Consider the following 144179-nt stretch of genomic DNA (forward strand, 5'->3'; position numbering starts at 1 on the left):
CAATAATAAGGCAAGACGAAGGATAGACAGGACTGGCAGGCAGATAGAATAAATAGAAGAAGAAATCTTGGAAGAGAAGTTCAATGAATGAGAAAAGGAGGAGGGGAGTACTCCAGCAGCCAGCCACCCAGCCACACAGGCAGACACCGAATAAGAAGGAAAGAAATGTTATACAGAAATAGAGAAAGGTAAAAGCCCAGAAGCAAAAGATAGATGGAATAATTTGAGTTAAGCAAAGATGGCTAGAAACAAGCCAAGCTAAGACAGGGCATTCAAAAGTAATAATAAGTTTTGTGTGTGTTTATTTGGGAGCTGGGTGGCAGCCCCACAAAAGAGCTAAAGAGTAAAAAGCAAACAACACTGATTATTTATAAAGAAGACAGAAATTCACATTGGAAAAAAGAAAGCATCTTCAGCAAATGTTGATGGTCAAACTGAATGTCAGCATGTAGAAGTATGAAAATGTTTATCACCCTGCACAAAACACAAGTACAAGTAGACCACTGATATCAACAGAAATCCAAACACACTGAACCTGATAGAAGAGAATATGGGGAACAGCCTTAAATTTATTGGCACAGGAAATAGCACTGTCCATCTCTGAACAGAATGCTGATAGTGTAGGCACTAGGATAAATAATTAATAAATAGGACCTCATGAAATTGAAAAGCTTCTTTAAGGCAAAAGATGCCATCAACAGACAAAGCACCAGCCTACAGAATAGGGGAATATTTTTATCAACTCCACATCTAATAGAGGTCTAATATCCAAAATATATAAAGAACTCAAGAAATTAGATATAAAAACCCAATTAATCCAATTAAAAATGAGGTACATATCTAAAAAGAGAATTCTCAATAGAAGAATATCAAATTGCTGAGAAACACTTAAAGAAAAATTCAATATCTTTAACCATCAGGAAAATTCAAATCAAAATGACTTTGAGTTTCCATCTTACACCTGTTAAAATGGCTAAGACCAATAACACAAGAGGTAGGTCATGCTGGAGAGTATGTGGAGCAAGATGAGCACTCCTCTATTGCTTTTGAGAGTACAAACTTGTTTAGCCATTGTGGAAGTCAATATGGCAGTTCTTCAGAAACCTATAATTGATGTCAAGACTCAGCTATAACCACTTTTAGGCATTCACTCAAATGATGCTCCATCCTACTACAAGGACATTTTCCTAGTTATGTTCATAGTGGATTTATTCATAAGAGTTAGAAACTGAAAACAACCTAAATGTCCCTCAATTGAAAAATGGATAAAGAAAATGTGGTACATTTACACAATGGAGTATTACTCATCTGGTGAAAAGAATGACATCATGAAATTTGCAAGAAAATGGGTGGAAGTAGAAAAAAACATCCTGAGTGAGGCAACCAAGAAAGATAAATATGGTATGTACTTACTTATACATGGATATTAGCTATTAAGTAAATGATAATCAAGGTAAAATCCTTAGACACAGAGAGGTTAAAGAAGTGGGCTCTACTGGGGAAGCATGGATCTCCCTGGGAAGAGGAAATAGAGTAGATTTATAGGTGTACTGGGTGTGTGTGGGGTCAGGATTGTGAAGGATGAGGTGAACAGAGGATTCGAGTGAGAGAGTGTGGGTAAATACAGCAAGAATTCAGGGATGGTGGAAACTTCCTAGTGTAGTGGAAACTTCCTGAAATATATGAGGATGACCCTAGTGAGGACTCCTGGTAATACAGGATACAGAGGCTGGCTATCTCTTGTAGCCAGGGAAGATTTCCAGCGTGGGGACTGTGTGGCTTTGGGTTAGTTTGTTGGTTGAGTGTTTCCCATGGAGATCCCTAAATGACCCAGATGGATGCTAGGACATAAAGTCACTCTCTGAATGCTTGCAGTGTCGCCCCATTGTGTAGGACAACATCCACACAGTTTATTGAATATGGAGAGGTGGGGCTTGTGTCTGTGTGGAGCCCACCCCATGTTCCAATCTTTTTAGCCAAGAAGGTACTCTGCAGTCCATAGAAATAAAACATGGAAACCAACCTAGCCACAAAACCTCTACCTCTTTGTCCTACCTGCAATATGTGCTGGGACAAATATGGTGAAGAACTTACAGTAATAGTCAAGCAATGCTTGGTTTAACTTGAGGCCTAAGCTGTAAGAGGAAGCCCACACCCTACACTGCCTGAATGGCCAGGGACTAGAGACTGGATAGTTCAGATACCTAGGGTAGAGACAAATACAACTGATCTGAAAAATCAATGAGATAATTCCTAATTATATTCTGCTACACTCATAGATTGGTGCCTTTTCCAGTTGTCATCAGAGAGGCTTCCTCTGATTGCAGATGAGAGTGGGTTCAGAGACCCACAGCCAGATATTAAGCAGAGAAAGAGAGTCTAAATTGGATGTCTCCATTGGGTCCCTCAATCAGAGATCAGGGAACTCCTTGACAGAAGGGGAGGAAAGATTGTAGGAGTCAGAGGGGATGTAGGACACCAAGAGAACATGGCCCACTGGATTAACTAAGCAGGGCATATATGGCCTCATGGATACTGAAGCATCAACCATAGGGCCTGCATGGGTCTTCACCAGGTCCTCTGTGTATATGCTATGGCTGTTAGTTTTGTGTTGTTTGTGGGACTTCTAACAGTGGGAGTGGGTGTATCTCTGATTCTTTTGCCTGCTCTTGAGACTCTTCCTCCCATCGGATTGCTTTGTGCAGCCTCGATATGAGAGCTTTTGCCTTGTCTTATAGTATCTTGCTTTGGTCCTGTTTGCTGTCCTTTCTTGGAGGCCTGTTCTTTTGTGAAGAGGAAATGGAGCAGTAGTAGAGAGGGGAGATGGGGAAGAACTTGGGGAAGTAGAGGGAAAGGAAACTGTGATCAGGTTATGTTATATGAGAGAAGACTATATTTTCAATAAAAATAAATGAAAAAGATACAAGAATATTTAAAGGTATATGCTAAACCAGTATAATGTCTACCTGCATTCTAACTAGTTATCCTTATGTCTACAGGTACATGTATGTCTCACTACTCATCCAAGAAGCATCTTTTTACAGAAAATAGAGATCATTACAACAATCTATAACTGGTCAAATGTAGAGAATAACTGACTGGAGGGTTCATAGATTAATATATCTACAAGAAAACCCCTTCACCTAAGGCCCACAAAGTATTATGGAAGTGGTGGAAAAAAGATTGTAAGAGCCAGGGGACTGTTATGTGTGCTGTGAGGCAGTGTCTTTAAGTGCAGGGAAGATATAACATGGAAGTGGTACCCATTAAATCTCCAATGATACAGTTGCCTCAAGAAGACCAACACAATGACAATATCAGTTTACATGCTAGGAAAATCTCACAAGGTTCTACCCTAGATGAAAAATTATAGGCAATGAATGGATCTGGAGAGAGGGAGAATCAGACCACCAAGGACAGGCTTATTAATAGGTTATTCAATCATAAGTAATCAGCCTTAAACACATACGTGTATAAGCAACACTAAAATGACTCAGCAGGTCTGGTTTTACATACACACATGCACACACACATACACACACATACATACATCTGTGTGTTTGTGTGTGTGTGTGTATAATAATAATTAAAGAAGTCATGATGGATGTTGGGGATGATATAAATAAAGTACTCACATATGAAATTCTTAAGAAAATTTTAAAAATAAAAATTTAAATTCAAAAGTCTTTGTGTAAAGAGATGAAGAACACAGATGGAACTATTGTAAAAGTTTCAATATGCAGCAATGGAGCTTAAAGATCAGTACATATTCAGTATATCTTACTTCTGACTGTCCACCATTCAAGAGAATACCTTTTCTAATAGCTCCTCTCAGATCCAGGGTCATGCCTGTGAAAGGAAAGCAAAACTAACTTGTGGTGTCAGATTCATGAAATACATAGAGCGGCTTTGCTGATAGTAAACTCTGATGACACCAACTTCACTTCCATTTACCAACTGCCAAAGTTAAGAAGCAATCCCAAAGTCCCATGGCTTTTTCCAAATATTGTATGTCTTTTAAAAAATTATGAGGAGAAGAGAGTAAAGACGTAAATATTCAAAGACAGATTTGGAAACATCTCATATTGCCAGATTTTAACTGATCACAAGGCTGGTGTACATAGTTTATTCAAAGTAAGTAAGTAAAAAAGTAGTAGAGGAAGGACTGTAAAAGTAAGGCATTGTATGTGGATGTCTGGGTTGAGCATTACCTTTACACTTACATAGACATAATAACCAAGTTCATTTTAAAGGAATTGTCTGGGTGAGTTTTTATTATTATTATTATATTTGTGTTTTAATTTTACACATCAGCCATGGGTTCCCCTGTCCTCTCCCCCTCCCACCCCCACTCCCACCTTCCCCCCATCCCCTCCCCTCCATTTCCATTCATAAGTGCTCTCCATGGAGAGTAAGAGTGATGCATTTCAGAACACCAATGCTTGAAAATTCTTACAGGATGAACCTTTCCTCATTTAGGGAGTAGATCTGAGGATTATGCACCATTCCTGTTTAATAGCTACTTAAACAGAACAAAGAAGCTGTAATTCATTTGAACTGTGGAGCTTCAAGCTCTTGTTGCCATCAGTAGAGACACTGACTCATCAGCAGACTGTGTTCTCATTTGGAAACATTACTTTTGTAAATCCAAGGGATCCCAAAGCAGAGTGTCAATGGTTGTTGACTCCAATCCACTGACACAGCAACTGACAGTCATTTGCTAAGATGGGATGGTTAAGATGCTGGGACAAGGTCAGTTCCTCTTCATCAGAAACACATGCAGCCTTTGCTGTAAACTCACTTCTACTTACCATTAGAAGTTGGTCAGTAGCCTTCTCATAAACATCCTCAATTAATTTTAGAGTTAAATTATTTCTCAATTGTGTCATTTTAAGTATAATTACTAATGTAGAATCTCAAATAAACACCATGTGCTTTTTGCAAAAGTAGAATATCGTCCTATGTTATTTATATTTAACTGCATTCATTGCTCAAGTTTAATTAGCTATTACTTGGGTTGGTAAAATAGGTCAGTGGGTAAAGTGCTTGCCACATAAACACAAGGATATCAGTTCAAATCCTAAGTACCCACATAAAAGCTGAGCATACTTATAATCCTGACACTGGTGGAGAGGAATGGAAACAAAGATTCTTTATGGCCTGTTAGCCAGTCTAGTCAAAATGATGAACTCCAGATTTAATGAGAGATTGTGTCTCAAAGATTTAGGTGGGAAGCGACAAACAAAGACAGCAAACATTGAATTCCACATGTCCTAGAATGGGCAAGCACATATGCACATACAAGTAAATGTAAAAACACACATAAACACACAGACAGACATATATACATGCAGCATACACACATATAGACATATACACAAAGACATATATACACAGAGTCATACATACATAGACATATATGCACAGACACACACAAACACATGTGCATATACACATACTCAGAGATACAAACACACACACACACACACACATACACACAGACATAAACATACATACACCATAGACACATGCATACCACACATGCATGCACATCACAAAGACACACACAGACACACATATACACATACACACACACCTTATTTTTGAAGTACAGAAATGTTAAGAAAATGAGAAAATTGACAGGATATTGTATTAAAATGGAGAAAAATTTAGAATAGATGACAAGATAATAGTTTATCTTTACAATTAACAAGGTTAATTCTAAAATTATTTTAATGAATTCCATGAGAACATAAAGCTTTTCATGCAATCTACATTAACTCTAGTCACGTAGAATACATTAGGGATATTTATTTCTACAGCACTCTCTAAATTCTAGATAAATTAGTTCAAAAAAGAAAAGAAAAATGAAAGAAAAGAGAGAGACTACTTAATATAATTTGGAACATAATTTGTTAAAAGAAGATCTTTGTTCAGTTCAGGATTTATCTTTCTTCTGTCCAGAATGACTGTGTTTGATGAGGCAGGTCATTAGTGTCCCAAAGATAAACATCAGACTGAGATAGTAGGGTCCTCATAAGAAATGAGATATTTGTATTTAACCATATTATCATCTTTAGATTACTCATGATGCTTAATATACTGTCAATGGTTTTAACAAGAAGTTACATTACAATGTTGTGTAATTTTTCCCACTTTCACTGACACTTATTTCTTAAAAACCAGGCACTGTATCTGTATGACAGATATTAACAGTGCTAATTCTTACAACACACCCTTATTTAGACTGCTTTCACCCATATTTAGAGGAGAGGGATTTGAAATAATCCTATGGTTCTGATGAAGCTGCCTTTCTTTAAACTTGGGATCTTCCTGCTTTATCTTGGGCCTCCACTGTGTCGACATTTTAAATGTATTATTATGCCTTCATCAAACATTTAAGTATTTTCAATAATGGCTTGCTTTAAAAAATATTTTCGAATTTTATTTATTGTATTTCTGTTTTAATTTTACATATCAACCCTCCCTCCCCCGCCTCCACCATCCCCCCAGCCCCTGCCCTCCATTCCTATCTCCTCCAGGGCCAAGACTTCCCTGGGGATTCAATTCAACCTGGTGGATTGGATTCAGTACAGGCAGGTCCAGTTCCCACCTTCCAGGCTTAGCAAAGTGTCCCTGTGTAAGCCCAAGGTTCCAGACAGCCAGCTCATGCACTAAGAACAGGTCCGGGTCCCACTGCCTGGATGCCTCCCAAACACTTCAAGCTATTCAATTGTCTCACTTATCCAGAGGGCCTGATCCAGTTGGGGGTTCCACAGCTTTTGGTTCATAATTCATGTGTTTCCATTAGTTTGGCTATTTGTCCCTGTCCTTTTCCAATCTTGGTCTCAACAATTCACACTCTTACAGTCCCTCCTCTTTCTCAACAATTGGACTCCTGGAGCTCCACCTAGGGCCTGGCTGAGGATCTCTGCATCCACTTCCATCAGTTATTGGATGAGAGTTCCAGCATGACAGTTAGGGTGTTTGGCCATCTGATCACCAGACTAGGTCAGATCAGGCTTTCTCTTGAGCATTTCCAATAGTCTACAGTGGATATATTATTGTGGATTTCTGGGGACCTCTCTAGCACTTTGCTTCTTCCTGTTCTCATGTGTTTTTCATTTATTATAGTCTGTTACTCCTTGTTATCCCTTTCTATTCTTGATTCAGCTGGGATCTCCTGCTCCCCTAAGCTCTCTTTCCCTAGAACCTTGCCCTTCATCACTCCCACTGTTGTCCAGGTTGTTCATGTAGATCTCATCCATTTCTCTGTCATTGGGCAATCCCTGGGTATTTCCTAGGGTCCTGTTTTCTAGGTAGCCTCCCTGGAGTTGTGTAGCAGTCTAATCATCTTTGTTTTACATCTAGTATCCTCCTATGAGTGAGTACATACCATGTTTGTCATTCTGAGTCTGGGTTACCTCACTCAGGATGCTTTTTTCTAGATCCATCCATTTGCCTGCAAACCTCATGATGTCATTGTTTTTCTTTTCTGAGTAATACTCCATTGTGTAAATGTACCATATTTTCTTAATCCATCCTTCAGTTGAAGGGCATCTAGGCTGTTTCCAGCCCCCAGCTCCCATCTGCCCCAGAACTCCCATCTGGACAAGGGCTTCTATCCTGCCCCAGAACTCCCATCTGGACTAGAGGAGCTCCCATCTGGACAAGATAACACAGACCCCAGGGACTTCCTGAGACTCAGAGACCAGCCTCCAGCTCCCATCCAGCCAGTGTTCCCATCTGGACCAGAGCTCCCATGCAGCCCAGAGCTTCCATCTGGACCACAGAGAGGCTACCTAAATCTGTCAGCTCTGTCTGGACCAAGTGCACTGATAAGACCAAGAATGAATCCACAAGGAGATGGGCAGATGTCAAGGCAGAAGTACTAAAATGTACTTACTAGATTAGTCATTAATTTGTACTCTAAAACACTCAAATTTTTGCCCTGAACTAAATTGAATTTAATGGTCATGCTGTAACTCTCATCCAATAACTAATGGAAGTGGATGCAGAGATCCTCAGCCAGGCCCCAGGTGGAGCTCCAGGAGTCTGATTGTCAAGAAAGAGGAGGGACTGTAAGAGCATGAATTGTTGTGACCAAGATTAGAGAGGCACAGGGACAAATAGTCAAACAAATGGAAGCACATGAATTATGAAGCAAAGGCTATGGAGCCCCCAGCTGGATCAGGCCTTCTGGATAAGTGAGACAATTGAATAGCTTGAAGTGTTTGGGAGGCATCCAGGCAGTGGGACCAGGACCTGTCCTTAGTGCATGAGCTGGCTGTCGGAACCTTGGGCTTACACAGGGACACTTTGCTCAGCCTGGAAAGAGGGGACTGGACCTGTTTGTACTGAATCCATCAGGTTTAAATGAATCCCCAGGGGAGTCTTGCCTTGGAGGAGATGAGAATGGAGGGGAGGGGGAAGGTGGGGTCGGGGGCGGGAAGGGGAGGATAGGGGGACCCATGGCTGATGTGTAAAATTAAAATACAAATATAATTTTTAAAAAATGTCATTTTCATGAAGAAATCAAAGTATAATAAATGGTATTATTATTATTATTTATTATTATTATTATTTTGGTTTTTTTGAGACAGGGTTTCTCTGTGTACCTTCACCACAATTGTACATCCAGACTCCTAGTCCTGGTTTCATGTTTGATAAAGCAAAGGGTACTCTCAAGAAGGCATCCTACAATGGATTAAGAGGTGTTCCAATACCCCACAGAATCACAGATTTTTGAAAAGCATATCTTAAAGGAACTAAAGCAGGAGCCCCCAAAGCAGAAAATAAGTAGTAGAATGTATTTGGGTTAACAATAGTGAAGTATTCTGAGAGGAAAATATCAAGAATTTTACATGAAGTATACATTGAGCATCTTGCTTAACAATAATACAATTAACACTTTCCAAGCAATGACCTGAATCTGAAAAAGGGGAAGCAACTTGACCAGACCACACATCCAGGTGATGATGTTTATAGTGAGGTAGATTTGCTCCAGATCCCACACCTCTAAAACTAGAGGTCAGTGGGTATGGACTTCATAAATCCCCAAAATACTCCCCAGGAAGTCCCAGGAATACCTTCTATGCTGGTGGAGTGGCAAAGAGAAGGAAACATTAGAGAAACTGATTGCTGCTTGAGTAGATAAGACTACAAAGTGGAAGGGTACATAGTAGCATAGGTTTTCATGTGAATACATTATTTCTACAAGTAGATGAAGTTCTCTTTGGTAGAATATTAGGACAATACCTATTTCTGAGGGACAAAGTACATCAACTTTCAGATTTCTGCTCTACCAGAGACCACACCATTTCTAGGAACCCCAAGTAAGACACCACATACTGCTGACAATCTATAGAGATTGCCCAGTTATGTTTAACAGTACCCTCTTCTCTTGGTTCCACAACTCCAACAGAAGATTCCTGCTCTACCAGAGGCCAAGCCAGTACTGGGAACACCAGAGTTTACATAGGCTGTCAAAACCCCAGAAGAGACATCCTAATGGAGCACAAGGCTCAGTAGTCACCAGAATAATAGGCCATTCAGGCCAGAAGACCAGAGAGGAAAAAGAAACCACAGCCAAAAACATCCATCCAACAAAGAAAAACTCAGAAATTGACACCTAAACCCATAATAACTCCAGACCCAGATAACTAGAGGCACATGTAAAAACATAATCAACAACATACAGGGCAATATGACATTACCAGAGCTCAGCTATCCTACTACAGCATGTCCCGGATACCAACACAGCTGAAGCACATGAAAATGACATTAATTCCAGTCTTGTGAAGATAATAGAGACCTTTAAAGAGGAAGTGAATAAATCCCTTAAACAAATCCAGGAAACCACAAACATGTGTTTGAGACCTGCAAATGAAAATAGAGGCAATAAAGAAAACATAAACCAAGGGACTCCTAGAGATGAAAAATTTAGGTAAGTGAACATGAACTAAGGGCTCAAGCATCACCAACAGAATACAAGAGAGGGAGGAAAGAATTTCAGGCATTGAAGATACAATGGAAAAAATTGATACATTGGCCAAAGAAAATGTTGAACCTAAAGAGTTTATGACACAAAACATCTAGAAAATCTGGGGCAGTATGAAAAGACCAAGCCTAAGAATAATATGACTAGAAGGAGGAGTTGATTCCCAGCTCAAAGCCACAGAAAATATTTCCAGCAAAATCATGTAAGAAAAATTTCCTAACCTAAAGAGGAACATGCCTACAAAGGTGCAAGAAGCTTACAGAACACCAAATAGATTAGACCAGAAAAAAAAGTACCCCCACCACATAATAAGGAAAACACTAAACATATAGAACAAAGAAAGAATATTAAAATCTGCAAGAGAAAAAAATCTAAGTAACATATAAATGCAGACCTATTAGAATTATACTTGACTTCTCAATGGAGATTCTACAAGGCAGAAAGACCTGGACAGATACCTTGCAAACTCTAAGACACCACAGATGCCAGCTTAGACTACTATACCAGAAATTCTTTCAATCACCATAGATGGAGAAAACAAGTTATCCCATGATAAAGTAAAATTTAAATAATATATGTTCATAAATCTATCCCTACAGAAGATACTAGGAGGAAAATTCCAACCCAAAGCAGTTATCTATACGCAAGAAAACACAGGAATTAAATAATTTCACACCAGCAAAATCAAAAGAAGGGAAATGCATACACACTACAATCACTACCACCACCAAAACAATAGGAATTATCAATCATTGGTTAATAATAACTGTCAATATCAGTGGACTCAATTTGCAAATAAAAAAAACACAGGATAAAGGAATGAATGTAAAAATAGAACCTATCCAGCTGGGTGGTGGTGGTGGTGCATGCCTTTAATCCCAGCACTTGGGAGGCAGAGCCAGGTGGATCTCTGTGAGTTCAAGGCCAGCCTGGGCTACCAAGTGAGTTCCAGGAAAGCACAAAACTACACAGAGAAACCCTGTCTTGAAAAAACAAAGAATAAAATAGAACCTATCCTTCTGCATCATACAAGAAACAAAATTCAACATCAAAGACATGCATTACCTCAGAGTAAGAGGTTAGAAAAAAAATTCCAAGCAAATGGGCTAAAGAAGCAAGCTGGTGTAGCATTTCTAATAGCTAGCAATATAGACTTCCAACCAAAATTAATCCAAAGATATGGGGAACGACACTTCATACTCATCAGAACAAATCCACCAGGTTGATGTCTCAATCCTCAACATCAATCCCCAATTGCAACAGTATGCACATTTGTAAAAGAAACATTCTAAGGCTTTAATCACATGTTGAACCACACACATTAATAGTGGGAGACTAAATACCTCATTTTCACCAATTGACAAGTCATCCCAACATAAACTAAAGAGAGGAATAATAGAACTAACAAATGTTATAACTCAAATGGTTGTTACACATATCTACATAACATTTTACTTAAACACAAAAGAATACACCTTCTCAGCACCTCAAGGAACCTACTCCAAAATTGGACACACACACACATGTTCATAAAGAATGTCTAAACAGATAGAAGAAAACTGAAATAACCACCTGTTTTCTAATAGACCACAATGGATTAAAGTTGGATTTCAACAGCAACAGAAACAACAGAAGGCTACAAACTCATGGAATTGAACGGCTACTTACTGAATGATCACTGGGTCAAGGCAGAGATAAGAAAGAAGTTAAAGACTTCCTAGAATTCAATGAAAATGAATTTACAACATATCCAAACTTATGGAACATTATGGAAGTGGTGCTAAGAGTAAAGTTCATAGAGCTAAGTACCTGCATAGAGAAATTAGAGAGATCTCATACTGGAAATGCAACAGCACTTTTGAATGCTCTAGACAAAAAAAAAAAAAAAAAAAAAAAAAAAAAAAAAAAAAAAAAACCAAACACACAAAAGAGGAATGGATGGGAGGAAATAATCAAACTGAGGACTGAAATCAATAAAATAGAAACAAGGAGAACAATATAAAGAATCAATGAAACAAAGACTTGGTTTTTGAGAAAATCAATAATACAGATAAACCCTTATACAGGCTAAGTAGAGAGCAGAGAGAGAATATTCAAATTAATAAAATCAGAAGTGAAAAGGGGAGACATAACAATGAGCACTGAGGAAATCCAAGGTATCATAAAGTAGTACTTCAAAAACCTGTACTCCACATAACTGGAAAATCTAAAATTCTTCATAGATACCACTTACCAATGTTAAATCAAGATGAGATAAACAATTTAAATAGACTTATAACACCTAAGGAAATAGAAGCAGTCATTATAACTCCCCCCCATAGTTAGAGTTTCCTGCCTGGCCCACAGTCAGGACAAATCTCTCTCACCCGCCAGGCCCATAGTTGTGCAGAACCAACCAAGTAAACAGAGAGATTTGTCCTGACTATGGGCCAGGCAGGAAAACTGTAACTATATCCCCCCCAATTCCCAGGGCCAGATGATTTCAGCCCCAAAATTCCACCAGACTTTCAAAGAAGAAATAATACCAACCCTCCTCAAATTATTTCACAAAATAGAAACAAAAGGAACATTGCCAAATCATTTTCTGAGGCCATAGTCATTCTGACACCCAACCTATACAAAGACTGAATAGCGAAAGAGAATCACTGACCAATTGTCCTCATGAACATTGATGCAAAAATACTCAATAAAATATTGGCAAACTGCATCCAAGAACACAATAAAAAGCATGATGCACCATGATCAAGTAGACTTCATCCCAGACATGCAGGGATGGTTCAACATAAGAAAATCTGGCTATGTAATCTACCATATAAACAAACTGAAAAAAAAAAAAAAACCCACACAATCATCCCATTAGATGCTGAAAAAGCCTTTGAAAAAATCCAACTCCTCTTCTTGATAAAATTTTGGAGAGATCATGAACACAAGGGACATACCTAAACATAATAAGCAAATAACTAATATCAAATTAAATGAAGACAAATTCAAAGCAATTCTACTCAAAATAGGAACAAGACAAGGCTGTTCACTTTCTCCATATCCATTCAATATAGTACTTGAAGTTGTAGCTAGAGAAATAGGACTACAGTTGGAGATAAAGGGGATACAAATTAGAAATGAAAAATCCAAAATATCATTATTTGCAGATGATATGATAATATACATAAGTAGTTCTATCATCAAAGTGGATGGATACAAGATTAACTCAAAGAAAAAAAACAAGTATCTCCCCTATATACAAATGACCAGTAGCCCTCTTCTATACAAATTATAAATGGGCTGGTAAAGAAATCAGGGAAATATTACCTTTCCCAATAGCCTCAAGAATATAAAATATCTTGATGTAATTCTAACCAAGCAAGTGAAAGACCTATACAATTTGAACTTCTAGTCTTTGAAGAAAGAAATTGAAGAAGGTATCAGAAGATGAAATGATCTTCCATGCTGAGGGATCTATAACATAGTAAAAATGTTCATCTTACCAAAACCATCTACAGATTCATCACAATCCCCATTAAGAGATTGAATTCAATTCTTTACAGACTTTGAAAGAACAATACTCAATTTCATATGAAAAAACAAACAAAAAAAAATCCAGGTTAGCTAAACCAATTCTGTACAATCAATAACTTCCTGAAATATCACCATTCCTGATTTCAAGCTCTATTACCTAGATATAGTAATAAAACTGAGTGGTATACACATAAAAACAGACAGCCAGGTCAATGAAATTGATTTGCAGACCCAGACATAAATCTACCCACCTACAGGTACCTGATTTGTGCTAAATTATCAAAAATTATATGATGGAGAAAAGATAGTGTCTTCAACAACTGGTGTTGGCCTAACTAGATGTTGACATACAGAAAAAGCAAATAGATTCACATCTACCACTCAACACAAATCACAAGTGAATCAAAGACCTCAACATGAAACCAGATACATTGAGTCACATAGAAAAATTGTGGAACAGCCTTTAATGCATTGGCACAGGAAACAACTTCTTAACCTGAACACCAATAGCACAAGACACTAAAATGGACAATTAACAAATGGGACCTCATGAAACTGAAAAGCTTCTGTAAGTCAAAGGACACTGTCCATAGAACAAAATGACATCTGACAAAAATGGGAAAAGACCTTTCCCAATTTCCCATCTGACAGAGGGATAATTTATAGAATATATTAAAAACTAAATAAACTAGACATCAACAAATCATGCAATGAAATTAAAAATGTAGTGCAAATATAAACAGGGAATTGTCAATAGGAAAAACTAAAATGGCCAAGATGCTCTTAAAGAAATGTTCAGCATCCTTAGCCATCAGGAAATGCAAATGCAAATGACTCTGAGAGTCCATCTTTCACCTATTAGAAGGGCTAGATTTAAAATCACAAATTACAAATCATGCTTGGAAGGATGTGGAGCAAGGGGAACACTCCTCAATTACTGATGGGAGTACAAACTTGTATAGACACTATGGAAATTAATATGATGGTTTCTCAGAAATTTTGGCATCCATCTACCTCAATACCACTCCTGATCATAGTTACAAAGGACACTTCATCCTACCATAAGGACACTTGCTCAGTTATGTTCTTATTGGCTTTGTTTATATTATCCAGAAGCTGGAAACAACCTAGCTGTCCCTCAACTGAAGAATGGACAAAAAACTGTAGCACATTTTCACAACACAGTATTATTCAGCTGTTAAAAAATATAAATCTTGAAATTTTCATGCAAATGGATAGAACTAGAAAGATTTTCTGAGTGAGATAACCTAGACCTAGAAAGACAAACATGGTATTCACTCACATATAAATTAACATTGACTAAAATAAAGGATTGTCATGCTATACTCTGCAGACTCAGAGAAGCTAAATAACAAGGAAGGCTCAAGGTAGAATACATGGATCTCCCTGGGAAGGGAAATTGAGGGAGATAAGTGAGTTGGGGTGGAGGGAGTAGGGAAGGAAAAAGGAAGGATCAGGTAGGGGGGTGATGGAGGGAGAGATTACTAAGAAATATGACTGGCATCTCAGAAATGAGCTATAAATCTAGTGCAATGGAAACTCTTAGGAATCTAAGATGGTGATCCTAGCTAAGACTCTTACTAATGGGTGATACAGAGCCTAAACTGGCCATCTTCTTGTAACCAGGCAAGACTTCCAGTGAGGGATTGGGGTACGATCCCAGCCACAAAACCTTCAACCTACAATTTGTCCTGCCTACAAGATATGCTAGGTAAAGGTTAGATAGAAATGTGTAAGTGGTCAACCAATAACTAGTCCAGGTTGGGACCCATGCCATGAGATGGAGTCCACTTCTATCAGGACACTGCCAAGAAACCTAGGATAGAACCACATATGACTTGCAAAAAAAAAAATCAATGGAATGATTCTAATGATTGTCTACTATGGTATGACTAACCCAACTGGCATCGGAGAGGTTTTACTCAACAACTAATTGAAATGGGTGGAGAGATCCACAGGCAAACATTAGGTGGCACTTGAGAAATCCTGTTGAAGAGGAGGATGAAAGATAATAGGAACTACAGGGTTCTAAATAACAGGAACAAGACATAAAAAAAAAAAAAAGAAACCACCACTCAGAACCAACTAACATGGGCTTATAGAGCCCACAGAGACTGAATCAGGGAGCCTGTATAGGATTGACCCAGGCCCTCTGCATATATGTTACTGTTGTGTAGCTTGGTCTTTTTGTGGGACTCCTAACAGTGACTCTTTTGCCTGATTTTGGGACCCTTTTTATGGAGCCTTAATATGAGGGGAGATGCTTAGTCTTACTGCAACTTGATATGCCATGGTTGTTGGTTGAAATCCATGGGAGGCCTCCTCTGAGAGAAACACAGGAGGAGTAGATGAGGGACAGGGGAGGTGGTGGGAAGGACTGGGAGGAGAGGAGAGAGGGAAAACTGCTTTTGAGATGTAAAAACCATCAATCAAGCAAACAAACAAAATAAAGAGAAGAAAAATAGCTAAAGAAAAAGCTCAAGCCAAGCAGTGGTGGTGCATGCCTGTAATCCCAGCACTTGGGAGGCAGAGGCAGGTGGATCTCTGTGAGTTTGAGGCCAGCCTGGTCTACAGAGCTAGTTCAGGACAGTCTCCAAAGCTACAGAGAAACCCTGTCTCAAGAAAAACAAAACAAAACAAAACAAAACAAACAAACCAAACCAAACCAAACCAAAACAAAAACAAAACACACACACACACACAAAAAAAACAAAAGCTCAAGTAACACATAAAGATACAGAGACACACACCTTCACACACAGAGAACTCCCATAAAAACACAAAACTGTAAAACATAAAATATACATAAAGAAAAGAAAAAAAGTCTTGACAGCATTATGAGATGAACAACCTCCAATAATGCCACTGTGTGTGTGTGTGTGTGTGTGTGTGTGTGTGTGTGTGTGTGTGTGTATGAGTACATGCATGAGAGTGCTCATGCCTGCAGAGGTGTCAAATCTCCTGAACTCTTGAGCTATGGTTGATTTTGAGCTGCTTGATATGGAGGCAGGGACCCAAACTCAAGTCCTCTTCAAGAGTAGTATGCACTTCGAACTGCTGAGCCTTCTGTCTAGTCACTGCATCATTTTAAAACAGGGCATGGAATGTTCAAATGATAAAAGGTTGTGTTCCTGTATGTTAATGTGTTAATTTGATTTGGAAAATATTTTATGCAATTGATAATCACCCCTTTCTTCTGACTAACTTATCTGATGTACACAACAATACTCCTTCAACAAATGTGTTTATCAATATATTTAGACCTGTAAACCTGGTCTATGGAATTACTCTGTAAGCAATGGAGACAGCTGGAAGAAGACATAACTTTAGTACTTTTGGTATTTTGACATGCTTTTGGGATAAATTTAACATAATTTCATTTTAAAACATAATTTCTAAGAGTGTTATATGATATACCAAGGAGAGAAAGGCATATTTATTGGCTACAGGATAAAAGAGCTGAACTCTGAAGTCCAAACTGAAATCTGTTGTTTGACTACCCTAGAGCTGATCAAGTAGTTTAAATAACAGGGTAAGGCATCAACTGAGCATCAGATCACAGTCTTGTGAGGTTCTGGTACTGTTACTCAGTAGCCTGTTGTTTGGCAGTGTTTAAAAAGGTATGCAGCAGAGGGTTTCCATAGTTCAGTAGAAGAAGATGATGTGGCCAATGGATAGTTTGTCCATTGGGAGATTTAGACCAATGGCTATTTACTCTACAAAAAGAGCTTTCAATATTTATAATACATGATTAGTCTATGCTAATATAGGTGGTTCATATCTGAGTGTCTCTCAGTTATGCTCAGGAACCCTCAGTGTGTATTTTCAGTCTGCATTTGAGTAACCATAATTCTTAACACCTCCTATCTCCCTCTAACAGGCAAAAAAGCTCACCTGATGGTTATACATTACTGGCTTTGTGCCCCAAAGAGTTTTCGTCAAACTATCTTAGATGTTAAGGACAGAAAAACCAACAATGGCTTAAATATAAACTTTTTCCCAGTTTCAGAAAATGGACAGTAAAGGCCACAAAGATAAAATCAAATGTCACTTCTATCAGATCCTCTCCTGGGAACCAGAAGACCCACACACATCTTCAGTGGAGACAGAGCTGACTTGATCAGAAATGGACATTTGACCTCAAATTAGGCAGTTTAACTACATTCTTATTATCTGAAGCCTAGTTTTAACTAATTCATTACTTGAACTAAAAACTATTTATAGTCAAGACTGTGAAGCCAAGTGATCTGGAGAGAAAGGAAAAGAAACACACACGCACGCACGCACACACACACGCATGCGCGTGCGCACACACACACACACACACACACACACACACACACAGAGTGAAAACTGTTTTAAAAGCAGATTCAGTGGCTGACTTCTTTTGACCACTAGTTCCACAAAGCTTTGAGGTTCCCTTGGTGCTAATTTTGGTAGGTGTCCCTTTGTCCCTTTTCACTAATAAGTGTACAATGGGGTGTTCTTTATGTCCCAGAGAAAATACTCCATATTACATTTACACCTTTTCCCTCTTATAACATGACAAAGGCATGCCAGGTAAAAACAAACAAACAAACAAAAACAAAAGCAACAATAACAACAAAAACTTTATAAGCAAGAGAAAACTCACCTCAGGTGTAGCATGGCTGTACCATGCTACTAATATTGATGAAACTACAGGCTTTAAAATGACAGTACTTACATTTGTCTAAATAATGAAAAATAAAAATAGTAAGAAACTAATTCCATTCATAATCTAATAAAAAAAGAAAATACTCTGGCATATCCCTGGAAAGGGGTAGTGTGTCAAGCTCATGTAAGTTTATCTCTGGAAAATCAAACATACTGCAGTTCAGAATTAAGAATTTAGAAATTGGTTAACAAGCCCATCACAAATTGGGAAGCATTTATTAACCAATACATATGGAAATGTTTTTTAAATAATATTTAGTCCCTGTTAATGGTACCATCTCTTCCAGCTCTCTAAGACAAAAGAGTTTCCTTATATATGGCTTTGACAGGTCCCAGTTCCACACTCCTTGTTGTGGAATACCTATCATGCTCATGCCCTAGCATCTACTTAATATGTTACTTTCAGTTCCCACTCAATTTGAGAACCAGGTGTGGATAATGGTAAAGGATGTAGATTCTTGAACAATTCTACAATGCAGAGAAAGGGCACCAGGAGGCAAGATGGCCCAATAGCCTGCTCATATCTCCCTTGGATTTCTCATGAGGAACACTGCTCCAAGTGGATTTGATAGTCAGGAAATTTAAGTACATCTGTCCTCTTGGATAATGAGCTCCATGGGAATTTCTCTTAGGAGTAGAAGCAGCTATGACATCTATGGTCCCCTCACATGCCCTGCGTTTACACAATAACACAAATCATGCTCCTTAAAGGTATCCTAATGGGGAAGCAAAAAGAAATAACTTTCTTGCTTTGCCTATATCCACAGTTGCTGCTTCATAGCATAGTAGTTCTCCAGGTGAGGGTTAGAAAAAGTCTGAAAAGCTGGGAACACTTCCTGACAAGGAAGGGGATCAAAAATGGAGTAACCATATAGAAATTAGCTAATAGCTGTATAAGATTTCAAAAGTCACATAGGAATTCCATAGATCACAGAAAGTTTTAGAGATTCAGCTGAAAATAAGGCCATCATCCATTGTGGAGTGGGCAATCATAAACATGAAAAAGATAGTACCTTCTGAGTACCAACATCAGAAGCTGCAGACTATAGGGAAATATGTCCAGCACCAGAGAGTGGGGTATTGTTTTGACAGCTGGAACATGCTGCTTGTTGGCAGATGTGGACTTTGGGATTTTAGATTAGGCAAGAACTTAAACACTTTAAGTGGAGCATAATAGGCCATACTAGTAGGACCGTAGAAGACAATGGTGTTAAGAAAATGTAGATTAGGACAGCTCAGCTAAAGAGGTTTCAGAGAAGAAGAATATCAATAAGTGGCCTAGAGACCACTGTGATATTTTGGTGAAGAAAGTATCTGTTTTCTGCCTTTGTCCAAAAATAAATAAATAAATAAATAAATCGACTTGAGGCTAAATTGAAGTTTTGGATTAATGGCATTGGCAGAGGAGATTTCCAGACAGTCTTGTGTTGACTCTATCATGTGGTTATTAGTGGCTACTCTTATACAGATATATAATGAAAAGGAGAAAACTGAACAAGGGAAAAATACAAAATGTTCAGTTTGAGGAGAAAAGGAGCACCAGGAAGTATAATGGAAAAGCTTAAAGAAAAACCTAATGTTAAATGGAATAAAGAGGGTGGTGACCTCAGAGCAAGACTCTATCCAGTTAAGCTTTCAACTTATGGAGAGGAATTCAGGAAAAATTTAATCAAAGGAAACCATGGCCAACAGAAACCTGGTGCAAATGTAATTGCACAAGGTGTGTGTGTGTGGGGGAGCAAGTTACAGTCCCAGAAAGCAGCAAAACTTGGCATATTCAGTCACATGGTTCTACCTTTAGGATCAAAGATAAAAGAAAGGGGTTGTGGAATCTCCTTTCACACCTAAGGAAAGCTGCTGAGGCCAGTCATGAGTTAGGGGTGTCCCTACATGGAGGCCCGGGGAGGTCATTTTATTTTGTGAAGCTGTGAAACTGAAGCCTAGATTGCCTTGGAAATCTCAAGATGTTGGAAATGCCAAAGTCATAGGATTATGCCAAGGAATTCTGCAGACCAATTATAGAACTAGCCCATTAAGAGAGAAGCATGTTATTCTCAACAAAGCTGAAAGAAATTAGAGATCTGAAGAATGCTTTGACATCAGGCACAGAAATTCAGAGTCTGGAATTTGCCTTGCTGGTTTTCATTCTTGCTTTGGTCTAGTATGTCCTCACTATGTTCCCTTTCCTCTCTTTTGGAATGGTAATGTATATCATGTACCATTGTATGTTGGAAGAATGTGATATGCATTTCGACTTTGATTTTAAAGGTGGTTACAGTTAAGAGATTGCCTGAGTCTCAGAAGAGACTTTGAACTTTAGACTTGTGAATAGTGTTGAGACTTCTATAGGCTATGGGAACCTTTTAAGTTGGGCTGGATGCTTCTTTTTTTTTTTTTGGTATTATGATATAGTTACAAGCCTATAGGGACTAGGGAGTAAAATGTGTGGTTTGCATGAGAATGGATCTCAAAGGCTTGTAGATTTGAATACTTGGTCACTAGGGAATGGCACTATTTGAAAGGATTAGTACATGTGGGCTTGCTGGATGTCACATGTCACTGGGGGTGGGACCAAGTCAGGTCCAGGGGTTCTCTCTCTTCCTGATGCCTGCTGGTCTGGATGTAGAATTCTCAGCAACCTTTCCAGTACCATGTCTATCTGCATGCTCTCCTCCATGGTGATGAGGGACGAAACCTCTGAAACTGTAAGCAATCCCTAATTAAATGTTTTCCTTTGTAAGCATTTATATGGTCACAGTGCTTTTCATAGCAGTAGAACACTAAAACCATAAGGAAATAAAAGCTGATAGTGATATATATAAAGGAAAAAATAAACAAAATCATAAAGAGAGAGAAGCAGATGAAGACAGCACCCAAAGTTAAAGCTATATATTTTTCTTTTCCTGCACCATTTCAAATCATACACTTATTTACAATGATAATTACAATGCAGACTTTGATTTGCAATGTGTATAAAGATTATATGTAAAACAAAAAAGGCATACAGAAAAGAAGAAAAAGATGTCCTATCTTATCAGATTTGAGATTCTGATAAAGTTGAACAACCAGATAATATTTAAATATTATCAAAAATAATATAATGTTTATGAATACATTTAATAACAGAAATTCAAAAATAAATTCTGCAAAGAATAAAACACCATCACAAAGAGAAAAGTTAAAAAGCCCAAATAAACAAAATTTCCACTGCTTGTGAATTAGAACACATTAAGAAAATTCTTCAATTTGATCTACAAATTGAATTTATTCTTTGTTAAGTTTTCAGCAGTACTGTTTTGCTTTACCAATTGGAAAGCTGACATAATAGTATGAGTTTGTGAGAGATCCAGAACAGACAAAATGACCTTGAAAATGAACAAAGTTGGAGAACTCACATTATTTTGAACTGATTTTCTGTAAGCATGCCAAGACAATTCAAATAGACACACAAAATTTTTGTGGTAATGACAGTGTTTGGAAACTTGGGGTTTAAGTACTAAAAATAACCCCAATTGTATGCTACAATAGGTGAATATAAGGGTCTGCAAACTGTAGCTCAATGAAGGAGATGTAAAAATCAGCTAATTGACTTTAAATAGATTATTTTAGATCAAAAAGGCATTTCACACATTTAATAGATACAAACCTATGCTCCAATTTACAGATTGAGAAACGGAAGAGGATTCTTGGATAGCTGCTTATGTATTCAGTATATGGTTGAGAATTTGATCAGTGCAGGTTTTCCTGAGAGAGGAGCCACAGAACAGCCTCCAGGTCACCAGAAGAAGCCAAAGGCAAAGACTAAAGCAGTCACATTGGGTTTGCTTCAGATCAGCACACATTTAGATACTTTTAATACTGAGCAGTTATTAAATTAAAGCAGCTCACTGAGCCAGGAAGAATCTGGAGCTATCTGTGGCCTCCAGCTCTCTGGTCTGAAAAATTGGAGTCAGTGTCAGTTCATACTACTTGAGGCTTAAGAATTTATTTGAATTTATAAAATTAGAAACAGATATTTGAACCACTTGACACAACTATTCATCCATAACCTGTGTCTAAGCATCTCCACTAAATTTAACCTTGACTCTGAGTAATTTGAGATTGAAGTTAGACAGAAAATGTTATGGTGAGATTAAACTTTTTTATGAAAAAAATCCCGCATTTTATAAGTTTGATTCAGCCATGTTAGCTCTTAGTCCCACTAACTCTGAACTTGATGTTATGATAGCAACATGATGTTAAACCATCCTTTCCTGGGATATACTGATGGCAGAAAGTGCAAAGAAAGGACTCCTCTGGAATCCTTCCAGGATGGCCTGCTATCAGGGCAACCTGAGGATAATATGCACAGTGCAGAAAAGAATGCATAATTGGCCATGTCCTATTTTTAAGCCATTGTCATGACTTAAAGCTATTACAAGTTGTTCAGGCACACATTCAAAGTCATTGACTCAGTGCATGGACTTAGTGACGTGCCATCATTTTGAAGGGTGAGAGTGGCTCATAGCTTCAACTCTTCCCTACAGTGCTTTCTATTCACTGTTTATTAGTTTGTTCATTGGGGTGATAATAGAAGAAAGAACATAGAGGAAAATCAAGTCACTTAGATAATTGCTGAAGTCGATGAAAGCAAGGAAGTGCCAAAGGATACCTAGACTCACCTGATAAAAAGGAAATGTCTTTCACCTCCACTCTCAACCTTCAACAATAATAGGCATCACTGACTACTAAATAGGGAAGTTAGCATTGATTTTCTTCAGATTTTCCCTCTTCTGGCTATTAAAAGGGAGCCCAACTGGAAAATCAGTATGCAGTTTATTATCCAAAAGATAGTCAAAGGTATAAAATTATAAATATGCTAAATTCAAAAACTAGAGGAAAGGACAAATAAAGCAGAAGAAAACAATAAGTCCCTGAAAGAAAATCATGAAAAAGCAATGAAACAGATGAGGGAAATAGTACAAGACCAGAAAAGAGAAATAGAAAAAGTGAAGAAGACATAAGCATAGGGAATGCTGGAAATAGAAAATCTGAGTAAACGAACAGGAACTTCAGATGAAAGTATAACCAACAGAATGCAAGAGATGGAAGAGAGGATCTCTGGTGTTGAAGATATGGTAGAAGAAATAGATTAATCAGTCAAAGAAAACACTAAAGCCAACAAAATCATGACCCAAAATGTCCAAGAAATTTGGGACACCATGAAAAGACCAAACCTATGATTAATAGGGATAGAGGAAGGAGAAGAATAACAACTCAAAGGCACAGAAAATATATTGAACAAGATCACAGAAGAAAACTTTCCCACCTTAAAGAAGGAAATGCCTACGAAGATACAAGAAGCCTATAGAACATCAAACAGACTAGACCCCCCAAAAGTTCCCTTGTCAAGGTAATAAACCATATAAACAAACTCAAAGAAAAAAACCACATGATAATCTCACTAGACACAGAAAAGGCATTTGACAAAATCCAACATACAGGGAACATACCTAAACATAATAAAGGAAATTTACTGCAAGCCAACAGCCAACATTAAATTAAATGAAGAGAAACTCAAAGCACTACCACTAAAATCAGTAACAAGGCAAGGCTGTCCCCTCTCCCCATACTTATTCAATATAGTACTTGAAGTTCTAGCCAGAGCTATAAGACAACATAAGGAGATTAAGGGGATACAAATTGGAAAGGAAGAAGTCAAGCTTTCCCTATTTGCAGATGACATGATAGTATACATGAGTGACCCCAAAAATTCAACCAAGGAACTGATACAGCTAATAAAAACCTTCAGCAACATAGCAGGATACAAGATCAATTCAAAAAAATCAGTAGCCCTCCCATATACAATAGAAAAACAGGCTGAGAAGGAAATCAGAGATACATCACCCTTTACAATGGCCACAAACGATATAAAATACCTTGGGGTTACACTAATTAAGCATGTGAAGGACCTATATGACAAGAACTTTAAGTCCCTGAAAAAAGAAATTGAAGAAGATGTCAGAAAATGGAAAGATCTCCCATGCTCATGGATAGGCAGGATTAACATAGTAAAATGGCGATCTTACCAAAAGCCATCTACAGATTCAATGCAATCCTCATCAAAATAACAACACAATTCTTCACAGACCTGGAAAGAATAATACTCAACTTCATATGGAAAAAAAAAACACCCAGGATAGCCAAAAGAACCCTGTACAATAAAACAACCTCTGGAGGCATCACAGTCCCCGACCTCAAGCTCTACTATAGAGCTACTGTAATAAAAACAGCTTGGTACTGGCATAAAAACCAAGAAGTGTACCAATGGAATCAAACTGAAGACCCTGACATTAATCCACACTCCTATGAATATATAATTTTTGACAAAGAAGCCAAAACTGTACAATGGAAAAAAGAAAGCATCTTCAACAAATGGTGCTGGCATAACTGGATGTCAATGTGTAGAAGGCTACAAATAGATCCATATCTGTCACTGTGCACAAAACTTAAGTCCAAGTGGATCAAAGACCTCAAAATAAATCCAGTTATTCTGAACCTAATGGAAGAGAAAGTAGGAAGTAGTCTTGAACACATTGGCACTGGAGATCACTTTCTAAATATAACACCAGTACCACAGACACTGAGAGAAATAATCAATCAATGGGACCTGTTGAAACTGAAAAGCTTTTGTAGAGCAAAGGACATGGTCAACAAGACAAAGCCACAGCCTACAAAATGGGACAAGATCTTCACCAACCCCACATCTGACAGAGGGCTAAGATCCAGAATATATAAAGAACTCAAGAAATCAAAATGCCCAACAGTCCAATTAAGAAACAGGCTATAAAACTAAAAGAGAATTCTCATCAGAGGAAGCTCAAAGGGCTGAAAGACATTTAAGGAATTGCTCAACATCCCTAATTATCCCAGGAATGCAAATCAAAATAACTCTGAGATACCACTTTACACCCGTCAGAATGGTTAAGATCAAAAACACAGAAGACAGATTATGCTGAAGAGGATGTGAAGCAAGGGGAACTCTCCTCCACTGTTGATGGTAATGCAAGCTTGTACAGCCATTTTGGAAATCAATATGGTGCTTTCTTAGAAAATTGGGAATCCATCTCCCCCAAGACCCAGCTATACCACTCTTGGGCATATACCCAAGGAATGCTCAATCATACCACAAGGGCATTAGCTTAGTTATGTTCATATCAGCAATGTTTGTAATAGCCAGAACCTGGAAACAACCTAGATGCCCTTCAACTGCAGAATGGATAAAGAAAATGTGGTACATATACACAGTGGAGTACTAGTCAGCAGCAGAAAAACAATGACATCATGAGGTTTGAAGGTAAATGGATGGATCTAGAAAAAATCCTCCTGAGTGAGGTAACCCAGACTCAGAAGGACAAACATGGTATGCACTCACTCATAGTAGGATATTAGATGTAAAACAAATATGACTAGACTGCTACTCACAACTCCAGGGAGGCTTCCTAAAACACAGGACCCTAAGAAAGACACAGGAATCACCCAATGGTAGAGAAATGGATGAGATCTACATGAGCAAACTGGACATGAGTGGCTGGGGTAATGAAGGGCAAGGATTGAGGGAAAGAGATCTTGGGGAGTGGGAGATACCAGCTGGATCAAGAACAGAGAGGGAGAACAAGGAATAACAGACCATGATAAATGAAGACCCCATGGGAATAGGAAGAAGCAAAGTGCTAGAGAAGTCCACAAAGATACCTCCACTGTAGACTACTGGCAATGGTCAAGAGAAAGCCCAGACTGACCTACTCTGGTGATCTGGATGGCCAAACACCCTAATTGTCATGCTAGAACTCTCATCCAATGACTGATGTAAACAGATACAGAGATCTACAGCCAGGCCCCAGATGGAGCTCCAGGAGTTCAATTGGTGAGAAAGAGCAGGTATTGTATGGTCGAGAATTGTTGAGACCATGATTGGAAAAAGCACAGGGACAAATAGCCAAAGTAGTGGAAACACATGAACTATGAACCAATAGCTGAGGAGTCCCCAACTGGATCAGGCCCTCTGGATATGGGAGACAGTTGATTAGCTTGAACTGTTTGGGAGGCTCCCAGGCTGTGGGACCAGGACCTGTCCTTAGTGCATGAGCTGGCTGTTTGGAACCTGGGGCTTATGCAGGCACACTTTTCTCAGCCTGGAAGGAGGGGACTGGACCTGCCTGTACTGAATCTACCAGGTTGAGCTGAATCCCCAAGGGAGTCTTGGCCCAGGAGGAGATGGGAATGGAGGGTAGGGGCTGGAGGGAAGGCAGGGGCGGGGGCAGGAGGGAGTAGGACATGGAAACCCATGCCTGATATGTAAAATTACAACACAAAAATAATTAAAAAAATAAAAATTAAAGTAAATTAAAAAAAGAAAAAATTTTAAAAATGAGCTAAATTCTTAATGTGTTACTTTCCAAACTTTCCTGGTGTTGTCATCTTTCTAGATTTCTTCAATGTTAACTACTCCTCAGACTTCTTCCTTGAAACTGGAAAGATTTTAGACATTAGCAAATTGGATAAGCCTCTGTAAGAAAGTTTGCACTTCACTTTCCCTGAAACATCTTATAGCTCAGGATAGTCACAGAGGAATAAGACACAGAAATGCCCTATTGATAAAGAGAGAGTCAAAAGTGTTGTAGGTAGGTTTGCTGATCTCTGAAGTGACCTGGAACCTACACTATAGCTCCTTCCTTAATAGGCCTTCAAATTGGAGATAAAGTAGAAGGTCTAGGTGCCTGGTACACCGAGATTTAACCAGGCTCTTCAAGGGTCTTTAAATTCTATTTTAAAACAGCATGGGTGACATTAAGCCACTGAAAGTTATGGCATCTTGTGTAACTTTGCAACATTGTGGTGCTCAGCTAAAATAAACATCCTCTAAGATTGATATTCTAGACATGGTAACTTCAAAACTTGTACCCTCCCAGGGGAATACTGTTACTGAGTCAAACTCCAGATTCTTGGCATAAAGTTCATCGTGTACTCTATGGATCTGCCTTTGACTTGGAACTATTATGCCACTACCACATGGGAGGCTGGGCATCTTAGTGCTGGCATGGCTGCCATTAGGCATGCTTAGATGATCTAGCATGATAAACTCAGTCTCCAGTAACAGAAGCTGAAACACTTTGACCTTGAATAATAGGAAGTAAAGTTATGCATTCACAATTTAAAGAGATGAATTCTTACAATGTTTACAGATAAATGGAAAAGTGTTAGCTCTGAAGTTATACATTTGATTAAACCTTTGATTTTGACTCAATAATAAAATATAATCTTGGGTCATCATCACCTTTTAAAAGCACCTTAGTTTGCTCTGATTAAAGTTATGGTAATAACAACATTTCATAATCATTTTGATAATTTAAACACACTATGAATGTAAATTGTTTATCCCCAAGCCTAGAACTTCAATTCTCAACAATTTCTGTACTGTTATTTTGAGTGTAACTATTCCTACTGGTTTATTGTAGTAGCTGGGTGATGACTTCAAGTAAGAAATTCAATAGTTGAATGAATAGATCAGCCGCTCCTCAGAGGAATGCATGTACATCCTCTTACTCAGACAAAGCTTGTCTGTGCTGTTGGGAGATAAATCTTGGGTGTTGTTATGAAGCCTGGCAAGAAGCATCTGTGTCTGAGGACAGATTCTAGCCCACTACTGACAGTTACCTTCAGACTGTCAGAGGGAACTTCTGGAAGTATATGTGGTTCACCTAGGATATTGCAATGGGAAAGAAAGGTGACTGAAAGTGCTTCCAGCATTATTATTATAACCATGTTAAACTGGCTTTGTAGCAATGACGGACAGACTGGATTTGGTACTAGACTCTTGTAATCACAGTGTTTGGGAGACAGAGGCAGGACAACCAGTAATTTAAGGTAATGCTTATCCTCAGCTATGCAGTAAGTCTAAGGATAGCCTGTGCTTTGTAATAGCCTGTCAAAAAAGAAATACCAAAATCAACCAAACCAAAAGTTTACTGACTGTCCTTGAAATGTTAAAATATGTAACTCCATATTGATCATCACTTATGAAGAAAGTAATTACAAAGAATATAATTTATTGAAGCTAAAGTTTTAAAGTATAATTTTTCCATAACTTAGAAAGTTTGGTTTTTAGAGAAGTCTTTTGCAGCCCAAGCTGTCTTCAAACTGTATACTAAGGATTTTGATCCTTCTGCCTTCATCTTTCAAGGCTGGTATCCCACATGTACATCACCACACTAGACTTTGTAACTTAGAAATTTTATCTAGTTTATTTTAATATTGTGTTGTATTTTTTCCTTGGCTGGTTCTAGACTATCTACAGAGACAGTTCTAATTCTGATATTACAATGCCCTTTCTAAAAATATGTTTGCACCTGTGTCTACTATTGCTTTTTTTTTATAATAGCTAGGATATAGACTGAGTTTAGATATTCACCAGCTGATGAATGGATGATGAAAATGTGACACATACACACAGTGGAATTTTAGTCAGCTATAAAGAAAAATAAAATCATGAAAGTAGATGGAACTGGAATATACAATAAGTGAAATAACGCAGGGCCCAAAAGCCAAATGCCACATATATGGATGATAGCTTTGAATACATTTGTTTGTTTCAATTATGTCTGTGGAAATAAGAAGGGCCATGCCAGTGAGATGAAGAGATATTAAAGGGGTGAGGGAAGGTAGTGCACATGTGGCATGAAAAACAAGAATGGGAATACTAGGAGTCTCAAAGTTCCAAATAGGGATGGGATGGGAGATGGCATGGGGAACAGAAGAGGATGCAAGGAAAAGATTAAGCAATACTAAGGACATATCAAGAGGTCACAGTGAAACCTACCACTTTACAAGCTAATTAGAAACCATACTTTAAAAATGGATCAAAACAGTGGTGTCATGTATGGGTAGATGTTTCCATTCCCAGAAGCCATGGGTTATTAAATGATAATCTTGGGCCAGAGAGATGGCTCAGAGGTTAAGAGTATCTGATGTTCTTCCAGAGGACCTGGGTTCAATTCCCAGCACACATGGCAGCTCACAGCTGTCTGATCCAGTTCCAGCTCACACAGATACATGAAGGCAGAGCACCAATGCACATAAAATAAAAATTAAATCTATTTTTAAAAAACAGATAATCTTAGTGTCATGTAAGCAGCAGATTCCTAGGAACTGTTGGACGGGAAGACTCCAGAGGCACTCCAAAGTATACAGGCAATGACAATTGCCATTGGTTACCCACCAGAACTCCGTGTTAAGACCGTTTTGCCAAAGATACCACACACATTTTTTTTTTCAAACACACACAAAACCATACTGGAACCAAACAGGAAGCTTCCTCCATCCTAGGTAGCTTTTACATTGCTAAAAAGTTGCTAAGAGAGCAACTGGTGTTGATCGCCTGTCCAGTGTTGCCCCTCCCCACCTCAGCTCATCCCTGTGCCTGGTTGCCATACAGACTCAGATGCTATTTCCAAGAGAACTCATTTTTTTTCTGTGCCTTACATATGCCATTACCTCGGACTATAACTGTTGTTCATATTGGAGTATTTAGTTAAATTTAACGTGTTATTCATTGATTAATTTTCTCTAGATAGAAGATTGGAAAAAAGAAGGGGGAATGATCTGAGATTATGCATAATAGTTTTTACTTCATAAAATAAAATCTTGACAAAAGTCCATTTTAATGTTCATTCATTGTGACATTTATTGGCCTCATCTTCTGTACTTTTGAAACACAGTATACAAACTGTATCAATATGTAGTTAGATTTTTCCTGCCTGGCCCACAGTCAGGACAAATCTCTCTTACCTGCCAGTCCCACAGTGGCTCAGACCCAACCAAGTAAGCACACAGAGACTTATATTGTTTACAAACTGTATGGCTGTGTCAGGCTTCTTGTTATCTGTTTCTTCTATCTTAAAATAACCCATTTCTATTAATTTATAAGTTGCCACATGGCTTGTGGTTTACCAATACCTTACATCTTTCTTGTCATGGCAGTGGCTGACAGTGTCTCTCTCTCCGCCTTCCACTTCACAGAATTCTCTTCTCTGCTTCTCCCGCCTATACTTCCTGTCTGGCTACTGGCCAATCAGCATTTTATTTATACAGAGTGATATCCACAGCACTTCCCCTTTTCTTTTTTGTTAAAAAAAAGGAAGGTTAACTTTCACATAGTAAAATTACAGATAACAAAACAATTATCAAGCAAGAATTACAGTTACAATATTAAAGAAGGTATCCTATCTATCTTATATTTGAGGGTTTAAGGTTTTATATCTAACGTATCTTTTATCATAACTGAGAAAATTATAGCTGTCTAGTCTTCAACCACATCAAAGACCTCAGAAGGATATAATATTACCTGACAACTGGGAGAAGGATGCAAGCAACTTTCGGGAGTCTTGCAGGGTAAACAGAGACAGCTGGCAGCTGGGACAGTCACCTAATGTTCCTTTGTAAAGTTGGGGAATTTGTCTTCAGCCCATAGGGCTAGAGTCTCTTGGTCACTTTTTTTAGTGTCCTGTAGAATGTCTGGCAGTTTCCTCTGCAAAGCAGGAACCTGAAGGACCATTTTGTCAAGCAAAGTTCAGTGGTCACCTTTCTATGGGTCCTGCATGTCCAGTTGATCAAGCAGTCCAGGCGAGAACAGTTTCTTGCTGAAATGGTTATTTTTGCCAAGATGAAGATAAATTCGATAGGAAGTGTCTTCAATGCCCCTCTTCCTCTCTGAAGTAAATAGGTGCTGCCAGGAGCAGACATGTCTCACTGTCCAGAAAGTCTAAATTTTAAAAGTGTTTTAAATGCGATATTCTGTAGGTCTTTGAAAATTACTTATCTATCTGAAATATCTCTATGTATATCTAGAATACTTAACTAACATGGCTATGAGTATGATTAGCATAGATGATTAATTATTAACCTATTTTTAAATATTCATTACAGTTTTAAATGAGCTATATAAACAATACATTAAACAAGAATAGAAATATATATACAGAATAACAAAATTAACTTTAAGTTTATATCAATAGACTAAAATCTATACCAATGTAAGACATTTTAAACAAGTTGTTGTTCTTTAAAAGTAAGTTCATTAATCTACCCTTTCATCCTATTATATCTATATCATATGTCTTTTTTTCTTTAGAAAGACATCACATTTATAATCAACCTGATTTAAATAAAAATATTGTTCTTTCTCTGTCCCACATCAGAGGGCTCTTCTGATTTGGGACACAAGAATCTCTTAACCCCCCCCCCCTTTTTTTAGCAATATGTCTGGGTTTAGAGAAGGAGTGAGCCAATTCCATCTCCAAAGTGATCTTGATAATTTTTGGAAATTGGGCATAGTTTCTCTTACTACTTCCTGCTGGAGTGGGGCGCTGTATCTTATGGGGACACAAAGAAAATTTTAGGATTATGGAGTAGTCCTTGAGGGTAAACCTCTGAGACAGTTGCCTTGAAACCATTGTGGGTGTTGGATCATCTGGGCCATTGTGTCATCGGAGACCTTTCAGGTGGTCTTGGCTGATCAAACCTGATGTATCTTAATCTGACACAAAGCAGAGACTCTTTTCCAAAGCAACATATCCAATTTTGAAGTCAAGGTACCTTTAAAATTTACATATTTGTTTAACTCAACAACTTTTATGATAAAATCTTTTTCTGTGGTTAAAAATCCCAAAGACAAGACAAACCAGATTCTCTGTGTAATATCCATCTTTGTAAGACTGAAACACCAATGTGGCTGCTGGCCCCGCCACCTCAGCTTCCCAAAGTGGTGGTGGTACAGTTTATCGCCAGCTTTGGGTCTGGAGCCATGTGTATCATCAGCTAATAGAAGCAGTTCTATCAAAGCAGCACATAGCCCAGAAACTTTTTTTTTTTTTTTTTTTTTTTTACTAGCAAAGGCTAAATCCACCATGCAGCAGAGTAAAGTGCCGCTTGTAGATTCCTCATTACCACTACACTGCAGGTCAGATGCACGCATACACCAGGAACCTGCCATAGTAGCTCAAACTGGCAGGCTGCCACAAACTTGAGAGAGACAACTAGGAAGCTGTTTTTAGCTCTGTCTTAGAATCTTTTCTCTCAGGTTTTAGGTGGAAACTCTTGCCAACACATTGGGCAACATTTGTAGTTAGATTTTTCCTGCCTGGCCCATAGTCAGGACAAATCTCTTTTACCTGCCAGTCCCACATCAATAGATGAACAAAGTATCATTTTGACAGCTTCTCTATTTAAACACTGAGAGGTTAAGGGTCTGTGTATCTCCAACACTTACCAAATCTACATTGGTTCTCAGTGACTGAAAATATAACCTTGAACTTCCAAATGGATGAATTAAGTGAACACATATTTAGAAGTGACTCTCCAAAAGCCTTCCCCAGAGCCATCATTTTTCATCCCTGGTATACTTCTGCACCACACTGCAGAGCCTAGCATTAGACAAAGACTTTGGGACCATTATAGGTGTCAGAATGTCTGCAGGCTCAACCCAAAGGCCTCAGTTCATCTACAGAAATAAAGCACAAAGTGAGTTTTCACAAAGGCCTCACCTACCAGGTGAAGGAAGAATGATGAACTCACCTATGAATGAACCACATAACATGATTTTAAATTCTGTGCTTTCCCCTTTGCAATATGACCTTCTCAGTGGGGCACACTTGTCACTCTGTGAGAGGAATAATCATCCTGAGCCTTGCAAGATTATTGTGCTCCAATAGCCAGTGAAACTCAAATGCCGACAGAGGGCTAATTTCTGCCCCTGAGGAACCATCAGCAAAAAATTAGAAGTTAATCAGAATGGTGGCTACAATGCTGGCCATATCTATGTGATAGACTTTGATATATGCCCCCTTTTCTTGTCCTTGCATGAATCCTTTAAAGAAAACCAAAAATGCACAACAAAACTACAGGGTCAAGTGTTTATAGTCAGTTCATCTCCAATGGAAATGGCTAATTTATATGGTTAGTTTTATGTCAGCTGGGCAGGTCCAAGGCTATACAGATCGTTGTTCAAACATTATTTATGGGAGATGTAGAGATGGTTTAATGGTTCGTCGGTCTTGCAGAGGACCTAGGTTTGATTCCCAGAACCCACATGGTATTATACAACCTTCTATACCTCCAGTTCCAGGGAATGCAATGTCCTGTTCTGACCTCTGTGAGAACAAAGCACACATGTGGTACACACACACACACACACACACACACACACACACACACACACACAGAGAGAGAGAGAGAGAGAGAGAGAGAGAGAGAGAGAGGCAAATTACTCATACATGTAAAATAAATATATCTTAAAAACATTGTCTTTGAGGATAATTTTAGAAAGTTTATCATTTAAATTAGTGGAGTAACTAGAAAGCCACTTTCACCAACATAACTGGACTCACTGATTAATTAAGAATCTGAATCAGACAAAAAGATGGGAAGTACACACCGTCTTTCTTTCTGAACTATAATACCTATGTCCTTCAGCCCTGGTACACCAGACCCTCTTGTTCTTAGGCTGCAGGAAGTATCATTCTATGGTATAAATACTTGTGTTCCTCCCTAGTTCATGTTGAGGTCTGAACCCTCAAAGTAATACTAGTAGGGAGTTTAAACTTCAAAGTTTAACTTTGAAAAGGGATTAGGTCACAAGAACAAAGCCCCGTGAGTAGTGTATTCTCATACAAGCTGCTCCAGAGAATTGGTTTTAACTTCCCCTACAGGAGGATACTACTAGAAGGCACTTCACATAAAAGATTGGCACCTTGTTAAATTCTTAATCTGCCAGTACCTTGATCATGGAATTCCTCACTTCTATAGCATTAAGAAACAAATTTCTGCAATTTTAAAAGCTACCCATTTCATGGCATGTTGTTATAATCATCTGAGTGAGCTAACAATACAACATGGAAGAAGATAGATGCTATGAGCTCTGTCCTGTGCCTGGTGGTCAGGGTAAAGCTCCAGGCATCTTCCCTGGACCACAAGCATGGTTAATGCTTCTCCTACCCTCATATCACACGTGGCTGAAAGTAAGCACTTTATCCTAGCGTTTTGCCTCAAAGCAATAATTTGCTGGAGAGAGAGTGGGAAACTCCCTTCAGGAGAAGAACTGGCTAGTACCTCACTGCCATGTCCAGATTCCCACTCCACTCTTAATGCTCTTTTGATAAATTAGCTCCAACTTGTCAGAGCTGCTGACTGGGGAGGAAAGGATATATAGCCATTGCCTGCTCACTCACCTCAAATCATCAAGTTGCACTTGCAATACTTAAAAATTAACATCCAGCTTCATTCAGGCCAATGATGACTAGTAAAAGACCATGGTATTTGAAAGCTCTGTGGCCCTGATCCAAGCTCTTATTCTGCTACTTTCTATTGCCCTTAAATTTAGACAAATCCATTAATTGTTATAAATCTGTTTCAAAGCTGTAAAGCTACTTTTATATTAAATAATACATAAATTGTCAAGGCTATTTTGAGAGCACAAGCCCAATATTAGTATGACAATCCTTTACCCAGATTCTCTTATATTCCATCATAAGAACAAGACAACTCTGGGCCCATCTGTAGATAGGAGTATTTACAGATATCCCAATCTATAAGCCTCAGCATTTTTCATTGAGTCCTGCAGATTACTAATTATCAATAGGTCTTCATCATCAACAGAAGCCTAAAGCTGTGGAAAGAAAAATTTGCATGTCCATAACAGCAGGAACACACTGTTTGCAAGTAAACAGTATGCACTGTATTTATAGACTATTGATTGAATTTGCAAAACATATAATGTCTTCCATCTAACACCAAAAGGCTATAGGCCAAAATAAAGCTATCTGGCCTGAATTACTCGCCAGGTCCTTCCTTACCAATAGAGATCCTGATCAGTGATATGTTCTAGTCAAAAGGAATTCCATGTGAATAACACCTGTGCTGTAGGCCAAGCATTGTCAGCCTTCTGAGCTGTGCAGATTCCAGGGGTGAACAAAAAGACAGCCACAGAAGCAATTGAGTTGGTAGTCAAATACTATTAACATCTATTAGTGGTGTATAGTTTCATCTCCTGGAACATGAATCATCTTAAGGATGTTTGCATTTGTGAGCCTGCCTTTATAAGTGAGGTATTTGAATTGGCTACCAATAACATCACTATACCTTTGTGAAATATTAAAAATGTATCCTAAAGAAACACACTTCTCTCTCAGATGAAAGAGAAGGCAATGTAGTTTCAGTCATGATCAACATGATCTTTGCAAGGTTTGGGCTGGTGTTGCAGAGGCTGTCTTGTGATATTGACATAGGATGTATTTATATCATTGGGGTGTGTTGTTTCACTCTCACATAACACTTAGAAGGAAATGTAGTCATCAAGATATTTTCAATGCTTTGAAGGCCTCTTTCCCACACTTCTCATGAAACATTACAACCAGTGGAGAAACCCATATATCTCATATAATAGGAGCTTGTATTAGCTGTCTCAGTTCTTGTGTCAACCATTCTTCATAGAAGTTAGTGACACTGAATATATATTCCTGGCCTCTAGAATATTGGTACTGCCTGACTTCTGCCTTTAAGTGATCTGAAAAGTCCTTCAAAACTCCCACTAACACTATTCCTGAGCAAGTGGGAGTGTTAAATAGAAGCCAGTATGATTGATGGGGTAGAATCAAAAAGAACTTTGCAGGTATCCTTGTTTCATGTTCCCAGATAGGGTGTAAATGACCCAGTGAGATTATCTTTTGCTGTTCTCCTCATGGACAAATGGAAAAAAAAGGTACTTGAGATATTGATAACCTGAGAAAACTTGTTAACTCATTGGCAAAACCCTTTCGGTACCACCACACCAACAAATAGAACAGTTTCTGCTAAAGTTTGAAACCCTGAGCTTGGGTGTTAGATGTTTGAGCTAACCAAACAGAAAGGTGGCTTGGAGTGCTCACTTTCAGTAAGACAAAAGGAGATGGAATTTTCACTCCTGTCTCCAGTGATCAAGGATGTGGATCACTGCTTCAAGCAGCTTCAGTAGCATTGCCTTGACTTTTTCTCTAAGTGGGTAACCATGGCAAGTGGGAGATGCCAGCATGAACAAACTCATGAAATCAGTTTGCATTGGTGAAGCAAAGGTGTTTCTCCCCAGTGATAGTCTAAAACATGAAGAGGTATCTAAGAGATGAAGAGTAAGTTAGAAAAACAAAGGGCAGGGAGAAGAAAGGGATGTTCAAACATTCCACAAAACTTTTCTTAATTGGACTATTGGGCATTTTGATGTCAAATTTCTTAAGTTCTTTATATATTCTGGATATCAGCCCTGTGTCAGATGTGGGGTTGGTGAAGACATTTTCCCATTCTGTAGGCTGTTGCTTTGTCTTGTTGACCATGTCCTTTGCTCTACAAAAGCTTCTCAGTTTCAGCAGGTACCATTGATTGGTTGTTTCTCTGTGTCTGTGCTACTGGTGTTATATTTAGAAAGTGATCTCCAGTGCCAATGTGTTCAGGAGTACTTCCTACTTTCTCTTCTATCAGGTTCAGAGTAACTGGATTTATGTTGAGGTCTTTGATCCACTTGGACTTAAGTTTTGTGCATGGTGACAGACATGGATCTATTTGCAGCCTTCTACACATTGACATCCAGTTATGCCAGCACCATTTGTTGAAGATGCTTTCTTTTTTCCATTGTACATTTTTGGCTTCTTTGTCAAAAATTATATGTTCATAGGTGTGCGGGTTAATGTCAGGGTCTTCAATTTGATTCCATTGGTACACTTCTTGGTTTTTATGCCAGTACCAAGCTGTTTTTATTATGGTAGCTCTATAGTAGAGCTTGAGGTCGGGGATTGTGATGCCTCCAGAGGTTGTTTTATTGTACAGGATTCTTTTGGCTATCCTGGGCTTTTTGTTTTTCCAAATGAAGTTGAGTATTATTCTTTCCAGGTCTGTGAAGAATTGTGTTGGTAATTTGATGGGGATTGTGTTGAATCTGTAGATTGCTTTTGGTAAGATCACCATTTTTACTATTTTAATCCTGCCTATCCATGAGCATGGGAGATCTTTCCATTTTCTGACATCTTCAATTTCTTTCTTCAGGGACTTAAAGTTCTTGTCATATAGGTCCTTCACATGCTTAGTTAGAGTAACCACAAGACTTTTCCCATATCAAGTGCTGTTTAAGTCTTTTTTTTTCCATTTTTTTATTGTATTTTTAAAAATTTTATAATTTAATTTAATTTTACATATCAGCCACAGATTCCCCTGTCCTCCCTGTAGTAGGAATCTTAAAGAGTCTTGTTAATAAAACTCAAACCCGAGGCCAGTTATTGGGGTGAATGCTGGAAGATCAGAGAAGCAGAACAAGTCACAGCTATCTCACCTTGCTATTTCCTCAGGTGATCCTGTTTCTTCAGGCTGGAAGCTTCTGAGTCCTCCTCCACATGAATCTCAGCTGAACTGTGTTGCTCCAAAGCTTAACTAACTACATGCATTTTCCTCTTTAGTTCCTGGTCCTCACGTCTCATATACCTTTTTCTTTCTGCCCCCACTCCCTGGGATTAAAGGCATGGGTCACCATGCTTAGCTGTTTCTAAAGTGGCCTTGAACTCAGAGATCTGGCTAGCTCTGCCTCCCAAGTGCTGGGATTAAAGGTGTGTAACACCACCACCCAACTTCTGTTATGGCTTACTCTTCCCATTTTCTAGCCACCATTTCTGGCTCTGTTCTAGTGGCTGTTTGTTCTCTGACCCCAGATATGTTTATTTCGGGGAACACACAATATTTCAGGGAACACAATACCCACCACACCTCTCTCCTCCCGTTTCCCCCCTCCCTTCCACAGAACATCAACCATTCTCAACTCCTCCAGGGCAAGGACTCCCCTGGGGATTCAGCTCAACCTGGTAGATTCAGTACAGGCAGGTCCAGTCCCCTCCTCCCAGGCTGAGCAAAGTCTCCCTGCATGGGCCCCAGGTTCCTGGTCCCACTGCCTGGGTGCCTCCCAAACAGTTCAAGCTAATCAACTGTCTCCCATATCCAGAGGGCCTGATCCAGTTGGGGACTCCTCAGCTATTGGTTCATAGTTCATGTGTTTCCACTACTTAGGCTATTTGTCCTTATGCTTTTTCCAATAATGGTCTCAACAATTCTCAAACATACAATCCCTACTCTTTCTCACCAACTGGACTCCTGAAGTTCCATCTGGGGCCTGGCTGTAGATTGCTGCATCTGTTTACATCAGTCATGGATGAGAGTTCTAGCATGACAGTTAGGGTATTTGGCCATCCAGATCACCAGAGTAGGCCAGTCTGGGCTTTCTCTTGACCATTGCCAGTAGTCTACAGTGGAGGTATCTTTGTGGACTTCTCTAGCACTTTGCTTCTTCCTATTCCCTTGGGGTCTTCATTTATCATGGTCTGTTATTCCTTGTTCTCCCTCTCTGTTCTTGATCCAGCTGGTATCTCCCACTCCCCAAGCTCTCTTTCCCTCAATCCTTGTCCTTCATTACCCCAGCCACTCATGTCCAGTTTGCTCATGTAGATCACATCCATTTCTCTACCATTGGGTGATTCCTGTGTCTTTCTTAGGGTCCTGTGTTTTAGGAAGCCTCCCTGGAGTTGTGAGTAGCAGTCTAGTCATATTTGTTTTACATCTAATATCCTACTATGAGTGAGTGCATACCATGTTTGTCCTTCTGAGTCTGGGTTACCTCACTCGGGGATTTTTTCTAGATCCGTCCATTTGCCTTCAAACCTCATGATGTCATTGTTTTTGCTGCTGACTAGTACTCCATTGTGTATATGTACCACATTTTCTTTATCCATTCTGCAGTTGAAGGGCATCTAGGTTGTTTCCAGGTTCTGGCTATTACAAACAATGCAGGTATGAACATAAACTGAGCATGTTCCCTTGTGGTATGAATGAGCATTTCTTGGGTTTATGCCCAAGAGTGGTATAGCTGGGTCTTGGGGGAAAGTGACTCCCAATTTTCTAAGAAAGCACCATATTGATTTCCAAAATGGCTGTACAAACTTGCATTCCCATCAACAGTGGAAAGGAGTTCCCCTTGCTCCACATCCTCTCCAGCATAAGCTGTCTTTAGTGTTTTTGATCTTAGCCATTCTGACAGGTGTAAGGTGGTATCTCAGAGTTGTTTTGATTTGCATTTCCCTGATGTAAAGACATTGAGCCATCAAAATACCAACACAGTTCTTCACAGACCTGGAAAGAACAATATTCAACTTCATATGGAAAAATAAAAAACCCAGGATAGCCAAAAGACTCCTGTATAATAAAACAACCTCTGGAGGCATCACAATCCCCGACCTCAAGCTCTACTTTAGAGCTACCATAATAAAAACAGCTTGGTACTGGCATAAAAACCAACATGTGTCCCAATGGAATCAAATTGATGACCCTGACATTAACCTGCACACCTATGAACATATAATTTTTGACAAAGAAGCCAAAATGTACAATGGAAAAAAGAAAGCATCTTCAACAAATGGTGCTGGCATAACTGGATGTCAATGTGTAGAAGGCTGCAAATAGATCCATGTCTGTCACCATGCACAAAACTTAAGTCCAAGTGGATCAAAGACCTCAACATCAATCTAATTACTCTGAACCTGATAGAAGAGAAAGTAGGAAGTAGTCTTGAATGCATTGACACAGGAGTTCCCTTCCTAAATATAACACCAGTAGCACAGACACAGAGAAACAATCAATCAATGGGATCTATTGAAACTGAGAAGTTTTGTAGAGCAAAGGACATGGTCAACAAGACAAAGCAACAGCCTACAGCATGGGAAAAGGTCTTCACCAACCCCACATCTGACAGAGGGCTGATATCCAGAATATATAAAGAAGTCAAGAAATTAGACATCAAAATGCCCAACAGTCCAATTAAGAAATGGGCTATAGAGCTAAACTGAGAATTCTCAACAGAGTAAACACAAATGGCTGAAAGACATTTAAGGAATTGTTTAAGTCTTTCTAGTCATTATGTCATAAGCAATTCTTTTCCTAACCTTCCCTTTAATTTTACTTCTAGTTTCTTTTTCAGTCCAACAATTTGTTGTTACTTTCAGAAAGATTTTTTTGTGACAGAGAAAATCCATTTTTGGGTACAAGTTAGGCATGAAATTCCTGACCTCAAATTTGGGCACTGAGTGTTTATGGATACCAGTGCAAATTCATTTATGGAGTCTGAAAGGACCAATTTTATGACTATCTATGTCATATGCCTCTGCCTTGCAGGGGTTCCCACAAGAAATTAAATAGCTAAGAAAAGAACAATGCCTAGTGGCCGTGGAGTTAGTGAGCAGCAGGGGAATTTGCTGTTTCACTCATCTTACCTGAATTTAGTACATGGCTGTAACTAAGTGGTGGAAACAAACAGCAGAGCTCAAGTTGCCTTCTCAGACAGGAAATCAATGAGTCTGAAGGTTGCAGATATGACATCATTCTTTACCTACATGTGTACTTTAGTATACAAATAACATTGTATAAAGCACTTACATGTATAATAATCAGTATGATAATATAGAAATATGCTACATATAGACATAGAAATGCAATATGCATGTTTAGTACATATCTAAATGTTATATTTATACATGTGTGTGCCTATGTTTTTTGCAATGTTCATTGAAACAATAGAAGCTCTTGAAAGTAGGGAGTTTTATTCCACAAAGTCAGAGACACATTAGGAAGTAAAGTGGTCTGTCCAAGGCCAGAGAGACAGCCAGCTGCCCCTTCCCCACTCCCTCACCAAGAAAACAGCCCCCTGTGACACTAGTGAAAACCAGAGACATAAGCACACCCTGCACCTGCACTGATTGGGAACAGCACAGATTGGACCAAGAGCCAAGATTAGACCAAGGGCTCCCATTAGACCAAGAATATCAACCAGACCAAAAAGAGGTTCTTTCAGACACACAACATTTTCACAGAGTGGAGGAAGAGATGGGTAGATGCCAATGCAAAAACATAGTTAACAACATAAGGACCAATATGGCACCATCAGAACCTAGTGGTGCTACATCAAGAAGACCTAAACATAACAAAGAAGAAGAAGCAGAAGAAATAGCCCTTAAAAAATGACCTTAAGAAGAAGATAGAGGCTTTTAAAGAGGAAATGAAAACTACCCTTAAAGAATTTGAACAAAAGACTAACAAAAATTTGGAAGAAATCAATAACTCCCTTAAAGAAAGCCAAGAAAGAGCAAATAAATAGATTAAGGAAACAGTCCAAAACTTGAAAACTGAAATAGAGGCAATAAGGAAGACACAAATTGAGAGAAGGCTGGAAATGGAAAATCTAAGTAAATAAACAGGAAGTACAGATGCAAGCATAACCAGCAGAATGCAAGAAATGGGGGAGAGCGGATCTCTGGTGTAGAGGAGACAATAGAGGAAATAGATTGATCAGTCAAAGAAAACACTAAAGCCAAAAAAGTCATAACAAAAAACATCCAGGAAATTTGGGACACCATGAAAAGACCAAACCTAAGAATAATAGGGATAGAAGAAAGAGAAGAATACCAACTCAAAGGCACAGAAAATATATTCAACAAAATTATAGAAAAAACTTATGCAACTTAAGTAAGAAATGCCCATGAAGGTACAAGAACTCCAAATAGACTGAATCAAAAAAAAAAAAAAAAAGATCCCACACCACGTAATAATCAAACCATTAAACATACAGAATATAGAAAAAATATTGAGAGCTGAAAAGGAAAAAAAAGCCAAGTAACACATACAGGCACACTCATTAGAATTAACACCTGACTTCTCAATGAAGACTCTGAAAGCCAGAAGGTCCTGGACAGATGTTATACAGACACTAAGAGATCATGGATGCCAACCCAGACTATTATATCTGGCAAAACTCTCAATCACCATAGATGTAATAAACAAAATATTCCATGATAAAACCAGATTTAAACAATACCTGTCCACAAATCCAGCCCTACAGAAATCACTAGAAGGAAAAATGCAACCTAAGGAAGTTAGACAGAACATGAAAATACAGGTGATAGATAATCCCACACCAACAAACACCAAAGAAGAGAAACCACACAAACCTACCAACAAAAAATAACATGAATTAACAATCAATGGTCATTAATACCCATTAATATCAATGGCCACAATTTGCCTATAAAAAGACACAGGCTGTCAGAATAGATACAAAAACAGGATACAGCCTTCTGCTGCATACAAGAAACATACCTCAACTTTAAAGACAGACATTACCTCAAAGTAAAATTCTGGGAAAAGACTTTCTAATCAAATGGACTTAAGAAGCAAGCTGGTGTACCTATCCTAATATCTAATAAAATAGACTTCAAACTAAAATCAATCAAAAGTGATCAGGAAGGACATTACATACTTATCACAGGAAAATCCACAAAGATGATGTCTCAATTCTGAACATTTATGCCCCAAATACAAGGGCACTGATATTTGTAAAAGAAATATTACTAAAGCTTAAATCACACAGCAAACTCCACATACTGGTGGTAGAAGTTTTTGACACCCCACTCTCACCACTGGGTAGATCTGCCAAATTGAAACTTAACAGAGAAATAAGGGACCCAACAGAAGTTATGACTCAAAAGGACTTGATAGATCTCTACAGAACATTCCACCCTAACACAAAAGAATATACCTTCTTCTCAGCACCTTGAAACATTCTCTAAAATTGACTACATGCTGGGTCACAAAGCAAATCTCAACAGATACAAAAAAAATTGGAATAACCTCTGTATTTTATTGGACCACCATGGTTTACAGTTAGATTTCAACAACAACAAAATTTACAGAAAACATACAGTCTCATGGAAACCAAACAATGCCCAAACGAATCACCAGTGGGTCAAGGAAGAAATAAAGAAATAAATTAAACATTTCCTAGAATTCAGTGAATGTGAAAGTACAACATACCAAAACTTATGGGACACTATGAAAACAGTGCTAAGAGGAAAGAAAATTCATAGCACTAAATGCCCACATAAAGTAGATGGAGAAATCTCACACTAGTGACTTAATAGCACACTTGAAAGCTCTAGAACAAAAAGAAACAAAAACTTACCCAGGAGGAATTGATGCCAGGAAATAATCAAATTGGTGGTTGAAATCAATGAAATAGAAACAAAGAGAACAATACAAATAATCAATAAAACAAAGAGTTGGTTCTTTGAGAAAATCAACAAGATCGATAAGCCATTATCCAAACTAACCAAAAGGCAAAGAGGGAGAGCATCCAAATTAACAAAATCAGAAATTAAAAGGGGGACATAACAATAGACAATTAGAAATCCAGAGAATCATCAGGCCATATTTCAAAAACCTGTACTCCACAAGATTAGAAAATCTGAAAGAAATGGACAATTTTCTGGAGAGCTACTCCATATCAAAGTTAAATCAAGACCAGATAAACTATTTAAACAGGCCAATAACCCCTAAGGAAATAGAAATAGTAAATAAAAGTCCCCCAATCAAAAATAGTCCAGGACCAGATGGCTTCAGTGCAGAATTCTACCAGAATTTAAATGAAGAGCTAATACCGATAGCCTTCAAATTGTTCCATACAATAGAAACAGAAGGAACATTATCAAACTCTTTTTTATGAGGCTACAGTTACCCTGATACCCAAAGCACACAAAGATGAAACAAAGAAAGAGAACTACAGGCCAATTTCCCTCATGAACATTGATGCAAAAATACTCAATAAAATATTGGCAAACAGAATCCAAGAACACATCAAAAAATTATCCACCATGATCAAGTAGGCTTCATGCCAGGGATGCAAAGATTGTTCAACATATGTAAATCTGTCAATGTAATGCACCATATAAGAAAACTGAAAGAAAAGAAAAACCACATGATCATCTCATTAGATGGTGAAAAAGCCTTTGACAAAATCCAACACCCCCTCATGATAAAGATTCTAGAGAGATCATGAATACAAGGAACATACCTAAACATAACAAAGACAATTTACAGCAAGCTGACATCCACATCAAATTAAATGGAGAGATACTCAAAGCAATTCCATTAAATCAGGAACAAGACAAGGCTGTCCACTTTCTCCATATTTATTCAATATAGTACTTGAAGTTCTAGCTAGAGCAATAAGACAACAAAAGGAGTCAAAATGATACAAATTCGAAAGGAAGAAGTCAAATTTTCCTATTTGCAGAATAGTGTACATCAGTGACCCCAAAAATTGGGCCAGAGAACTCCTACAGCTGATAAACTCCTTCAGTAATGTGGCAGGATACAAGATTAACTAAAAAAAATCAATAGCCCTCCTATATACAAATGATAAATTGGTTGAGAAAAATCACCCTTTATAATAGCCACAAATAATATAAAATTGAGGTAACTCTAAGCAAGTGAATGACCTGTATGACAGGAACTTTAAGTCTCCAAAGAAAGAAACTGAAGAAGACATCAGAAAATGGGAAGATAGCTCATGCTCATGGATAGGTACGGTTAACATAGTAAAACTGGCCATCTTACCAAGGCTGGCGACATGATATGTGGTAAGTGTGGGACAGTAGTTCAGGTCCTGCGATGTTGATTTTGATATGCTTTGCAGAGAAAACTCAGACAAAGTTCAGTGATTAAACTGGCTATTTGGAGGCAGAACGCATGCCAATCAGCAGTCTGAGCTATTAACATGATTCTAAGAAGAATGGATATGGTGATTGGTACTGTTTGTTTGGCATTCTCCATCCTGTAGGATAGCTAAACTTTTGAAATTTGAAAGGGATATAAGTCTTAGAAATCATTAGCAAAGAATAGAGAGACAATGTAACTGCTTTTCCAGCTGATCCAAAACCTCCAAGGGAAGCTATGAAGAGAGTTTCTCCCCTCTTACTATTTTTCAGATAAGGGTGAATAACAGAGGAGAGAGGGATGAGGGTTGCAGTGATCTTTGCACCAGCAGTGGCAGAACCCATCCTTCCCCAACAGCGGGTGACAGTTGCCCCAGCCTGACCAGTTCCTCTCAGTTTGGAGAACCACAATGTGCACACATACACTTCAGCTGCTTGCTGAGTACACTCACTCTCTTTTTCTTAGGGTCTTCCACTTAATTTCCAGGCCTATAAATAACCACATTTATTTCTAAGATCCTATTTTGGGGATTGGATAAATTGAATTTTGTGGTTGCCAGGTTTCTTTAATTTTTAGGAAAGGTACTTGTAGCTCTCTTTGGAGTTTCTAATTTGAAAACTGAGCTAAGTCCTGCTCTGGCCTTACTATAAATGGAATCTCAATCCATGGAGTTAGGAGAATGTGTGTAAGCACAAGACACAGTATTTTCATGTTAAGGTTTCCTTTCTGTAAAAATGGAAAAAATTGGTATCTTGTACAACCTCTTAGGAATGCACTATAGTGCCTATTAGCTACAGATTGCCTCAGACTGCCAGACCTCTATATAGAAATTATCTGTGAGACAGACTTACCCAGTGGAAAAGGTGCTGCATAGAGCTCTCATTTATGGACAATACTTCAGTGATTTTGCCTACATGACTGAAATGCTAGAATCCTTCTCCAGGTTTGCTGAGATGAACTAAAAATACACATGTATAAAGGATCTTCCTGAGGTCCTTAAGCATTAGTTGTCCAACAATGGTTCACTACTGTTAATAAATCAATGCCTTCTCTGAGGAAAAATGGTAGAATTTAAATTCATGAGGAAAACTTCACTTTGAGATCTGAGTGTATGAAAAGTGGAAACAATCGCTAATTTAGGGGATATGTGAAATGATTATGGTTTGATGGCAATTAACTTACAATCCATTGTTTCTATGTCCTGACTCTCCTCACTAACAACTTTGTGTTTTCTTTAGATCAATTTATAGTGTGTGTGGGGGGGGGGGCGGGGTGTGGGAGATAGATGCTATGTGTGGAGGAAAAGGACCAAACCTTCTTTTTGGAGGGAATGTATGTGCTCTACATTTCCTGAGCAGAAATGCCTGAGGATCCTGTTCAGTATACTCAAATGAAAGTGATTACTTTGAGAGTCACCATGAGGTTTTAGCGGGCCAGGCAGAAGAGTGATGCCATTTGAGCTGTGATGTATATATAGTCTGGTGAGATTATAACTGCAGCAATTGGGTGTGTGTGTGTATGTGTGTGCTGTAACCTGACTTACTCAGAGATATACACCTCATAGGTATTGAGTCAGAGTCAGTAGCTGAGCCTTAGATTCAGAACAAACCATCATCTGGGCTTTGAGATATGGTTTCCAGTTTTTGTGTCCATTTTGTCTAATGGAAAGTTGAAGAAATCAGAGTTTCAGTTTACTAGAGAGAATGTGACATACTAGTAATTATTCTATTGTGATTCCACACTGTGACAGGATGATGTAGAAAGCACCATATGTGATGTTTTACAAATATCTGCACTAGCCATGTGGACCAACCCTCTCTCCTTAGGCCATGTGAGAAATCCTTCAGCATGGGTCTGAGACATGGCTCCATTCTGAAGCCTGATCATTTCACTTCCACAAGAAAATGTGGCTTATTAAGAGTTTCAAACTATGAATAAAGACTTGAGCTAATCCCCAACTGTGGAGGGCAGTCATTCTGCTTAGCACCATGATCTAACACCCTCAGTCTCAACAGCTAACAAAGAAATTGCCTACCTTTTATCACACAGGTTTTATAAAATCAGCCTGTCAAAGAAAAGGGATTTACAAAAAAAAAGAAAAGAAAAGCTAATTATGAAAAAACACTCCCTTGGTTGCTTTCTTGGGGTGGAAAGTAATCCTAAAATCATTAAGCTTTACCTACAAGTTCTGTCTTCTTCCCCACAGAGCTAGGAGAATAGACTTTTTTTTAGCACAAAGTAGCCATGGCAAAATTCTAAAGATTTTCTGTCTTACTTTCTGATTTATATGAGAAAAAGAATGTGCAAAATTGTATTGATTAATACCAAGCATGAAGTAAGCAAGAAACCTTTATCACTATCTCAGAGCAGACAGAATCAAAACAGTCTGCTAAGTGGACTTAACTGAGGTCAGAGCTACTCAGATTATTCCCCCTCAGGTAACTGAAGTATTTGTTTTTCCCTCTCCACACTGGGACATCACATGTTGGAAAAGGATATATTAAGTAATCTGAAACCACCTTCTTTTGGAGAATAGCAATGAGATGTTTCCAGGGGCATCATAGAGGTGCAGGGAGAATGGAATCTTTAATTCCATTTTTGAACAATTTCATCCTTCCAATTCTTGAAGACTGACCACTGTTAGGGTTTTGAAAACTTGGAGTTTATCAGGCAATGTGGGCAGAACAAGCCTATTTCCTCTGCATGGGACCTGCAGAATACTGCCATGGTAATGTCTGATGGGTGTGGCTGGCAAGAACCACAGCATTTTCAGGCAGTTATAACTCAGGGTAAGGTCTTTTCCAGGCTGTGTATCTGTGCAAGCTGCCTGTGTGTAGAGAATTCTGATGCTCTATAAATTCTTTATTTTTTAACTTGAATGCAAATTAAGTGAAAAGATACCCTTAATTTCAATACATTTCCCCCTTTCTGCTAGCATATATGTATACATACAGTGGCTGATGCTGTTTTTTTTATTTAGTTTATTGGGGAGGGGGGGCTGTGAGAAGGCAAGTCTGCACCAATAAGAACTTCATCTTTACTCTGTGAAGTTTTAATTTTTTTTAATTATGTGTTTTAATTTTATACATCAGCCATGGGTTCCCCTCCTGCCCCTACCCCCACCTTCCCCCTAGCCCCTCCCCCCTTCATTCCCATGTCCTCCAGGACCAAGACACCCCTGGGGATTCATTTAAACCTGGTGGGATTCAGTACAGGCAGGTCCTGTTCCCTCCTTCCAGGCTGAGCATATGTCCCTGTGTAAGCCCAAGGTTCCAAACAGCCAGCTCATGCACTAAGTTTGGGAGGCACCCAGGCTGTGGGACCAGGAAGTTTTAAAATTTTACATAAAAAGAAATTTCTCTTTGTAAATATTGATGCATCTTCTTGAAACATTATTTCAATGGGAAAAGACTTTCACCATTTCACAACCTACAGAACCCTAATTTCTCCTGGAAACTTAAAAAAACACTTTCTGAACTCAGTTCATGTTGCAGTATTTCATTAGGCACTTAAATATGACTGTTGCCTCCACAGTCTGGATTGGTCACAGTTTAATTCCACATATTTGTACTTCCAGTACCTCCTTTTCCCAAATCATTTAAATATTTACTTAAATATGTTATAGCCCTCAGGGTCACTCTAGACTGACCTCATGTTAAAGGTAGGGAAGTAAGTAATAAGTAGAGGAGAGGACAAGAGGTTGCTTAGGGCCGACCCATAGAATCTATTCAGACTGCAGGACTGGAGTTTAGACTCCACTAAGGCTTCATTTATTATGACCTTCTGAAATTGTGAGCTGTGTTGGTCAATTTAGAGGACGCTCTTAAAACTGAGCTTATAAACTACCTCCTATGTACCTTAAAAATCATTGTAGACATATATATTCACTCACATAATTTCTCTGAAGATAAACTTTTCTCTTAAATAGTGTTTATTCATAGTTTTCTTTAAGATTTTTGATCAATGAACATCGAATCTATCAGTCTCTTTAGGATTTTCCTGTTTAGTCACTAATTCTCGTAAAGTTTATACATAGAAAGTTTTTTTCATTTGAAAATTGCAGAAATTTAGCTTTGGAATAGTAGGGAAAGAGTAAAGGAAGTATAACTATTGTACATTTCAAAACTCAGTTAATAACTAATCAGAAACTTTCACTTTTACCATCTCCTCTCTTATTCTTGAATATAGACAAGTTCTGTTATGTAAGATATTCAGACTAATTGGTCCCCCATTCCAAATTATGTTCATGTATGAACTGTCTAGATCTTTCAACTGTGTTAGATAATTATTATATGTGCTTCATGACTCAGTACTTATTATTTATTATAATACTATTTTTATTTGCTTTTTGCTACTATGAAGAATAAACATTAAAAGCAATCTAGATAATAATCAGAGTTACAAAAACTCATCAACAGAAGCAGTGAGCATGCTCATAAAGATGTTACACAATGCCAGATAACCAAAACCTTTGCACACAAGGCCAAGACTGAGTTTCATTTTCAAACATTACACTATAAGTTGATTGTTTAGGTACATTCATTTTAACTCATTAAAAATACTTGCCTCTGTTTTCAGTAGAGAGGGAATAATGAAACAGAGACCATAGGACTGTATGAAAAAGAGCCACAAAAGAATGACTGGTGTCTAACAGATAAAAAAACAGAAATTGGATGAGAAAGAAGTAAACAGAGGCTTGTAATGTGTTGGTGATGTTCTATTCATAGGATGGATGCTGGGTTCATGGGTAAAGACAACATTATTGATCTGTTGCATAAAGTTTTGCACTTTCAGATATTAAATTCTTAATATTAGCTGCATCAAGGCATAAAAATTGGATCTTAGTCTTGCACTTCAAATATCTATCATTTTCTTCTGGCTAGGATTATAAAGTAAAAAATTCTAGGAAATCTATGGTGTAGCTACAACATCCCACTCTCTAGTACAAACCATTTTCTAAAGAGAGGAAGCAGTTCATTGGCTTCAGTTTGAATGCTTTCTAGTACAGAACCTTACCCCTTCCACTGGCCCATTGCTGAGGCTTCTTCTATACTTGGAACCTTTGAGGACTAGGGCATTTTCCCCATCTGTTGCTGCAAAGTATGTTGAGAATAGTTATTCTCAGTATGTCCTTCTGAATTCATCAAATGCAGTTTCGCAGGGCAGCTTGTTAGAGGCAAGGTTCTTTGATTCTGGTGTGCTGTTGATTTCTTTTTAAGGCTAGCAGGTGATAGGAAATTGGTAAATAAGACCTATACAGAGGGACTGCCCTAGAAAGCAATCCTGAATTACAGAATCTGACTGTATAATTCACCTGTGCCACAAACGAAAGCCCTAGGGTTTCCTGGGAACATAAATTCTCCAATAATTGATGGTAGAGCTATAGCTTACTATTTTTTTCACTATGTAACATGTTGTGAGACTCTACTGACTAGCCTGTTGTAGAATAAAAAGTGAAGAGATATTTAAGAATGTCAGACACCAAAACAATGATAAATTTGTTTAAATGAACCACCTAAAGTGAATTCTGGGGGAGGGAGGGGTTTTAGTTTCAGAAGCAAATAGATCCAGGCATTCCATATTTGAGGATGATATTGCAGAGTTATAGTGAATTTACATCTGAAACTTAAGGAAAAATAATTTACAAGCTTGCAAAAAGCAGGGGGTGGGCGGTCTAATGTCAGGGGGAAAAACCTGTCTAACATTCAGTCAAAATGAAAATAACTTCAGAGCTGCCATAGTCAACCAAGTCTTATAACATTTGCAGATTTCAAGCAATATAACCTGTAGACAGAAAGAATGTCAGAACCAGTGATAATCTCATTCAGCATGAGAAGCAGCTGCTAAGAGAAGAAAAAAGATTATATAATGATAGCAGAAAGACCCTTAAAGAAAGAAAAATCTGCCTCTGTGGTGTCCAATTACACCCTATCAGCTATTACTCTGAAAATAGAATCACTCTTGGTAATTATGGAAGTGGTATCTTGGAAGCAGGAGGTACTTACACTAAATGCCAAGTCAGCAAGCAGAGGCACAGGACAACAATTCTAAGCCCTGGTTCACTACAGTTTGACATGCACAGCTTCCATACCTTAGCTGGGAAATCCTGTGGACTGTGATGGTCCTCAGGAAGTCTATAACTCATTGCAAACCAATAGCAGGGAAAGCCATCCTACATGTTACTAAACCAGGTAAGTAATAAGGACCAGAGCACTAATAAGGTAAGGCATCAGTTTTTCAGACCACTGTGCATTGACTCTTGCAGTTAGTTTTCTGTAAAGTATAACTATAATCAATGGGTTGTGGAGAAGCAACAATGGTGTGGACTGATTGTCAGCATCATTGTTAGTCCTTCTTTCCTGAGTGTGCATGTAGACATATGACATCCAAGTGAGTTCATCTTCCCTCAGATGCACCCTCAGCCTCAAGGAGACAGGTAACCTCCCTCCTCACCATCCCTGTCCCCTGCAGCTGCAGTTACTTGGAGGATTTCTGCTTCTCTCTCAGGGAGAGCAAGTCTTTATTAGTTTGTGTGATGTACATTTTTGCTTATTTAGAGTACTTAGCTTCCTGCCCCCAGTGAGAAAAGGACATGCATTCTAGGTCCATCCCCTCTACTTCCTCCTCCTCAGTTCTTTTCTTCCCATGTATTTTACACATTTATTGAGAGGCACATATTTACAGTAGAGCACTTTTATAATCTTGAAAAAATTAATGAAGAAGAGAGGGAGAAAGGTGACTTTAGATTTTATAAAATTGAAGGTTTGAAATGTATAGCTTTTCATTGCTCAAATGAAAACCAGTTTGGGTTTATGTCTATTTTGTGTATTTGGCCCTCTCTGTGGCTATGCTTTCCACTTCCCCCTTCCTGTAATACACAGTATGTTTTCTGTCTCTCTGCCTGTCCTCCATTAATCCCATCCTGAGCAAAGCTCACTAGCTCCTTTGAGGTCATTTATTAAGGACAGAGCCTCAGGGTCTCACATCTCACCTGCAGAGACAGTGGACATTGCTGAGGTATGCTATAGCCTGGTATTCATCCTGCAGGTCTAAAAGAGACAGCTCATCTTCATATTTGAGAATTTTCCAAGATTTTAAAGAGATTACATCAGCATCTTCTAGAATACCCTTTGTTTCACTGACAGCTTTAAAAGACTGTCTTCCCTGGCTGTAAAATTATGGATGTAATTTTTAATGATCAATGTTATTTGTCATTCAGAGGATGGTGTCTGGTGAGAATCACAAAGATGCCTTTATGAGGCAGGCCTAGGAGCTCTGAGTAATCAGCAGATAGTTTTATGGTGACCCAAGTGACAGAGCTATAGTAATCATGTGGAAAATGTCACCAGACTCTAAATAACACTCTCTTGCATGTTGCCTCTGACCTGCAGCTCATTTGTGACAACAGCCTCTAACAGAGTATCCCCTCAGTTGCGAACATATGAGAACATTCCATGAGTCACCATCTGATAGACACCAGCTTTCATCCCCTGCTGTATCACTAATCAACTCTGTAGCTGACTTCATATCAGTTAACTTTTCTGAGGTTCAGTGTGTACAGCTGTGAACAGGTCTCCACACTGGTGATGTGATTCTGGGAGGCTGTGGTCTGCATAGAAAACACTCACACATCTTTTACTAGATTCGTCTTCACTGGGCTAACATTAGGAGTGGCAGCTCAGCCGCTGAAAACTTCCAATGTCAGAAATTAACAACTGTACCCTCCAGGAGATATTACCCCTGATCAATCAAAGTAACTATTTCCTGCCTAGTTAAGAAAGTATGACAAACACCAGTTATTCTCCTGAAGTGATCATGGTTTGCAAGACCTTCTTGTTGTTAACTATTTTTTATTATTTGCAGTAACTGTTCCTTAAGCAATGGCTGTCCTATTCAGAGATTGCAACTCTGCTGCTACCACGAGGGCTGCAGCTGGAGAGGTTCTGGTCCCTCAGGCAGCTACTCTTTCAAAGCTAACTAAGGGAAGCTTTGTTTAGATCTCTATCCCTCTAAAGAACTCACAATTGAAAGGTTGAGGCAGAATTCTACTCATTCATAGAGGCTGAATAGCAAGTAGCTAAACTTCTCCCTTTGCTGGCATCTCCCAAAAAACCCCAATCCTTCTCTCAGCCCCCACCTAAAACAAACAAACAAACAAACAAAAACAAAACAACAACAACAAAAAAAACCGCTTGCTACACGTGGTTCCTTCCCACCACTTCCTGTCAGTTACTTGTTGACTCAGTCTCCTGATAGCAGATTAATTTTATTTAATCAAACATATCTTTGAATTGTTAACAAAAGGAGGAAGAAATGCAACACAGTTTAAAATAATGTTCCACAACACTTACCTGATGCCCCCATAGCAAAGGCTAAATCCAAGACTGTAGTAATTTTGGAGGAAACCCACAAATAAAGTATCTGTGGCCCAATTACACATAACTACCAGGGAAATTGGTTTTGGCTTTTTTTTTTCATGAAAATCTATATTTGAGAATGGTAAAGTATGTCCGATCCATCCTATTCCAGTGCCTGAAAGCCTGAGGCAAGGCTACAAATGAAGGTCCACCTACTCTAGGGTCACTGCAGCCTTTGAGAATCCCTCAAAGATACTAACGGGGCCTGTACCCTACAAAGACAATAGCTGGACCTCTCCATTACAAGGATACTAGCAGGGCCTCTATCATCTGAACACAGTAGCAGAGTCTGTCCCAGTCTTATAATATGCTTTGTTATCTGTGATTGCCCCTCATGTCTTTGACAGGTCAAAATAAGTTTCAGCTCCTTTCTCCTCCTATTGCTTCACTTAAATCCTCCAAGAGAAAGGCAGATATCAAGACAGGACTAAGTGTGATGAGATATACCAGAGGTCATGTCTGTGAGAGAAATCAGAAGGAGTCATGAAGCAGCATGACATAGGAGTCTCGTGGCATCAGGCATCATTGTGGGTGAGACACCATTTAAGGTATCAGGGGAAGTTGGTTGGAAGTATCTCATATGAAGACAGTTCTAAGTGAAGTCAGCAAGACCACTGGATTACAACCAAAGTCAAATGTTAGGCCATTAGATTGTATTCTAGGCAAAACCTTTAACCCAATCTCTCCATCTTCTAGGGAGACCCTGCCTCACTCAGTCACTTCAGGAGAAACTACAGGAATCTTGACCTCATTAGAAGACTGATAGGTTTCAGAAAGCAGCACTTGTAGCAATGAATTTAATGTTGTTTCTTACAGACACAGATATGATTCTCTACTATATCTCACTTAATATCTACAGTCATTTTCCCTGGCACTAATTGCAGGTGGGCCTATTTCTCAGTATAACTCAGCAAGTTGGTGATCAGTGGCACTTTACTCATCCAGAAAAATTTATGTCTGTGACCAAATAAGGGATTCTTAACATTCTGTTGAGGTAGGGTTAATTATACAGGGAAGGGAATCTATAATATTTCTACATCAGTCAGAGTTCCTCATCCCCTCAACTTTTTTGCAATGGGTGACTCTTTTAAGGATGTAGGCTCTGGTTTGCAATTTCTTCTTTCTTACCCATTTCTATAAGTCACCTACGCTTTGACAAGATGCAGGTATTCTTTGGAGTTTTATTGCTGCCACAATAAACCCTCCCCAAATTGTTCAATGGCATGGAAGTGTAGCATTTATCATTTCACCATATGGTCTCACTCTGTAGGTAGACATTCAGGACAGTGGGTCTGGCTCTCTGTTTGGATCAAAATGTCAGATAAGACTTGCTCTTATCTCCATGGTTTATGGAGCATCCATCTTCTAGCATCACCCAGTCTCCTACAATTGTGATACTGAATTTTCCTGTCTTTGCTAGCTGTCAGGTAGGGTTGCTTTAATCTCCTAAAGGCAATTTCATCCTTTGTCTTATAAGTCTGTATTATTATATCACAGCACCCTTGTTCTTTGGAGCTGACCTTTTCTTCTGCTACTCCATCAAGAAAATGGTCTGATTGATAAGGGTTTATGTGATTAGGTTGATGAAATGACAATTCCAGATACTTCTTATCTTGAAGTTGACTGATTACTAATGGTAATGAACATTTCCAAAGCCATTTTTTTTTCTAGCAAATGACATGGTCAGGGTGTGATATTGACAATTGTAGGAATTAAGGTAGAACATTGTGTGCACAGGGTAGAAGGCATCTATAGAATTCTACCTACAACAAGACTGTGAATGTAAACACCCTCCAAAATTATTCCTCCAGATTCTATGAATGTGTTTGAGTTTTTATGCAGGTAAGAGATTGAAATTTGCTGTGTGATCCTAGGCAGTAAGTGTACAAGTGTAGCAGGCACATTCACTAACATTGAGAAAGTTTTAACTCCCTGTGATAGGAACCTGATAAATGTAACCCTTGAGAGAGTGATGGAAATAAGGTTTCTTTCAAGATTGCAAGCATACAAGATAAAGAATCCTATTAATTTAATAAGGACATTACAGCAGCTCAGAAACAGGAAGACTTTATTATACATGTTTGTTTCTAGTGTTGACAGCCAACATGTAAGGTGTTCATGAAGGCTATTGGGATGGTTCAGATGCAAATAATCTGCTTATATAGAAAGACTTTGATTGTAATAAAATATTCTATGGATATTTGAGAGCTAAATGATGAAAATATGTCTAAAGAATCACATAAAATATAAATGGTACTTATCTTTTGTCATGTTGATAAAAACCCAGGATGAAAAAGAGAGAAAGAAGTCAAAAAGGAAGGATGATATATTTACTATACAAACTGGAATATTTCTATACAGCTATGAAAAACATGAAGAAAAGTAAAATGGGATTTGAGAGAGTATAAAATAAATGGCTTTTATTGCATGGTGTATTACAAATAATAGTGAATAAGCTTTACATATATAAGCTCATATAGACATAATTATTATAAAAATTGAAATTGTCTAAGTAACTAGACTCAGTACACAAAGAAAAAAATCAATTACTATTTGTAAAATACATATTACATCTTGAAAATGAATAATAAAATAATGCACATATTAAAGCACTAACAAGAGAATGAAGGGGTCAAGTTATCTTACATAAGCCTAGATTCAGACTTCCAATAAAACAATGGGAATGAAACCATAAATATACATCTTCTCTTTCTTTCAAAACAGAAATGTACAATGTGGAAACCATCAAGGCTATGCACAAACATTCATTTATAAAAGAATCCATACAAAAGAATCAGTCATAATGGAAAAAAATAGAACAACTAAATGTCCAAAAAGTGAATTTTTTTATAAACTATGCATTCATATATGTACACATATGTGTATATCTGTGCAACATTAAGCTCTAGAATAATGTTAAATGATGTGGAAATGCTGTGCTTCATTATGTATCAGAGAAGGAAAATAAACAGTTTTTGCCTATGTTATCATTTTATACACATTCCCATACATTTGTATGTAATACTGGCATTTCACATGGGAAATGGTGAAAGTGTTAATTTGATGATAAGTTATCATTTGTATCCTGAATGTAGGAAATGCAGAAGGTTTTGGGAATTTCTGAGTTTTCTGCAATGGAATCAATTTTAGGAGTATCTAAATCACTATAAATAAAGAAAAATGAATAAATTGTCAGGAAGGCCATATCTTGTGGAGTTAGTCATGAGTGTTTACCCAAATGCAACAACCACAAGGAACTGACAGTAGATGCGGCTTGCTGGGAAGCTCATCCACACCAGAACTGTCTTTCTCATTTTCTTCACATCCTAACTAGTTAATGTTTCTTACCTTACTCCCCTTTTGGGGAAATTGGCCTTCTCCTTTGCCTTCCTCTGTACTTGTGACTACCTTAGTAAAGAAAAATGACAAAGTAAGATAATTAGAAGGTATAGATATAGATTCAGGAATTTATACATGTAAATACTCATAATTTGAAATAATCTGTTCACACAGAGGGGAGACACACCATTGAGAATGTCTAATTCCAAATAGTTGCTCTAGAGGCAAGCAATTTTGAAAAGCTTTTTGTGATTTCAACCAAGTTTACCCAGAAAAGACATCCTTTATCACATGGATAAGATTTTGGCAGGGTTTTTATAGATGCCTTCTCATATTAATTTTGAACTATTAACTTAAAAAGTCTTAGTATTATGGTTAATAATATAAGAACATTAGATTGGCCTGAAAATCTGTGTCTATAAGAACTACTTCAGAAAATTTGATTCTTTTAAAAAATAGAACTCTTAAAGCTAAATACTATATTGTCTTCATCACATAAATCAAGAAACTGAGTGCTTAAAATCTCCAGAGTAACCATTGTCCATCATCTCAAGTTCAGATCTACAGACAACTATAACCCATCTTCCCAACTTCAGATCTACAGACAACCATTGTCCATCTTCCCTGTAGCTGGAGTTTTCTCCAGTCCTTCTTGGGCCCACAGCCACTCAGACCCAAGTAAACACACAGAGACTTATAAACTGTATGGCCGTGGCAGGCTTCTTGTTATCTAGTTCTTATATCTTAAATTAACCCATTTCTATAAATCCATAACTTACCAAGTGGCTTGTGGCTTACTGGTATCCTTACATCTTGCTTCTCATGGTGGCAGTGGCAGCTGGCAATATCTCCTGACTCAGCCTTCCACTTCCCAGAATTCTACTCTTTTTTTTATCCTTCCCATACTATACTTCCTGCCTAGATACTGGCCAATCAGCATTTTATTTATCAATCAATAAGAGCAACACATTCACAGCATATAGAAAGACATCACCAGCACTTCCCAACTTCAGATATATTATATATATATATATTTTTCAAGTTCAGTTTACTAAAAACAAAAGTATTTCGTTTAGTTTGAAAGTTTAGTCTAAATTGCCCCAAATCAGGACTCTTGATGCATGCTTCCTTTGTCTACCCTGTAACCCTACAAGTCCTGATCTAGCCTATGATGTAACATCATGCATTTATGCCCAGTTATCTATCCTGTCACCACTTTATACTAGAATGTCTGAGTTGTCTCCACTGAGAAATTTTGAGATACTTTAGTGTCCTAACATGGCTTCTCTCTCAGGTTTTCTCACACCTTTCTCTTCCTCCTCTTCTTCCTCCAGTGATGTATGCTGTCTTCAGATCTGTGGGTGGGCAGTGCTGTTTTCCATTTTCCTGAGATGTTCCCTGAGGCTACCACTCTGGATGTGTCTTCCAGAAAATCACTGTTCTGTCTGTCCAGTCTTTTGGTGCTCTCCATAAAGCAATTCCCTCTCGTTTGGAAAGCCATCTTGTATTCACTTCAAGCTTTAAGAGGTTGAGTCACTGGTGTTTATCACAAATTCAAATATATATTTTTTTCATGGAGTAAGATTAGGATTCAAGAGGTCATGGACTGAAGAGAGACAGTAGCTGACTGCTACTTTCTGAAAACTATCCATTTCCAAGGCAAGTCCCTTTTTGTCCACCTGTCAAGTAAATCAGAACATACAGCTTGGGCAGAACCCTGCAAAATTTCCAGTTTCTTGGGTACAGCCATCCTAACATCTCTTTGTCTCAGATAAGTCCTTTGTCACACCTAAGATAAAATACTCACATCTTTAAAGCTACAAGTATACCATTATGTAGTTTTAAAAAGAAATATATGAAGAAAAAGAACATAGTTTAAATATCAAAATCTTGCTAGTAGTGGAAAATAAACCCATCTTTCAACAATGCCTCTGATTCTACTATGGCTATTTGACCTTCAGGCTCTCAGGCCCAGGGCCTCGTTGTACTCTAACCTACAGTGGGTATGTTTCATTTTGGAGATCTCACTTTTCATCCCATTCACTTTCACTGACATTTGTTTTATATTCAAAGTGATAATAAAATAGCAAAAGTAATCCATGGGAAGAAAATAATCTAACTGCTTTGAATTTTTTGCCTAGGTGGCATTTAAAATATTCCTATAAAAACTTTATTCATTAAATTATTTGCCGTACTGCTTTGTTTACTTTCAAATCTTAAGTATACTTCTACAACTGATAAACAAATATTACATTCATGTTCAAGAGACACCACACTGTTGTATCACTCCACTTAATTGATGAGTGAGGGTTTTCAAAACACTTCAAAGAACATTTGATATTTTAATAATTGTTTTTAGAAGAATACTGCCTTGTAACCTACAGTTTATTAATGTAGCTCATGGATTAGAAAACATAGCTTATTGGTCAATGTTATTGCCTAGATTTGAAAAGTTCATGGGTTATAATAATTACTATAGTTTTAAATAGCTAAGAAAAGTAAAAAAAAACATTACATGATATAAAATTCATGTAGAACATATATTTTGGTTTTTATAAAGTTTTATCCAGATATAGAAAAGCTCAGCTGTATGCACATTATAGCTGAGATCCTTCATGCTACAACAGCAGAACTGATGGTGTGAACACAAAGCCTGGAGTGTTTACTATGTGTGTGGCTCTTTGCAGAAAGTTTTGGTAATCTATGATGTGAGTGAGTATTTAGTTACTTTATCACAGTGTATGTATATGTGTATTTACATGCACATGCATGTGTATATTCATGCATGTCACCACACACACACACACACACACACACACACACACACACACACACATATAGTTAGAAGACAAACTCCTTAATGTTCTTTACCTTCCAACTTATTTTAGTCATAATCTCTTATTTACCATTGTGTATACCAGGCTACCTGAACAACACATGTTTGAGATTCTTCTGTCTCTATTGCTTTCCTCATAACTGTATGGCTCTGACAGGGTGATTTTTTATTTGTAATTTGACATGAAGGAGTAGAAAATGAAAAAAATGATGTATGGTTTACTTTCAAACTAAAGTAAACAGATAGATATATATCAAATATAAAGTCACATACAGAACTAACTTATTGAATATTAGATAAACTTGAACAAATAAAAACAAGGCAAAACATTAAAGGACATTGGACAAAATATCAACATTGAATTATGACAAAATCCATGAACAAAGTTTAGATTTGCTGTTAGTATCTGTGCAATTTTAGGCACATAATTTACCCTCTCACAAGGAAGAATAATTAGTGAATGTGGCATCACTCTTCTGGATGAGAAGGACCCAGTCACATAATAACCAGCTGAAGAGAAAGAAAGAAACTTATGCAGACATTTTCTTGAAATGAAAAGTCACTGACTAAAGTTTGGTGAGTAGAAGACAAAATGATGGAAGTTGAAGTCAGACAGACAAGCAGACAGAAGCTGGATGACAGGGGCTTTTGAAGAAGACACACCATCTTTGAAACTACCATTAGGAAGACTGATTTTGTCCTTAGTGCAAAGAAAATATGTTTAATGGGCTTTTATCAGGAGAGAGATATTATCTGGTTTACACATTTATGGTCTGGTATGTGAATGGAAATAGACAAGAAAACAAGGGGTATCATTCTGAGAACAACTGAAATTGTTCAGGAAAGACATGGGCCGCTATCATTTGGACAGATAAGAGTAGAGGAGGTAAAAATGGAGATGACTGAGGACTTGGAGCAGGCTGGATCTGCTGATGGACTGGAATAAAAAGGGAGCAGGAGGCACCAGGACCAACTCATGTCAGAAGAACTAATAGACATGCACAGAACAATCCAAACAGAGTATTGACCTGTTCATTCTCCAGGACATACTGTCTTCTAAATCACATTCTAGTTCACAAAACAAGTCAATAAAAGTAAAATTTTTAAATGACTATAGGTCATGTAAAACCACTATTAAAGAGATGCCTTGCTGTGAATTGAACTAGAATTCTCTTCAAGCCTTAAGTAGTTTCTAAGAAGGAGCATTACAAATCATTTTTTCTTAGAGTGAGTCAATTTAGAGTAAAGTTGGCAGCAGCAGAATTTGAACCCACATCTCTGAAGAGACTGGAGCCTTAGTCTATTTTGAGATTAAAACATAATTACATCATTTCCTCTTTTACTCTCTTCTTTACTCTTAAAAAAATTCATGGCCTCTTTTTCTCATTAATTGTTATTATATTTGTATGTGTATACACACACACACAAATTATATATATATATTTGCTCAAAATTCAAAATAAGAAAATCTTGATCACAATGACAACGAACCTGACATATTCCAGACACGGAAAGACAAATACAGTTTAGTCCTGCAGGAATAGAGAATCTCAAATACTAGAACTTGAAGAAGCAGATGGTAGGATGATGTTTTCTAGGGACCGTGGGATTGAGGATTGAGACAATATTGCTTAAAGGTTAAATTTTCATTAATAAGACAAGTATCTCCAGGGAATCCAGTGTACAGGATAGTGACTGTGGCTAATAGTAATGCATTCTTGAAACTGCTAAGGGAGTAGATTGTAAGTGTGATAATAGTAAGAATGTGACTTTCAGTCCATGGGCATGGTAATAACTTGCTGATAATTACAACAAGTATGTACACATGGTATTGTTAACCTCATATAAAACTTAAAATTAAACTTGTAAGTCCAAGTAGAGTTTGACAGGATAGATTTATACAAATATGAGCCAGTGATGTTATTTTCTTGGTATTTTGTGCAAGATACATTTTAGGTGCAGACACAAACGTGTACAAAATGAGATATAAGAGTCTCCAGGAAAACAAAATAATCTATCTATCTATCTATCTATCTATCTATCTATCTATCTATCTATCATCTATCTATCTATCTTCCACTATTTACCTATCTACCTAAATATCTTCTATTTATAGCCTATCATCTATTCATCAATCAATCAATCTATCTATTTTCTATCTATGAAGATTCTTATTATAAGAATTGATTCCTACAAATGTGAGGCAAGAATAATGATTTCAGTAATCTGGAAAATAAATCTTTGCAGTGTACGTTTAAAAGCTGTAGAATAAAGAGAACTAAGTATATGATCTCATCATTGAAGGCAATAACCTGGAGATTATAATGAGGAGTCACTGGTGTAAGTTCTGGGCTCTAAAGTCCCCCAAAGGAGGGACTGCGATATCTGAGGGCAGGAGAAGATGGATATCCTAGCTCAAGGAAAAGGAGTTCATGTTTACTTTGCTATTTGGTTTTCACATTTTTCTCTCCAACGGATTAAGTGAGATCTACCACATTAGTGATGGGAGATGTCTTTATTCAGTTCATTGACTCAAATGATAATTTATTTTGGAAACACCCTTAAAATTGGATCCACAATGGCTTTTTAATGGATAATAATAAAATTCTATCATTTAAGCAAATGTCCCCTTCACATTTTAGAAGATATTGTTTATATTCTTTGAATCTGAAGACCTTCAGAGTCAGTAAGAATATCACTGGACTCAATAACCAGTTATAACCTCTTTGAGTTCCTATTATATGCAATATACTTGATTGTGACAAATTATAAATTACTTGCTTCCAATCTGCTTAGAAGTTGGTGTCAGTAATACCACAACTCCCTATTTTGAGATCATTACCCACAATCATATTTAATATCAAAATGTGTTCAATGTTTTGCAAATAAATTTACAGAAAATATAGAATTTGCTTTTTTTGAATAATAAACCCTATGTCATAGATTTTGATCAACCACAAATGAATCTGAGGTCTAAGGATCTTAATGAACACATGTAGTTATACTATTGAGTGGTAAACCAATATACAGTCTCAGTGCAGCTGGGAAGTAGAGCACACTTCCCCATCCACTGCAACATTTGCTTTACTAAGCCACACAAGCAAAAGATGTGGGCATGTGAATTTAGTCACACTTCTGTGTAACAGCCTAGAAAATTTGAGAGCACTATATGATTAATTGCTAGAAAAGCAGCAACAACCACACCTTGATTGATTGTGATACTCAAGTGTACTCTAAGACTACTCCATGCCTTGTGAAAGAAAACTAAGGAAAATAACAAAACAGACCCTAGTCCATGTAACTCTGGCTTTACAGCAAAATTACAGAATCTATAAGTTTATTTATAAAAATTTCCAATTTTTATTTTTTAAATGCATGAAATAAATTTGGAATTTTACAATACATCCATTGGTCTCATTTCTGCATATGTAAGTAAATTAATATAATTGGTTGAAAAATTTTAAAAAATTGTTGGACCTTGTTATTCTAAATATGTATCAAATATCTTCCAGCCAGATCACCATGTGGTAAGAATAAATCTGCAACTGTGACCTGAAAAGGTGGGTAGTTATATCTGTCCTTAAATACACATTCAGATCCTCCCTATTTTAAAGTTCTTTACTATGTTATTTTAGAAATTCACAAAATTCAGTATCATTGTAGAAGAGGAAAAAAAAGACTATAAAGGTAGTTGATGTTCATGGAGAAACTAAATTTTCCTAACATAACTGAGCTGTTAGATACATGAATTATTAGGCACTGTGATTATGATGGCTGCTAGGGCAGAAAGGGTCAGTTTCATATGTTTCAGTCCCAAATTACAGACACACACACACACACACACACACACACACACACACACACACACACACACTTGAATCAAATGCTAATTTCTTTCAGAAATAGCTTTAAGATTAGATTCAAATGGATTATTACCACATAGTAATAAAATTCTATAATTTAAGCAAATTCCCACTCACATCTTAATGGAAATGGTTTGAATTCTTTGACTCTGGAGAATTTCAGTAGGAATATGTATGTATATGTGCAGTACTAAGTAGACTCAGTGTGTTTTTAAAGACAGCATATAGAGTTCAGAGGTAAACTGGCAGTGGGGATGGAATTAGAGAGGAGGGGATCAGAGCATATTTATGTATGTATAAAATTTGCAAACAATAAATGACTCAGATGTAGCTGCATTCACCCATAGTGAAGAGGACTCTGGAGATTATGATGGAGCCATTGAATGCACAAAGGCTTTCATTTGGCAGTGATTTTCCTTGATTGTAAGAAAATGTTCTTTAGAAAATTAGTCCAGTACACCCCTCCTAATTTCAGTGTATATCAAAGCTATTTTGGTTCCATTTTACATCAGATCTGTTGTAATAAGATAAAAGAATAAATTGTAGAGAAAGCTTTGTTTGGAAGACTTTTCAATGTTATTTGCTAAAAGGACAAACCCATTCAGAATTTTGCACCATTTTTTTTTTTTTTTTTTTGAGACAGGTTTTCTCTGTGTAGCTTTGTGCCTTTCCTGGAACTCACTTGGTAGCCCAGGCTGGCCTTGAACTCACAGAAATCCACCTGCCTCTGCCTTCTGAGTGCTGGGATTAAAGGCATGCATCACCACTGCCGGGCAATGGAACTATTTGTTTTAATTTGTTTAATTTTAATTTTCCAGAGCTAAGGACCGAACCCAGGGCCTTGTTCTTGTTAGGCAAGCACTCTACCACTGAGCTAAATCCCCAATCCAGAATTTGCCATCTTGATATACTTTTTATGAGTAGTTACTCAATGTTAGTACTTTTAACTCTATGTAGTTCTATCCAGAGAAGCCCAAATCAAGTGATTTTATACAAAAGCTTTATACAAATTATAAAATGTAGGAGGAGAAGATACAAAGTGATTAAGCAACTTTTATCTACAACAAGGATTGATGACAGATATTTCAAATCCCTAAACAAAATGGATGCAAAAACATGTACAACTTGAGATTTTTATGAACCTGCCTGACTATTGAGTCTGTTTTGAGCATTTCTGGTTTATTTGTGAATCTCTTCACTTAGAAGCGTCTTGCCCTAGATAGGATCAATTTATTATTTTCCAAAATATCTTAGTACATTTTTAATATGGTGATGATTGCCTGGCTGCCTATAAAATCTACTATTACATTCAATTTAACATCACTCAAATTCAGATTACACTAAACTTTAAAACTATTATAAAATTTTCAAAGTTTTAAATAAAGGAAAAAACAGTTCAAACATAATTATTTCAACACAAAAGCAGAATGTTGTGGTTTATGTCTGTTATTCTAGTATTTGATAGGCTAAGATATGAGGATTGCCCCAAGTTTGAGGCTAGCATTGGCTACATACCAAGAACCTGCCTAAAAATGCTAATAATTTCAAAGTTTCTTGCTTAAGACACAGCCACATGGGTTGGGGATTTAGCTCAGTGGTAGAGATCTCGCCTAGCAAGTGCAAGGCCCTGAGTTCGATCCTCAGCTCAAAAAAAAAAAAAAAAAAAAGACACAGCCACTAACATGTGAGTGATGTGAGTGGCATGGGCATGGCTTTAATTCTGTCACCTTTGTGCTCTGAATTTTAGTGTCTTCTTTCATAAAATTGAAAAGCCCACCTCACCTATATGCATGGCTCTTCTGAGTTTTAGATAGAAAGCAAAATTGTGACAGAGTCTTACAAATATCCCTTATGATACCCACACCGGTCATTTTCCACAATGAATATTTCATTATGAGCATACTTTTTGTTCAGCTGCCAAGCCATACTGACATTCAGTATGCAGCTATTTTCCTATCTGGCACTTGAGCAAGATTTCATGGTTGGGTACTGCTGACTTAATCCACTCTTCTAGAAAGAAAATTGAGGCTCACTTATCTACATGAGGAACTTCTAGCAGGCTAAAACATAAGCTTGGTAAAACTGACTACTTCAAAAGTATAACTGCCTAATACACCAGAACAATCTCAATGTCATAAGAAGAAATATGAGCCTCTAAACTTGTTATCTTTCTCCCAACTGCCCTCCCAACTGACAGTGATGCACTACAGCTGCTTATGCGATGTGTTGAGAGGTTCTATCATACATTAGCAGTTAGTTCTTAACAACTTCTGTAAAGGATTACTATAAATAACTAACCAAAAGAAAAATATAGAAGGGCATTTTATTTGATTTCTTTTGTGATCTGAACATCAGCTGATGTCTACAAAGGGACATGCTCCATTAAAAAAGGAAACAATTGATTAATTGCATTGAAGGAAATCCCACACTACATAATGAGATTATTAAATGTAACAGGTAAATTTGATAAAGGAAATACTGGTAAAACTTACAATTTTCTGAAACGGAAACAGTCAAATCAAGATCTCAAGGTTATGTAATGTTTGAGAATGCTTTTGTTCCCATTGTATCATCTAATAGAATTTAACTATTTTTTTTTTTTTTTTGTTTACCAATTAGCTGTAAAATACAACTTTACTAGACTAGACCAGTCCTATGTGGTATTAGACTTTTGTCAGTTCTACATGGTATTACATTTCTGACAGAAAGGATAAGGTGATTTTAACATCAGCCACATTTCACTCATAATTTTCAACCTTGTTTTTAATGACTATCTTGTGCTATTTGATTACAGAGTGTCTCAATCTGAACATTTTCAGTACAGGTCATGAGATGTTTTACTTGTCTTAAATGCACCACACTTAATGTCAACTTATTGGGTTACGCAAACAAGTTCTGAATCTTTAAACCTCATTGTGTCTAAGTGAGATGGCATTTGCTGAAGTGAGAGTCAGAATTCTCTAGATGGTATTGCTTGGTTGCCTAGCAATCAGTCATCTGATTAGTTTGGGGAATTGGGCAATGAGCAGACACTCTGACAAAAGAGAGAAACAATGATGTCTTTTACAAAGGCTAATTTTGTGTGCAGTAGCATCTGTTTTAGCTTCTGTTTGGATGTATACAGCATTTGAACAGAAGCCAACTGTACCTTTGGCTAAGTTTCACTGTGGAACAGGGATCTGGCAACACTTGTATTAAGTCACTCATTCAATTTGTTTTAGAAAATAAGGATATATGCTAGGGAGATCTAATTCAAAATGACCAATGACTACAATATGAATCAAAATAAGCCTTTTGCTAAGGGCTCTTTGAAAAGTCATTCTTTGGAATTGTTCTCAGTAAAATAACTTCAATTATTTTTGCATATCACTAAATTAAATTACATAAGGGACTGAACAGGTTTCTACTAAAAATGGTAGAAATAGGATTGTTTTTTATAATTAGTTTTAGACTCTATATTTATTTAATGTGCATGTGTGTATCTGAGTGTAAGTATGTGCATCATGTGCATACAGGAGGCTGTGGAGATCAGAAGAGGGCATCAGATTCCCTGAACTGGAGTTACAGGAAGATATAAGCTGCTGTGTGGGTGATGGAAATCAAATCCAGGTCCTCTGCACAAGAAGTAACTCTTAACAAATGGACAAGGTCTCCAGAATCTAATAATTAGTTCTAAACATGTCATAGCTCACTTGTTAGTTTCCTTCCTTCCTTCCTTCCTTCCGTCCTTCCTTCCTTCCTTTCTATGTTACTATATATACATATTTAACCACAGATGAAATTTTACTTTACCATTCTTTCTAGTCTAAATGCTTTTTACTCTATTTCTATTCTTGTCACTTTCCTACACTGGAGCATCTAGTGTGATGTTGACCATAGATGATGAAAGAGGGCACACAAAGGAATCATCACTATGTTGGGTATCATGAAACTACTCTAGATTTTCCTATACATTTCATACTTTTAGGTCTTAAATGTGTTTTTCATCTGTTTTGCCTTAATTTTTTTTTATATTTGCCTATGTGTACAAGCCAAAGGTTGCTATAAACTCTCTCTACTGTGTGTTTTGAGAAAAGTTGTTTTACTTAATGTTGAATTTGACAGTGTGCTGGACTAGATAACCAGCAACTTTGGGGATCCTCCACAGCTTGGATTAGAGGTGTAGATGTCTGGACTTTACATATGTGCTAGATGTCTAAAATTATGTTCCCAGTCTTACATGGCAAGTACCAACTGAGCCATCTCCTGGGCCCTTTGGGATAATACCTATATATGATATAAAATAACCATCTATTTTATTCTCTTGAATATGATGTCCAGATTCATAAACATCATTAGTTGAACAGGCCTTGGCATCCTTATTGAAAATCATTTTTGGGTACATTGTGGTTTATTCCAGAGCTTTTTATTATGCACTATTGGTCAACTTGTCTGCCTTTATGCCTGAAATACGTAATTGCTATAGACTTGCAACATTTTGAAATTGGGTAGTATGAATCCTTTATCTTTGTTCTTTTTTTTTTAAATGGCTATTTGTGGATGATCTGAAATGCTTATTAGTATGTATTAGTTATTTTACTTTTCTTCTAACAAAATATTCAACAAGAAGAAACATAAAAGATGACAGGTTTATTTTTTGCTCATGATTTGTGGCTCAAGGGTGGTAGGGCATAGTAGTAAGCATCTGTTGTGGCTATGGTGACAGACATGTGAAGCAGCTTGCTGAAGTCTGAGCAGATCAGGAGATAGAACATAGAGCTGTTAGTGTGCAGCTTGCTTTTTCTTTTACCAATCTTATTCCATTCAAGCTCCCAGACCATGAGATGCTGCTCCTCAATCAATTTCTCTAGAAATGTGCCTACAAACACACCAAGAGCTGTGTCTCTTGGGTGACTATAAACCCAGTCAGGGTGACAATACAAATTATATATCACAGTGTCCCTTGGAATTTGTGCATTGGAAAGTTAATCTCCAGGATCATATTTTAGTGATATTTGGAACTGGGACCTTGAGAGGTGATTATGAATGGAAGGAGTCAGAAGAATGGGACCTCCTCAATACTAGTGCTGTCTTGTAAGACAAGAGCATTCTTATCTAGCATGCTTGGTTTGATATATTTTACTGTATTATTATGAGGCAAAAAGGCTCACCAGACACTAAACAGATGCTGGCACTATGTTCACAGAATGCACAGACTCCAGATGTGAAAAAAAAATAAACAATTGTTTATTTACTTTCTTTGTTAGTGTTGGAGAATGAACACAGAGCCTGTGCGTGTGACTACTGAGCTACATCTCTAGTCAAAATTTCCAATCGCTCTAATTTATCCCACATCAGGTGTTTGCTCACAATAAGATAAAATGGACCCAAATGTTCTCTCATTTAATTCTCATTAAAATTTACTTATAAAAAAGATGGTGAATGTTAAGAATAACTTAGGGTCACATAGCTGGTAATTGGCCAAAGAGGGACTACTTTTAAATCATACTACCCACAATATTATACACCGAAATACTCTGAGCATGATGAGTAACAGATCATTAGTGGGAAAACCATTTCTCTAATTAAGAAGCTGAATGATTTAAAGCAGTGTAATTCTGAAGTTTTACTTCAACCTATCATCAAGGGGACACTCATTATTCCACAATGTTTGGGTATAAATAGGATCACCAATTTTTTGGCTTGCCACTGAGGGAGGACATGCCTGAAACCTTTGATGTGTTATAATCAGAGGGTCTTTTTGATGTTTGGTTGGTTATACCAATTGTACATGTTATTCCCCAGTCAAAAATAATTCTGTCATATTTAAAACCACCCTCTTTTATTCTTGATGATCATTAAAGAATATTTGTTTTAGCCAAATTAATTGTCTGTGCTATAAGTGCAACTAAGGGATCAAGCTGAAAAATTTAAAAGATGGCTCACTTTCTAAATTTCAAGTTCTTACTGGGTTACATATGTTTCAGTCTTTTTTCCTATCTTTGTAAGAAGGACTATGTCATGTTGCTGTTTAAAATATGTCAGAATTTGAAGACAAAAACAGATACAAACAAACAAGCAAGCAATCAAACAAACAATACTTCCAGACATCCAAACAGAACAGAAATATTCTTGATTTGAAAGTCAATTATTCAGGGTTCAGAAAGTTAGTTTTTCAGGAAATAAAGAGTGAACCTAGAGAGGAAATGTAATGTGTACCATCAATATTTTGAATCAGTACTTTGAACAGTAGTTATCAGACTCTTCCAAGAAAAAGAATGCCTGGGTTGATGGTGAAGAAATAGCTTGTCAGACTCCTTTTATCTTTGTTTGCTATTCTGCTTTAACTGTTTATAGGATCATATCAAATAAGAGGGAAGATGTGGTGGGTAAATATAAAAGATGTTTTAAGACATATATACTATTCTTAATAACAAGCATAGGTAATGTTTATAATCTTTGAGGGAACATAGTCATGTGGTACTCTGGGTAAAGAAGTAGGGAAGATTTCAACCGAGCGAGCCTATTTCCCAGAGACTGTATGTAGCATAATGCATTCCAGAGCCCATCAATAGAAGGTAAATGGGAAATCATGATTATTAGGAATTATTTTTCTAATTTAGATCATATATCACAGGTTCAATTGAGATTACATTGACAAAAGGCTATCATTATTATAAAGACATGAATTCATCAGGATTCTCTATCTGCCAGTAACAGAAACTGACACTGAATGACAGAAAGCAAAACAAGGATCCTGGTAATATGAAGAGTGAAGAAGGCAACAAAATGGCAAGCAGTCTAGATGTTACCAGAATTTCTCAGAATTTATTCCTTCCTTGGATTCTCCATGAAATTGACTTCTCTACTTGCCAGGCTGCCTGCCAAGAACTATATCAATAATAATAGAGGAAAATGTTCACTTTCAGTAAGATTAACAGTAACATTGACCATCTTGCCAAAGCAATCTACATATTCAATGCAATCCCCATCAAAATTTCAACACAATTCTTTACAGACCTTGAAAGAATAATACTCAACTTCGTATGAAAAAAAAAAAAAACAACAACTCAAGATAGCTAAAATAATCCTGTACAATAAAAGAACTTCTTAAGGTATCATCATTCCTGATTTCAAGCTCTACTACAGAGCTATAGTAAGAAAACCTGCATGGTATTGGCATAAGAACAGACAAGTGAACCAATGGAATCAAATTGAATCAGAAATAAATCCACACACCTATGCACACCTGATTTTTGGCAAACAAAAACAAAAACAAAAACAAAAACCCAAAATTATATAAAAGAAAAAAGAAAGCATATTCAACAAATGGTGTTGGCATAACTGGTTGTTAGCATGTAGAAGAATGCAAATAGATTTATATCAATCACTTTGCACAAAACTCAAGTCCAAATAGATGGAAGACCTCAACAAAAATACAGATACACTGAACCTAATACAAAATAAAGTGAGAAATAGCCTTGAAACAATTGGCACAAGAGACCTGAACAGAACACCAATAGCACAGACACTAAGATCAACAATTAATAAATGAGATCCCATGAAACCAAAAAGTTTCTGTAAGGCAAAGAACACCATCAGTAGGACACAGTGGCAGTGTACAGAATGGGAAAAAAAAAAAAAAAAAAAAAAAACTTATTCAACCCCACATCTGATAGAGGGCTGTATTCTAAAATATATAAAGAACTCAGGAAAATAGACATTAACAATCCAAATAATCCAATTATAAGTAGGATACATAAGCAAAAAATAAACTGCTGATTCCCCATTGGAGGTCTTTGGAGGGAATGGGGGTGAGTTAGGAGGGTAAGGCTGGGGTAGGAGAAGGGAAGAGAGGGGATCTGTGATTGGTTTGTAAAATGAATAAAAAATTTTCTTAATAATAAAAAAAAAGAAAAAAATGGGGTACAGATCTAAACAGAGAATTCTCAACAGAGGAATCTTAAATGGCAGAGCAACACTTAAAGAAAAGTTCAACATACTCATCCACCAGGTAAATGCAAATTAAAATGATTCTGAGACTCCATCTTATGTAGAAGGACAACTCCCAACTTTTCTAGGGTTCCTATGAGGAGCAGGAGAGAGAGATAAGAAAATATTAGGTATAAAGAAAGACCTAGTTGACAAGAAGAAAAACAGAAACACGGAATAGCTTTGGGAGGACCTGGGCCAATACCTTATGACCTTTCCCATTTATTCAAAAGTGCTTTTTATAACAATGCCAAGGGGTGGGGCAAAAGACTGCCCCCTTGCTAGATTAAAGAACACCACATAGCCAAGTGTAGACACTTCCAAACATCTGGTAATCACACCCTTGGTCAAATCATCCCCTCATGCAGCCCTGCTGGGTAAAGCAAGCTCAGATTCTCAGACTCTGAGTAATTTGGACCTCCACAAATTCCCCCTTTTTAATAATATAAATCTCACATGAGCATACAGAGCTTAACTCTGTGCAGCTCTGAATCAGGTTTTCGACTGAGAGACTGCAAGTAGCTGGAATTACCACAACAATACTCCTGCTTCCTTTGGCTACCACATCTCCCAGTAAAGGAGTAGAGAATGATAAAGATAAAATGGCCTTTTTGAATGGGTCTAAAATGACTATAGCAGCTTCAGCTGCACCAGACCCCTTTTTAAAAACCAATAAACTCTTTATGTCAATGCATCAAGTAAATCAATAAACTCCTGATGCAATCGTATCAAACCTAAAGACTCCCTTAGCTTCATCAAACCATGGTTCATCAATATCAACTCATTAACATAATTCCAGCATAAATATTATGATGTATATTTACAATACTTACACACAGTCAAAAGCAAACTCTCTATTGGACTATTTACACTTTACAAACTTGAACAAACATTCTAAAATAGATCTCACAGAACTATTTACAGTTTTTGCTAACAAAACTTAGGGTATATTAACACAAATTAACACTAGTCCACTCAAGGGACAAGAAAATTTTTTTTTTTTAAGTAAAGAGACTAAAGAATATTAACTCTCCTTTTTGTTGATAATTTTTAAAGCTGCATCTTGAGCCTGGTTAGAAAAAACCCAAACTTCTCCATTTCTACACAAAACCATTTCCATTTTTACACAGTTTGTGAGTCACTTCAGTTAATAAAACAAATATGCATACAAAAACAATTCATAAGTCATCACAGTTGATAGAGTATAAATGCACAAGTAAATTCAAAATTGTTCCATTGCAATTCAATCACTCCTCTTCATGCCATTTCTTAACTCTGAAAAGTTCAAAAAGACAGTTCTGATACAAATCTTAAAGTTCCAAATACAAAGAAACCCACAAACAAAATTTTTTGCAGTTCCCCTGAATGCAACAATTCAGTTCAAACAGTCTTTGGAACTTTCATTCTCATTCTCAGCTGTGCTTTGAAGTCTTGTAGCCTTCCCCTAAGGCAGCTTTGCTCCAGGACAAAAGCTATTAGCTCCACAATTAGTGTCACAATAGCTGGCTGGTGCAGAATCTTCTTCAAAAAAGATCTTATAGCCAGCAAACAGAAACTGCACTGCTATGGCTGCTGGCTTTCACAGTCCTGATCTGTCTGTGCCTCCTGACTCTAGGCCTGCTCACCTAGAGACCCCAGTGTCCCAAGGCCCTGAAAAATCTCTCACACCTCATGCTGCATGGCTGAATGCCACCCTGCTGCTATGAGCTACTGTTCTAATGCAGCCCTTCTGGGTCTGGGAGGAAAACCAGTCATGACCAGTCATGACCAGCTGCACCCCGGTGTTTTGCTGGGGGTCTCTCCTCATGCTCTGCCCTGCTTGCATGACCAAATGCCACCAGTTACATAGCTCCACTTAACTCTGCTACTGGGGTCTCAGACCCTTGTGCCCCCAGATGCACACACACCGATGCAAAGGCACCTGTTCCCTGGGCCTCCTGGTATACACCCTGTGGGCATCTTTCTCCAGAGTCACAGCATCCTGTGCTCTCACTCTCCAGCTACCCGCTCACTCTCTCAGTTGCCCCTCACTCAGCTCTGGCCCCTGGGGTCCAAAGTCTATCTGTGCTCTCTCCACTGCTGCTCTCACCACAGATGCCGCTCCTCACTGAGTCTTTCTCTTGGCAGAAAGTACGCAAACCTCTGCTGTTCATGCTGCTTTCTCAGTGTCTGCCACCTGCACTGCACTGAGGACACCTGACTGGAGCAGCCATTCATGCTCTGCTACTGTGGCTTTTTGAAGCTGGCAGTCTCTGAAGGAGCTTTTCACTCTCAGACCATTGTTGTTGACAGCTTCTGGAGCCCCTGAAACTGTTCAGGAGTCAGGCTATACCTGGATGTGAGGTGCGGTGGGAGATGGTCTTCCCACAGGATATAGAAATCCTGGTCCTCTTCTGGACAGCCGTTACAGCTGAGTTTTACTCATCTCTCATTGAAGGGGGCTTCCCTGCAGAGTTCTGCTTCTTCTCCAGCCCAAGATGTTGCTTTTTTTTTTCATTCTGCAAAAGGGGAAACCCCTGCCAAAATGTAGCCATCTTCTCAGGCTCCATTGAAAAGTTACTTGTTATTTTTCTGCTGTGGCTTGCTCAGTCCCCTAAGAGATATCTCAGCAAGGTTCTTCTGTTTAGCTCCACCTTGCTCAATCCCCTAAAGGACATCCAACAACTGAACAGGCAGAGTGGTTTATATATGATCTCTTGGGGGCAGAGATAAGCCAGGGAGAAGATACTTTGTCCAGGGATTGGTTAGTTTTGTAGCTTAGGGGCAGATTTCAGAGCCAAACTGTTTTTCTTTCATTGGTCTTTCTTAGCTTTTTTGCTCTAATTCTAAAAACAGGGCATATTTCTTTCACTGGCTCTGATTCTAGGGACAAAGTGTGTTTCTTTGGCATTGGTTTCAGAGTCAGGGCATGTTTCTTTGGTTCTGGATTCAAGGATAAAGTATTTCTTTCTCTGGCTCAGGTCCCAGATCCAGGGTGTATTTCGTTCACTGGTTCTGAGCTACAGGATCAGGGTGGGTTTCTTTAGCTAGCCTCCTTTCCCTATATCCACCGCCAAACATTAGGTGGAATTCATGAAATCTTGCAGAAGAGGGTAAGACAAGAAATCTATGGATGTTTGGGAAGAAGATGTATTTATTAAGGAATAAAATGGTTATCACACTCATAAATAATTGTTGCTGCTGATCCAGCTGCTGTTCTGTCCAAGTATGGTGGGGACCAACGTGCAAGCCACTTATACTTAGTCGTCTTGCTTAGTCTTAATACATGGGGAGGGGGGCGGTCTTACTGCAACATGATATGCAATGTTTTGTTCATATCCATGGGAGACCTGCCCTTTTCTGAACAGTAATGGAGGAGGAGGAGTGGATTAGGGCGTGGGGACAGAGGAGGGCTGGCTGTGAGGGACAGTGAGGAGAGGAGGGAGGGGAAATTGCAGCAGGGATGTAAAGTAAGTAAGTAAGTAAATAAATAAATAAATAAATAAATAAATAAATTAATTAATTTTAAAAAATAGAGGAAAACATTTTCTTTATATGCTGTCTTGGTCATGTTTTGCCACATCACCAGAAAAACTTCTAATACTTATGGAATGACTGTACAAATCTAACTCTGAATCTATTTCACTCTTAATTATTATCAACCATAATAGTTTGCCCATTATTATTAGTGAGTAGTGTGTAACTTTCCTCAGGCCCATGTTGTGTGACCAGAGTTACAGATGGTGGTTTAGAATTGCTATGATATTTTCAGTGCCTCTGTAGGACTGAATCCTTGAATTAATTTTTGCTTATTTGCCTGAAAATGGCCTTTCATATTTTATTACTTACCACCATTCCTTATATGATATATGAATTTTTTTAATTTCTAAATTTATTGTTACCGTGTTTGGGTAAAATAATTTAAGTTAAAAAACTGAATATATATTTTATTATGAAACTTATGCATAGAAATAAGGCCAAATCATTTGGTAATTTGATGATATCTGATTACATACTTAGTGTGATATATACTGGAAATATAATGAGAGAGATAAATGATGTTCTGGTCCTCATTAAGCTTATGGACAATTCGTAAAAGTATATATTAATAAAAATTAATCAAGTAGTTATTTCATTATCTGTTTGATATATTGTAGAGAAGAAAACCATTAGATACTGCAAGAGCATGTAATACAGAACCCCAGTGACTGGGGACACCACAGGAATGATACCCTTTGTCAGGTGGCATCTCTGGGATTGGGAAATAGTAAGCTGGGAGAGGACAGTGATTGTCCTGAGGGTATGGATGAAGATAAGAATTCCAGATTTTGCAAGAGAATATACAAAAATTCCGAGGCTAGATGGACTTTCAATCTAGGAATCATATGCAGCCTCAACAGTTGAAGGAGGCATAAATTAGAGGGGAAGAGAGTAAAGGTGAGGAGGATCAAAGCTGAATCTGGCAGTCTATGCTAGATTTAAGTTTCAAAGAGTTCTCTTGGGATTATAATTAACAATACATATGCATTAAAATGCAAGTCTTCATCTCCAAACACAAGCAAGTATGCATAAAATATAAAAACAGTTGCAATGATATTGAGATCTAAAGCAACCCAAATGTTTCTAAAGAGCCAAGGAGAAGTAAAGTATAAATTAGTAACCAAAGCTTCAGCCATGATCTTGCTGGTATATAGGAAGCAGGACTCAGTGATGGCAGAAGACTGACTCCTGTGGGATAATGGGGACTAAGTGTGGTGAACAGATGTGGATCGAGGGCCAGATTTGGTGTCTGGAGCCAAGGGCTGCTGTGAGGCCCTCAGCTATAGCGCCCCCTCTATTTCAACATGCAGGAAGCCGTACAGTGCCAAATTACTCTGCCAAATAAGCAATCTCTATGTGAATTTTCCCTGGAGAATAGAAGAGAGGAAATGATAAAATTCATTCTAATGAGTTTAGCATAATATTGAGACTAAAATTAGGAAATAAAAGTTTAAGAAAGAAAATTATAGATAATTAAAGATGGATGGCACTTCTAGATTTAGAAATATTCCTCTCAACACGAACACTTTTAATGTAGCTGTTTCTAAAATAGATATACTGTGGACCATGTGCATTGATCTCAGAAAAGCAAGATCATTTCAATATTAGAAAAACTGTTAAAGTAACATGATTAACAGATGAAATAATCTATTTAAATGTACCATCAGATGTGGCAAAAATATTTGTAATTCATCACTCTTTCATAGATTAGAAAATGGATGCTACCAGTGTATTGAATAGTAAATGAAACTTTACTTATATTATGTTTAGTATCTCAGTGACAACAACTGCTAAACTCCTCTGTCATCACTCACTTTTCACTGTCCAGTGGGAAAATGCAAACTATTCACTTTCTTAGCATTTCTTGTGCAAAGGAGTCCAGCAACTCAGGTCTTGTCATTAAGGTGTAAGGAGAAATCTAAGGGAGAGCTTCTGAAGATGTGTTCTCCAATGAGAAGAGGTGTGCAATAGTTAATATGCTTGTGTTTCTGCTATACGACTGACTCCATGCCAGTGCAATGGTTGGAATGATACCACAAATGAAGGACCAGCACCCTTGATCCGTCATGCTGATATTAATAAGATTCTAGCCAAATCCAGAATTGCATACCTCAAAATATTTGCTGATGAAATTATTAAATATCTCTATTGAAAACATCACTGTTCTTAACTTTTAGCCAAATGCAGTTTAATTACAGAAGCAAATTAGCTGCAAAAGGCGGTCTGTTAAAATTCCATTATAAAAATCTTACTTTTAATGCAAAACTTTTATTATATTCAAGAATACAGATCTCATCCATTTCTCTGTCATTGGGTGATCCCTGGGTCTTTCCTAGGGTCCCGTTTTCTAGGTAGCCTCCCTGGAGTTGTATAGGAGTCTAGTAATCTTTGTTTTACATCTAGTATCCTCCTATGAGTGAGTACATAACATATTTATCCTTCTGAGTCTTGGTTACCTCACTCAGGATGACTTTTTCTAGATCCATCCATTTCCCTGCAAACCTCATGATGTCATTGTTTTTCTCTGCTGAGTAGTACTCCATTGTGTATATGTACCACATTTTCTTCATCCATTCTTCAGTTGAAGGGCATCTAGGTTGTTTCCAGGTTCTGGCTATTACAAACAATGCTGATATGAACATAGCTGAGCAAATGCCCGTGGGGTATGATTGAGCATTCATTGGGTATATGCCCAAGAGTGCTACAGCTGGGTCTTGGGGGAGATGGATTCCCAATTTTCTAAGGATATTGTTTTCCAAAGTGGCTGTACAAGCTTGCATTCCCACCAGCAGTGGAGGAGAGTTTCCCTTGATCCACATCCTCTCCAGCATAAGCTGTCTTCTGTGATTTTGATCTTAGCCATTCTGACAGGTGTAAGGTGGTATCTCAGAGTGGTTTTGATTTGCATTTCCCTGATAATTAGGGATGTTGAGCAATTCCTTAAATGTCTTTCAGTCATTTGAATAAAATATGCCATTTGAAATTATATTAAATTTAAAACTGGAGATTATACTTAGCCAGCAAGATAGCTAAAAAAATTCAAAAAGAAGAAAAAATAACTTGCCAACAATATGATGATTTTCACAGAAAACTGAAAAACTTGTGTAGGTAAGTTAATATAACAAAGAGAATTCTGCAACTTTTCTGGATTTTGGTCAACTGGGAAAGGTTACATAACCACCACCTATCAGGTTAACACACACACACACACACACACACACACACACACACACACACACACACTTATATAAAAGGGAAAAGTGCTTAAGAAATCACAGTAATAGTTAAAAAACGCTACTGAAGCACACGAAACTTTAATGAAAAGGGAACAATTCCAAGTTTAGAAATGAAGCATCCATTATTTTAAAGAAATATCAATTTACTTCAAATTAATCTACACATTCAAAGTAGTCTAGTCAACCTAAATGGATTTATTTGGAGTTGGAGCCTTGGCTCTTCTTGTGAAGCTTGTGTAACTTACAAAGGAGCAAAAGCAGCTCTGACAGGACTGGAGAGGAAGGGCAACTTCATCAAGCCTACTTAATCATATATTAACTATGATCTTATGGTATAATAGTTGTGTGAAGTTAAGCAAATACACAACTACGAAAGTTTTAAGGAACCAGATAAATTTTTTAAAACTTTTTTTTGGCATTTTATTTTACTACTTCTTAAGAAGTATCTCTTTTTTTTTTTTTTTACAGTTTTTTATTTACTTATTTTATTCATTCTTCTCTCATATATTACATCCTGATTTCAGCCCAGATATATTTTTTAAACATATTCTACAAGCATTTTAAAATTATTACCTAATAATTGCTAAACTTACAAATAGAAAAAACAGTACAAAACTACACAGAGAAACCCTGTCGAAACACCCCCCCCCCAAAAAAAAGCAAAAACAACTGGATTCTCCTTTCACTAATAAACAAAACATTTTAAAAGGAAAGACATACATTTGGCATTTTAAACAGTAATTATGACAAATAGTTGCATAATCTTTGGCTGATAAATGACTTATTAAGTTATAAAATGGCACACATATTAAGGAAAATATGACAAATTTTGCTTTGAAATGTTTCCAATCACCAAAAGACACTGCAAACAAAACTAAACTACAAGCTACAGAAATGAGGCAGACTATCTAAAATGTTTGAAATTATCTGATAAAGAATTGTAACTTCTGACTGATAAAGTTTTCTTGCAAATGAGAATGTAAAAATGTTAAAATTCTGACAGGTAAAAAGAAGAAGTGAGAGAGAGGAGATGGAGTGAAACCCAGCTCATGGTAGCAAATGTCTCTGCCTCAGCAATTACATGGAGAACACAGGGCTGAAATTTTGCCCCATACCCATGAAGTTTCACACATTAAAATTGAAATAGATAATTTCAGAGAGAAAACAGGATGCGACGTTTCATCTTGGCAGCAATGTTCACTGACATTTTGGAAGTTGAGCTGAGCAGGACTAAGCGGCAATTATTACCATAACCACCATACTGTGCTCACATCCTAGAGGAAGAGTTTATACAGCACGAAACAAGATGCACCACTTTCCTTGTGGTAGTGAAAATGGTCTGCTTCATTAATAAAAAAATAGGTAAATGTGAAGATTTCACTGACTATTATACGTGATTCAAATGAATGAACAGGAACCACCTAGCAGGTTCCTAGGTGTTCTATTTGTGTAAAGTGTGAAAACAGAAGCAAACTTTTTATTTGATGATCCCATACTTACAGATTTCTATGGGGGAAAATTGGAGAGGAGAATTGGAGAGAACTGTCTGACATATTTGAAACATAAACTAGCAGCTCATGTTATTTTTTGTTGCTATATTGTCTTTTGTGATTTCAATTTCCTAAAATGTTTCTCATGTTTTCATCTATTTTTCTCTTTCACTATATTTTCTTCTATCTAAATATCTGTAGTTAATGTTATAAAATGTATAGTAGACTATAAATATATGGTATTATCTTTGCTCATTTGAATATTTTAAATATTTAATGTTCTAAAATATTATGCTTGCTTCATTGTGGGTAATGCACTGGAGGGGAAGATTGATATTCTGTTAATAAGAATCAAAGTGAGAAAAAATGAGGTGTTGCAAGCACTAATAGATGGGACAAATTAATGAACTCACAAAAACATTCTGGAAGGTGAATGAATATGTGTGTAGTAGACTGTATAAGAGTGAAAATTTTAGCAAAGGCAAGTGCATCAGGTTTCTGCTATTAGTTTCTAAGTGAATAATAAAATGGCTTTCACTGTCAGGAAATATGAAGATAGAGCTGTGTTGGCAGCTAGGGTGAATTCCTATCTATCTGGATTTTTAAATTGACAAGTTGTATTTCTTGAAACATTACTTAATACATTATATCCTGGAAACTTTCCAGAGTTTGATAGAAAAAAAATGTGACTTAGCCACTTTTGAAAAGTTTCTTTTTTTTTTTTTTTTTTTTGCTAATAGAAATTGTAGACTCTCCCAAATGCTGGACTGACAACTTTTACAGAGCAGGCTGACATGTGATGGTCTACGAGAGAGACATCCATTACTGCATTCTTCCTGTGGACAGCACTGGCTTGGAGCTATGGCAATGTAAGTTTGATTGAGATAATGCTTGTAGCAAGGATCATCTGCTAGGAAAGACACTGGCCTAAAGATACTGGCCAGAGGTTGCAGGATTTGCTGATGTATACAGTGGTGAGGACCATATAGGGAGGGATGACAATGTTCTATTGTTGATAAGAACACGTGTAAACAAAGGATTTTGTGCAAACACTTTCTACCACAATTTGGCTTTTGTGAATGTTGCTAATCAACATCAGAACTTGCTGCATGTTGTTGCTTGCGAATATTTTATTTCTGCACTAATTCAGGTTCTAAGATTTTTTTTTAAAGTATTATTATTTTATCCTTCAGAAGACAGAACAAGCTGCTCTTTCTCATCTTCATAACCCACAGTTATTCAAGACTTTGTCATAGCAATGCTTGTTTGTAGCTGATTCAAGCAAACAATTGCAACTGTTCCTCCATTCTTATATTACTGTTCCTAAGAAACAACCTTCAAAAACAGCTAATGGATACCAGTAGATGTTAGAAAATCAAAGGAAACCAGATGTTAACAGAAAGGTTCAGCCAATCAGACACTAGGCTCAAAGAGACATTTTCCTTGTTGGAGATACATCTCTTCTCAGTTTGACTTTTATGAGCCTGTCTTCTATTCTGAATTGTAAAAGGATGTTTTGTGCTTAAAAAAAAAAAAAAAAACAGTAATAGAAGTCTCCAATTGTTTTATGACTTCTTTAGAAAAAAGTTATTTTTGGTAACTGTTATTAATGGTTAAATTTAACCATTAATAATTCAATTAAGAGCAAACTTTTGACTGCCTGTAGTTCTTTGTATAGAGTTGGGGTCCATTACATTTCCACTTTATGTTAGCATGTTTACATAGGAGAGGTTGGAACGGAAAGGGAAAGGGAAAGTAAAGTAATTATATTTTAATTACAAAAAATAAAAATATTATTATGAAAGAGTAAACATTTTTACTGATATGTTTCATTTAATGAAATCAAATGCCAATTACATTTTTAGGCACATTACAGATGTCATTAGTGAGAAGAAACATTAAAATCAAACCAAGATAGTAAAATGAAGAACACATGAGGAAACTTAGTCATAGAAGAATAGACTATAGACACATGTCTCTTTTCTTGTTTGTTTGTTTGTTTGTTTTATTTACTGAGAAGGTGCTCCTCTTTCGTTCTGAGAACTGTCACTGAGTCACACTTTACTCTCTGTATTCTGATTCCAACAACAGCACCAACACATGGACTTGGCGATGCAAGGAGTTTTAAATGCATGAAAATGTAATTTTTACCCTATTGAAGTATACACTCCTGGGACAAATTGTTGATGCTAATGAAGTTTAAGACCACAATGACAGTGAACCTGACACCAATAATGAACTACTGGTTTTCATTAGTGAAAGACAGCATGTGTGTGTAATTATTACTGTGAATAAGAAGGGGTCTTACTTTGCTGTTCTTATATCCTTATTAAAGGATGAACATCACACAGAGAGATAGTTAAATCCACTTAATTGGGATATGAATAAGTGAAATGTTTAATGAAGAGGGCCAAATGCCAGGGATTTGAATTAATTTAATGTTTTCTGTGGTATGATATGATGTACTGCTGGTAACTAGCATTCATAAGCACCCTGCTCTACTGGATGTAGGATTAATTGAGAAGCTTTGATTTTGAACTTGCCAAACTACTGTAAATTTCTGTAGAATTTCTTGTGTTGTTCATTGCTTAAATTTTTGAGTCCTTACTTCCTGTTTTTGTAAAGAATTTATTAATCTTATTTACTTTTAATTTGATAGCAAGACCATATTTTAATGTACTTTGAAGTTCAGGATTAAAATGATTCTTTAATTGCCATCTTTTAGCTTTTCAGTAATTTTCACAAATTAAGAAGTTTCTGCTCTGCTTATTAAGAGTAAGTAGGTTATACAGCTAGTAAAGTTTCTCCTCGTCTTTAAACTTACCTACCAATCATAAAATTATTTGTTTTCAAGTAAAGTATGCCAGAGATTCTATTACTCTCTAATTTTCAGATATTTTGCAACATGGTAATAATGAACAATAGAACAGTAATATCAATCAGATATACCCATACATGGTATAAATTTAGTTTGATCTGATGTATTTGATTCTTTAAATACTCAGAAGTAAAATAAAAATATAACTATAGTTTTAGAATAGATAATGGCTTTAAAATTTAACACCATTCCTTCAGTCTTCATATAGAGTGCAGAGGGGCTAAATGTCTCAATAAAGGTCTCTGTGATAGTAAAAGGCAAAATTGCTAGGATAAAGAACTGTGGACCCTTACCTACATACTGGTGTGTGTTGTAGCTATGGGTGACCTGTTGCTGGTTTATGTCTGATTATTTATCTTGTGTTGACATTGAGTTCTTCTATATATTCTTCCTCCTACAAATCTGTGTCTTACAACAATTTTAGCTCTAATAAAGTGGTGATGTGGCAAAGATGTTTAGAGGGATTTGTTTTAGAATTTTCTTATTGCTTGGCACTTTTAATGGGCTCTTGGACTTGGCTATCACACACATCTGTCAAGAATACGGATTTCACAACCAATCTTAAGCTCCCACGTTTCTGTTTTTGACAGCAATGTTTCTTATCGATCTGCCTGTGGTCTTATATAACTGGAGAATCAGTTCTTCCATTGTTTGGTGAATTCATTGCATAAAATCATTCTTCAGTAGAATATTAATTCATATGAATACTCTCTTCCTAGAGAAAATAATTTTTCAAACTGTGAGCCCTGGTAGATTTTGGAGTCCATTTTGGTAATCATGACCAATATTCCTTTAAAAATTGAGTGACTTAGGATGGAACATATTAGTAAGCCATTTTAAGTACTAAAATTCAGTATTTCTATAAAAAAGTTTCTCCCCCCCCCTCTCTCTCTCTGTGTGTGTGTGTGTGTGTGTGTGTGTGTGTGTGTGTAAGACAGGGGGAGACAGTGAGAGAAAATATACAGAGAAAGACAGAGACAGAAAGCACATGGGGTCTTAAGTTTATGTACTACATTAAAATATCAAATTTATCTTTAATTTTTTTTATCATGTGTCTCTGTGTATGTGATATATATATGTAAGTGTGATTGCACACATGCCCATCATGTGTCCCTGGAGGTTAGATAACGACTTTTGGGAATCTGTTCTTTCCTTCTACTATTTGTTCCAGGGTTGAATTCAAGTTATCAGGCTTGTACAATGTATGTTTTTATCTATTGAATCCATCTTGTTGGCCCTCAAATATAAGTTCAGGCTGTAGTTAAACCATCATGTAAATGATTGCTTTAGAACTTTGTGCAAACGGCAAGTGAGTTAGGATACAACATAGGGAGAAGCAGGGAAACAATGTGAGAACCAACAGAGGGTTTAATGTACTATCAGGTAGGGGCAGGAGCAGCTAGATTTTGGCACAAATTGTAAATGAGTATTAACAGTAGTGATGCATATTATACTTGATATTTTCTGCGTATTTACTGTGAGATGCTGTTACAAGGAATCATGGGACAGTTCATTCACTGTTCATGGTGCTTTGAAACATGCATGTATTACACTCCTATTTCAGTCTTGCCATTGAGGGATGTTAGAACACAGGTATGTTGAAAATATGACCAACAGTGTTAATTCAGTGAGTGCAAGCATGGGGTTCAAACCTCGTTTCCTCATGTAAAAAGTTTATGCTCTTAAACACAATTGTTTCTCTTAAACACAACCATTTCTCTTGTTAGATGGGATTGGAACATGTAAAAGAATGAGAAGTAGTGGCTTTTAACTGCACTGCATACATTATCACCTTTAATGAAAGTAAATCCCAGTTAGCTGACATACACACCAACAAGACTGTTCACATTTGTTAATGGGGTATAGATGAATTGTTAAACTGTCTTATTAAATAAAAGACTCAGAGCCTAATATAGGAGTGAAAACCTGAGAGACCAGGGATTAGGAAAAGCCACAGCTAACCTCACCTCACCAACTCCACAGCTTTTAAGGCAAGCTACTTCCTATCTACCTACACCTATATGCCTTTCTGTTCTGTTCTTTCATTTGCTCTCTCAGCCCAGTTACATCACTTCCTCTTCCTGCCCAGCTCTGTCACTTCCTATCTGTCCCTATGGATCTCCAGACCTCTATGGTTGGTGCTGGGCTTAAAGGTGTGTGTCACCATGCCTGGCTCTATTCCCCATTGTGGCCTTGAATTCACAGAGATCCAGACAGATCCCTGCCTGCCAAGTGATAGGATTAAAGGCAAGTGCTACCTTTATATCTAATATAGTAGCTGACTTTTTCCTCTGTTCCTCAGGTAAATCTTATTGGAGGACATAGTCTATTGAGAGACACAGTACATCACCACAATGTGGCCTTATTTACTTATTATTTAATTAGTTATGTAGATGCCTTAAATATTCTAAAATATTAATAAGCTTGATATTCAGATTTGTAGACTTGTTGCAATGGCTGATGAGAAAGTTGAACCCTTAGCTTTTCTCAAGTTGACATTCTGTTTACCTTGGATTTCCCCAGTATAATGTATGGAATAGTCAAAGGATAATGATTGTGAATGCCTTTTGCTTTCATAATGATTCCAAATTTATCTAGAAATATAGACAAAACCAAGAGCACTTTTTTTCAGACCTCAAGCTCCAAAATGTAGTCTGCCACTGAGGTGTAGAGGGGAAATTCAAATTATTGTTTCCTGTGACATATACATTGTGCAAATGATGCTACAACTGACTTCAGTGAATATGTTCTCTGAGATCTCTAGTTGGCAGCTGTACAAAGGCAAACCAGAGTGTCTGGGAGAAATTTGAGCTTATCTCTTCACCGTTCTGGGGGTAGAGCGCCTCCACTTTCCTCATATGTACTCTCTGCATCTCAGAAAATATGTGTCTTTGAGTGCAGTGATTTCTTCCTTCACCAAATGTTCTTGTCTTGTTAGATCCTTGTCACAGTGTCAGAGCTAAATGAATAATCCCAGGCATCTAAATTTCCCTTGAGGGCTGGACTGTCAACATCTATGTTCATCTAAAAAACATTGGTCTTGAGAAAAATAATCTACTATTTTTATGTGAAATTAAGACTTTGTTCCATTTTTAAATTTGTTTATTTATGAATTTAGTAGGTGAATGATTGAAAATCCCTTTGATGAATTTTCCTTTTGTTTAATTTCTTCTTTACTCTTATTTGATTTTTTTCCTTTTCCTCTCTCTTCCTAATTTATTTCTTCACTTCTTTTCAATCTTTCCTTCCTTACTGGTATATGCCAGACACTGTGTATGATGTTGGGAATACAAATGTACTTACCTGTTATTGATTCACGTTGACCTCTCATTCCCACTTGACAGCTTTCTAGTTTTTGAGAAAAGATCACATTTTTTAGTCTAAGCTAGCTTCAGACCCAATATGCAGGCCAGGATAACCTTGAACAGATGATCTTCCTGCCTTAACCTCTCAAATATTTGAATCACAGCCATTTGCTACCATTCATGCCCAGCTTTTGCTGTTTATTATTGATGATGGACTAGATGAACATTCTTCATCTGTTGCCATTTCCTGCATCAGTTGGCTATACCCTGTCACCTGTGGTCTCTCTGCCTGGCTGATTTACCCCCACCTACATTTCTCCTGCCTCACATGCCTATCAAAGCCATGTTTTTTCCCAGAGAAGTGGAAAAGGACAAAGGTTTGATGGAAGACACAACAGAGAAGGATCTTGTTACAGGTATGGAGTGTGGTACTGGGGAGGCAAAATTTCAACTCTTTACCCTATCTGAATATCTGAATGGGACCTAATTACTTTAGATCATGTCTTGTGGTAGTCCTAAAAGGTTTTATCTTGTGTATTCAAAACTTATTAAATACATGTAACATGTTATATTGTCTCGTGGCACGTTTCATGCCAGTCCATTCTATCCACAGTCACTACAACTACATTTTTAATACCAGTTTGATCTTGTGGCATGTGATTTTCTAAATCTAAGTGCAGATGCGACACAATAGCATGCTGGACTACACATTTATTGGTATTTTCAATTTCCCAGCTTACTCTATGCTCAGGTCACCCCTGTCTCACTTCAGTCCAACTTGATTTATGAATCTGTAAAGGCTCCATGTGCTTTCATTCTTTAAGTCTTTGCATGCCTGTTTTCTTACCTGAAATTCCTCTTTCTTAGTTATTCAGCAGAAAAAACCCAATCAACTCATCAAAATAATAACCTTGTATCATCTCTAGAGATCTTAAATCCTCAAATTAGAATTAATCAGTCTTTTTTCATTCTGTCACTTATTCCTTTTATACTGCCTATTACCACTAGTATGCTAACATATTTGTTATTTCTATTTTATATGCTTCTCTATTATATATACTCCTTCTTAGCAGTTGGCTCAAAAAGTATTTAAAATGTAGTAGTTATTAAATATATATGTATATGCATATATATTTACTTTTGTAATTAATTATAATGGACTTATGTATTACTTTGTCTATCTTGTTTCTTATCACTTATAAAAAATCTTACTCTCTAAGGAACCATAATAAGACATTTTATATACCCCATACATGCAAGTTATTTGGCTTTCCTATTATCCAAAATTGGGCTTAATATACCCCATTTATTGGTAGCTTTGTGTAACAATTAGTGCCTTTGTTTACAAAGGAAATTGATGTTGGAGTTAGATCTAGATGGAGTAGTGAGTGGACCAGACACACTTCCCAAAATTTACACATCTTTCAGACATTCCTGAATTATTAAGTTAGGAGCTTTAAATTAATAAAAAAAATCAATGATCTATATGTAGCATGAATTCTAATTGGTCTTAATAATAAAAACCCAGATTTAGACATAAGGGTAAATACTGAAAGGTCAGAGAAGCAAAGCAGTCAGCCACTAGAGAGACTTCTTATCTCTATCAAATCTCAGACCAAAAGAGCCAAACTCCTGTCTCTACCCTGCCTTATAACTTCCTCTCCCCACCCAGCCATATCACTTCCTGATTCCTCCTCTCAAGTGCTGGGATTAAAGGGGTGTGCCACCACTGCCTGGCCTTTAGTGGCTACCTCCCCACTCTGATCTTCAGGCAAGATTTATTTGTTAAAGCACAAATAAAATGTGACCACATATTGAGATTTTTTAAAATCTAAAATAAAAAAGTTTATAACTAATATAAGAGAAACTATATACAATAAGTACAATAACTACATATAATATATACAGGCAATATGTGTCAACAAGGTCTAGTGCATTAACTTTTGGCAAATTCAGAGAAAATATTCCATTATTTATCCTATATTGGTGAATCCAAGAGGCTGTACCTAATTCACTTTCTATTCTGACTTGCATTACCAAAACAATCTTTTAATGTTTCTCAACCTTATATGCTTTACACTCTTTAGTGAATTTCTTTTCTGAATCTGGTAACAAGGAAAACTATAACTATAATTATAAAGTCTTCAACTCCATCAGAGACCCAGGAAGGAAATACTATTACCTGAGTAAGCAGAAAGTGAAAGCAAATGACTTCCAAAATTGTAAGAAATGACAGAAACACCTGGCTGCCTGGACAGTCACTCAAGGTTCCTTTTAAATGTTGGGGACCCATCTTTGGCCTACAGACCTAGCACATATGACAGACTTCTCAGTTTAGTAGGATATTTGAAGAACTATCATGCCTTGTCTTGGCAAAGCTTAGTAGTCCTTTCTTTTGTGTCCTGCTTGTACATTTTGGACAGCATACTGTCAGCAGTTGGGACAAGGGCACTTTCTTGACAAGTGGCTAATTTTACAAAGAAAGTAAACTCTATAAGGAGTTTCTTTGATGTCCATCATCTTTTCTGAAGTAGATTGGTGCTGACAGGAGGAGATGTGTCTCATAGTCATAAAAAAAGAACCCATGTTATTAAAACATCTCAAATGCCATATTCCACTGATCTTTGAAGTGTTTGAAGATGATGTGTCTATCTAAAATATGTCTCTGTTTGATTTTGAAAACATACCTAATATGACTACAAGTTTAAACATAACTAACTACTAACTTGTATTTCTTTATATTCTTATTAGGTAGTAATAATAATGTTCAAGGACTAGAATTTTGCATTATATTGTTAAATGAGTTGTATAGGTACAATACCTTGAATGAGAGTAAAAATTTATGTATAGTATCTTCTAAAAAAATCTCAACTTTGTATCAATATACAAAGATCCATATCAATGTAAGATATTTTAAACAAGTAGTTGCTTTTTAAAACTAGATTCAATAATTCAATACCCCTTTTATCCTATCATTTCTATATCCCTTTTATCTTTTCAAAATAAGAACCCTGATATTCAGCTTTTTTCTTGGCCATTACCAATAACTTGTGGCCAACCACCCTAAAAAATGGCAAGTATCAATAACTGACTGAACAACCAAAAGCCATCCAACCCACCTCTTGGGAATGAGGGCAAGGTGTTTTTTAAATTTACTTCCTGCTGTTTGTGGCAGATAACATCCATAGAGGATCCTCAAAAGAAAAAAATTTGTTAATGTTAAGTCCTGGGAGAGGGAGCTGTTTCACTTGTTGTCCAGTCTCTGCCTAATCGGACTTGTCTCAAGTCCTAGCTAGAATAGTTTCTGAGACTCGATCATCTCAGCTAGCCACCTTGAAATTTTTATGAGCTGTTTACGGTTCAAAGTTGATCTTTAGGTGGTGTTTATCAGCTTTGTTGCATTACCATAGTACAGGTGAAACCATTGCTGTGGGATCCCATCCTCCTTTTAGTGACTTCAAAGGCCACTGTTAGATGTGGTCATGGTTCATTGCAGAAAACTTAAAAATTATAAATGTCATATTCAGCAGATCTCAAAGAGGTTAAGGGATCAGTATGTGTTACATACATCCAGAGTACAAAAACTTAATTCCAGTTATTTGAAAGAGACTCAAACCTGAAAATATATACAGGAAGCTGGATGAAGCCTTTTTTTTAGAATTAATATGCCATATGACCATTAATATCATGACTAATATTAAAACACATATTTTAATTTTATAAATTTTGAGGTACTATTTATACTTTAAGAAAAGCTGTTAAACAGTCAAAATGAAACATGAGTGTAGTAGCAATAGAATAGTCTTTAAATTTGGTTTTCCTTCTGTCCCATATCATTTGGCTTCTCTGAGATGAGACAGAGATTTTGGGTTTAATTTTAACAAGCATGATTGGGTTTATAGAAGGGGAGAGTCACACTCCACCTCCAAAGAGAGCTTTAATTTTCAGTTGAACTGGAATTATAAAAAAGACCATTTGCATTATGTGTCTGTAGAGAACATCAGAAACAAACATTTAGGAAGATTTATAAAATTTTATCCTGTTTGAGATGTGATATACAATAGGCCATTTTACTATTTTTTCTTGGGACTTTTTTTTTCTAAATGATTTGTCCATTTTCTTCATGTCTCATTTGTCTAGTGATCTTAAGATTCCTTTGCTGGATACCCCCATTCTTTGGAAAAGACAAAAACAAAACTCTGCCCCAGCCCTAACTTTTGGGAGGTTCTCATTTGTCAAGCTATATCTGATCAAATGAAAAGTTTTTGTTAGATATATAAGTTAATTCAGATTGAATGGTCACTCGAAGTATCATCTCTTCTAAGAGGTCTCTCTTGTTCAAATCAAACCTTTATCATATTAATGTATCCATAGCTTTTCTTCTCCTGAGGAAACAAAAGCAAAATCCCTCCTCAACCTAATACATATCCTGGTTCCCATTCTGGTATCAGTATGACTTTAAAGTATACAAGCTGATTTTAATTCCATAGTTTTTTTTCTGTTATCTAATGTCTCTCCACAGCTATCTTTCCTTTCTCATTAGCATTTAGAAGATTCAAAGTTAATAAGTCATTGAGAATTCTATTTCTTGGGGTATTCATTACCCATATCTGTTCATTTAGCATATCCTTTAGAATTCAATTTAATCTTTCTATAACTGCTTGCCTGGTAGGATTGTGTGGTACACATGTAATATGCATTATATTGTAATAAGCAAAAACTGTTTCATTTTTCTTGAGATATATGCTGGAGCAATGTCAGTCTTAATCTGTGCAGTTATACTCATGATGGCCTTAAGTTTTAGCAAATGTGTAATTACAGAATTAGCCTTTTCAGAACTCAAATCAGTTGCCCATTGAAATCCTAAACAGGTGTCAATATTTAATTTTCCATTTCTACCAAATGAAACACATACATCTTTCAGATTTCATTCCTTTGAGTACACTTTGTGTTACTTCCTACAGTTAGTGGAATTTGGTTATACAAAGAACAAGAAGGACATTATTTTCTTATAATTCTCTTGGCTTGTTGTCAAGTGATGAAAAAAATCATTTTTCAAACCCTTCCTATTAACATGGTGGTTTTTAAATGAAATTCTGAGGCCTGCAGCACATTTCCTATCAATAGTTGATCAATTTCATCATTACCTTGTGCTAGAGGGTCTGACAGATCCATATGGGTTCTGATATATGTTATATACAAGGGATGATTACTAGTCATGATTCTTTTAATTGAATAAATACCAAACTTAATTTTGATTTATCAGGAATAAATTCAGCAGTTTCAGTATGTAAAACAACTCTATCTGCATACTGAGAGTCAATAACTATGTTAATAGGTTCTGAGAAAACTAATAATACCATGAGAATAGCATGTAATTCTGACTTTTAGACAGAAACATTATGGTTTGAGCCAAATTACTTAAAATTTCTAATTAGTAACCCACCTTTCCTGATTTATTTTCACCAGTATAGAATCTAGGGCTCCAGATATTGGCATTCCACATACAATGTGAAGAATATTCCAGTTAGTTCTCTTTATATATTGAATTCTCTTGTTTGGGGGATATTTGTTGCTAACATCTCCAAAAAAATACTGCAAGCTCTTTGCATAATTTGTCAATTTCATCATTAGTAAAAGTTATTACAATTTCTGCTGGTTCTGTTCTTTCTAATTAATGAAGTCTCAATTTTTCTTTTAGAATAAACTCAGAGACATTTTCCACATAAATTTTTACTTTTTTGCCCTGTATATGTGGTATAAATGATCCATTTTAAGATAACACCCTATCTCTGCATTAATGTGTAGAAGGTAAAATAACCAGAATGCAATCAAGCTCAGGATCCAAATGATCCACATGAGCATCCTGTGTTTTCTTTTTCACCAAAGCCAATACTCTTTCAGATTTAGTTGATAATTAATTCTCTTGGACTATTTAAGTCCTTATGTTGCATGAATCCTAATTGGTCTTCTTAAAAACCTGGAGCCAGATATAAGGGTAAAAGCTAAAAATCAGAGAAGCAGAGCAAGCCACAGCCACCAACTTCTCACTTCACCAACTCCTCAGCTTGAAAGAGTTTGAGTTCTTGTCTTCTCCCACCTTATATTCCTTTCTTTACTTTGTCTCAATCCTCCTAGTGCTGTGATTAAAGGTGTGTAATCTCAAGTGCTGGAATTATAGGTGTGTGCCACCACTGTCTGGCTCTGTTTCTCTTTTAGGCTGGATTAATCTCCTGTATCCCAGAATGCCCTTGAACACACAGAAATTCAGACAGATTTCTGCCTCCTGAGTGCTAGGATTAAAGATGTGTGCCACCATGCCTTGCCTCTATGTTTAAGATAGTGGCTGGCTCTGTCCTCTGATCTTCAAGCAATCTTTAATTCCTAAATTACAAACAATATATCACCAAATTTCCTTGTTACCATTTAAGGTTTTGAACAAGTTATTGAGTTCTTGATTTTTTACTCTAATAGTGGCCTGTAGATGGGAAATGTCTCCTAACAATCTTTGAAAGTCATTATGGCTGGCAGTGGTGGCACATGCCTTTAATCCCAGCAATTGGGAGGCAGAGGCAGGCAGATCTTTGTGAGTTTGAGGCCAACCTGCTCTATGGAGCAAGATTCAGGAAAGGCACAAAGCTACACAGAGAAACACTGTCTCAAAAAACCAAAAAAAATAAAATCAAACAAAGTCATTATGAGTCCACAATCAGTCTCTCCTAATTTGCAACTTTTTGGGGTCTAAATTTTTGTAGATGTATTTTATACCTAATTTGTAAATAATTAATAAATTATCCTCTTTTTATTTTTTCAGGAGCAATTTGTAATCCCCAACAAGACAAAATTTTCTTTACTTCTTCAAACATTTTCTTTAAAGTATCCACATTTTAATCAGCTAATAAGATGTTGTCCACTTAATGACAAACTATAGATAGTGGAAAATGCTTATGTATCATTTCCAGTGCCTGACTAACAAAATATTGGCACGGGGTGGGGCTATTTTAATATTCTCCATGGGAATATCTTCCATTTATATCTCTTAACAGGCTGAGAACTGTTGTAAGTAAGCACTGTGAATTTCTCTCTCTCTTTTTCTTGTAAAAATGTAGTGAAGAAAGTCTTTTAAATTGATAACTATAAGAGGCCATCCTTTATGTAACAGAGAAGGCAAAGGAATTACAAACTGTTGAGTCCATTGGCTGGACCACCTTATTAGCAGCTCTTAAATCTGTTACTATTATCTATTTTCCAGATTTCTTTTTAATAACAAATATAGGAGAATTTCAAGTTCTGGTTGATTATTCAATATGCTGAGCATGTAGCTGATCCTGTACCTGCTGTTCTAAAGCCTACAGTTTGTCTTATGTTAAAGGCCATTGCCCAAACCATACAGGTTTATCTGTTAATAATTTTAAAGGTAGGGCTGTTGGTGCCTTTGAAAGATTAACAGCTATTGTGCTCTATTCTCGTACAACCTGAATGATCAGTGATTATTCTTTATAATACCTTCTAATATTTTCCCTTGAAACTTATATTAATTTATTGTTTGTTCCTGAGATGGGAGAAATGTTAATCTGATTATTCCATTGCTGTAAAAAATCACATCCCCATAAATCCATGCTCTGTTAGCAACATATGGCTTTAATTTTCCTCTCTGTCTTTCTGGCCCTATACATTTGACCCACCTTATACTCTGTTTCACCTGAGATGACATTCCATTCCCTGAAAGCTGAACATTTACCTCCTGAAGAGACCAATTTGGATGCCGAGATTCTGGTGCATTTATTGTTACATCTGCATCTGTGTCTATAAGACCTTGAATTTTGGTCTTTGTTTATTCATACAACTTTGCCAAAACATTCACTTCATGGTTTCTTCTGAATTTTTTGTTCTCTCCTCTATAGGTATTCTAACATACAGAGCAGTATGATTTCTTACAATGGGCATTAGGTTCTTTAGTTGCTCTGGAAAAGAGTTTCCTCCACAGTGACAGGAAATGACTGAACTGCATTTGACATGGGGTTCTGTGAGAGGCCCCTCAAGGCATTTCTCAATGGCAAATAGTTAGTTGGTGCCCAACATAGGGCTCTCAAAGTTCCATAAAGACTTAAAGAGTTTAAAAAGTGTTTCTAAACACACAATAATGGAGCAAAACCAGCTCTCTACTTCATGTCTTATGCAGGTCAAGATATAGAGACTCCAAAGTGCTGAAGCACCATGGTATGTGGACTTGAGCTACATACAGTAAGGAGGATTCACAATGTATGATCTTGAGTGCAGCATGGTGGATTCCTGCTACTGTACACAGTGGTGTAGGCAAGCTGCCCAGCATGGTGTGTAGCAGATAAAGTGTTTGCTAGAAAAAAAGAGGAAAGAAAGATAGAAAGAAAAGATTTTTAAGCTACATGCTGCTGGATAGAAGCATAGACCCACTGCTTACTAGAGTCAGTGAAGACCATGGTTCCCCAGAGCTGGTGATAAACATAGTTCCACCATGTTAGAAAGCTGAGGTAGTTGGAGCCAGCAGCCACAGCTGCCATTTCAATCCTATTCATGCTGCAATTTAAAGCAATAGATTCACAATAAGACAGATTCAAGTGGGATAAACTCTAAACAGTTTAGAGTGTGTATAAAAATGTACATAGGATTGGAAGAGAGAAGAAAAGGAATATAGACAGTTATATAAAGAAATAGAAAGTCTTTAAACTTTTAAAGAGAAAATAAAAGTATTGTAAAAAATAAGCCACAGCCAAGCGGTGCTGGTGCATGCCTTTAATCCTAGCACTCAGGAGGCAGAGGCAGGTGGATCTCTGTGAGTTCAAGGCCAGCCTGGGCTACAGAGAGAGTTTGAGGAAAGGTGCAAAGCTACACAGAGAAACCCTGTCTCAAAAAACAAAACAAAAACAAAAACAAAAAAACAAACCAAAACCAAAACAACAACAAAAAAAACCCCAAAAAAACAATAAGCCACATAAAAATGGAAATCACACAGAGTGTCTGGACTATTGTCTTTGGGATTTTTAACTACAGAGGGACATTTGATTGTAAAAGCTACTCAGTTAAATGAATATGTGTATTTTAAATGTATCTTGACTTCAAAATTTATGTCGAAGAATATGTTGCCTTGGAAAGGAAGCTCTGTTTTTGTTTCCACAGGAAGCAAGAGGCTGTGTTTTTGTTTCAGGTTAAGATGGATAGATTTCCTCAAGCTAGACCTCCTGAACCTTAACAGATAGTACCTATCAACAAAGGTCATAGCAGGCTTCCTATGAGACTACTAGTGCCCCCTATCAGCAGGAAGTAGCCTAGAAAACTATGTCCACATTTCCAAAAACTGGATTATGGCTGTTTGTCTTTGTTTAGGTTGTTGGTTACAAATTGTTATTGGTCATAGTTAATCTCTTTCTAAAAGAAGAAAGGGGTATATGATATAGATATATAAGATATAGATATGAAATGATAAAAGGGTAGATTATTAAATTATTTTTAAAGAGAAACTTTTTCATAAATGTTTTACATTGCTATGGATTTTAGTTTATTGATACAAATTTAAAGTTAATTTGTTATTCTGTATGTATATTTCTACTCTGGTTTAAGGTATTATGTTTATGCAGCTCATTTGAAATTATAATACATAATTAAGAAATATAGATTAATAGTGATCTAGGATAACCAAAACTTATGTTAATTTTTTTAGATATATTTCAATTGGGTAGGTAATCTTCAAACACTTCAAAGATCTACAGAATATGGAATTTAAAATGTTTGAAGAACTTAGACATTTCTGGACAATAAGACACATCTGCTCCTGGCAGCACCACTTACTTCAAAGAGGAGGATGGATGTTGAACACCCTCCATATGGCATTTATCTTCTTCTTGGCAAAAATATTCATTTGGGCAAGAAACTGTTCTTGCCTGGACTGCTTGACAAAATGGAAAAATTACCACTGAATTTGCCAAAACAAGGTGAAATGGTCCTTCAACTTCCTGCTTCACAGAGGAGACTGCCAGACATTCTAAAGGACACAGGAAGAAGAGACTGAGAGACTCTAGACCTAAGGCTGAAGATGGATGTCTCAACATTGCACAGGAACTTCGGATGACTTTCCAGGCAGGCAGCTTTCTCTGTCAGTTCCAGAATTTTGGAAGTTGTTTATAGTTCATTTCTTGTTTACTTAGGTAATATTATAATCTTCTGGGGTCTTTGATGTAGTCAAAGACTAGATAGTTATAATTTTCTTTTGTTATAATAAAAGATGAATTAGATATAAAACTTTAGACTCACAAATATAGGATAGATAGAATATTTTCTTTAATTTTACCAAATAGAAATAGACTAGATATTGTAACTGTAATTCTTGCTTGATAACTGTTCTATTATATGTAATTTTACTGTGTTAAAGTTAAAACCTTCCTGTTTGATTAAACAGAAAAGGGGAAGGTGCTGTGGAATGTAGTTCTGCGTGCTGTAAATGTGTGTTGCTCTGAGTGGTTGATAAGCTTGGCCAACGGTGAGAACAAGGTTAGGTGAGGCATTCCAACTAGAGAGAGAGGAAGGAGAAAGGCAGAACTGAGCGACACTGTCAGCTGCTGCCATAAGAAGCAAAATGTAAAAGTACCAGTAAGCCACAAGCCACATGGCAAAGTATAGATTTATAGGAATAGATTAAGATGTAAGAGCTAGCTAGTGAGAAGCTTAAGCCATTAGGCCATCCAGTTCATAATTAATATAAACCTCTGTGTGTTCATTTGAGTCTGAGCAGCTGTGGGACCAGAGAGCCATGGGATCCAGGCAAGACCAGGAAAATTTCAGCTACAGTTACCTTGTCTTTCCCTTGTTAAACTACATTTACATCCAATGACTGACTTTGCCATACCTACTGGATAATACAAAAGGAAGGGAAGTTCTGTTGAGATTATTCTTTGAAAAACAGTGTTTCTAGGAATGCCCTGTTTATAATCCCTTTTTAGATGACCTTGTTTACCAAAATTGAAACACCTGAGATTTTGATTTTTTTCTCAAACCACTGGGAATCACTTCTATCCAAGCATCATCATAGTTACGAGATTCAATATTGGTTGTTTCTCAGATTCATTCTTTTACGGGAGTTAATCTTGCCCTTAATGGAATAATTACTCTTATGCATTGTGCATTAGCATTTTCAAAAGCCAGAGATTCAATTATTATTTGCCTTACTTCTGATTTTGGTATCATTCTATTTATTGCTGAAGCTAATCTTTGTAAGAAGTCAGTGAAGGTTTCTTTGGGGCCATGTGTATCTTCAGTAAATGAGTGAGTTTTCTTTCCTATTTCTTTAATTCTGTCCCAAGCATTCTAGGCTGCTGCACGTCATAAAGCCAGTATGTGATCATCATATAGATATTGCCTTTCTACATTAGCATAGTCTCCCTCTCCAAGAAATTGGTCTTGGGATATTTCCATTCCTCTACCCCTGCTTTGTTGTTCAATGGTCTTAGCCTCAACTTTCCACCAGGTCCTCCATTGTAATTGAGGACAAGAATCCAAGATTGCTGTAACCAAATCTCTCCTGTCTTGAGAGATAATTCTATTATAAGTTGACCATGCATTTTACATCTGCTTCACAAAAGGTGAATATGTGCCTTATGAGACGATCACTTCCTTGAATTCCTCAAATCTAACATTTGCACAGGAGTCCCTTCAGCTCTTACACAGCATTGAGGACATCTATCATTTGGCAGTTGCTATAAGGTTGCTGGATAAATTAAGGTTGGCTGTTAGAAAACCATAGGCTGTTCCTCTGTAACCTTATAATGCAATGTTGAGACTGGTTCTCCTTTAAATTCTGCTATCTGGGTCTGAATATTTCTCTGATCTGTTTTAATAATTTTTTTCTAAAACTTGTATTTTAGCACTCATATTAACCAACATTTTAGTGATAAAAATGATTGAACATCGTATTTATAATTGAGATTATATAAATCCCATCTAAATTAATTATCCTCTCATTTAATTGTTTCATTCTCAAACTGTCTAGTGAATTATCATACAGAGACCCACTCCCTCCATTGTAATAGTGTTTCCTATTTTTTAATGTGGGAAAAATGTCTCCTTTTTAACTAATTCCTACCTTTAAGAATTCCCAATTATCTCACCAAATCTGCCGACAATGAGAATTCAGAAGCTGACTGCTTCTGTGGTGAACAGTGGAAGCCTGAGTGGGTTTCAAGGCAGCTGCCTAGGATAGTGGCAGCTGGAGGAGGTTATACAGGGAGAGCCCACAACCCATTGGGGGAGAAGAAGCCAAAGAGCCAGCTGTCTGCATAGGGCAACATAGGAAAGCAGCTAACTCCTATGGTTTTTGGAGCCCCAAAGCCTATGGAGTTTGCTACAGATAGGATGAAACAGAAACTTAGCTGGTGGGGTAGTGACTCTGGCTGCATGCAGCTATGGCCTGTGGGTTTGCAGCAAGAGGGTTTTTCATGAATTAGTGCCCCACAAGTAGGACACTAGATGTGAATTCTAATTGGTTTTAATAATAAAAACCTGGAGCCACATATCAGGATAAATACTGAAAGATCAGTGAAGAAGCCAGCCAGTGGAAAGGCTTCTTACCTCTACCAAATCTTCAGCCTGAATAAGTTGAGATTCTGTCTCCACTCTATCTTATCATTTCCTCTCTACATCTAGCCATATCACTTCTTGTTTTGTCCTCCAAAGTGCAAGAATTAAAGGTGTAGGCCATGACTGTCTGGCCTCTAGTAGATAGCTCCATTCTCTGATTTACAGGCAAGATTTATTTGTTAAAGCACAAATAAAATACCACCACACAGGGAGTGTTTTACATGTAATAACCTCATAATGTTTTTAAAACCCTTGAGAATTATAGAGCAAAACTTCCTTCCAGAATTCCTCATTAAGGGAAAGATGGCAAGCTGCCAGCTTGATGAGCCAGGGAGGGCTAGTTCAGCTGCTCCTTAGATACTTGGTAGACACAGATTCAATTAGTCACATGGTGCTGCTTCTTGGAGAATTGTTTTGTGAGGCAGAATTCTGATGCTCTAACAAATGAGAAGGGACATGATCAAAATCTCATGGGCAGTTTTAGATTCTGTTTATCAGTGTTTTATAGTCTGATGAATGAATGAATCAAGGAGTGTTTAAGACTAAAAATGTAACAAGGATTTTTACCATAGTACAGTCACACCCACTATTTAGTTTACTGTCTTTGAATCCAGACAAAGGGGCATATGAATATTCAGTCTACCCACTTCCTGACAAGTAAATTTGTCATCAGATGAGAGATCACTACCCTGCACACTCACCTATTTGCTTATTCCATTTAAATTTCCCTAGGCTGACCCTCTTTTAAAAAAGAATATTAAGTTATCAAGGCTATTTTAAATTGTCATTCTGGTTAACAGAATAGAGCCAGGTGATTACACCCACTCTAACTATTTTAATATAAAGGAAATCATTACAAAGATGATCACACATATGGGCCCAGGGCATAGAACCCAGAAAGGATGCTGCAGTATTAATAGGAGTAGGCACTTGCAGGGATAGGACACACTTCTTCCAGAAACTAAAAGTGATGATTATTCCAGAAGAGTCACACAACTCTCCTGGGGACACTCACAAGAGGTGGGTCCATCTATGAAAAAAATCATGGTGGGGATATAGTCACTGAACAAAGATTCCAGAGGGGGCAAAAGGAGAGCATCAGAAGTACCCTGCTTCCCCCATCCTTTCACCTTCTGATAACTTTCATTTTTTTTTTTGATCAGTTGGAACCATTTGGACTCACTTAATAAAGAATTCATGGATAAAGTTCCATTGACCAGCAGCTCTTCCTTTAGATATGCTGAAGCAAAAAATTTTATCAGTAAGTAATTTGTGTAACTCAATCTACTTAGGATTTTGAATTCTTTCCATATTTGAGCAGGGAGGGACTTCTATAAAATATTTAAGGACAATGTGCACAAGGGATTAATCTAATATGCATTTTTAATAAATAAAAATTTTAAAATAATTATATGAACACATTAAAATAAAATTTTCTTTTTTAGGAATCCATATTTTCAAGTCTTTAAGAGTTTTATTATCATTTTCATAAATAGCTTTGTGTGTAAGTTTAGACACAAGAAAGTATTGTGCTTCTAAAATTGACATTTTGCTCATGATAAGTGATGTTAATTCCTTAATTCATGTTCTAAAAAGCAGGCAGGAGCTGGGCAGTGGTGGCACACGCCTTTAATCCCAGCACTCGGGAGGCAGAGGCAGAGGCAGGCAGATCTCTGTGAGTTCGAGGCCAGCCTGGGTTACCAAGTGAGTTCCAGGAAAAGGTGCAAAGCTACACAGAGAAACCTTGTCTCGAAAAACAAAAAACAAACAAACAAACAAACAAACAAACAAAAGCAGGCAGGAATGACTACAATGTATGTAGTATGTAGCAGTGAGTGTCCCTTTAACCAGCTCTTGTCAAATGGTACAGTTTTGTACTAAAAAAATTCACCCTTCAAATAAGATATGTAGTCAATAGTGCTGTGGAGCTTGGGTAAACTCTGAATGGTGGGGAGCTTGTCTGTACAGTAGGAATTTGAAGGAATCACAACTTGAATTCTTAGGTGACTTGATTGATATTATTATATATTTTTTCCACTGACAATAATTCTTTACTGATAGAATAAGTACATGTATATGATCATTATTTTTCTAATATTCTTTAGTAGTGGGTCAAAAGGATACACACACACAATTTATATATATATATATATATATATATATATATATATATATATATATATATATATATATATTAAAATGGAGTATTCATGCTCTGACATCTTATTTTACTTTGTGTGAGGAGGACAGAATATTTAAATTTGGACTTGTTCATAATATGATGAATATAAATGTATTCTAAGAATAAAGCAAACACATGGTGTTTAGGTACAGAAGGTTGTGGCTAACAAGAATACAAGGAGTACCTAACCTCAGAACTACTCAAAATTGTAGTACACTCAGTGGTTTCTTTTTATTAAGGGGCAAAGGACATGTTAGATGGTAAGAACAGAAGATCACAGGTTTCATTTACTTGCTGGTATTCTGCATAGACTTTATAAAGGAAGAAAGTGACAGGAATGTCACAATTTAAAGAGAACTCTTAGTTATACAGACAACACAGTAGTGGTATCCCCCCAGGCCATGTGTAAACAAGAAGAACTGCAATATCTTGGGTTTTCCTGCTTGTGGGGTCCTTCCATGGTCAATTTTTTTTTTAATTTGGGAAGTTAAAGAGCTTGTGTAGTCTTCATTTGCTGGTTCTTATTCCATACCCAACTGTTGGACTTCTCTAGAAAGTTCTCCATCACCAGTTACAAGTCTTATTTCCCTCAATAACTCCTAGTTATCTTGGTTTTCAGATGCTTAGTCTCCTTCACCATGACTAAGATGTTTCCCTTTTTATTAAGGCTGATTTGAGAAGGGAAACTCACGACTATACTGAGTATACACTAACCAGGGCAGAGACTATACAAGTATTTATTTGGGACATAGTGCTTGTATGCCAAAGCCCATTAGTTCACACTTGGTGAGGATTATGTCAGTGAATAGTTTACTAAGCCATTGTGCCTTGAAATTTTTGTCACATAAATTGGATTTATTTTTAATTTCCACTGTCTGATACAATTGTAAGTTTGTTGACTTATTTCATGTATAAATACCAGCAAAATCATGACTCATTGTTGTTTGAAAATTGTTTTCTGAGTATTTCTAAATTAAGTTATTCTTCGGCAATAAAATCTCAACTTTTCCTATCAAAAAGAAATTCTAATATCCAATACATGGAGATATTTTTAAGCTAAGACAACCTATGATTTACAGCAACTTTGATCCATAAATGTGTATATGTGCTATATGTGTCCTATGATTAAATTTAATCTGAAATCTAAGCCATTATCTGTTGTGCTAGTGAGGAACAAAACATTAGTTATACCTGAGGTTTACAGAATTTACACATGACTGTTATAGAATATTTGTATACTGTGTAGAGGTGTATTTCTGTGATTGGTGTAATAAAAAGCTGAACATCCAATAGCTAGGCAGAAGATATAGGTGGGCTTTTGGAGGAAAGCAAGGAAGAGGAGGAGATAATGGAGACACAGAGGAGATGCCAAGGAGGCATGGAGGGAGTTAGACATACAGAATGAAAGACTCAATACACTGGACACTGTATTTTAACATGAGTTTGCAGGTTGTAGGGTGTGTTTGAATGAAGAATGATAGTTTAAGCAATTTCAGAATGAAGAGCAAGAGTAGAAAGTATTAAGCAGGGGGAGCCCAGGTATCATTTTGTTCTACAAACTTTAGCTGCATATTATATTAGAAGAAATAAATAAGGGAGAAAATATTCACTGAAGGAGTTTTTGAACAATTACATTGTGCTGGGCCTCATGTACTAAGCCGAAGAGTGATATTTTTCCCTCTGTGATGGGAAATTTGGGGTTTATGACATTTGGTTGGAAGAAGAAAAAACATGGATTCCTTTGGATTTCATTGGAAGGTAAACATAATAGGAGCAAGCATCCATGGGAATGTGTAGGAATGAAGGACTAAAACTAGAGAACCCTGTTAGAATGCATTAGACTGGTCCAGGTAAGTGATACTGAAAATTCTTGGCTATAATGAGTTGTTAATCAATGTATGATTCAGCATCATTAGAGTCTCTTTCTCCTCAGACAGTCTCATTGCTACACTAGAGAGTCAAACCTCTGCATCCCCTACCTCCTACAAACATTCATCACTAACCTAGAGCAGTACTTATTTCTTAAGTATGAATAAAAGTAATAAGGAAATTAAATGATAATCAAGGTTTAAGAGTCAATTAGAAAAATCAGCCCCCTTTAGAATAAAGATGAAGATACATTTGGAACATACAAGTTCTTTCTACCACCATTTTTCATATAATTTAATGGTCAGTATTTAGATAATAGTAAATAGCCAGGTGGTGGTGGCACACACCTTTAATCCCAACACTCAGGAGGCAGAGCCAGGCAGATCTTTGTGAGATCGAGGCCAGCCTGTTCTAGAGAGCGAGATCCAGGACAGGCACCAAAACTACACAGAGAAACCCTGTCTCATAAAAAAAGTAAATAACTAAATAAGTATCAGTTACATTTTTATGTTATATTTGAAGGGGATAAAATCATATGGTCAAATCTTATTCAACTCTGAGACAAGTAGAATAGAAATAGATAAAGAAACAGTGTTAACAATGTCCTTTAGTGCTGGTATTTCTGTATGCAGAAGACATGAAATAACCCATGCTCTTAATTGTTGTTTATAGATTACTTTTAATCACACATAAAGTTTAATTAATCAAACTTTTTATGTATAATACATTTTATAGCTTACACAATATACTATGATATCCTTCAATACTCAAAATAATTCTGAGAAGAAAGAACTTGCTATTTTGAGAGAGAGACTCTGAAGAGGTTGAATGATGTCCCAGCTGTTTACCAATTAGTAAATAATAAAAGAAGTTCTGACACTGATATCATGCACATTATACCCTGCCATGGAAGTTAATAATGCTCAAGGTATACTGAGTATTCATAACCGAGAACAAGAGTGATTTTAACTGACTCACAGCGTACTTTTCTATAGAACACTGGCTTAGGGATGACTCTGCTTTCTTAAATTTTTGGTCAAGCCTAACTTGTAATGGTTGAGCCATCTCTCCAGCACTTGTGCTTTCCTAAAGGTAACAACCAAGTCAACAGTACCCAGAAGAAGGAAGCTCCTAGGGAATCATGATCTAGGTCTCTCTTTAATGTTTGCTTTTCTTTAATCTCCACATTTGCTCCACTAGCTAGTTCATTCAGATATATTTTCATGGGTTTTTGATGGAAAAAAAAACAAGTGAAAGTCTTTTAAACATACAGGCTGAATCTTAGAACAAATGATTTAACTTTGTAACTCTTCAGATTCTTCATTTGTAAATGGGTTTAATAGTTGTAATGGGTGGTTTTGATAATCTTTTATTCTTTCATATCAAACATTTAAAAATAGAAAATGACCTGATCTGTCATTAGTTTTGTTTTGTTTTGTTTTTTATTAAGATAGTCTATGTGCTTTTTAAAGATAGCAAACAAAAAGTGATGGACAAGCTGACACATATTTTAATTTTAAGACCTTCTTGCAGAGGATTCTAGGAGCAGGGGGACAGAGCACGAGCTTATGACTTCCAACATCAAGATAAAGGGATTTCTTCAGCATGGCTGGCTCTCACCACTTTTTATAACAACACACTAGAACAGTTTGCCGAGAAAGCAATCCAGAGCATATCCTTGCAACACTCTAAGATTTGATCCACTTGAATCACTTTTTTTTTTTGCTAACAAGAAGGGAACACTAATTTAAAGATAAGAATTACTCATTAAAACATATTTAAGTGTGTTTCCCTCTGTGGTATGTATAATTAAGAGGCTCTTTATGGGCCTCTGAGAAACCAGAGCCCACTATAAATCATAATAACAGGCCAAAAATCTAAATAATAAATATAAAATTATAGAAATTTTAGAAGGTGATTTTATTTTGGTTGTGCTATACAAAATGTCAAGGAGAATAGGGCTATAAAACTCTTATTCTAGAAGCAACTACATATATTCTCAGTTCTAGCCCAGAAGTGGCTTATTCTGAGCTGTAAGAAATAATGCCTATTTTCTATTTCCTCCATAGGGACCACAAAGAAGAAAGCTGGCAGTAAAACATTTTTAAGAACTGCATTACTTATTCACAGACCCTATTTAGGCTATGTGACTTTCATCTTCCCTTATGCAGTAAAAACACTATGAATGATATTCTGTGAAACACTGACCTCACCTTGGGTGGAATACTATGAGAGTATGGGCTACAGAGGCTTGCCAAGGATTATCACACCTTTTCAGAACTCACTATTATGCCTTGAATTTTTTTTCAGATTTGATTTTTGTCCTGAAAATTTCCCCTGAAATGGAATCCTTTCTTTTTGTTATACAAGAAAACTCCCACTGGCTGTGCTTCATCTCCACAAGTATCACTGAGGCTGAGGATGGTGTTTCAACTGCTAATTTTAGGGCTGTGCCCTGCAGCTGAAGGTCCATGGAAGCAAATATAAACTAGATATTATTTCCACTCCAAATATTTGTGACAGCAAGCACATAAGCATCATGGCAGATGCCTAAAAATGTCAAACTTTCCTCCAAATAAAACAGTTCATCACTCCACCCAGAGAAGCAGATTGGCTGACCACAGACTCTCACCTCTCCAGCTCCCTCTAAATCAAATCTCTCAGTCTCATCCTAGCTTTGCAGCAGTCCACCTCTGGCAGCTCCCCCCACCTCATCTCTAGCGATTTCACAGATCTTCCCCTCCTAATCTTCCTTATCTTACTAGTTGCTTTATCTTACTCCCCAACTCCAAAAACCACTCACTGATAACCCACAGACCACTCCTGAAATAGAAGCAAGTGAGCTAACTGCAGATCTTCACCTCTCAACCCTCCATGTCCAATCTCCCAGTCTCATCCCCAGCAGACATTCTACTGTAGCCTGTCCACACTTTCTGACCTCATTTCCAGGAAACTAATGAAGCAGGTACTGGTGGAACATGCAACTTTCCTCCCTCTAGTGAAGCCTCTCCACTCCCCCCAGCTCATCTCCGTTCCTAAGTCTCAGGTTTCAATACTAAAAAACATATTTTATCTGTAACTCCTAGTGGCCACACTGATTAGGGCCCTGGAAGATTCTCCTATAAGTAACACACAACCTCCACATGCTGTGAAGGTATGTGAGGGGGCAATAGAAACAACGAAACAGAACAAACCACCCAACAAAGACAATGATTGATATCAGCACCCAGAATTACTGTCTTCACAATCCCAGATACTTAGATGCAGGAATAAAAACACAATCAACAATAACCAGGACAATAAGTCTCCACTAGATCCATACACCTTACCACAGCAGGTCTTGAGAACTGCAACAGAGCTGAAGCACAAGAAAAAGACCTTAAAATAATCTTCATGAATATGATAGATGTTCTGAAAGAGGAAATGAATAAATCCCTTAAAGAAATCTATGAAAACACAAACAATGGAAGGAAGTGAATAAAGCAAAGTCCCTAAGACCTGGAATTAAATATAAAATTGTGAAAGAAAACCAAAACTGGGGAAAACACGGAAAAGAAAAATTTAGACTCTCAAACCTCAAAGTCAAGTCTCTCCAACAGAACTAAAAATGGAAGAATCTCAGACATCAAAGAAAAGGAAGAAGAAATGGATACTTCAGTCAAAGAAAATGTTAAATAAAAAAATCTGGGACACTATGAAAAGACCAAATCAAATAATAGGATAGATGAAGAAGAAGCACAAAGTCAAAGGCATGGAAAATATTTACAACAAAATCATAGAAGAAAATTACCTAGCCTAAAGAAAGAAATGTGCATTAAGGTAAAAGAAACATACAGAAAACCCAATAGAGCAGATGAGAAGGAAAGTCCCCTTAGCACATAAAAATTAAAACATTAAAGTGAACAAAACAAAAAAAATACTAAAAGCTTCAAGGGGAAAAGACCAACTAACATATAAAATTAGACCTGCTAGAATAACACCTGACTTAACAGTGGATACTCTAAAAGCCAGAAGTCCTAAACAGATGTTCTACTTATTATAAGAGACCAAAGATGTCAGCTCAGACTACTATGCACAGAAAAACTTTCAATCACAATACATGGCAAAGTAATGCATTCCATGATAAAACCAAGTTTAAGTAACATCAATTTATAAATGCAGGACTACAGAAGGCAGAAAAAGAAAAAATTCCAACCTAAAGAAGTTAATCATACATACTCAAGAAAACACATGGGATAAATAACCCCAGACCAGTACATCAAAAGAAAAGAAATCTAGTCATTAAGTTTTCTCTAGTTCCACCCAGCCCTACCATCCTGCAGCCAATGTGGCAGTTGGTTATTGACTTCACCTATCTCAGCTTTCCAACATGGTGGAGGTCATTCACTGCCAGGGCAGGGAACCATGTTCTCTACCAACTCTGGGAACTTATGTGTCCATGCCTCCAACAAGCAATGTGTAGCCCAGAAACCTTTTTTTTTTTCTGCCTACACTAGCAAAAGTCAAATCTTTCATGCAGCATGCTGTGTGGCTTGGAGACACCTCTGTATACTGCATCAAGGATCCACCATGTTGTAGGTCAAGCCAACATGCTGTAAACCCACCATACTGTAGGTCACAGTTTGTCTGAGAGACACAACTTGGAAGCAGTTTTAGCTCCATTTTAGAATCTTTTTTTAAAGTTTTCTCAGGCGTTTGGTGGAAATTCTCGCTACCACGTCTGGATGCCAAATGCAGTGGTAATTTTTCTCCAGTCCCACCTGGCCCCAGGGTCCCACAGCCACTTTTTAAAATAATCACTCAGAGGCTTAATATTATTTACAAACTTTATGGCCTATGGTAGCCTTCTTGATAGCTAGCTCTTAAAACTTAACTCAGCCCATAACTATTGATCTATCTATTGCCACATGTTCTGTGGCTTTACCTGTGTCCCATTACATGTTGCTCTTTCAATGGCTGGCTCACATGTCTACAGACTCTGCCTTTCTTTTTCCTGTCTCTCTCCTGGGATTTTCCACCTTCCTCTAAGCTTCCTTGCCATAGGCCAAAGCAGCCTATTTATTAACCAATGGGAACATATATTCACAGCATGCAGAAAGACATTCCCCAGCAGAGAAACACACATACCAGCAAAATAACAGGATTCAACAAACGTTGTTCATTGATATCTCCCAACATCAATGGTTTCAATTCCCCAATAAAAAGACATACATTAACAAAATGGATGGGAAAAGCAGGATCCATTCTTCTGCTGCATACAAGAAACACACATTAACATCAAGGGATAGACTTACCTCAGGGCAAAGAGTTGGAAAATGATATTTCATGCAAATGGATCCAAGAAATAAGCTGTTATAGCAATTTTAATATTTGACAAAATAGACTTCAAACCAAAACTAATGAGAAGAGATAGAAAGGATACTATATACTTATCAAAGGGGAAAAAATTCACCAAGAGGATATTTTAATTCTTTACATGTATACATCAAACCCAAGGACACTCAAATTTGAAAAGAAATACTAGTATATCTTAAATCGCACATTGACCCTCATACACTGATAGAGGGAGACTTTAAATCTTACTCTCACCAACAGACAGTTCATTCAGACAAAAACAAACCAGAAATAGTGGAGCCAATTGACATTATAAACCAAAAGGACCTAACAGATATCTACAGAGCATTTCACCCAAACATTAAATAATATGCCTCCTTCTTAGAAACTCATGAAACTTTCTCTAACATTGACCACATACTCAGACCCAAAGCAAGTCATAAAGGATATAAAGAAGAAAAAAGAAAAAAAAAAAACAACTGAGAATAACACTGAATGCTCTCTGACTACCACAGATTAAAGCTGGAACTCAGCAACAACAGAAAGCTTACAAACTCATGGAAGCTAAACCACTCTCTATTGAATTATAAATGAGTGAAGACAGAAATGAGTCAGAAATTAAAGTCTTTCTAGAACTGAATGAAAATGAAAACACAGGATACCCAAACTTATGGGGCACAATGAAGGTAATTCTAAGAGGCAAGTTCATAGTGCTAAGTGCCTACATAAAGAATTGGCAAGATCTCATACTAGCAACTTATGAGCACACTTGAAAGTGCTAAAATAAAAATAAGAAATCATACCCAAAAGGAATATACACCAAAAAATAATTAAAAATCAGAGCTGAAATAAAAATATAGAACAAACAAACCTCAATAACAACAATAAAAATACAAATAATTAATTAAACAAAAAGTTAATTCTTTGAGATAATCAATAAAATTGACAAATCCTTATCTAAACTAACTAAAAGTCATAGAGAGAATATACAAATTAACAAAATCAGAAACAAAGGGGGGATATAACAAAGACACTGAGGAAATTTCAAGTATCATAAGGGCATGCTTTAAAAACTTGTACTCTAAAAACCCTCAAAACACAAAGAGCAAATAAACAAACAAACCTGTACTCCACCCAATTTGAAAATCAAAAGTAAATGGTTAATTTGTTTGATACATGCCACTTATCAAAGTTAAATCAAAATCTGATGGGCAATATAAATAGACCTATATTCCCTGTGAAATAAAAGCAGTAATTAAATGTCTCCCAACTAAAAGGAGTCCATGGCCATATGGTTTTAGCACAGAATTCTGCTAGAATTTCAAAGAAGAGTTAATGCCAATGCTCTTCAAATTATTCAACCAAATAGAAACCAAAGGAGCATGGGCATATTCATTTTATGAGGCCACAGTTACCCTGGTATCCAAACCACATAAAGATCAATAAAGAAAGAGAATAACAGACCATTTTCCCTCCCTTATACACATAGATATAAAGATGCTCCATAAAATACTTGCAAACTGAATCCAAGAATAATTCAAAACATCATCCACATGATGAAGTAGAATTCATCCCACAGATGCAGGGTGGTTCAACATATATAAATCACTAAATGTAATCTACCAGAGAAACAAAAACCAAAAACCACATCATCATCTCAATAGATGCAGAAAAAAGCCTTTTTATAAAATGTAATGTGTCTTTGTGACACAAAAAGTCTTGGAGATCAGGGATACTAGGGATATATCTAAACATAATAAAGAGAGTTTATAGTGAGACTATAGACAACAACTTTAGTGTATAGAAATACAATGCAATTCTACTAAAATCAGGAATAAGTCAAAATTGCCCATTCTATACTATTGAATAAAGTACTTAGAATCTTAGATAGAGCAATGAGACCATTGAAGGAGATTGTTGGGTAAAATTGGAAAGGAAGAAGCCAAAGTATCTTTATTTGCAGATGATATGATACTGTGTATAACTGATCCTAAAATTTTCCAGCAGGAAACTCCTACACCTGAGAAATACTTTCAGTAAAGTTGCAGGATAAAAATATTAAGTGACAAAAATCAGTTCCCCTCTTATATACAAATGACAAATGGTATGAGAAAGAAATCAGGAAAAACTTTTCAAAATATCTTGGGGTAACTCTACTCAAGGAAGTTGAAAGACCTGTATGTTAAAAACTTTAATTCATTAAAAAAAGAATTTGAAGATATCAAACACAAGCAATCCACAGATTCAAAGCAATCCCCATCAAAATTCCAACACATTTCTTCACAGATTTTGAAAAGACATTTTTTCAGCTTCATATGGAAACCTTAGGATAGTGAAAAACAATCCTAAATAATCAGAACTGCTAGAGGTACCACCATCCCCAATTTAAAGTTGTATTATGAAGCTGTAGTATTAAAAAGATCATGGTATTGGTACAAAATCAGACAATCAGACATATTGATCAATGGAATCAAACTGAAGACACAGACATAAATCCACACATCTATGGACACCTGATTTTCGATAAGGAGGCCAAAAATACACACTGAAAACAACAACAACAAAAACATCTTTAACAAATGGTGCTGGTCAAACTGGATGGCTACATGTAGATGAACCCAAATATATCCATACTTATGAACCTGCACAATACTCAACTCCAAATGGATCAAAGACCTTGAAATACAATCAGACACACTGAACCTTAAAGGACAATTGTAGAGATATCCTTGAACTAATTGGCACAGGAAAATGCTTTCTGAACACAACACCATTAGCACAGACACTATGATCAAAAATTAATAAATGAGACCCCATGACCCCGAGAATCTTCTCCATTTCAAAGTCCACTGTCATTAGTACAAAGTGGCAGCCTACAGAATGGAAAAAAAATTATCAACTACATATCTGATAGAGGGCTAATATATAAAATATATACAGAACTCAAGAAACTAGACATCAACAAATCAAATAATCCAATTAAAATATAGAGTACAAATCTAAACAAAGAATTCTCGATAGAGAAATCTCAAATGACTGAGAAACACTTAAAGAAATGTTCAACTCAGCTGTGGTGGTTTGAATAAGAATGGCCCCCAAAGAGTTATGTGTTGGAATGCTTGAACCATAGGGAGTGGTGCTATTAGAAGATGTGGCCTTATTGGAGTAGGTATGCCTTTGTTAGAGGAAGTGTGTCATTGGAGTGGTCTTTGAGGTCTCATATGCTTGTGAGGCTCAGTGTGGCAATTTCACTTCCTGCTTCCTGCAGATCCAGATGTAGAACTCTCAGTTACCTCTCTAATACCATATGTGCTTGCATGTCAAAATGCTTCAAGACATGACAATAATGGACTAAACCTCTGCAGTGTAAGCCAGTCCCATTTTTTTTTTAATGAGTTGCCATGGTCAGTGTGTCTCCTCCCAGCAATTAAACCCCAATTAAGACATTAGCCACCAGAGAAATGCAAATCAAAACCACTTTGGGGGGTTGTGTTACTTTTTTGTGTTTTCTGAAAAAGAACTTAAATTTGAGGGGCGTTGCTGTGGATATTGCTCTGTGTAAATAAAGTTCTGATTGGCCAGTGGCCAGGCAGGAAGTATAGGTGGGACAAGAGAGAAGAGAATTCTGGGAAGTAGAAGGCTGGAGAGAGACACCGCCAGCCGCTGCCATGAGAAGCAACATGTAAAGACACTGGTAAGCCACAAGCCATGTGGCAAAGTATAGATTAATAGAAACGGGTTATTATAAGAGCTAGCTAGCAAGAAGGGTTAATTTAAGATAGAAAAGGTAGATAACAAGCAGCCTGCCACGGCCATACAGTTTGTAAGCAATGTAAGTTTCTGTGTGCTTTCTTGGTTGGGTCTGAGCGACTGTGGGACTGGCGGGTAAGAGAGATTTGTCCTGACTGGGCCAGGCAAGAAAACTCTAACTACAAATGGCGCCCAACGTATTGGCAAGAGTTTCCACCTAAAACCTGAGAAAAAAAAGATTCTAAGACGGAGCTAAAAACAGCTTCCTAATTGTCTCTCTCAAGTTAGCGGCAGCCTGCCGTTTTGAGCTTTTATGGCGGGTTCCTGGCGTGTGCGTCTGACTTGCAGTGTGGCGGGAATGAGGAGTCTACAAGCGGCACTTTACTCTGCTGCGTGGTAGATTTAGCCTTTGCTAGTTTAAAAAAAGAAAAAAAGTTTCTGGGCTATGCGCTGCTTTGATAGAACTGCTTCTGATAGTTGATGGTACACATGGCTCCAGACCCAGAGCTGGCGGTAAACTGTACCACCGCCATGTTGGGAAACTGAGGTGGGTGGAGCCAGCAGCCACAGTGGCATTTCAGTCTTACAAAGATGTATATTACACAGAGAATCTGGTTTGTCTTGTCTTTGGGATTTTTAACCACAGAAAAGGATTTGATCATAAAAGCTGTTGAGTTAAACAAAAATGTAAATTTTAAAGGTACCTTGACTTTGAAATTTGGATATAAGGATATGTTGCTTTGGAAAGGAATCTCTGCTTTTGTTTCCACAGAAAGCCAGAGGCTGTGGATTTGTTCCAGATTAAGATATATCAGCTTTGATCAGCCAAGACCACCTGAAAGGTCTCCGATGACACCATGGCCCAGATGATCTGACATCCAGAATGGTTTCAAGGCAACTGACTCAGAGGTTCACCCTAATGGACTACTCTATAATCCTAAAATTTTCTTTGTGTCCCCATAAGATACAGCGCCCCCCTCCAGCAGGAAGTAGTAAGAGAAACAACGCCCACATTCCCAAAATTATCAAGCTGGCTTTGGAGATAGAATTGGCTCACTCCTTCTCTAAACCCAGACATATTGCTAAAAGAAAAGGTTAGATTCTTCTGTCCCAAATCAGAAGAGCCCTCTGGTGTGGGACAGAGAAAAACCAATATTTTATTTTAAACAGGTTGATTATAAATGAGATCTCTTTCTAAAGAAGAAAAGGGGATATGATACAGATATAATAGGATGAAAGGGTAGATTAAGGAACTTACTTCTAAAGAGCAACAACTTGTTTAAAATGTTTTACATTGGTATAGATTTTAGTCTATTGATACAAATTTAAAGTTAATTTTGTTATACTATGTGTATATTTCTAATCGTGTTTAAGGTATTATGTTTATAGCTCATTTTAAATTGAAATGGATAATTAAAAATAGATTAATAATTAGTCATCTATGATAATCATACTTGTAGCCATGTTAATTAAGTCTTCTAGATATACATAGACATATTTCAGATAGATAGGTAATCTTCAAATACTTCAAAGACCTACAGAATATGGCATTTAAAATACTTTTAAAATTTAGACTTTCTGGACAGTGAGACATGTCTGCTCCTGGCAGCTCCGATTTACTTCAGAGACAAGGATGGGCATTGAAGACACTTCATATCTTATCTTCACCTTGGCAAAGATAGCCATTTGGGCAAGAAACTGTTCTTGCCTGGACTGCTTGATCAACTGGACATGCAGGACCCATAGAAAGGTGACCACTAAACTTTGTTTGACAAAATGGTCCTTCAGGTTCCTGCTTCACAGAGGAAACTGCCAGACATTCTACAGGACACTGAGAGAAGTGACCGAGAGACTCTAGCCCTGTGGGCTGAAGACAAATGCCCAACTTTACAAAGGAACATTAGGTGACTGTCCAGGCTGCCAGCTGTCTCTGTCTACCCTGCAAGACTCCCAAAAGTTGCTTGCATCCTTCTCCCGGTTCTCAGGTAATATTATATCCTTCTGAGGTCTTTGATGTGGTTGAAGACTAGATAGTTATAATTTCCTCAGTTATGATAAAAGATAAGTTAGATATAAAACCTTAGACTCACAAATATAACATAGATAGGATATCTTCTTTAATATTGTAACTGTAATTCTTGCTTGATAATTGTTTGTTATATGTAATTGTACTATGTAAAAGTTAAAACCTTCCTTTAAAAAAAAAAGAAAAGGGGAAGTGCTGTGGATATCGCTCTGTGTAAATAAAGTTCTGATTGGCCAGTGGCCAGGCAGGAAGTATAGGTGGGACAAGAGAGAAGAGAATTCTGGGAAGTAGAAGGCTGGAGAGAGACACCGCCAGCCGCTGCCATGAGAAGCAACATGTAAAGACACTGGTAAGCCACAAGCCATGTGGCAAAGTATAGATTAATAGAAACGGGTTATTATAAGAGCTAGCTAGCAAGAAGGGTTAATTTAAGATAGAAAAGGTAGATAACAAGCAGCCTGCCACGGCCATACAGTTTGTAAGCAATGTAAGTTTCTGTGTGCTTTCTTGGTTGGGTCTGAGCGACTGTGGGACTGGCGGGTAAGAGAGATTTGTCCTGACTGGGCCAGGCAAGAAAACTCTAACTATAGGGCGTGAAGATGTAGAGTATCTTGAAGGACTTGCAGAGGGAAAGAATATGACAAAATGGCTTAAAATAGTTTTAAATAACAAAATTATTTAAAAAGTCCAAAATTAGCATAGAAACAACATAAGGTTGTTCAAATCTGACTCACAGACTTACAATTCATTACCCCTTATTTTCTTCCCTTCATCATCCCATTACCAGTGGCAAAAGCTGCACAGCTCTTTTAAGAGGCCCTGGTACCAAATACTTAAATGGGGTTAATAAGTAGCAGATGGCAATACTCTACATGTTGACAGTGTGAACCCTAAAATTCCCCATAATTGTGGCAATAAACATGGCTCCCACTGGCACCTCTGCCATGGAGGTAGGCACTCAGGAAACAAAAGACTCTGCTTTGGTCTTAGCAGTTTAAAGACACATATGGTCAGAAAGAGATAGAGATATACAGTAAAAACAGATTCAGAAAAAAAGACCTCTAAATGGGTCACAGTATGTTTGAAAAATGTACATAGGCTTGAGAGAGAGAAAATGTAAATAATTTAGTATTATTTATAATAGTAAATTCCATAATAAGGAAAAGCATAATAAAAAATGTAATAGCCACCTAAAGATGGGAAATACCCAGAGAATCTTGATTTTATATTTTATTATGTTCTACTTGGACTTTTTGACTGTTAATGAACAAATGATAACTGCTAATAGACATTCAATTATAAAAGCTGTTGGACTAAATGAACCCTTACATGTAAAAAGAAAAAAATCTTGACTCCAAAATTTGCGTCAAAAGGTATGTCACTTTGGAAGAAAGTTTATGTTTTCATCTCTGCAGAAAATGAGAGACTATGGATTCATTCCAGATTAAGAAAAAGCAGGTTTGAATGAGGAAAAGCCCTTGAAATCCTAACTATAGACATGAGAAAATAAATATGAAGTAACTATAAGACACAAAATGTATATTTTACCTGCCTAACCATAAAACAAAAAATTATACTTGTCTGGCTCATGTGTAATACAGAGTTTATATTTGTATTGATACAGATATGTATGTTAGCTTTAAAAGTTTATATATTTTCAGAATAAGATGACCAGACACCAATAAAAATGGCTCAGATGATCCAACATGCAAAACAAATTTATGTCTGCTAAATGACATGTTCCAGCTTTACAAAATACTACAGCCAAGACTTGAAAATTGTCCTGATTTTCTCAGAGTCCCTTAAGGATTATTAGCACCCCCAATCAAAATGAAGTAGTCTAGAGAATTATGCCCACATTCTCAAAACATAGATTATAGATGTTTGTCCTTGTTTAGGGGTTTGCTTATAAATTGTTATTGGTCATAGTCAATCTCTTTCTAAAGAAGAAAGGGTGATATATAAAAATTATGGGGAAAACAAGTTAATTATTTTGATGGAAAAAAGGGTAGATTATTGAATCTATTTTAATAAAAAAAAAACCAGCTGTTAATCTCAAAATATTTTATATTGGTATGGATTTTAGTTTCTTGATACAGATTTAAAGTCAAATTTGTTAAACTATATGTATATTTTTACTTATATTTAAGGTATTATGTTTATGAGCTCATTTTAAAATGTAATGTAAATAATTAAAAATACAGATTAATAGTTAGTCATCTATAATAGTCAAACTTTCAGCCATATTAGTTAGGTATTCTCAAACAGTTATATACAGATTTTGTTTATTTTGTCTAAGAGAATCTTCCCTTTCAAAGCAGAGGAAGATGTTTGTGAGTAACTCACTATCTAGTGATTGTTTGGTCTACTTGAAAAATAACACCATATTAAAGACTCTTTGTGCCATGATGGTCAACATGTGGGTACCACATGACATACATTGCATTGCTCAGCAAGAACATTTAAGCTTCCCTAATCATCATGTTTCTGTGTCAAAGAATGTAGATATGGGGCGTTTCATCTGGTAATATATGTTTTTTTCAAGTTTATGCCCCTAATTTATGCCATGTTCTCTCACCCTTCTAAAAAAACTAAAGAATTTTTATTATTTTAAATTTTTTATTTATTTTACATACCAACCACAGATCTCCCTATCATCCCTCCTCCCACTCCCTCCACCCTGCCTTCCCTCCACCCCAACCCACCCCTCATTCCCCCTTCCAACAGGGTAAGTTCTCTCATGGGAGGAGAGCTATGAGTGGTATATTCAGCTGAGGCAGGACCAAGCCCCTCCCCACTTCATCAGAGTGCTGAGGGTGCCTGAACTGGCCTACCCTAGTAATCAGATTGGTAAATACCCTAATTGTCATCATAGAACCTTCATCCAGTAACTGATGGAAGCAGATCCAGAGATTCACAACCGAGCACCAGGCTGAGCTCCAGGGTCCAGTCAAAGAGAGGGAAGAGGGATTATGTGAGCAAGGGGGTTCAGGATCACACAGGAATGTAGCACAAATCTTTTGACAAACACTTTTACTCTACCACTCCAGGAAAACATTATTTCTCTCTCGTGCTTCTTTACAGAACTCATCCGCACAACTTTCCCTTTGCCTTTACAGACCTCCAGAATTTCTGCAACAAGTATGTGTCTAGATGAACAAAAGAAGTCTGGGCTTCAAGCTACTTCTAATTTCAACCTTGGAAAGAATAATGTCTATAGGCAAGAGGATCCTAAAGGTCTGGATAATACAATGAGAGGAAAGAAAAAAATGAAACAAGAAGAATACATATTAATATGCCAGAACTGTTTTGTCATACACTTTCAGTGACTGTACCTCAAGGCTTTGAACCCAACAGGAGAGATGGGGGTGTATACACCATGGAATAGGGTGTGTGCACTATGGAATAAGGTGACAGCACATTTAGAATGAGAGAAGAGATGGCCAAAGGGATTCAGGTGACTAACCAGCTCAGATTATTCTTTTATCAAGGTATCTGATGCTCAGAGCTGCAACCTGATTCCAGCATTCATGATTACACTGCATCTCCATTTGTTACCCTTATTTACATGCTTTGGATGACTTCCTCTTTTGTTCAAAACCTGTAAAAGGGTTGTGCTGAGTTCCTGGTAGATTGGCTGTGAAATTCATGCTGCAACCTATTTGAAGTCTGAATATTTTTTCCAGCAAGTATAATACCATCAGACCACAAGAAACTGTGAGGTATAATCTACAATCTGAAATCATAAATCAAGCTAGAAATACAGAACAAAGACTCTTTGTATAGTGAAAATGAGTGCTTGGTAGCACTATGTACTGACAAAAATACTCCTTTACCTCCCCTTTCCTCTGTGAAGGTGAAAACTACTACATATAAAAATGGACCCTTTGAAGCAAGAAAGTCCAGCTTTCTTAAACTTGATAAGAATATGCAATTACTTTATCATCAGACCAGGTTTAAAGGGAAGTATAATTCAGACATAAAGAGGCCAGGTAAATGGACCCAGAGTTTCTTTCTGCTTTTGGCCTACCTGCCAGGAGTTTTGACATCAAACAGCTTAGCACACTGCAGCCCAAATGCCTGTCTAGGGAATGGGTGCTTTAAAGAGGTTATCTTCTGTTCTAATTAGCTGAGTGACAAATGAAGACTGCCTGGCACTGCCATCTACATTATCACACTAATATTAAAGCAAACAGATGAACAAAATAGACTAAGCATTAATGGTATACATTGGGTGTATATTCTGCCATACAGATGAACACAATAGGATAAACACTTGTGGTATAAATTGGGTGTATATTCTGCCATACAGATGGACAGAATAGGATAAACAACTGTGATATACATTGGGTATATGCTCTTCCATACAGATGAACACAATAAGATAAACACCTGTGGTATACATTGGGTATATATTCTGCCATACAGATGAACAGAATAGGATAAACACCTATTGTATACATTGGGTGGTTCTGCCATACAGATGAACACAATAGGATAAACATATAGCTGAAGTTTTCTCCAGTCCTACCTGGCCCACAGTCAGGACAAATCTCTCTCACCCGCCAGTCCCACAGACACTCAGACCCAACCAAGTAAACACACAGAGACTTATATTGCTTATAAACTGTATGGCCGTGGCAGGCTTCTTGCTAACTGTTTTTATATCTTAAAGCAATCTATTTCTATTAATCTGTAAGTTGCCACATGGCTTGTGGCTTACCGGTATCTTTACATGTTGCTTGTCATGGTGGTGGCCACATAGCCTAATGAGTATTAGAAATATGGCTAGCATAACTAAGCAACTGAGTTTTAATTACACCTAATTAACATTTAGACTCAACTGGCTACATTTTGGTAGCAACTCTTGTTTGAGATGGCACAACTCCAGGAGCATCCCCTGAAGTAATCCTATACTGAGATTCACTGCTCAGATCCCAAAAGCTGTTTTGGTTTTTCTTCTCAAACCTGGCATATTAACTTTTTAAAAATTTGGAGTTAATCCAATGTAATTCACTATAATTCCCTCTTTTTCCAGGAGTTAGAGTTCAGTTTATTTGTGAAAAGCTAATAAGGGAAGTTTTTCAAGAATAGGCTAAGTCTCTGCATGTGTCAAGGATATAATTGTCTTTGGGGAAATATATTTATTTATAATACACTTAACACTCCTAGTATTATTTATACATGTAGTCATAGATTTCTCTCATTGAAGAATTTCCAACTTAAAAGAAATTTTATTGTTGGAAAAGTTGGATTGTTTATGTATTAAAGCATTTCATATTATCTGACTGGCTGATAGATTAAGAATAGTTATGGCAAACAGTGTTTTGTTAATGAGATGTTTTTGTTCATTGATTGCTACTTATCATTATGCTGATAACAATAAGGCAGGTAGGATGGTCATAGGGAAAGCTCAGCTTGATGCTAATCAGATTATATCTTTTGAATTGGATCCTTTTGCTTAGGAATCATGTTTTTTAGGAAGTTACATTCTTCAACTCTAAAGAAAGTATATACATAGATAAGATAAAGTGATAAATCTTAGGATTTCTTATTCTTTTTAAATAGTTCCATAGTTACAAATCTTTTCATAGTAAAACTGTTTTCTGCCACTTAAAATAATCCATAGTTCACATTGTTTGCTCCTGAAGACTCAGACTTGTTTCCTGCCTTTCACTATTATGGTTGTTACATCAACTCTATTCTTAACTTTCAAGGCATAGCATGGCAAAATTCTCTCTTCTTTCAGAATTCTATTAATTTATTGTGAAACAGTTCTTGATTTATTTTGAACTGGTTACTTCTAAAATAAGATTGTAGCTTAGAATATCCTGTATTTTTTTTCATTTCTCTTTTTCCCAACATATTATTAATTCTTTGGGAATTTTACATCATACACATCCTGTCACATTTGCTTCCTAGTCCTTTTTTGTCTATCTTCCAACACTGGTGACCTGCCCCTCCCCCAGCCAAAAAGAAAAAAGTCCAATTTGTGTTATCTATATACTCAATGGAGTATACACAAACTCTAAGTGGCCTGGCCATTAAATACAGCTGAGTTCTTCCCCTCCCACACCCCTGCTGAAAGCCACCTATTGTGGAAAGTGGCTTCAGCATCTTATCACAGCTTTTAAGAGTTTTCTTTGATGGTTTCCTGTTTAGTCTGTTACTATTTTTTTCTTTTTGAAATGGGCTGGATGGGGTGGAGAAGTCTTCCACGTCCATTGTTCTCAGCTTTGTGTCTGTTATCATCAATATCACTACCAAAGCAGTCCACTGGCTCTTTAGGATCCTCTGGAGAATGGAACATGGGCTTCAACATTGTTTCTAGAGTCAGCACAGACCTCAAACAGGGCTCCTGGTTACAGTAGGGTCAAGGATCCAAACAAGACCCTCAGGAGCAGCATAGGCTGAGCATCTCCATTGCTCCAGGCAGCAGCACAGTCCACTCACATTGTTGTGGGCCATAGCTGAAGTCCCATGGACATCAACATGGTTTCAGGCCACTGCACAGGCCGCAAACATCTGCATGCCATCAGGTGACAATGCACTCCTCAGACATCAATCCAGAACCAAGCCACATCAGGGCTACTGACTCACACATGGTCTTCAGTGGCATCACAGAACATGGTGGTCCTTTGAAGAGGTTCGAGGCCAGCCTGGTATACAAAGTGAGTGCCAGGAAAGGGGCAAAGCTACACAGAGAAACCCTGTCTCAAAAAACCAAAAAAAAAAAAAAAAAAAAAAAAATAGAGTTAGGGATTTAGCTCAGTGGTAGAGCGCTTGCCTAGCAAGCACAAGGCCTTGGGTTCGATCCTCAGCTCAAAATAAATAAATAAACAAACAAACAAACAAACAAACAAACAAATAAATAAGAAGAGGTCCGATCTAGAAGGTGGACTGTTCCTTATCTCAGTCCTCTGTCACTGCCTAGAGCTAGGGTGATTCCCTCAGCCAGGCAGCTTGTTAAGGGGCTGAGTCTGCATCTGCTTAAGCTCCAGGCAGCTGCACACCACCTGCTGTGCAATAACTGGATCCACCATTGACCTCAACCCTCTCTCAGGCACATCAATTCCACCTTTCTCCACAGTTGTGCTTGCTCACTGCTCTGTTCCTCCATCACTCCCAGCTCTCCATCACCTGTTCTTTTCTTGCAACTGCTCCTACTAGCTTGGGGTGGGGCCTACATTTTTCTTTAATGTGTTAAAGAAGTCCCTCTTCTGAATGCAACTGATGTCATTTCTTCAGTATATTAGTCAACGGCTAAGAATAATGAGGCCCTTAGAAAAAGTATTCATTCTTCCTTTTTGCATTTATAAATTGGCATCTTATGTGATAGAATCTGAGAGCAACACTCTGCTTTTGGCTGATCATCAGTCATTAGATATGGTGAAATTATAACTAACAAAAAGTGTCTTTCACTGATATTTCTGTGGCATTAATATGAGGGTTACAGGATTTTCCATTTCATGTGAAATTGACACTTTTCCTAAGAAAGGGTTTTGTGGTACATATCTTTTTCTAGACTTGGTAGTCACAAAAACATTCTATCATTTCAGATCTAACTAACTAAAGGAACTTAGGACAACTTTCATAAAGGGAAGAACACCTGCTATTGTATTGTTTTTTTGTTTTTTTGTTTTTTTTGTAACTAATCAGACACCAGTCATATTCTTAAGCAACGTTGAATGTAATACGATTTTAGCTCAGCTATTATTTACTAAGGATTGTGTGCCAGATATTGCCACATAACAGCACTGTTTTGTCACATGGCACAGTCCCTCTAACTACAAAATATCCATATATACTAGGCAATTTTTATACACTCTTTGCTGTTTCCAAAAGTCCATACTGTTAGGAAATGCTGGAAACCCACAAGGCGACTTACATTTTGTTTAATTCCACACACTGTTGCTCAATTGAGTATGACAATCTGTACTTCCATTCATTTGTACCCCTCTGCTCTTATAGTATCTTTTCCAGACTTAAATGACCACAGATTATACTAAAACATATGTCTCTGTTTGTACCATATAAACCTGCGGCTGTCTTTAAGTGACCCTGTAAGTCTGAAAGTTACCTTGAGACTTATATCTTTATGGGCTAAGAATACAGGAAGATGTCAGAGCCTTGGGGCTCTAGAACGTAAGCAGCGTGTGTAGAGACTTAAGTATGAGATGCAACTGGTTCAGTGATGGAGGACAGTGCCTTTGCACTGAAGGAGTTCAAGGTAAGTTCCTGATGCTTCTTCATTTACAGCCCAATTTCTTCCCTGCCTTGTGCCTAATCATAAATATTCCACCAAGAAATGTTAAAGGTCCTTGTTGTGAGTCTGTACCTCTTCCATGATTGTTCCTTTTTTTCTTTTAATTTTCTAGGTTCTATGTCTCCCTTTCATCAGCTTAGTTGCCAGAGGCTAATGTTTGAGCTTCCTGTGTAGTCCTGCAGACACCACGTTGTACTTTCCTTGCGGTCCTGCAGATACCTTGCATTGTTGGCAACCCATGTAGAGCTTCCCTTGTGGTGCTGAAGACATCCTGTGAAAAGATTCTCTTGCAGTATTGTAGGCATTCCATGTTGAACTTTCCAATGGGGCAATTTTCAACTGAACAACGTAGTTTGAAACTAACCTCTTTCAGGGAAATATATTTCTGTGTCTCCCCAAGGTGAACATATACCAAATTATCCTAAGGTTTATCATAGTAATTTGGGTTTGTTAGAAACTGCATCCCCAGGAGTTTGTTATAAATAAATTTAATTGGCAAGTATCAAAAAAGCAAGAGTATGCATTGGAATACTGACCTGAGAACCCATCTGTATTTATGTAACAATTTTACCACTAATGTCAATTCTCTTAAAGTCACAGCTGTTAAGACAGACTTCCAACAGATAGTTGAAAGATCCTTATCAATGTTACTAGTGTTAGGAAAGAAGGACTGTAGGGACAGGACTATTAATTTTGTGTGCTCTGCACCTGTAAGCGTGGCCAGTTCCTGATAAAAGAGACCCAGGAGACTTGTCCTGCTTCTTCTACCACATGGCAACATAGAGCAAAATAACTCTATAAACTGGAAAGCTGGTTTCTACCACATGCCAACTTTTCCTTCATCTTGGACGTCCAGGAGCAGAAAGCAAGCAACACATTTTTGTCATTCAGTTGCCATCATATCTATGGCATTTTGTTATATTAGCCCTGTCTTAGTTAGGGCTCCTATTGCTGTGATAAAACACTGTGGTGGTTTGAAAGAAAATGGCCCCCAAAAGCTCATTGAATGGCACTCTTAGAAGGTGTGACCTTGTTGGAGTGGGTGTGGTATTGTTGTTGGAAGAAGTGTATCAAAGAGGGCAGGCTTTGAGGTCTCAGATACTCAAATCAGGTCCAGTATGGCATTCTTTTCTGGCTGGCTGCTGATCTGGCTGTAAAACTCTCAGCTCCATCTCCAGCACCATGTCTGCCTGTGTGCTGTCATGTCCTGTGATGATGATAATGAACTGAACTTCTGAGACTGTAAGCCAGCCCCAATCAAATGTTTTCCTTGATAAGACTTTCCATGGTCATGGTGTCTCTTCACAACAGTAGAAAACCTAAATAAGACAAATACCAAAATGAAAAGCAAGTTGGGGAGAAAAGGGTATATTTTGTGTTACATTTTCATAGTCCACCATCAAAGGAAGTCCTGCCTCAAGACAGGAATCTGAGGCAGAAGCCATAGAGGAGTCCTGATTACTGGCATGCTCCTCATATTTTGCTCATTCTCCTTTCTTATAGCACACAGGACCACCAGCCCAGGGGTATTACTCCTCACAGTGAGCTAGATCCTCCCATTTCAATCATCAATAAAGGAAATGCTCCACAGGCATCCCTGCAGATCAATCTAGTGGGGAAATTTTCTCAGTTGAGGTTCCCTTTTCCAAAATAATTACTTTATAATTAATTTATTTTCTATTTCAATGATCACCTTTAGTTTAGTTTGGGATAAGGATTCAGGCACTTTTTGCTTCAAATGTAAAATAGTGTATAATTTATATAGTCCTCTGAAATTAGGAAATAGCTACAAAATGAAAGCTTTTATTTCTTACTTAAAACTATCACCTATCTCCAAGACTGTGGTATGAGTAGTGAATATGTCTTATAAAAGGGAATGACTATGAGAGCTTGACAGAGCCATCTGGTCCTCTCAGATTTCAGGATGGCCGTTCTGATATCTGTGACAAGAGTGTGTAGGTGATTCAACTGTTGGGCCTTTGACTTCTCCAAGGCCTGAGTGATTCACTTAGCTTCAGTTTGATCTATAGTCTCTTCTTAGATATGGATAAAATATCTTTTTGGGTGTAAGAAGTTAACATAAAGTGTGTTTCAATTCTAGCCCGAAGCCATTTTGATTCACAACTCCTTCTGCTGGTTTCTTAACTAGACTCATGAGTATGCCTACATCCTATCTTCACCTACAGATGTAAGGATGGTGGTGACCACCAGACCTGTGCCTTTTAGTGCCTAACTGTGATGACTTTATTCTTTGCTTCAGAAGAGGGAGCTCTTGGCAACATTGCCACTTGCTCTGTGTCTGAGCCGGTCTCCAGGAGGGAAGGAAAATTAGGATCCATGCCTCTATTTATTCTCTTGTCTTTTTTCTTTCTACCTATTCTAAATCCTTCAGTAATCACTGAACATAATTTTATACCTATCATTCAGTCTCATTACTGAAACTAAATAAGTATTTCACCTGCATTTTCTTTTCTTTAATTTTTTTCTTTTATTCTTCTCTCATATATTATATCATAACCAGTTTCCCATCCCTCCATTCTTCCCAGCCCCTGCCCCACTCCCTTCCCCAGATCCACTCTTCTTCCATTTCCTTTCGAGAGAGAGAGAGAGAGAGAGAGAGAGAGAGAGAGAGAGAAGGCCTCCCAGGGACATTAACTGAACATGGCCTAACAAGTCACAATAAGACTAGGATCAAATCCTCATATAAAGGCTGGACAAGTCAATCCAATAGGAGGAAAAGGTTCCTAAGAGCAAGGAAAAGAAATACAAAGAAATACTCCCTGTTGGGAGTCCCACAAGAACGCCAAGTTGCATAACATATGAGGAGGACCTAGCTCAGATCTGCACAGGTTCTGTTTTTGTCACTTGAGTCTCTGTGAACCCTTATGAGTCCTGCTTAGCTGATTCTGTGGGTCATGTTCTCAGAGTGTTCTACCCTTCTGGCTCCTACAGTCCCTTCCCCCCTCTTATGCATGGTTCCCCTGGCTCTATCTAGTGCTCGCCTGTGGGTCTCTTCATATGCTACCATCACCTGCTGGGTGATGCCAGTCTGATAACAATTGGACTGGGAATTGTTCTATGAGTATAGCAGACTACCATTAGGTGTAATAGGACAGGACCATAGGAATGAGGAATTTGGCTCAAACCAGTTGTAAGGCATGCAAATAATGCACTTCCTTATGAGCCAATGTGGAGTCTGCCTGAGGGCCTAGCAACAAGCACTGTCAGAGTTCCTGGTCACTGTCAGTTCCTAATGATGCCCAGGCAATGAGGGATGACTACCTAATGCCACCAGATTGGGACACAGCTTGAGTGCTGGAAGGAGTGTGCATAAGGCCTTCCCCATAATTGCATAATTGAATAAATGAATCTGCTGTTTGCATTCAACTGACTTCTTGTGTTTGTGTCATTGATGCTGTGCCTTCTCACCCTTTCTTTCGAGGGAGCCATTAGGATACAGCAACAATTAGGAATCATTACACTGGCTTTTTTTTTTTTTTTTTTTTTCTTGCCAGTCATGTTTGGTTCTATCCTGGATCCCTAGGCTGTCCTGCCTTTGCTTCCTGGCCATATGGACTACCTTGCAGGCCTTACATTGTTGGTCACTCCCCCAAGTTCTGCACCATCATTATCCCAGCACATCTCCCAGGAATGATAGATTTGTAGGTTGAAGGTTTTGTTGCTTGGTTGTCTCATATTCACTGCTAGGAGCTTTACCTGGTTACAGAAGATGGTCAGTTCAATCTCCATATCCCCTATTACTAGTGGATTTAACTAGGGTTACCCTCACAGATTCCAGGGTGTTTCCATTGCACAAGGTTTCTAAATTGTCCCCAAATCTGGCAGTTTCATCTATCACTCTATTCCTCCAGGCCTTCCACCTGAACCTTCTAGCTCACATCCCCACCAGCCATCAGTTCACCAGTGAACTCTATTCTATTTCTCTTTCCCAGGGATACCCATGCATTCCACCTAGATCCCTCCCTTCTTACTTAGCCTTTCTGGGTCCATGGAATGTAGCTTGATTATCCTTTACTTAAGATGTAATGTCTACTTCTGAGTTTATACTATGTTTGTCTTTCTGAGTCTGGATTACCTCATTCAGGGTGATTTTTTTTTCTAGTTTCATTCTTTCATCTGCAAATTTCATGATAAACCTGTTCTTACCAGGTGAATAATACTTCGTTGTGTAAATATATCATATTTTCTTTGTCCATTTTTCAGTTGAGGGACATCCATATTGTCTCCAGTGTCTGGCTATTATAAATAAAGCTGCATTGAGCATGGTTGAGCAACTGTCCTTGTGGTATGATGGAGTGTCCTTTGGGTATATGCCCAAGAGGGGTATAGCTGGGTCTTGAGGTAGATAGATTCCCAATTTTCTAAGGAACTATCATATTGATTTTCAAAGTGGCTGTACAAGTTTGCACTCCCACCAGAAGTGGCAGGGTTTTACCCTTGCTCCACCTTCTCCCCAGCATGAGCTGTTACTTGTGTTTTGATCTTAGCAAGTCAGAGAGGTGTAAAGATGGAATCTCACGGTAGTTTTGATTTGCATTTCCCTGATGGCTAAAGATGTTGAATATTCCTGACATGTTTCTCAGCCATTTGAGATACCTTTGCTGAGAATTCTGTTTAGATTTGTACCTAATTTTTAGTTGTATTATTTGGTTTGTTGATGCCTAGTTTCTTAAGTTCTTTGTATATTTTGAATATTAGACGTCTGTCAGATGTGAAGTTTGTGAATATCTTTTCCCATTCTATGGGTTGTCTTAAGTCATATTGGTGGTGTTCTTTGCATTACAGAAGCTTTTCAATTTTATGGTTATTGTTCTTAGAGCCTTCCTATCAGTGTTCAGGAAGTTGTCTCCTGTGCCAATGAGTTCAAGGGTATGTCCAGTTTTCTCTTCTAGTACGTTCAATGTATCTGGTTTTATGTTGAGGTCTTTGATCAATTTGGGCTTGAGTTTTGTGCAAGGTGATAGGTATGAATCTACTTGAATTCTTCTACATGCCAATATCCAGTTAGACCAGCACCATTAGTTTAAGTTTTGTATTTCTGGTTTCTTTGTCAACAGTAAGGTGTGTTAGCTGTGTGGATTTACATCTGTGTCTTCTATTCAATTCTATTGATGCACCTGTTGGTCTTTATGCCAATACCACACAAATTTTATTACTATAGTTCTGTAGTACAGACTCAAATCTGGAAGGGTGATACCTCTGGATGTTCTTTTAATGTATAGGATTATTTTAGCTACCCTGTGTTTTTTTCTTTCCCATATAAAGTTGAGTTATGTTCTTTCAAGATTGGTAAATAGTTGTGTTGGAATTTTTATAGGTATTGCTTTGAATCTGTAGGATGGTAGGATGTTCATTTTTACTATATTAATCTTACAGACCCAGGAGCATTGGAGATCTTCCCACTTTCTGATATCTTCTTCAATTTCTTTCTTCAAAGACTTGAACTTTTGGTCATAGAAGTCTTTAACTTTCTTGGTTAGAGTTATCTAAAGACATTTTATATCATTCATTGCTACTTTGAAGAGTGCTGTTTCCCTGATTTTTTTTCTCAGCCCATTTGTTACTTGTGTATAGGAGGCCTACTGATTTTTTTCTTTGAGAGTTAATCTTATATCCAGCCACTTATTTAAAGGTATTGTGCAGCTGTAGGAGTTCCCAGATAGAATTTTGGTTGTTGTTTATGTATTATGCTATCATAGCATCAGCAAATAACAATACTTTGACTTTTTCCTTTCCAATTTGTACCCCCTTTATATTCTTTCATTGTCTTATTGCTCTGGCTAAAACTTCAAGTTCTATATTGAATAAATATATAGAGAGTAGACAGACAGCCTTGTCTTGTTGCTTATTTTAGTGGGATTCTTTTGAGTTTCTCTCCATTTAATTTGATATTGTCTATAGGCTTGACGTTAACTGCCTTTATTGTGTTTAGGAGTATCTCTTGCATATCTAGTCTCTCTAAGACTTTTTATCATGAAGGGTGTTGGATTTTGTCAATGGCTTGTTCAGCATCTAATGAGAAGACTAATGAGTGGATTTCTTCTTTTAGTTCATTCATATGGTAGATTACATTGACAGTTTTCATAGGTTGTATCATCCTTTCATCTCTGGGATGAAGTCTACTTGATCACGGTGTATGATCCTTTTGATGTGTTCAGGGATTTAGTTTGCTAGTATTTTATTAAGTTTTTTTGCCTCAATGGTGATGAGGGAAATTGGTCTGTAATTGTCGTTCATTGTGGAGTCCTTTTTTGGTTTGAGTATCAGGGTAACTGTGGCCTCATAAAATAAATTTGACAATGCTACTTCTGTTTCTTTTTTGTGGAATACTTTGAGGAGTCTTGGCATTAACTCTTCTTTTAACAACTGGTAGAATTCTTTGCAAAAGCTGACTGGCCCTGAGAATTTTTTGGTTGGGAGAATTTTAATGACTATTTCTATTTCCTTGAGGTTATATAGGTTTATTTAAATTGTTTATCTGAACTTGATTTATTGTTGGAAAATAGTATCTACAGTGAAAATTATCTATTTCTTTTATATTTTACAATTTTGTGGAGCACAGAATTTTAAAGCATAACCTGGTGATTCTTTGGGTTTCCTTGGCCTCTGTTATGTCCTCCTTTTCATTTTTGCTTTTGTTAAATTGAATATTCTCCTTCTGCATTTTAGTTAGTTTGGATAAGGGTTTGTCTATCTTGTTGGTTTTATCAAAGAACCAACTCTTTGTTTCTTTGATTCTTTGTATTACTAGCTTTGTTTCTATTTTCTTGATTTCAATCCCCAGTTTGATTATTTCCTGCTATATACTCCTCTTGGGTGAGCTTGGTTCTCTTTTTGTCTGGAATTTTCACTTGCACTTTTAAGTATGAAATCACTCTAATTTCTCCATGTAGGAGCTTGGTGTAATGAACTTTCCTCTTACTCCCACTTTCATCATGTCCCTTAAGTTTGGGTATGTTATGCGTCCATTTACATTGAATTCTAGGAAGTCTTTAATTTCTTTTTTTTTATTTCTGCCTTGACACAGCAGCCATTCAGTAGATACTTGTTCAGTTTCTGTTAGTTTGTAGGCTTTCTGTTGTTGTTACAATCCAGTTTTATCTATGGAGGTCTGATAGGATGCAGGGGGGTATTTCAATTTTCTTTTTTTCTACTTAGTCTTGATTTGTAACTGAGTATGTGTTCAATTTTGGAGAATGTTTTGTAAGGTGCTAAGAGGTATGTGTTTGGGTAAATGTTCTACAGATACCTGTTAGGTCTATTTGATTTATAATATCTGTTAACTCCATTATTTCTCCATTTAATTTTTTTTTTCTGGATGACCTGTCCATTGGTGAGAGTGGGGTATTGAGGTCTCCTACTATCAATATGAGAGGATCAGTGTATGTTTTAAGCATTAGTAGTGTTTCCCTTATAAATATGGGTGCCCTTGAGTTTGAAGCATAGATGTTAAGAATTGAAAGATAATCTTGGTGAATTTTTCATTTGAAGAGTATGAAGTGTTCTTCCTTGTCTCTTTTAATTAATTTTGGTTTGATGTCTATTTTGTCAGATACTGGAATGGAAACACTAGATGGTTTATTAGTTCCATTTACTAGGAAAAAAATTTCAACCCTTTATTCTGAGGTAATGTTTATCTTTGATTTTAAGGTGTGTTTATTATATGTAGCAAAAGATGGATTATATTTTTGTTAGCCTGTGGCTTTTTACTGAGGAATTGAGTCCATTGATATTGAGAGATATCAATGACCAATGTTGGCTAATTCCTGTTATTTTGTTGTTGGTGGTTGTAGTGTGTGTGTGTGTGTGTGTGTGTGTGTGTGTGTGTGTGTGTGTGTTTCCTTTCTATTGGTTTTGCTGCTGTGAGATTATTTATTTTCTGTTATCATGAGTGTAGTTAACTTTTTGGTGTTGGAGTTTTCTTTCTAGTATCTTCAGTAAGGCTGGATTTGTGGACAGATATTGATTGAATTTGACCATATCTGGCGATATCTTGTTTTCTCCATCTATGGTGATTGAAAATTTGGGGGGGGGGATATAGTAGTACTGGAATATGTGGTCTCTTATGAGTCTTCAGGACATCGGTTCAGGACCTTCTGGCTTTGGGAGTGTCCATTGAGAAGTCAGGTATACTTGTAATATGTCTGCCTTTATATGTTACTTGGCTTTTTTCTCTCACATATTTTAACAGTCTTGCTTTGTTCTGTATGTTTACTGTTTTGATTAATGTGTGGCAATGGGGCTTTAATTTCTGGTCTGATCTATTTGGTCCTTTGTAAGCTTCTTGTACATTTATAGATATGACTGTCTTTAGGATAGGATAGCAAAATTTTGTTCTATCATTTTGTTAAAAATATTTTCTGGCCCTTTGAGGTACTATTCTTCTCCTTCTCCTTCTCCTTCTCCTTCTCCTTCTCCTTCTCCTTCTCCTTCTTCTTCTTCTTCTTCTTCTTTTTTTGTCAGAGCTGAGGACTGAACCCAGGTCCTTGAGCTTGCTAGGTAAGCACTCTACCACTGAGCTAAATCCCCAGCCCCCTCTTCTCCTTCTCCTATTCCTATTATTGTTGTTATAAAAATATTTTATGGATATAAATAATTTTTTCTGTATGTATGTATATAAGCACGTCTAAAGTGTGCAATATAAAAGGAGGATAAAGCAGCACCAGATCTCCTACAACTAGAGATACATGCAATTATGTATGTAAGTGCAGGGAAACAAACCTGGGTCCTCTGCAAGAGCAGAAAGTACTCCTAACTGCTAAGCCATTTCTCCAGTGGCATCTTTTGCTTCCTTAATCTTAGCCATTTTGACTGAAGTAAGGCAAAATAGTGACTACAGGATGTTCAACCACAGGTGGGATATCTATATCACACTCCCCCTTCAAGGCTCAGGACTTTTGTGTAAAGGAGAGCTGCTGTGGAAAGACTGTAAGAGCCAGAGGATGGAGAGAATAGAATAAAAGAGTGTATTCTAGAAAAGACAGGATCACTAAACTTCTGGACTCGCAAGACCTGTAATTGTAAAAATCTACATAATATCAAGCCAGTAACCATTCTAGCATTGTGCTAAGGGGTTCATAAGCCCTCACCCCTAACTGAGGCACTAAGGACAATTGATGGCTTCTGTGGGGAAGAAGAGTAAGGTTTGTGTTCTGTTTTAAATTTTAAGAGTGTGGCACTTTGTAAGGTGACCATGCTCCAGTGGATAGCGCCACACCCAGGAATTTATGGACAACATAAATTACAGTGATGGGTTATTGAGAAAAGTGTAAGGGAAGGAAAAGTGGACTGGAACAGGTTAAGAGGAGGAGGAGTTGGTATGAATATAATGGAAAGACTATGCTACTGATGTCAAAAATTGGACAGGGGGAGTCCCTGCATGCAGGCACTTAGAGGCCATGTGTAAAGCTGTGGAAGTGAAGCCTGGGTTATGTTGACAATCCCAAGATGTTGGGGATGCCAGAGCCATGGGATACCTGCCAAGGAGAGATGCACACAGAGTGTAGAACCGGCCTGAGAGAAATCTAGCTTGCAGGCAGCAAATCTGGATGAGCAGACCATCTAAGCCCTTTGACACCAATTATTGTGCTACAATATTTGGTGTTAGGCCTTTGGAATTTTGGTCTTGCCTTGATACAGTATTTCCTCATGTCTTGTGGGAATTTGATCAGTTTTAGCCAACCACATTTGGGGCGACTATCCCTATGGGTTTGGTTTTCTCTGGATACACAATGGGATAAAAACTTATGAGAGAGGTCCCCTGCTCCCTCTTGGGTGGTTGGAGCTGGAGAAAGCAGTGGAGAAGCGTGGTTTGCAGTTGGTTCTCATTAGGGCAGCTGAATCAGTACCAGAGTCATCTTTGTTCTGTATCTGTGAGTGTATTATTCCTATTGTACCCTCTAATAAACTATTTACCAGAAAAAAAATTCTCGAGGAATTAAAATGTTTTAAAGGTAATATTAAAATAGATTTACAATACATTTTCTAAAAAACTACCTCCATTACCCATAACTTTATTTTGAAAGTTCAGTGACTGTACTCTTCTATAAAACTTGCACAAGATCAAGCTAGCCAAAATTCTGGCATAGATGTGGTAGGTGGTCGTCAGACTTCATCCTTCACTGAGGAGCTGTAAGCAGCTGATAGTTGCTAGTTAACATAAAATAATTTTTGAGGATGTGGCCATAGACAGAATTCCTATGCTCAAGTGAATGCCCCCCCCCCCACACACAAACAGAGAGAGAGAGGGAGAGACAGACAGACAGACAGAGACACACACACATACACAGAGACAGAGACAGAAAGACAGAGACAGAGACAGAAAGAGACAGAGAGAGACAGACACAGACACACAGACAGACACACACACACAGAAAGAGAGAGACAGAGACAGACAGACAGACAGAGAGAGAGAGAGAGAGAGAGAGAGAGAGAGAGAGACAGCACTAGCGTAAATTATAAAAAGATGTGAAGTGAGAAGAAAGGTATGTTGAGAGGATTATGAAGATGGTTGAAGGAGGAAATATGGAGAAACATGTCAATATTTTCTTATACTCATGCATGAAATCCTCAAGAATAAAGAAAACTAAAAATTTAATTTTGAAAAATATTAGCCAGCTACACATATCAGATCAGTACATGAATATCTTTATTGGTTCAGTCTCTGGGGGACAAGGGCTATACTGAAAAACATTCACAACCCAGTGTCCACTATGCACTAGGTCTCTGCTAATATTTCCTTTTTAAGGTAATCAACATGTGAGCATCAATGTTCAAGTCTCAATGTCCTAAATTCCTTGGTGCTGCCAAATGACCTTTATCCATTGTCTCTGCAAGGCTTTCCTTTCTCATGCTTAGGAATCTGTTTCTGATGTCTGATTCCAGACTGAAATGCAAACGGTTCTGCAAACTGCCTGTGCCATGAACACGAGTAACACTCTCTGGCCTCCATGAACCAATCATACTATTGAGAGCTGGCATTGCACAGGGAGCATCTGTCCATTACAACAGGCTGTACCTTCCAAATTAGAAAGTTAAATCAAGTTTGTAATGACAATGTTGTAAACACAAAAGGAAACTATGAATACTTTTGAGTCCAAGTATTTCTTGCTATCATTGATTTTCCTAATTATCCAAACAGTTAATATGTATCAAGTATTCTGTATAACCAGAAAATTTTATATATATATTCCCCAAATCATCAAAATAGTATTGTGTTGGATGTCTAAATATTTTAAGAAAATAACCTAAAGTAACTGAAATTAATTAAGTAATCCATCTAAAGTAGTTCCTTCCATCTTCATTTCATGAGGAATATACATCAAGACCCCTATGGATACCTGAAACTGCAAATATGAATACCTTCTCTACACTATACTTTTTCATACTAAGTTTTGATATAATTTAACTTTTAAACTGTGTACAACAAAAGATGGACTATAACCATAGGACAGAATAGTTACCATTAGTAATATATGCTTAGTGAGCATATTCTTTCTTTAGAGTCAAAACAATCGTATTTTGTGTTGTACTTACCACAGGTAACAATTTGTGAAGACCAATCTTCGGGTAATGGTAGGGCATGTACTGTATTCAATAGAACATAATGAAAATCTAGTGTTTGCTAAATGTCATTCACAAAAATGAGTGACAGAAATCTCTGTGCTCATGGAATATTCACTCTAGTGAGAAAGACACAATAACCAAACCAATTGTGTCATATACTATCAAACTATTAAATATTTGCTGAACATCCATCCATCTAAATATTTGGAAAGCATTATGACTTAAACAGTTAATATACACCAGCTGTTTTTTCCTTAAAACTTAAGATTTTTCTACTCATTTGAAATAATTTTAAATGTTCACGATTAATATAAAGTTAAAAAGAGAATTTCATCATCAAATGATAGTGGTAATAACCTTAGTTTATTATGACTATTCATACTCTCAGGCCATTTATGTTAACTTACACTCCATAGGTATGTGGGACACAAGTGATCATCTCTCTTTGTCATGCTGAGACTCAGAGGGATAAAGTGAATTGCTTATTTTAGGACAGGTTCATACAGTTCAGGACAGGGTGTGGGAAACATGCTCAGTACTTCACCAGAGTGAGAGGCAAATATATGGAAAGTGGCTGGCTGTGACAAGGGCACAGATGGAGAGATACAGGGTTAAAGAAGCATCTCACCTTTGATTATTCACTTTCAGATTCAAAATGGATCAAACCCAAATACTTTTAAAGACTTATCTAACACTAACTTATATTTTCTCTCTACAGTACATACTCCCATCATATACTCTTAAAGAAAGAAATATTTTTGGAGGGCAGCTTTCTATTTCCGCAAGTGTGCTCCTGTTTATAACACGTTCTTCCTTTTTTACTTTCATGGAGAACATCTTGTGAAGGTTCTATTTTACAGTCCTTCCATTTTTTTTCTAAAAGGTATCTCATCATCTCTCTTCCAAAATAAGTTTCCCTTTAATGTTAATCTGTATGTGTTCATACTCTCCTAATTGTTGAGGATGAACACATATATGCCATCCTTTCTGTCTCCTTCAATTTTACTCTCCCTTTAGAGAGAACAGCCAGTTTCCAGCAGTGATTTTCACTGGATAGCTTCTTCCTATTTCCATAACTCCAAAGGTAAATTTAAATCTCAACATTTTGTGTTTAGGTGGCTTTAGTACTCACGGACTTAATTTGCCTTACACATTTAATATATCACCTAAATTACCACATTAACATGATAAGGAGTGAAATGACATTTTGGCTGTCTTTTATTTTTATGACAAGGATAGGTGGCTTGTAAAACTTATTTGTAGAACAATAGAACAGACACTTTATGACTAGACTAAGATAACACATCGTATTTATTTCTGTCTTAGTAAGTGATCTCTGCCTCAGCGTTTTTCTTCTCCCCAGTTGGCTATGGACAGGACCACATCAGTGAAGATTATAGTAACTCCCATCTTACTAGCAAACACTATTAACTCTGTACGTTGCTAGTTTTAAGGAAGCAAGCATCCATGTGGAAGAAGTATGGGACAAGATGGTCTCTGCTTCAAAGTCTGTAAATTTCCAAGGATTCTACCTGACTAAACGTACAGATATGAATCCTGTCAATGTTCATAGCAGATTACAAGTAGATTCTTTCCCATTGAAGCTTCAAATAAGATCTCAGAGCCAGTCAATTCCCCTGAAGAAGAACTTTGTGAGAGATACCAGGGCAGAGTGTTCAACTAAATTGCACTGTGATTCCCAAGCCACAGGAATTATTGGAAAATAAATATGTACTTCTTAAGGCTGAAAAGTTTATGGTAATTTGGTACTCACTAATATATAATAAATGTCTTATATTTGATGGTTAAAAAAACTTGTCAATTGAATAAAATTTTTTTGTTTCGTTGTAAATTAATGTGTGTATGTGTGTGTGTGTGTGTGTGTGTGTGTGTGTGTGTGTGTGTACAATTAAAATGTTTCTAAATTTAGTTTAAGACTAAGCCTTCCACCTCAAGGCATTTTTGCCAGTGTTGAATAATTAAGTTGTGGAAAATAATTCTTTAAGTTATTGCTTTTGAGTTTTGCTTGTTTTTTGATGTCTAAAACTTCTGATGGCATTTAAAGTATTTAATTAAATGTATGATGTGTGATATATGTATTCACACAATAATTAATTGAATCTATATCTGTAGACATAATCTGAACACTTCTTTCATTTTCTCAGAGAGATTTTGAAGATCCAAAATCATTTTTTTTTGTGTAATTCTTGAGGCGAATGCTAATTAAATTTATGGTGTTTAAAATATCTTCACTACCAACAGCATATTGCACCATCATGCTTGACATTCAGAATGAAAAATAATATTATGAATTGAAATGTTCCAAATATAAATTAAAATTTAATTCTATAGAAGTTATCTCTCTTGGCAAAGCCTAATGTCAGTAGATATATCTTAACATTTCATATTTCCTATAAAATATTTAAAAATCACAACTCTTTTCCCCTGATTAGAAAAATGAATTGTTAATAAAATAAACACCTAGAAGATATATATCTACACATATATATTATATACATACACACACATATATAATATATATATACATATATATATATATATATATATATATATATATATATATATATATATATATATAATTGTAAGTACTAAAGGGGCATATCAGGAGGCAGTATACTAATGAGGGTGGAAGCGGCATTTTTTGTTTGTGTCAGGTATTTCTATCAATTTTGAATACTGTTAAATGCTAGCATCTGTGATACTAGGCACGTCTTTTACTTCAGTCATTGTTCTATGCTATGAAGAGACACCAGGACCAAGAGAACTCCTATTTTTTTTTTAAAAAAAGGCATTTAACTAGGGGCTTGCTCACAGTCTCAAAGGGTGAGTTCACTGTCATCATTGCAGGGAAGTGGCAGCATGATGTCAAGCATGGTGCTGGTGAAGAAGGAGCTGAGAGCTACATCCTGATCTGTAGGCAGCAGGCAGAGAAAAGGAGGGAACAGGACTGGCATGCGCTTTTGAAACCTCAAAGCCCACTCCAAGAGACACACTTTTTCCTTGTCAACAAGGACACACCTCCTAACCCTTCCCAAGAGTTCAACTGGAAATTGAATATGCAAATATATGATGAGGGTGTGCTGTGGTGTGTGCATGGGGGCGTGGACATGTGTGCTGTTTCTGTGTGTGTGTGCTTCTTCTACTGAAATCAACCCATTTCACTTCATTTCTTCACTTTTCATCATTATAGTGTGAGAGCTTATTATTGATCACTCCAATAGAAAATAATATTAAAATCATGTGAATATGCTTTAAAAATGTCATTTTAGATATAATTCTTATTGCTCTGACAGAACATCTGACATAAAAAAAAAACTTTAGGGAGAAAGAAATTTTTTCTCTTCATGGTTTTAGGTCATGACAGCTCATCATGAACAGGAACTTCAGGGTTGCCTACTTGGGAACCCTACTTCTTCCAATTGGCTCTACCTCTAAACCTTATTATAAAATATTGCCACCAGCTGATGACCAGCTCTATAAACCTAAGGAATTTGATATTAGATAAAAATGTGAAAATAAGGGTCTTTACTTATTTTTGATGAGGAATCATTTAACAAACCAAACCAAAAATGAGAAATGAAGAATTTAACTCAAGGAGCCAGTGAAGTTGATTTTATGCTCTTGAAAGTGGCACTCGGGGAAGAGTCAGTTGTAAGCAAACTGGTTTCAATTCAGTGGCTTATGGACAATATTTTCTGTTCAACAAAATGAAGACTATTTGGTCCTCAGTCACTATGATAGATTTTAAGCCATAGAAATATTAGAAGATAGGAAATTAGAGGAAGTAAAATGTACTAATAAATCTTCCCTATGTTTCAGCCTTGTGGCATTTTAAATGACATTTTGGGCTAATTTCTGAGTTCATTTTTGTGTTAGGCATTATTTTTAAATTGTGGTTTAATATTTATATATATGTTTATCTATTAGATATATATTTATAATACAGGTGTTTAGAGTTACGATCTTTGCTGGCAACATGATCTTACATACATTTGGACTTGTCTCCAGCTCTCATTATACGTGAAAATAAAAAGATTACAGATTGTGGTTACTTGGGTAGACAGGTTAAACTCTACTGAAAATTTTTAGAAGACCAGACTAGAGGGTGCAGCAATCTCTACTGGAATTGTGACACTTTTAGCAGTTATTCCTCATTCACTTTATAGTGTGAGGAAAATGTCCAGAGACTTATGCTTAAATGTAAAAAATTAAAAGTCATTCATTATTTTTTACAAGGACAAATGTATTTAAAAATCTATACTTTATTCTACAGTTATGTTGCTCTCCTTAAATACTGGAGGGTGAATATCTACTCATACATATGAGATAACAACAAAAGTATATGGATAGACTTTACACACACACACACACACACACACACACACACACACACGAGGAGCAGTCATGTGAAGAAGCTATATACAGCAAAATTGTGAAAATTTAAGTTCCAAATCTGTCAAACAAAAAATGCAAAGTTTTTCTTTGTTCTACTAGAGCACTCCCAGAAAAGCATAATAACAGCATGCAAGAGAAAGTGTTTCATTAATGTGGCATGTCCTTCCTAGCATACTCAGAATTACAATTAATCATATTTTTGTCCTTCTTTTCCTTAAAGGTTCTACAGAGGAACCTCTCAGTCCTTCTTGTCTTATATCCTAGACAAAATTAAACACACCATTCTATTTTTATCTATCTATATAGCTGATCTATTTTAGTCATTCATTCATTTATATATTTTTGAGGCATTGTTCAAGTTTTACATAGCTTGAATTAGTCTTGAACTCTCAACGTAACTTAATGTTTGCATTTCTTATCCTTTTGCCTTCATATCTGGAATTCTTTACTGTATCTGGCTTTATGAAATACTGAAGATCAAACAAAGCTTCATGCTTCCCTATACCAACTGAGTTACATCCTCAGCTGAATACCAACATAACTACAACCCCAGCAGTATGTCAACATGTAATATTTATTTACTTAAATTTGTTCAATTCAAGCTAATACATATTTGTTAAATATCTTTCAGTGTGTATTTACAAGTGAATCAGCATTTTCTTAGAAAATATATCCATGCAACCCTAACAAAAACACACTTATTAGTTCTGTAACTTGTTTAATAGGTTTTTGTGTTATTATTAATATTTATCTGAAAAGATAAAGTTGCATTTAGAATACTACTTTTGAATGGTGGAGTGAGTGGAAATGACCTATGGAACTTTAGAACTAGAAAGGCTCTTGTAAACTGTTTGGTACAACATCTTCATTTCTTCAAATAGAAAAGCTTTTGAGGCCCCAAATAACTTAATGAAATAATCAGAGGAGTAGGAGCTGGAGAGATTGCTCAGTGTTTAAGAGTTCTTATCACTCAAACAGAGAATCTATGTTTAGTTCTCAGCACTCTCTTATGGCACTTCACAACGATCTGTGACTCAATTACAGGGTTTTTCCAACCCTCTTCTGACTTCTGTAGGTATCATATGAACATTGTTCACATCCATACATAGAGTCACAACACTCATACACATAAAAATAAAAATCTTTAAAAAATCATAGCAATATAATCATCTATACAAGAGGGTTCAAATGTACTGTTTCTGTGAATGGACTTTTCCATATTCTCCTCTCACATGTTTTTTATCACCATCTGTTCTAGTTATTTTCATTACCACATTTTAAAAATTATGTTCTCTGGGCTAGAGAGATGGCTCAGCCATTAAAGGCTAGGCTCACAAGCAAAAATATAAAAAAAAAAAATGCACTCAAATATTGCATCATGCAGCCATGGATACAGGATATATAAACTATGATTTCTTCTCTCAAATGATTAATTTTTAAATATTATTAAATATCTAAGCGAGGCATGTTCTCCCTGTCTAGTTTCTACTCCCTACAGGGCACCATTCTGGATGTTCTTCAGTGATGCTTCTGTCCCAGTAGCCTACACCTTTCTTTCTTGACCACTAGTCTTAGTTGGAACTCTTGAATTTCATCTCTCAACTCAAAGTCTGTGTGAACTTCTCCAGTATGTACGTCCTGAAGCTGTTTTATATCCACAGTGTGAAAAACTGAGTGATAATCAAGATGCAGATGATTGTGGTATTTTGGTTGTAGCAGGATAGATGTTCCACTCGCATAAATATCAGGATTCTGGTTCTGTGGAACAGAGTTGACTTATGGAAACAAAGAGTAAAGCTGACAGAGATTTAAGGGACAGATATCACCAGTGCCAGCATATTCTAGAAGAGTTTAAGAGGTACAAATTTATACATGAGTTAGATGAGAATATGTGTAGTGGGTAGCCATTCCAGCTTTGATTTGGAAGTTCCAACCCCCATTGAGGCTTTGGTAACTGTCACATCAACAAGGCAGGGTTGAGAGAAAACCCTGAAGACCCAAGATCTGGATGCGCTGGCTCTCTTGGTTCCTGGACCCTGGATGTTGGAGGTAGACAGAGCAGAGTTCTCAAAGAACACTGCTGGACTGTGCCACACCTTTTTGAGACCCTGTTACCTATCCCTTCATTTGTAAGTTACCCCACAAAATAAACCTCCCTTTTAACTATGTGGAGTGGCCTTAATAATTTCACCAAAATCTGGCACTCACATGGGGCAAATTCCAAAGGCCTGGGTAGCTCCCACCCTCAGCTTCCTCCCCCTCAGGAGGGCACTTGAAGCTTCAGGGTACTGCCTGAAGAGCTCCATAAAACCAGGAAAAACCTACATGGTTCCATTCTTGAAAAGGAGCTAATCTGGTCTCAGTTCTGCAGCAAGTTTAGCCCCCAGACCAGCAAAACCCCTGTGAGTGAGGCGTTCCCCCTCCTCCTTGAGTGCCAGCTCCTGGCCCAAGCTTGAGGCTTCCACAGTTTCACCTAGTTAAAATAGACACAGCACTGTCCCCAGCAGTACACTACTTAGGCACAGAGAGGGCTTGGAGCTGTGCCTGCTGGCAGACCTATTGTCTGTAGAGGCAGAAAGGAGCTTAGAACATCCTGGGACTCTTCTCCACTCCCTGAAGCTCCAGGGAGTCACCAGAAGAATTGCCTACTGCCTGTGCTCACTCTGCCCCCAGCCAAGGCATTCAACAGGACCTGCTTTGGAGCTATACCAGTGTCTCCTGATGGCTGAAAAGTGCTACTACATGCCCCCAAAAAACATGGAGTTAAGATAGGCAAACCAGCATCTTATCAAGTAAAAGTACTTCATAATTTTACACCTTAAAATTGACTAACAATTTTTGAGTAATTCTTGTAATATGGCTGACAACATTACCTCACAAGAATTTAAAAACCTTTTTGCCTATATGATGAATGACATTTTCCTGGAACTATACAACCTTCCTAAGGCATATCTGGCCTGTACCATTTTGGCATTCATCATAATAATTCACACAGTGTTCAAACACTGGTTTAATAATAAGAACAATGATGAGTCATTATTGGGACTGATATATATTTTAAAAGGTAGTAATGAAGGCTTACATAAAAAGATTCTTTCTCTGGAATCTGCTAACCAGGATTTGCAAAACAGGTTTGTATCCCAAATTGATTTTATTGATAATAAATGAGAATATTTAAAGGATAGAGCACTAACTCTCCAGAGTAAAGTTGTAGCTACTCAGACACTATATAAGGAAGAAAAAATATCATTAATTGATAAGATAAGGTCCATGGAATCATGTGTTTCAGAAGAACATAAAAACTTCCATGATTCCATGAGAAATTTGGAATCCCTTTCAAGAGAGGAGGTTCACTCCCCAGAACAGACCCTAGGTGCTCCTTTGCAAGCCCTGGAAGAAACTCTCAATAAACATGACAAGGGACCTAATAAGCAGAAGGGCAAGACCATACAGGTTGTAACATCTCCAAATGGCTCTCATACAATGGCTTATCCTGTTATCATCCATGAGAAGCCAGCAGATGACACATACCCTGAGCCATATACAACATATACATTATAACCTATTTCAACAAAGGACTTCAAAAATATAAAGGAAGCAGTAGCTACATATGGGATACACTCCACATACGTAAAACAGATGTTAAATTTATGGTCTACCTCTAGCATCAGGGTCCTGGAACCAAGAGAAGCCTCTCCTCTCCATCCTGGGTCTTCTGCTTCCTCCCTCAGCCCCGCCTTGTGGGCGTGGCCATTACCGAAGCCTCAGTGGGGGTTGGAACTTCCAGGCCAAGGGTGGGATGGCTACCCACTACAGTTATTGGTCTATTTAAATACTTTATCTGGTCTTGATTTAATGTAAGTATGTGGTATGTATCCAGAAAATTATCAGTTTCTTTAAAATTTTCCAATTTTGTGGAATACAGGTTTTTGCTATGACTTGGTGATTCTCTGGATTTCCTCATTGTCTGTTGTTATGTCTCTCTTTTCATTTCTGATTTTGGTAATTTGTATGCTCTCTCTCTCTCTTAGCCTTTTGGTTAGTCTGGATAAGGGCTTGTCTATCTTGTTGGTTTTCTCAAGAAACCAACTCTTTGTTTCATTGATTCTTTGAATTGTTCTCTTTGTTTCTATTTTATTGATTTCAGCTCTCAATTTGATTATTTCCTGGCATCTATTCCTCCTGGTGACTTTGCTTCTTCTTGTTCTAGAACTTTCAGGTGTGCTGTTATGTCACTAGTGTGAGATTTCTCCAACTTCTTTAAGTGGGCATTTAGTGCTATGAATTTCCCTCTTAGCACTGCTTTCATAGTGTCCCATAAGTTTGTGTATGTGGTGTATTCATTTTCATTGATCTCTGGGAAGTCTTTAATTTCTTTATTTATTTCTTCCTTGACCCATTGGTGATTCAGTTGATCATTATATTCAGTTTCCATGAGATTGAATGCTTTCTGTAACTTTTTGTTTTGTTGAACCCTCACTTTAACCCATGGTAGTCTGAGGTTTTCCATTCTTTTTTTTTTTTGTATTTAGAAAGTAGTTAGAAATTTTATTTGTGTTTATAAAGTAGTTAGAAATGATACTGGTCTAGAAATCTTAATGTACCATGGAAGTTTTCAATGTCTTGATTTTGGTAATAGTTCATTGAGGAATTATGGGAGATGTACACACTCTTAACAGCCTTTTAGTAAATTTGGAATATGTAGTAACTCCAAAATGAAAAGTTAAAATGGATTTTATCATTTTTTGTCATTTGATTATAGCAATTGCAGACATCAATAATGAACAAGTGAAAATATTTTGATACTAAGATCATAATTGTGGACCAGATGACTGTAAGAAGTCAGGCTAATTGAGGATGAGAAAAATTAGTTTTGCCTTTTTTTTCAGAAGAGAAGCTCCTCTTAGTTGACTTCCAAATTTGTTTTTCACTATTGCTACTGCTCTTTGATGAAATATGTTATCAATCAAAAGGATCATAGGCTCTGCTATTAACCTGAAGAACAGGGCATGCAAAAAAACTCTAGAGTGTGTGAAATAATTTATTATATAATTTATTAACATGTCTCCTCCACTATGGATCACATTTAAATGTCCTAGCAAACAGGTGGCCCTACAGGTTTGCTGTGATGGCTTTTTGAAATGCAGGCATGATGCTTACCTAAACAAAGTATATATAAAACTTCAGTAGATTTCAGAGAATTTAAGGAGGTGGGAAGTTTAGAATAGGTCATTCTGAAAAAACAGAGAAGCCACAAGATTACTGGTTTCTCAGAAGATTTTAAAAGCACACTTTCTTTTTTAAGGCAATTGAAGATGGAGGCAAGCTGCCAAGACGTGTTTTAACTTGCATGGACAGCTTCAGGCAAGGACATTTGGGGAACATTGTTATGGAGCTGAATTACTTATTGCCAGTGAAGGTGATGAACTCCAGGGTTCATTCAGATGTGAAGCAGGGAGAAAGCTTTGATTCTCATGAGCATCATCATGGCAAGCAGATAGTCTCAAGAATGAGGATCTGTGAGAAAAGCTAAGAAGTTTGACAGTGGTAGGGGCAAAATAAATTAATAGACTATAGTGAGGGTTTTTATGTGGAATAGTAAAGAATGTGATATCATCAACTGAAGTAAAAAATGTTATTCTCCCAATTTCTAGATAAAAATCAGTTTAAAACATAGAATGCATTGATCTTAAGGACACCCAAAGTCTTCAAAATCACAAATAAATTCCTTAAATACATTGCATGGTTTGTACCATAAAGGGATATGTAATGTTTCCTAGGTTATGGTGTCCTGGGAATAGTTTTCACATGGATACTTAAAGATGGTTCAATGTGCTGTTTCAGCTTACATCAATAGCAGGATATTTAGTTTATTTCAAACAGTGCCATGGTCCTTCATCTCAAATGATTTTGGAAAACAAGTCGCAGAGTGGCCATACTAGCTTCTATCACTTATTCTTGCCTAAAACATATTTCAATCATTGCATTTTTGTGACTTCTTTTTGGACAAATGAACTCACAATGTGTAGGAAGATTTTTAACTAAGAGAATGAGATAAACTGCTAGATAGTGTCTTCTAGACATGAAAGGAAGTAACATCCATGAAATCATAACAATATGGTTGCCTAAATAACACTTGCACAATGACTGTACCAGTTAACCTGGAATGGTTCATGGATTGGATAAATTTCATGAAGTCCCAGCCCTAGATGATGAGCTACAGGCAGCTGCTGAGAGAGGGAGAAATTTTTTCTCCAAGGGTTAGGCAATTACAAGTTCTCAGCCTTAAACATATGTACCTACATGAGCAATATTAAGTAGACTCAGTTGACTTTATGCATATATGTGGTTTTGTAGAAATGTGTATATTATGAATGTATATATGTGTGTATATACAGATTTGTGTGTGTTTCTGTATATGTTT

Source organism: Onychomys torridus, chromosome 10, assembly GCF_903995425.1.
Source record: "Onychomys torridus chromosome 10, mOncTor1.1, whole genome shotgun sequence".
NCBI lineage: Eukaryota > Metazoa > Chordata > Mammalia > Rodentia > Cricetidae > Onychomys > Onychomys torridus.